Source organism: Antechinus flavipes, chromosome 5 (assembly GCF_016432865.1).
Source record: "Antechinus flavipes isolate AdamAnt ecotype Samford, QLD, Australia chromosome 5, AdamAnt_v2, whole genome shotgun sequence".
Lineage (NCBI taxonomy): Eukaryota > Metazoa > Chordata > Mammalia > Dasyuromorphia > Dasyuridae > Antechinus > Antechinus flavipes.
In genome coordinates this window covers 290,839,837-290,982,695 of record NC_067402.1, presented here as the reverse complement: position 1 = coordinate 290,982,695, position 142,859 = coordinate 290,839,837, and the positions used below count along the sequence as shown (strand labels likewise).

Genomic DNA, 142,859 nt, shown 5'->3' with positions numbered 1-142,859 from the left:
AAGAAAGGAAGAAAGAAAAGGGGAAAGCAGTTTAACAAAACTTGCTATCTAACAGTAACTAACATTGGAGGTGTTCTAGATCTTTGGAATCTGGCTTGGTGGTTACAATTACACGGCATTATTCATTACATTTACATGTATATTATTTTACTTGTTCTGTCTACTTTATTTTGCATCAGTTTTTTTTAATTATAGCTTTTTATTGACAAAATATCTGCATGGGTAATTTTTCTTTCTTTCTTTCTTTCATTTTTTTTTCCATGGGTAATTTTTCAACACTGGCCCTTGCAAAACCTTGTGTTCCAATTTTCCCTCCTTCCCTCCACTCCCTCCCCTAGATGGCAGGTAATCCCATACATGTTAAATATGTTAAAGTATATGTTAGATCCAATATATGTATACATATTTATATGGTTATCTTGCTACACAAGAAAAATTGGATTTAGAAAGAAGGTAAAAATAACCTGAAAAGGAAAACAAGAATGCAAGCAAACAATAACAGAAAGAGTGGAAATTTGCATCAGTTTTTACAAAAGTTTCCATTCTTTTCTGTAATCTTCATCCTTATTTATATTACTCTTACACAGTGGTGTGTCACAATTTATTTAGATCTCTAATCAATAGGTACCTACTTTATTTTCAGGTCTTTGCTGTTATGAAAATTACTGCCGCAAATTTTTTTTTTGGCTGAGGAGATTGGGGTTAAGTGACTTGCCCAGGGTCACCTAGCTAGGTAGTATTTAGTGCCTGAGGCCAGATTTGAACTCAGGTCCTTCTGACTACAGGGCTGGTGCCCCTACAACTATTTTTTGAATATTTATTTTTGATCTCTTTAAGATATGTCCGTTGTGGGGTCTCTGGGTCAAAGAGTATGGAGAGTTTAGTCATTTTCTCAGCCTGGTTCCAAACTGCTTCCTGGAACGGTTACATTAAGGCAGAGCCCTGTGGACAGTGTATCGTCACACGCATCTTCTCCCAGCCCTCCAACGCCGGCCACGTTTGTCATCCTCACCATTTGGTTAAGCGTAGGGTGAGAGCTTAGGGTTCCGTTCACTAACTTGGCTCTGAGTGATCCGGGACAATCGTTCGTGTGGTTGTTAATAGTCCGAGACTCTGACGTTGAGATCTGCTCATTCAGTGTTTTCATACGTCCTTCCATTCCTGTGACAGTTATTGAGCAATTGCTGTATCTGACTTTGGGATGGACCAAGTCAGTGCAGGAGAGATGATGTGAGCTGGGATTCTACTGAGAATGCTCCTCAATGGATCCACAGGCACTTATGAAATGCCGACTGTGTACCAGGCTCCTCCCCCGAGGAGCTTCTGTTCTAACGGGGGAGAAGGCACCAAGGTAGTGATGGGGGCTGGGTAAAAGGTCCAGAGCTGCAGTTCTGTGGGAAATAGACTCCCCTTCAGGGGAGATTCCGGGAGGAGCTCTCAGCCAGGGAGGACCCCAGGGGCTGGGCTGCGCCTCCAGGTGAAGAGGTGTCTGGGGGGGTGATAGACAAGCCCAAAGGGAACAGCCTGCTGGGAAAGTCCCCGAGTCCCTGACTCTCCCGCAGCTGCCCGAGGAAGCATCCTAACATGTCACTCTACTGCTCAAAGACCTTCCCTGGCTCCCCCTTGCCTAACACTCTCTGGGGTCCCAGACTGCCCAGTCTTGCTCTCACCACTGCTTTCACTCAGCAGCAAGGGGCTCCTTCCCGGCCCCCCTCAGCCTACCTTCCCTGCCTTTTCATCCCTGCCAGAATCCCTTCCACCCCTGGCTTTGTGGTCCAGCCTCCGACCACCTCCTCCATGAAGCCTTCCCTGCTCCCTCTCCTCCAGTGACCGTGATCTCTCTCTCCCCACTCTTCCACAAGACCTTCCTTCCTCCCGTTGTGTTGTACCTCCTGCCATATTGATGGATGGACTCGTTTCAGCCCCTTTCCCCGACGCCTCCCACCTCGGGGAGACCAGAAGCCCCTCGAGGCTGTGTCACGGCCATTCTCGGCCTCTCGGCCTGAGCGTGGCAGGGGCCGATATTTGTGGGGCAGCATCCCAGCTTCTTAAAATCCGACTCTCAGAGGGGGTCCCGATGGGCCCGCCCGAGTCTCGCGGTGTTCCTGACCCCGTCGGCTCGCACACATCCAGGGACGGAGGGACGTGAGCGTCGGCGGCCGATTCTAGCTGTTGGAACAGTTTTTCGTCTAGTCTAGAGACCCGGAGGCTTCCGAAGCTGCTGCTCCCTCCTTTTCTCAAGGTCTCCTCTTTCCCTCTTGGCGGGGCGGGCAGGAAGGAGGGACCGGCGGGTGAGTGCCGGGCTCCAGAACCAAGGCCTGCGAGCAAGGCCATCGGGCTGGCGTTGTTTTTGGCAAGGGGCGGGCCTCCTGCTCCGGGGATTGGGATGGAGTCCAGACAAAAGGAAAAAAAGGAAGGCCTCTGCCTCGGGGAGAGTCTGGCGGCAAAGCCGGGGAGAGCTCCTCGGGCCAGATGGCTTCCCAGGCCTGACCGAAGTCTGCGCCTCGGCTTCCTGTAGCCTCGTCCTTGATGGTTAACGAGCCCCAGCTGTACCAACTGCAGCCCCCTCGGAGGCCGTTCCTCCCTGCCTGCTCCTTCCTCCCCCAGCCCCCGGCCGTCTGCCGGCCCTCACCTCCCCCTGCCCCTCAAGGAGAGGCAGGAACCCCGCGCCTCCCCTCCCCCAGGACGCCGTGCCCTTTGCCCTCACCAGGCTGACTGGGAGACGGAGCTGATCCGAGACAGCCGGGCCAGCTCCCCGTGAGCCAGGAGGTCACCGAGGTAGCGAGGTTCCCACTGGGCTGTGGGCGAGAAATCGGGGGCGACTAGGGAAGGTTCTAGGTTTGGGGCGCAGGCGAGAAATCGGGGGCAATCAGGGAAGGTTCTAGGTTTGGGGCGCAGGCGTCTGGCGTGGAGACTGACCTACCATGTGGGCATGGGAGTCATCTCTCTAAACCTCCCTCTGCCTTTTGTAAAATAGGCTCAGGGTGATGTGCGCCCCTTCCCCCCAAAAGCCTCCGTGATTGCGTGGGCTAAAAATATGGAGAATGAACAGGGAAGGAGGAGGGGAGGGGAGGTGGGAGGGAAGGAGAAGAAAGCATGTGGACCAGTCGCTGCTGTGAGGCGTCCAGCCTGGAGGTCCTTCCCACGGGCCGCCGCGGGGGACGGGTGGTGAGGGGAAGCCCTCCGCCTCCCCAGGTTTCCCCTGTGTAACATCTAACACTTGGATGAGGTGGTCTCTTCCCGCTCCGGATCCAGGAGCCCTGGAGGAGGGAGATGGAGCCACAGAGCTCAAGGACTGGGGAGATGGAGGAGCCCTCAAGAGAAAGGGAGGTGGGACCAGTTCCCCGCTGCGAGGGCTTGCAGTGGAGACGGAGGCGTTAGACGGGCGGCCTGGCTCTCCAAAGAGATGCTCGTGGGCGCCGTAGACGAGACCCCAATGGAGAGAGGGGGGAGAAAAGGGCCCAAGACGTCCTGGAAGGAGGCTTTCCTTTAAGGGCAGCAAAGCGAGGGAGAGAAGCGAGGGAGAGGGCGACGGAGAGAAAGGCCGGAGAGGCATTCCTGGAAGCCAGAGCAGGGGGAGGGAGGGAGGCCCCGGACGCTGGCCTGGGTGGCCGCGCCGAGCCCAGAGGAGGCATTCCGGGAGAGGGGTGGGTGGGGAAGCTTGAGAACAAGAAGGGAGGCGGAGCGAAGGTCAGCGAACAGCAGGTGCTCCCATATGTCTAGCTAACTCCCTGCTCCGGCTCTTCTAATCAAAATAAATAAAGGAGTCTGGACCTCTGTGCTAATTTCATTAACACGCTCCCAGCCAGCAGAGCTCGTGATCTCGGCCTCGGCCTCCTCCGCCTCCCTGCTCGTCCGGCCTCCTCTGACCCCGGGCCGCAGGCCCTGTCCCTCTGTCCTGCTTCTCCTGCTCTCTCCTGCCAGGGCCATCGCCCACGGCTCCCGAAGCCTCCCCCCCAGCATCCTCCCAGGCGGCTGCACGCATGGGCTCACATTAGTGCTCTACTCAAAAGTCCATCTCTGGCTCCCTATTGCTTTCCAACAAAGTCCGCGCTCCTCGTGGCGTTGAAGGCCCTCCAGCTGCCCCCAGCGTTCCACCTTGATCCCATAGAACTGTCCCCCATACACTGTCTCCCAGGCCCACCTCTGCCCGGCAGGCTTCCCACAGCATCCCCCCAAGATGCCCAGGTACCTGGCTCAGTCGCCCTCCGCCACCCAGACTCTCCATCTCTTACACATCATGCACACGAACTTCGTCACCGACCCTTAAAGGGAGCCCTTCCAACCGTCCGCTCTGATGGTCACCAGCATCAGGAGAACCCCCGGGGCCCCCACGGGCTGGGTCACCACGAAGGGGCTGAGAGCCTCCCGGGACTGGAGACCCCAGTGACTGGCCAGCTGGAGCAGCTCCCCAGGAAGGCGGCCGGCACGGCCGAGGGGGCAAAGGGAGAAGGAACCGGGGCCGCTCGGCATCTCAGGGAGACAGGAGCACTGAAAGCCGCCATGTTGGAGAGACTACCTTTGTTCTTGGTCTCAGAGGCAGAATCAAAAGTCATGGAAATTAAAGAGAGGCGGGTTTGGGCCCTGGATAAATAAGCGCTCCCTAATAGTGAAAGCTGGTCAAAAAGGCTGCCTGGGAGGAAGTGAGCTTCCTGGCTGCTCAGGGGGAGTCTCGAGCCCCCATCTCATGGAAAGGGGCCATTTCTCCCCTGAAATTCTGTGATTCAACAAGGGGTGAGGTTGTGAAGCCCTGCTGAGAAGAGTAAAGGCTTGGTGAAGGAGGATGGGAAGGGTCCCAAGGAAGGGCTTCCCATGCGGGAATGGGCCAGGGTCAGAGGGCAGAGAGCCCAGGGCAGCCCCCTCTCCCCCAGTGCCGAGCCCTGCCACACAGGGCGAGGGCAGGGGGGGTCCCCAGCAAGTCCACCTACTCTGTTTCTCAGACAACACTGAGGAGGAGGCTCCAGGGAAAGAAATATTTAGGCGGCTGGGCCTCGGGAGGGCCGCCGTCCAGGGTGTTCCTGGGAAGGGAGCTCAGAAGCCTCACTCAATATTTCACCAGCTCCCTTGGGTGGTCAGATGCACGGGCTCTGTGCCACTGCCAGCACTGGCACAGAGGCCCGAGGCAGAGGACAGCCAAGAGTCCCGGAGTCCCCCGGCCTCGCCCCCTGCCTGGGGCATGGATGCCCGCCACAGCATCTCTTTGTCCATGGTAGCTGGAAGGGACCTTTGAGTCAAGTAAAGCCAGACCCCCCACTTTACAGCTGAGGTCACTGAGGACCAGAGAAGGTCTAGATTTAGACTGAGCGAACCCCTTGAGTCTTAGCCCCCCTGTTTTACAGTGAGGTCACTGAGAACCTGAGAAGGTCTAGCTCTAGACTAAATTTAGTCTGAATTTAGACTGGGAGAGCCCATTGGTCTTTCCCTCTCCCCATTTTACAGCTGAAGTCACTGAGGACCAGAGACGGTCTAGATTTAGACTGAGAGAACCCCTTGAGTCTTAGCCCCCCAGTTTTACAGTGAGGTCACTGAGAACCTGAGAAGGTCTAGCTCTAGACTAAATTTAGTCTGAATTTAGACTGGGAGAGCCCATTAGTCTTTCCCTCTCCCCATTTTACAGCTGAAGTCACTGAGGACCAGAGACGGTCTAGATTTAGATCTGGGAAAACCCATTGAGTCTTACTCTCTCCCCATTTTACAGCTGAGGTCACAGGAGCAGAGAGGTCTAGATTTAGATCTGGGAGAGCCCATTGGTCTTTCCTTCTCCCCATTTTACAGCTGAGGTCACTGAGCACTAGAGAAGGTCTAGATTTAGACTGGGAGAGCCCATTGAGTTTTACCCCCCCCCCCAGTTTTACAGTTGAGGGCCCTGAGGACCCTAGAGGGTCTAGATTTAGACTTAGGAGAGGCCATTTTTAAGTCTCATCTCCCCCATTTTACAACCGAGGTCACCGAGGACCACAGAAGTTGCCCTTGACCAGCCAGGCAGTAAGTAGAGTCAGGATCCAAACCCAAATCTAGCCCTCTTTTCATTATAAAAAGTGAGGTCTATATCTACCTCTAGATTTACATCTATATCTACATCGACATCACTTAGTGATAGTGATGGGGAGCTCATTACCTCTCAAAGGAGCCCAATCGGTTCTGGGATGATTCAAACTGTGCCTCGGTCTTCCTCCTCCCGAGCCTGCCAAGATTTTCCTCATTAGAAACAAACTTTTGAGGACTGAGGGGCCCTGTTCCACGGGGGGGTATGTGTAGGTGAGAAAAGGTTCTATGTGCTTCCAAAGGAAAGAATAAGGAGAGAAGGGGGTGGGGGGGGCCATAACCCTGCTAGTTTCTCTCATCTGAGTCCCAGCAGCCCCGAGGACTCCCCTTTAACTCTCGGGCTCTTTCTCTTTTTCATTTTTAGTTTTTATTGGAGGGGTAGGATAGCATTACAGTCTTTGAAATTTTATTTTAATAGTATATTATTTGTTCAATTACATGTAAATAAAGTTTCAGCATTCGTTTTTGTTGGATTTTATGTTCCAATGTGTTTTCTCCCTCCTTCCCTTCTCTTCCTCCCCAAGACAGCAGGCGATGTGATACAGGTTATATGTGTGCACGCCTTTCAAACATATTTCCATGTGAATCGTGTGGTGGAAGAAAAATCAGGAGAAAGAAAAACAAAACGAAAAAGTGAAAATTGTATTTTTCTCAGGCTCTTTCTCAATAGAGGGGTCCGTTGAGCAAAATCACTTCTGATAGAGCCCCGGCCTGGTTGTGTTAATAGTCCTGGTGGAAAGAACTGGGAGAGAACGTAGAACAGGGATGTCAGAGCTGGGAGGGGGCTTAGAACAGGGGATGTCAGAGCTGGGAGGGAGCTTAGAACAGGGGATGTCAGAGCTGGGAGGGGGCTTAGAACAGGGGATGTCAGAGCTGGGAGGGGGCTTAGAACAGGGGATGTCAGAGCTGGGAGGGGGCTTAGAACAGGGGGTGTCAGAGCTGGGAGGGAGCTTAGAACAGGGGATGTCAGGGCTGGGAGGGGGCTTAGAACAGGGGATGTCAGAGCTGGGAGGGAACTTAGAACAGGGGATGTTGGGGCTGGGAGGGGGCTTAGAACAGGGGATGTCAGGGCTGGGAGGGAGCTTAGAACAGAGAATGTCAGGGCTGGGAGGGAGCTTAGAACAGGGGGTGTCAGGGCTGGGAGGGAGCTTAGCAATCAGCCAGTCCATCCTCCTAATTTCGCCGAGAAGGAAGCGCCAGCTCGCTGGGAGCGGTGACTCGTGGATGGCTCGCAGCAGTTCTGTGGCAGAGCCAGCGCAGACATCCCAGAAGTGAGCAGCTCCCAGATATGATAAACAACAGCTCCTGGCGTTCCTGTGGCCTCCGACAGCTCCAGAGGCCGCTGGGAGCCTTGCCTGCCACCACCCACATAGAGATCCTCAGTCAATGATGCTGACGGACGGCCCGAGCTCCCTGACGCTGGAGGGGGCCCTGGGTCTGAGCGGCCCTCGGCCCCCCGGCCAGAGCCCTAATGTCACCCCAGCCTGGGCTTTGTGGATCCGGGGGTGGAAGAGAAGGACGCCGCCTGTGCTGCCGGTGTCCGTCTCCCTTTTACAGAGGAGGACACTGAGGGCCAGAGAGGCCCTCTCCTTCTCAGGCTTTGCCCCCAAACGCTTCTCTTGCGTCCCCAGAGGAGCATTCACAGCGACATCATCTAGAGTCACCCTGGAGCTCAAGCGCTTTCCTCCCGTCATTCAACGACCAAGTCAGCACCAACTGGGTGATCTTGGGCAGGCCCTCAGTCTTCCCCTCTGTAGAACGGGGAGGCCGAGGCAGACTTCTCCGGGTCCCTCCCGGCTCTCCCCCCGCCCCCGCCAGCTTAGTTGCCACACTTTGGGATTCGGGCGCGGAGCATCCTCTGCGCAGGGCGCTCGCGTTTTTAGGAGAATGCTGCCCCCTGGTGGTGACTATGAAACACGCACTGGGTTCCCCCGGGGGGGGGGGGGCTCCCCGTTTCTGCAGCCTCCGGCCTCCCGGTGCCTGGGGCTGGAGCTCCCGAGGAGACCAAAGGGAAGCCGGCCCCGCACCGGGAGCCAGCGGAAGGATCCCCAGAGCGTCCGCTGCGAGGGCGCCTGGGCTCCAAGCTGGGGCTTGGCCCGGGCCGCCCGAGGGGCGCGGGGAGGCAGATTCTCAGCTTCCTGAAGAACAGTGGCCGGCCTGGCAGGGGTGGGGGCTCAGGCAGAGGCTGGCGGGAGTTCTCGGTCTCCCGCAAAGACCCACTCTAGACCTCTGCGGCCCCTCCCTCTGCCAGCTGGTGAGCGGGCTGGGGGGCTCTCAGGCCAGGGAGCCAGTTCGGAGCCAGAAGGGAGCGCGCGGTCCCTCCTCTCCCCTTCTGCAGACAAGTGTCTGAGCTTCAGGGGGGGGGCCTGGCCCAGTTCCCACAGGGCTCAGGAGCCCAGATGGAACTCAAAGCCAGGCCCTTTGTTTCCAGCAGCCACGGCCCCCCACGGCACGGCTCCCACCGCCAGCGCTCGAGGCCTTAGAGGCTCAGGATCGTGGGACCCTCATGTTCCCCAGGAGACGTCAAGGGCCGGGAAGCCGAGTGCCTGAGGTCACAGAGTCAGGGAGTGTTGGCAATCCTGGCTAAGAAAGATGGCGGCTTTTCTCCCACCTGGGCCTGGGCCAGGCAGCCTCAGGCCTCTCCCGGCCCTTATTTACACAGAGAAGATTTTGCCGGGCAGTGCCCCAAGTGAACACCACATCAATCTGCCCGCGGGAGAAACAATCCTGCTGGCAATGCCCTCCTGGGCCGGGAGCGGGACTGCTGGGTAAACACCCGCCTGGCATCCAGGCCCTTCAGGGACTAGCAGCCGGCAGCACTCCTGCCCGGTGCTCCTCCGGTGTGGTGCCCGAGGCGTGAGAGGGCTTGGGGTGGTCCAGGGTGGACTGGGAGTCTGTCTCTCTCTGTCTCTGTCACTCTTTTTGTCTCTCTCTGTCTCTCTCTCTCTGTCTCTGTCTCTCTGTCTCTGTCACTCTCTCTGTCTCTGTCTCTCTCTCCATCTGTCTCTGTCTCTCTGTCTCTGATTCTCTCTGTGTGTGTCTCTCTCTGTCTTTCTCTGTCTCTGTCTCTCTCTGTCTCTGTCACTCTCTCTGTCTGTCTCTGTCTTTCTCTGTGTCTCTGTCTCTCTATCTGTGTCTCTCTGTCTCTCTTTGTCTCTCTCTGCCTCTGTCTGTTTCTCTGTCTCTGTCTTTGTCTCTCTCTCTCTGTCTCTGTCTTGTCTGTCTCTCTCTGTCTGTCTTTGTCTCTCTCTCTCTGTCTCTGTCACTCTGTCTCTGTCTCTCTATCTCTCTCTGTCTCTGTTTCTGTCTCTCTGTTGTCTCTCTCTGTGTGTGTCTCTCTCTGTCTTTCTCTTTCTCTGTCTCGCTGTCTCTCTCTGTCCCTGTTTCTGTCTCTCTCTGTGTCTCTCTGTCTCTCTTTGTCTCTCTCTGTCTCTGTCTCTCTTCTCTCTGTCTCTATCTCTGTGTCTCTCTGTCTCTGTCTCTCTCTGTGTCTCTGTGTCTCTCTGTGTCTCTGTCTCTCTCCGTGTTTCTCTGTCTCTCTTTGTCTCTCTCTGTCCCTGTTTCTGTCTCTCTCTGTGTCTCTCTGTCTCTCTTTGTCTCTGTCTCTCTTCTCTCTGTCTCTATCTCTGTGTCTCTCTGTCTCTGTCTCTCTCTGTGTCTCTGTCTCTCTTTGTCTCTCTCTGTGTCTCTCTGTCTCTTTCTCTTTCTCTGTCTCGCTGTCTCTCTCTGTCTCTGTGTCTCTGTGTCTCTCTGTCTCTGTCTCTGTCTCTCTCTGTGTTTCTCTGTCTCTCTGTGTCTCTCTCTGTCTCTGTCTCTCTCCGTGTTTCTCTGTCTCTCTCTGTCTCTCTCTGTCCCTGTTTCTGTCTCTGTCTCTCTCTTCCCCCCCAAAGCAGACAGAGCCGAGGAGAGCCCCCCTGGAAGTTCCCTCCTACGCCCGCTGGCTCGGTCCGGGGCCGTTGCCCACTGGGCAGAGCCGGATGGCCGCGCCCGGAGGGAGTGCAGTTGTGTCTGACCCGCGGCAGGTGGCGCCCTTCACCAGCGCATGAAGCCCCGAGCTCCCTCGGCACTTTGGGGAGCTTGGGGAGGGTTCGCCTTCCCTTCTGTTAATAGCAGAAAGGGGGAGTTAAGAAAGGACTTTCCGGGGTCCTTTCCGCGCCCTGAGGTTCCCCAACTTGGGGCAGACGCCCAGCTGTACCCCCTGTGCCAGCCCGGGACAGAGAACAAGCTTCCCTTGTCTGGGCTGGAGCCCTGGGGCCTGGAGCTGCGCGTGCGCACACACACTCACGTACACACACACACACACACACACACACACACACTCACTCTCACACTCACACACACACACACTCACACTCACACTTTCCCGCGTCCTAGTCTCCGCCCCCCCGCCAGCCTTTCCCGCGGGTGCCAGCGTGCTCTGGGTGTGCGCCATCTTCGCGTGCCCGAGGGGACCCTGCGTGCGCCGTGCGCCCCCCCGTGGGCAGGGCGGGGAGCTTTGTGGCGCTGTCCTGTGAGCCTGGGTCGGGCGGACTGCTCCCCTCCGCTGTGCTGTTCTCTCCCCTCCTCCCTCTCCCCCCGCCCCGGGCTCTTTTTCCCCCCAAACCTCCGCTCCCCGGCCCCTTCCCCGGCCCCCCCGAAGCCTCCCGGGCCACGCAGGCCGCCGCCGAGTTTTCGGTGCTTTCCACGTCCGCGCCGTCCGCGCCACTGGGCTGTAGGCTTCGGCGGGCAGAGACCGTCCTCAATCTGTCCCGGTAACCGGGGTCCGCTCAGGCCCGGGTTGGGGCCCACTGAGTGCTTGTCGAGGGGTCTCGTTGGCGGCGGATGGAGCCTCAGGCACACGCCAGCTCTGGCCCCCCTGGGGGCCCTTCCAGCTCCAACCCTCTGACTTTGACCTGATCCGCCCGGATTCCCCCCAAATCCTGGGCCGCCGACTCCACCTCCCTCTCTTATTTTCTGGGGGAGGAAAAAAAAGGCTTCTCAAGGTCCAGCAGCCACGGGCCCTCCAAACAGCAGAGGATTCTGGGAAACTCCCGCGCGGGCCGCCAGGATCGGCAGAAATCCAGCCTGGGGAGCCAGCGGGCCGATCAGCCCCCATATTGTCACTGCAGGCTATTATTATCATCGCTAATATTAGCCGGGACGCCAAACAGCGGGGGAGGAGGCTGGGACTCAGCCAGACGTCCTCCCGGCCCAGGCGGTTTGTGCCGACGGGCCCAGGGAGGGAGGGAGGGAGCCGCCCGATGCTCTCAGGCCGGCCCCCTGGCCCCCGGGCTCCTGGGCCCGCTGTTCTCTGCTTCCCGGGAGCCCAGAGGGACTCAGGCTTATCAGGAATAAACATTCCCGGCTCAGGACATGGTCCTCCCTGGAGGAGACCCTCCTAAGCCGGGCCCTCAGCCTACAGTGGGCTCAGGGGAGCCACTGAACAGCCAGGAAGGAGGCCATCTGGGGGTGCCGATATTAGAGGGGAAGGGGCTGGTCTGCCCCTGTCTGTCAGGGGCACTTAGATAGAGGAGGCCGTGAGGCAGGGAGCAGAGAGAGCCCGGCTGTGCGACCCTGGAGACGTCACTTAGCTTCTCAGCACTCCAGATGCTGTCTGTGAGCTTGGGAAAGGGCAGAAAGGCGGCCACTGCATCCGTAGGAGCCGTGTCGTCACCTGGGCCTCCCCAGCATCAATGGCTTCAGCCTTTTGTTTTCAGTCCATCTTCCCCTCAGCAGCCAAAGTGATCTTCCTAATGCACAGCTCTAAGCCACAGCCTTGCTCTAGAACTACGCGGCTCCCCACTTCTTCCAGGCTCAGCTCCAGGAGGGTGGGTTTTTAATTTTTTTCTTTCTACCCCCAACACCCAGTACAGTCTCTTGTATCTGATAAGGGCTTCCTCTAGATTTGTTCAACCGAACTGGATTGCGTCCAACTTCCACCCCTGCCTCAGTTTCTTTTTCTGCAGAATGAGAGCTTTGGGAGGTTCTATGATTCTGCCTTGTTTCTTCTTGCTTATTCCTTCTAGATCACCAGTGAGTCTGGCCTCCTTCCTATCCTGAGCTGCTGGTACCTTCCCAGAATTCCTGCCCAACCTCTGGGAGTCCGCCTTCTCCTTGCCACCCATGAGCCTCAAGGACACACACACACACACACACACACACACACACACACACACACACACACACTGCCCCTAACAGCCCTTCCTGAGCTCCTGGCTGCAGTTTGAGGAGCCCTTGCCCAAAGTGATTGCCTTTTACTTCCCATCAAGAGAAAAGTTTAAATCTGTAAATTCTCCTGGGAAAGGGAATGCAGGACAAGCCTGGCACTCACCTAGAATGGTGAGCATCTGTGCTTTCAACTTTCCCAGAAAGTAAAGTGTGATAGGAGAGTTGGGAGAGGGGAGGGAGCATCGAGTATTTGAAGGGGCAAATGGGGCCACGAGTGGAAAAGATCACAGGAAGAAACATCTGGCCAATGTGGACATGGGTCATAAAAATTCTAAAATTGTTTTAGGATTCCTCCCAGCTCTGACCTCCCCTGTTCTAAGCCCCCTCCCAGCCCTGACATCCCCTGTTCTAAGCCCCCTCCCGGCCCTGACATCCCCTGTTCTAAGCCCCCTCCCAGTCATGACATTCCCTGTAATAAGCTCTTTCCCAGCCCTGACATCCCCTGTTCTAGGCTCCCTCCCAGCCCTGACATCCCCTGTTCTAAGCTCTTTCCCAGCCCTGACATTCTCTGTTCTAAACCCCCTCCCAGCTCTGACCTCCCCTGTTCTAAGCTCCCTCCCAGCTCTGTCACCCCCTGTCCTAAGGCCCCTCCCAGTTTCTGACATTCTTTGGATTAGAGTCCTTCAAGTTCTCGTATTCTTTCTTAGACTCTAGTACTTTCTGTGAAGTCATAGGTTCACAGCCTCTTAGATCCAGCACCAAAGACACAGAGATCAAGTCATTTTCCCAGAATCACACAACAAGTTTCTGACAAAGCCAGACTGAAAGCCAATTTTCTATGTCAGGGGCCCGGGGGTCTCTCCTCTAGGGGCCTGATTCTTGATAATCAGAATTGGGAATCCAAGAATTTTGAGGCCGTGGGGGACTTTGCCTATCTCCTAGTTCAGTTCCCCATCCAATGCACGGCCAGTGACTCACTCCCTGCTTCTCCATCCTCAGGGACAGAAATCACTCCCTTGGGAAAGCTGTGGTCAGAGCCCGGAGCCCTGGACCGGGCACCTCCCGTGCTCGGGGGATGGCGTAGGTCCGGAGGGGACCTTGCCAAGCCTACATTTGTTCTAAGGACCCATCTGTCATCCGTGGGCGGCTTCTTTCAGGGGTCTGCTCTCCTTTTATCTTGTAATAAAAATATTATGGAGACAAAATGCACCAAGAATATCACTCTGCAGATGGATTTCCCAGAAATATAATTTTAATTTTACCTGCACTTTTAATAAGCACCAAGGGCATTTTTTTTTCCTCGTCTGGCGATCCATTTGCTGTTGAAACTCGACTCCCTGATAATTTTGTACTTCACCCGCCATACGGGAAATAGATTCAATTAGAAAAATCTATTGCTAATTTTAATGTTCGGATTCTATAATTTCCTACAGGGAAGACGTGCAAATTGCATGTTATTTAACACCCTATCAATGGTAGGTGAGCTCCGTGGGGGGCAATTAGAATGCTATCCCTACTCTTCTTTCAGTCTCTGACAAGGAGGTTGGGAAGAGAGAAGAAAGATGAAAAGAGAGAAAAAGAGAACAAGGAATGGAAGAAAGAAAGAAGAGAAGAAGGAATGGAAGAAAAAAAGCTAGGGAGGGAGTTAGCGAGAGAGAAAAAAAAGAAAGGAGAGAAGGCAGAAAGAAATGGAGAAAGAAAAGGAGGAAGGGAAGACAGAAGAGAGAGAAAGGAGGGAAGGAAAAGGGGGAAGGAAAGAAGAAGAAAAGGGAGAGAAAGAAAGAAAGAGAGGGAAAAGGAGGAAGAAAGAAGGAGGTTGAACAAAAGGTTCCCAGACCTCTAAAACTGGAAGATGCCATTTGCTCCAGACCCCTGGCTTCAGGAGAGATGATCACCTTTTTTCCTTTTAAATATTGTATCAGTTTTTAAAAAAGGAATAAGTCGTTTTCAGATGGATTTTGGTTCCTGGAACATTTCTGGGACTTATTACTTAAGAGATGGTTTGGGCAATTAGAAAGGAAAACAGGGATCACAACCAGTTACCAGGCTTCATCAAGAACAGGTCACGCCCCATTAATTTCACTTCATTTCCTTTTTCGATGGGGGTTCCTGGCCTGCTAGATCAGGGGGCTGGCATCCAGTGGCACGTATAGGGCTGAGGAGGAACTAACTAGGGGAAGTGCCTTGTTAATTCAACCCTATTAAATGATGGCAAACTTTGTGGGGGCCATTAACTGTTTGTGGGAGGAACTGGACCGGAAACTGCCTTAGTTGTCTTGGAATTGTGTGTAGATTCTTAAAGTGTTAGGGCCAGAAGAGCCCTAAAAATCATCCTTGCGTCCCCTAAAGCTACTAGCATGAGAAGGGGTGTATGGGAAAATCCATTGATGAATTTTTTAAGAAGTTTTAAGTTATAGCCTAGAGGTCAATTGGGAATTCTCCCATAAGTCTTAGAAAGTCTTCCTCTTTTCCAGGATTGTGGTCCCAGCATCCCACACTGGGCTCTGCAAATCTTTCCCTATCAGGGGTGAACGTGGGCCCCATTACTTGGAGCACTAGCAGTCAGGGAGTGGGGATCATTGTCAGGTTTGAAAAATATGGGAGGAGGAGAAGGAAGAAAGAGAGGAAAAAGAGGTTAAGAGAAACTGGAGAGATAAGGAGGAAGGAATGATAATAAAGGGGCTCCTTTTGTCGACAAACTTGGAACTGAGAGGGAATTGAGAACACGGAACATCAAGCCTGGAGGGGAGCTTGGAACACGGAACGCTGGGACTGGAAGGGAGTTTAGAACATAGAAAGTTAGATTTATAAAAGGCCTTAGAAATTTGTAACATGGAACTTAGAATGTCAGACCCAAATAGAGCAAAGTCAGTGCAAGTCCCCATTTTTCAGGGGAAGATGGAGGTTCTTGGAGGAGCCCCCCAAGAACTCAGACTCGGGCCTCTTGCCTCCCCATCCAATGTTCTTCCTCGCCTCCCTCTCCCGTTGATGTTTCTCAATCTGCCCTATCTCAATCTACCCAGTGATCAGACCATACTTGCTGATTGATTAATTCCGTTTTCTCTCCCTAAATGAAAAGCTGGGCTTTTATGTTATGGAAATCGTTTTTCTCCACGGAAGGGATTCAGAGTCCGGCTTCTCAGCTCGCCTTTGTCCCGAGAGTCCCCGTTCTATCCCAACCCGGGCCCCTGGCTTTGAAATCCCTGTGGCTCCCACCCTCTCTCGTTTTCGCTCTCTCCCATCCTCTTTCTCTCTGTGTGTCTTAAAAGGGCCCACGCTCCTTTCTCCTCCCCAGTCCCTTTCCAAGGGGGCCTCTTCTCGCAAGCCACCAGGCCCCTCCATGGGGTGAGGTCATTGGTGTGTCAACATGGTCGAGAATAATAAGAAATCTTTCTTTTTTGCCTGAGAGAGATCTGGGGAGGAGGGGAGCGGCTCAGAGAGAAAAGAGGAGCGGGAGGGTAATTACCGGGGACCTTACAGACTTGTTCAATGCTATCTCCTATGTATAAATTGCGGCCAATTAGAGAAGGCCCCTCCGGAAACCCCACAAAAGTCCGGCGCTCACACACCAGGTGGAAGCCAGAATGAGCCTGAATGTGCCTGGGGTTGTGATAATCCCTTATGTTCCTAAAGACCCCTTTTAACCGGCCTCGGCCCCTTCTTCCCTCGCTTAATCCTCACGTCAGCCCTAGGAGGTGGTCAGGGCAGGGGTGATTAGCCAAATGAGCCCAGCAGAGGCCCCAGGGGTGAACCCACTGACTGACAGCGCTTTGGGGGCAAAGCCCGGGACGAGTCTCCGGGTCAGGGCTGCCCTTCTACCGTGGAAAAAGGTTCTGGAGCCAGAATTTGGCACCATGTAGTAGAGCCCCTTCATTTGACAGAGGAAGAAACTTGTGTTAGTTAAGTGGTTTGCCCAGGATCACGGGGGAGCCCATCCTCAGAGATGGAGTTTGGCGTATACTCTTCCGACTTGGGTTCTAGGACTGGGATTCACGGTGGGACCTTGAGCAAGTTTCCCTGGGCCTCGGTTTCCCCAACTGTAAAAAGGGGCTATTGGACAAGACATTTTCTGAAAGCCCTTCCAGCTCCATTTCTATGCTCCCATCATCCTGGCTTGGGACATTAGCTTCGAACAAGTGACTTTCACCCCTTGGACCTCAATTTCCTCATCTATAAAACGTGGGGCTTGAATCGAATCTCTGACATGTGTTTTCTGGCTAAAAACCTCGGGAGGCCCGGCCCTTTTCCTTCAGGCCCTTGTGGAGCCGGGCTTTGTACCTCTCAGGGATCCCATCTTATCCCTTTTTTCAAAGGCATCCATTCTTTTCCCCGTTTCCCGCCCCCCTCCAGCCCCCTCTTCATTATAGGCGTGGTCCCCCGGTCCTTAATGACTTGCCTGGTGCTGAGCGGGAGTCTGCCGATCACAGAGCTGCCCATTGGGCTTGGGATCCCACCCCAGGCCCAGCCTAATTGACAGCTTCATCAATTAAAGACCCGGCTTGTTTGAGTTCTCAGGAGTTAAGACGCCCAGTGAATGTCTTGCTGCCATTAGCCAGGAAATGGGGCTTTTGAAGTTTACCTGCCCTCAAAGAAAGCTACCCTTCCATCATCGGGGGTTTGTAAGGAGGGGGGGGATCGGGGAATAATGAGAGAAACAGAGAAAGGGGGAGACGGGCAGAAAGATCAAGACACCCGGAGAGACGAGAAACAGAAAGAGATAGAGAGAAAAAGACCAATGCACACATACAGAGAGAGAGAGAGAGAGAGAGAGACAGAGACAGAGAGAGACAGAGAGACAGAGACAGAGACAGAGACAGACAGAGCAACAGACAGAGAGATAGAGTTAGAGGAGAGACACAGAGACAGAGAGAGAGAGAGAGAGAGAGAGACAGAGAGACAGACAGAGCAAGATAGAGAGAGAGAGGAGAGACACAGAAACAGAGAGAGAGAAAGAGAGACAGAGAGACAGAGACAGAGAGAGAAAGAGACAGAGAAACACACACACACACACACAGAGAGAGAGAGAGAGAGAGAGAGAGAGAAATAGCAGAAATACAGACACAGACAGAGATATTAACTGATAGAGAGACAAAAAAATAAACTCAAATAAAGAACAACAGAGAGGGACAAAGGTGGGTGGCAATAGGGAGAGAAATAGCGACGGAGACGAGATCCGAGGTTCTCTGCGGAGATATAAAGGGGAGCGGAGACAAAGAAAGGGGAGACGTGAGGAATGTGGAAGGGGTGGATCCACGAGCCATGGAAATGGATTGGGACGGGACGGGAGAGGAGGGAGAGGAACGGAGCAGCGAGGAATCCCAGCTTGGCGGCGAGGCTGTCTCTGTTCGTGTCTCTCTTGGAATCTCTCCATCTTAATATCTCTGCCTTTCCGTCTCGAGATTGCAGAGTGGAAACCGGTGTCTCGCTAGGTGGGCAGCCGGCTAAACCCCCCGGCCTCAGTTCCCTCATCTGTCAGAGGGAGATAATAATAGCATCTATCTCAAGGGTTCATGGGATTATCCAAAGGATGAGATATATTAGGTAATCATCATGGTAATAATCAACCCAAAGTGTGGCGGTGACTGTGGGAACAGGGGATGGGGATGAGAGGCCCCGTTGTGTGTATTAGGGGGAGGGGCACAGGAGATAGAACGGTGAGGGAGAGACCAGGCCTTGGGCTGCAGGGTGACAGGCAGGGGTCCCCTGCGTGAGGACAGAGAGTGAAGGTCACTAAGCCGTCCCTGAGGAAGTGGAGGGGGCGGCAGCCGAGGGAACAGCCGGATGGAGATTTCTGGGCCTAAAGTTGGCCCAGAGAGGGAGGGGGCAGGCTCGCCTGCTCAGAGAAGGAGAGGAGCTCTGGGAGGACAGAAGTGGCTCCTGCACCGAGGAGGAGGAGGGAGCCCGAGGAAGGCTGAGGGATCCCGGGCAACCTTGAGGAAAACAGCTTCGGTCCCAGGTGAGGGACCGAGGCCTGAGCGTACGGGAAGAAGCAATTATTCTTTTTCCTACGAGTTTAGATTGAAGAGAGAAGAAAGAGGGGAGGATAGCTGGAGGCAGTCGGAAGCCCAAGAGAAGGGTATTGAGGATGAGGAAACCTGAGAATATTTGTAGGCAGCAGGGGAGGAGCCACAGAGCCAGAAGCCAAGGTAGAAAAGAGAGGATGGGATGGGAGAGGAGAGCCCCCAACCTGGGGGGAAGGAGGCGGCCCGAGGGGATCTGTGGAGGGCTTGGTCCGAGCCAGGGCGCGGAGCACCCAAGTGGCTGAGCCCGGCGTCAGCGGCACCGGAAGTCACATCCGGCCTCCGATGCTTCCTGGCTGTGTGAAAGTAATTGGGCGAGCCGCTTAACCGCTGGGTACCTCAGTTTTCCCATCTGCAAAATGGGAGTCACGATAGCACGTAGACGGCTCTCATTGTTAGGAGTGTGCCCTGATGTCCAGCCTAACTTTGGAGTCACTCCCGGGGCTCCTGGTCCTGCCCTCTAGGGGCCCGGCAGAACCAGCCCAGGAGTGGGACTTGGGGGAGGGGAAGGAAAGATTTGGAAGAGGGTTTCTGGGCAGCCTCAAGGGGTCTCCGGGAGATCCAGCCGGCGGGATTGATTTAGGAGCTGCGGCCAAAGAAATGAGACCCTGGGAGAGCAGCTTCCAAGTGTAAAATGGTCCATAAGGTCAGTTATTCTTAGTATCTGTCAGTAGGGGCAGGATGAGGAATTGTGGAGATGTGGGCAAGGGGGAGGAACAGGGTCAGCCGGTCAATGAGCGTATCAAGTAGGAAACTGAGGCAGTGGGAGAAAAGCGGGGAGGGGCCAGAAGGCCCTGGGATGGAGAAACAAGAAGTGATGGGGGAATTTCATATCGCAGAGGTACAAAGCTGGCGGGGGGGGGATGACGCTTAAGGTGCCATGGGGAGTGTTAGCGCACTGGGGGTTCTGGGGGAAAGCAGCTGCCGACGGGAGAGCTCTCCGTGTTTGAAGACCCGGCAGTGAGCTCACTGAGAAAAGCCAGGAGGCAGCTGGGGGCTGTGGGCGATGTCCATCCGGCTGGATCCGGTGGTAGGTGGCTGCCGCCGGAACGGGTGCCCTCTGAGGTCCTTGGCAGTCGGGAGCCTCGGGCCTGTGGCTAGCTTGGCGCCTGCTCCCAACCCCACCCCTGAATCCATACCCATCGCTCTTCCAACCTGGCAGCATCTCTTCCCATTGTTCCCCTCTTCCCCTTTCTGCTCAGCCGGGAGCCTCCCGGGCCCTCCTCTGGCCGCAGCTGTTCTCCTGCCTCGCTCGCTCTTCCGAGGTCTCGGATCTGAGATAATAATGTGTCAAGAAACATCTCTACGGCCCTCTCGGTTCTCAGATTAGCCTCACGAGATGGGCTTGCCCCCATTTGACAGATGAGAAAACTGAGACCCAGAGGACAATAGCAGGGCTCGGCTGGGATTCCCGCTCTCTGGCGAGTCATTCTGCCAGCCAGGGCTTCCTGGGAACCCTCAGGAGAGCCCGTCCTGCTCCTGGGGTTTCTAGAGCTGGGCGAGACTTTGGAGCCGGTTCAGACTGATCCCCATCCGGAGATCCTCCCTGCAACGGAAGCAAACAGGATGGAGTTCAGGGCCTGGATCCCGAGGGACAGAACCGAACTCAGAGCCCTGGAGGTCAGGGTCGAGTCGCAGACCCTCTCCAAGGGTCGCTGACCCCAGCCCCCTCCTCCCGAGGGACTTTGAGTTGGCGCCCCCCCCTCCGGTTTCAGGGTCCCTCGGCCCTGTCAGTGGGCACGCTCCATAATTACGCGCTCCTGTGCCTACGCGGAGCCCGGATAAGGGGTGTCGGTTAAATATTACGTGTCGCCGCCACGTTCTCCTGCAGTCCCAGGCAGACAAAGCCCGTGGCCCACCCGCAGCACTCGGCGGGAACAAATCGAGTCCGTAAATCCTCCTGCCGGGAGAAAGGCGCGAGAGGACGGGCGACAACAGGCAGACGGCGGGAAGCCGGAATCGGGCCGGCCTTTTTGATGCATTGTTCCAGAGTCTGGCCTCGGAGCGGGAGCCAACCTTCACGCCGTGTTTGCAGTAAACACTGCGGCTGCGGCGGGCGCCTGCTCGGGCAGGCCTGGCACTCGCTGCTCAAAGGAGGGGCCCTTCCGAGCCAGCGGGGCCTGGCTGCTCTTTCAAGGGGGTGTCGGGGGGATCCCGGCAGGAGGGGCTGAGGAGACTCGGAGCTGGGCGGGCCCTAGTCCCACCGGGAGCCCCCCGGCTCGGCCAGCATCACAGCAGGAAGAAGGGGCCGAGCCAGGGTTTTAACCCAGGTCTGGATGGGAGACATGAGCCTGAGCGCTTCCCAGCTCCCATCTTACTCTAGAAGGGACGCCCCCTCCTGCCCGTCACCCAGCTCACCAGCTCGGTTACACCTTCCCCCGCGCGGCTGCCGAGTCCTGTTTCCCACCCTCTGCCCAGCTGTTCATCCGCTCCCACCTGCACCGTGGCAATAGCCTCTGTGGGCTCGGCCTCCATGGGCTCGGCCTCCGCGGGCTCGGCCTCCGCGGGCTCGGCCTCTGCGGGCTCGGCTTCCGCGGGCTCGGCCTCCGTGGGCTCGGCCTCCGTGGGCTCGGCCCCCCCACTCAGCTCTCCCTGTCACCTCCCAACCCAAGCCATGGATGTGCCGGCTCCCCGTCACCCAGGGACACCAAACGCGAAGCCCGAGCCTGGCACCTGCCGCTCTTCCCCATCCGGCCCCTCCTGCCTTGCCGGCTTCCTGGCCTCCCCTCTCCGCTAGGATGGACCTCCGCTGCCTCCCCGGCCTCCTCCCAGGCCACGTCTCCTGGAAGTTCCTCAGGGAAGAAGAGCTCATTTCCTCAAGTCCCCGAGAAATCACTGGAGAGGGAGGGGGGAGAAGGGTCAGGATGGGGGGCGGCCGGAGGGGGAGGATCTCGGGGAGGAATCTGGCGGTGACCGAGTCGTTCCTAGCACAGCATGCTCGGGCTTAGTCCCAGGCACCATATTTGTTGTGACAGAACATCAGGAGGGAAAGGGCTCGTGCAAGATGAGACCCGACAGGGAAGGGAGGAACTGGGGGTGTTTGGGCTAAAGAAGAGAAGGCCCGGGGTGACATGATGGCTGTCTCAAGTATCTGAAAGGAAAGAGGATCCGGTTATTTATTCTTCACCCCAAGGACAGAGCAAGAGCAGTGAAGAAAACCTGGAGAGGCAGATTTTGGTGGTTCTACGGGAAAACTCCCCAACAATTAGAGCATCCTCAGGCCCCATCCCCAAACACACATATACCAACCCAAGACTCAATTTCCCACAAAATGATGTGAATGCCCATGGGTCCCAGCTGGGGAGACAGAGCGGGAGAAGGGCTAGAAGCCCGACGAAGCCCAAGGAGGAAACTTCTGGGAGACATGGCGGGCGGGTGCGAGGAAATCAGTTTTACCCCATTATGGTCGAGACCTTTCTAACAGTGATAGTGGCTCAATAATGTGACGGGAAGCTTTATAGGTAGGGAGCTCCCCCTCACTGCAGGGTACAAGTACGTGACCTCCTGTTGGTAACTCTGTAGTGAGGATTCATACTTCAGGGCTGCGGTTAGAACAGGTGATCTCTAAGGTTCCTTCTAAACTAGCTCGGGATTCTTTGATTCAAAGCAGGAATCTAAGTCTCTTGATTTTGCGAATCCAAGAATTTGAGATTTTGTCATTCTCAATTCTACAATTCGCGCCCCTGGCGTAGCGCTGGCTTTGAGTGTGTTGTTAATAAGAATCAAGAGAAATCAGAGAAGATCATCGAGTTTCAGCGCTGCCATGGGAGGGACCTTGTCCCTCTCTTGTGCCCTCATTTTGTGACCGGGAAACCTGTGCTCAGAGAGGAAAGGCCACACAGGTGATATGAATAGGGAGAGGAAGACTGTCGGGGTGATTTCTACATCAGAGTTGCAAAAGCACAATCAGCCGGTGATATAACGAGGACCCGGGTGATCCAGTCCTAAATACCCCCAGTTCCTCCATTCCCAGTCGGGTCCCCTCCTGCTGTTCCTCTGTTCCTGTCCCTCGGCTCCATGGGGCTCTCCAGCCTCTTGTAAGGATGTGCTGACAGCCCGGCCCACGAGGAGGGCCCGTGTGAGCCGCCCTGGTCTCTTCCCTTCCTTCCGAGCCAGCCAACAGGGAGCTGTTCGGGGGCTGGTGGGCAGCCAAGGTCAGTGTGCAATTACATGACGTGGGATTCACCTAACATCGAATCACCAGCAATTGAATGGAGATCGCCGCTGGCACTTGGCCACTGCTCTTGGCTGGCCTCCAGAGCCTGCTTGTTTTTCTGTAGTTCAAGCAACATTAGGGCCTGTGAACCGTCAAGGTTCAGACCCCGAGCGTTCTGCTACTGAGGGGTTCGTCAGCTGGCAGAGCTGGTGACTGACTGACCTATCGTGGAAAACTGCAGAATGGGAGGGGTCTTAGCTTAAAGTCAGAGCTGAGAGGAGCCGTAGGACATGAAATGTCAGAGCTGGGTGGGAGCTTAGAACAGGGGATGTCAGAGCTGGGAGGGAGCTTAGAACAGGGGAGGTCAAAGCTGGGAGGGAGTTAGAACAGGGAAGGTCAGAGCTGGGAGGGAGCTTAGAACAGGGGAGGTCAGAGCTGGGAGGGAGTTAGAACAAGGGATGTCAGAGCTGGGAGGGAGTTAGAACATGGAATGTCAAGCTGGGAGGGAGCTTAGAACATGGAATGTCAGGGATGGGAGGAGCCTTGAAACAGAAGATTTAAAGTACGGAAGTTGGCCCAAACTGCAAGGATCTTAAAACAAAGACTGTTAGAACCTAGAATGCAGAATTTGCTCAAACTTAGGATGTCAAGATTGTAAAGGCATTTGTTTCATGGATGGCCACAACTGTTAAAAAAAAATCATCTCCTGGATGATTTGGTGGCAATTTCTTAGCTAGATTGGTTATTGGATAACAAACTTAGCATGTTGACTGCATCATATTGGAGATTTTCCCTCCTTTCTTGACTTTAATTTTTTTTTTACAAAGAGCCTTTGGTCTTTATACCATTCATCTATTAGGAGATAGGTAGTATGTTTCATCATTAATCTTCTAATCATGAATCTTCTGGAATCCGCTGGATGTTGCGCTGACCAATTCCTTATTCTTTCAGAGATATTTTTCTTTATCATAATGTCACTGTATTGGTTTTTCTCACGATCCTACTTATTTCACACTCTATCAATTGATTGAAGTGTCCCCAAGTTTCCCTGAAACCATCCCCTTCATCATTTCTTATACTCCACAGCAGTCCATCAATTCCTTATATCAAGACCTTCTCAGCTATTCCCCAACTGATGTGCCTACCTTCAGATTTCTATTCTTTGACCCCTCGAAAAAAAGCTACCACAAATATTTTAGTTAATATGCTTAGGAATCGTCCTTCCTTTAATCAACTTTCCCTTGAATTTCCCCCTTTTCCTTTCCCTCTTCCTCTCATGAGTGAAATGTATTCCTGTATCCAACTGTGTGTGCGGTCTCCTTCTTTGGTCAATATAGATAAGAAGGAGATCCCCTCTCCCTTCTCTTTATATAGACTTCTTTATGCATACCTGATTATCTGAATTAACTTCTACTAACTTTATTTTTCTTCTTCCATTTCTAGTGAATTTCTATTCCCCCCTTTTTCCGTTATTCTTTTTAAGATGATCAGCTATTGTCAATCATAACTTCCCAGTATGAGTCACACCCTCCTTTTTGAAAACAGATCTGGTACAACTGACTCAGAAACCATGTGACAGCCACTCACAAGGCAGTCTGGATTCTGCTCTATCCCAGACTTAGTCCAGAGTCCATGAGATCAACTCAGAAACCATAGGCTTATGGGAATTTTTTTCCCTTCTGGATCCTTGTGTGTCCAGGTGTGAGGGGAAAAAAAGCATTCAGCATTGGATGGGCAGTCAGAGATGATAAATCCTGGCCAGGTATCAGTGAATCAGTTTTTCAATCTGTTTTTAAGTGCCTACTATGTACCATGTATTATACTAAGGATAGAAAGAGTATGAAAGAAGAGACCTGAAAAGAAGTTTTTGATAGTGTTGTTGCTCAGTCATTTCAGTGTGTCTGATCCTTCATGGAAGTAGAGATTGTTCACTCAAAAGTCCCCAAGAGAATAGTGGAGAGGGAGGACAGAGGAGGTTCAGGATGATGGGCACTGTAGTGCATAAGTGTGATGAAATATTATTAGGAATTAAGAAATGATGAATTTGAGATAAAGTCAAGATGGAAGGATAGCAGAAAGTACTGAAGTTGGCTCCCCTCCAAAGCCTCCCCCAAAATAGATGTAGAAATTGTACCAGACTGAATTCTGATTAGGGAAATCCAAGAAAAAAAGAAGTGAGTCATTTTTTCCAACCCAGATTTGAATAGGGAGGCAAACAGAGAAATCTGTGAACATTGAGTATGGGGGTCTTTTTAGAAGCATAATGTATGTGCCACTCTGGCACAGAAAGAGCAAGAAAAGATCACTACCTAATAAGGTGTGGGAACAGGTGTCAATTGACAGTTTTGTCCCCTGTTAGTCCTGGATCGCAGGTCCAGGGTAGAATGAGGTAGTAACTTGCCCCCCAGGGATGGTGTTCAGGGTAAGAAACTACTGGGACCTGGACTGCATACTAAGTAAGAAACAAACAGGAGTGATATGATTTAGACCTTAGGAGCCAGGTGGGATCTCAGTTCCCTACTCCAGCCCAGTCTGACGTCTAGAGGAATAATGAAGGGCAGGAATCCCAGACCAAAGGAAAGCCTACAATTATCACTGATCCATCAGAGCTTCCCAGTTGGCTGTTAAGTCTGAATCCAGCAGCAGAGTACTATTGCTCAGACCCAGATGAACACTTTAGAGGCACTAAAACCTATCAGTTCCTGAGCATGAGCTGTTCCCAGGAACCTGGAACAATACTCAATACTTCCAAGAAAACAACAGATCCAGATCAGGCCTCCTCTCCGCCCCCCCCACCAGAAAAGTGCAGAACTCAGCCCTAATACAAAGAACGAAGTAAGAAAATTGGATTGAAGAATGAAGAAACAAAAAAAAAATCCCACTATGAAAACAGGTGACAGGGATGCACCAAAAAAAAAAAAAAAAAAAAAGAAGAAGAAGAAAAGTACTCCAAAAATATGTGCAAAGCCTCAAAGAAAAACACAGCTTGAGTATAAATTCAACTAGAATTCCTCTAAGAAATAAAGCAAGACTTTCAAAAAGAGAAATGCATTTTAATAAATGAAATGAGAAAGCTAAAGGGAAAAGAAATAAGAGCTATGAGAGAAAGAAGCGGAAAGGGAATTAACTTTACACAAGAGGTACTAAATCCAATCCAACAATCAAATTTCCTAAAAATTAGAATTAACTAAATAGAATCCAATGATTCCATGAAACAAGACACATTTTTTAAAAAAAAGTCAGGAGATTGAAAATATGGAAGAAAATTGAAGGTTTCTCATAGCAAAAACAAAAACAAAAACTGGCCTAGAGAACAGAAGAGAAAACACGTATTCCTCATTGGTCTGCTTGAGAGCCATGATCAACAAAGAGTCCAGATATTAGATTTCAAGATATAACAAAAGAAAATTGCTCAGATCTCTTAGAACCAGAGGACAAAATGGAAAAACAAAGAATCCACCTATCACCTTTTTTTTTGTTTGTTTGTTTTTTTGGCTTTTATTTATTTTTTATTATTATAGTTTTTTTTAATTTACAAGATATATGCACACCAATCACCTTTTGAAAGAAATCTCAAGATGAAAAATCATAGGAATATTTTAGCCAATATTCAGAGCCTCCGGGTCAAAGCAAATATATATACACACACCGCAAGTAATCAAAAGAAAGAATTCTAGCACAACCAAGGCAGGGTCACACATGATTTAGCAGCCAGCACTATAAAGGAGTGGAGAACATGAAATATTATATTCCAGAAGACAAAGGATATAGATTTATAACCAAGAATAACTTATCTAGAATGTAATCCTACAAGGGGAGAATGGATCTTTAATAAAATAGAGGATTTCCAGGCATTTCTAATGAAAAGACGGAACTATGTAGAAACTTTGAAGTTCAACCACAGGAATTAAAAGAAAAGTAAAAAGGTGAACGTGAACAATCAACAATAAAGGACTAATCAAGAAAAATCTGCTGGCATTTGAATATGAGAAGATGATAAATGTGTCCCCTTTGAACCTTATCATATTCAAATATTGTAGAGGAAGCTGAACTAGACAAGAGGCCTCAGAATGATTAGGAAATTAAGGAGGGAAAAAGATATATATTAGAAAGGCAATGGCCAGAACATAATACGAAAGGCAGGATCACTGGAGCTGACAGAGATAATAAAATCATGAATGGACTAGGAAGGTGGAGTATGATGGCATTAACCTTGGGACTTAGCTCCCATTAAAAATAACAATTGTTCCTTTCTGAGGAACACCTGGCAATCATTAGAGATTCCATTGCAAACATCATGACTGATTTCTTTCTTAAATTATTTTAATGGCAACAAGCATTAAAAAAAAAATCCAATAAACTCACAAAAGAGATGGCAAGATTTCATTATAACCCCTTAACTTTAAACAAGACAAAATTCAAAAGAATCAGCAAGCTGACAAGTAGGTAGAATGGAAGCTCCTTAAGGGCAAGGTCAGTTTCTTTTCTGGTCTTTATAACACAGTGTTTGATGTAGAATATTTGGTCTGAAATTCCTCTTCTTTGGACTTTTTCCTTGCATACACACACACACACACACACACACACACACACACACACCCCTGTACATAAGTCAGCATGCATATATGGTTCCTTCTGGTATTGCTGATCTCCCTCTGCATTACCTCCCGTCTAGGTCTCTTCTTATTTCCTTTTATGTTTCATATTCATCATTTTTCACGGCACCATAATGTTCTATTACATTAATATACCAAAATTTATTCAGCCATTCTCCAATTGTTGGACTTGGAGGGTCTTTCCAATTTTTTTACTATTACAAACAGAAGAACTATGAGTATTTTTATGATTGATTCCTTACCAGAAACAAGAAAATAATTTTCTCCAATGATTTGTTCCTATATTAGTTTTCATTTTTCAAAAATAAATTTTATTAATGCCTTTTGTCACAGTCATTTCCCAGATTGCACCCTCCCTTACTACACAGAAAAACAATTAAGCAAAAGCATCTGATGAGAAACTTTGTCTGCCAATGTATATTGCATTCTGTTTCCCAATAATCCTCTACTTCTCTGTTATGAGGAAGTCTATTTTACACTATTTCACCTTTCTGGGAATTTAATTAATTAATTTTATTTATTTATTCTTTACTCATTGTATAAATTGTTCTGTATCAGTTAATACAAACCTTTCTCTGTTTTACTGAATTCTTCATATTTATTGGTTCTTAAGTCACAATAATATTCGATTGTGTTTATGCTATCATAGTGTTTTTAAATCATCCCCAATCTATGGGCATCATTTAGTTTCTGGTTCTTTGTTATGACAAGGGATGCTGTTATGAATGTTTAGAAATACATCGGACGTGGCCGTTGGGACATATGCCCAGAGTGAGCTCACTGGGCTGATGGCTATGGATAATTTACACACTTCTCTTGCAATTTGAAATCTAGAATGAACCAACCCCTTGACAGCACTACCAAGAATGCAGCAGTGTTCCTATTTTTCCATAGTTCCCCAATCACGGCCTTTCCTATTTTTCCATCTTTGTCACTTTGCACGGTGTGAAGTGAAGTTTCAAAGTTTTATTTGTATTTCCCTTATTACTCATGATTTGGAATATATTTTCATCTGATCATTTTTAATTTACAACTCTGTTTTTAAAAACTATTCACATTAGACTACCTATCTATTTGGAAATGATTCCTGTGTTCTGTGTATATTTTGAATAGCAGGCTTTTATCGGTGATATTTGATGCCACTAATTTCCTTCATTTCTTTTTCTCAGTCTGATTTCCTTGATTTTATTGTGTAAAATATCTTTAAATTTCTTCTGTAACCAAAACTGTCAGCCTTTCTTTTATGGTTTTCTTTGTCCCATTTTTATTTAAAAATTTTCTTTCTTGCCATACTTGTGAGAGGTTCCTGATCTTGTTCATGGCTTTTTTTTTTTTTTTTTAAGATATGACCTTTCTTGTTCGGACAGTTATATATCTTAAGGATATTGTGGCATATAGGGTAAGATGTTGGCCAAAACTTAAATTTATGCTAAATAGTGTTCCAATTTTCCTACAATTCTTGTAAAAATGGAAGTTTTTCTACAAATAATTCATATTCTTGATTTTATTAAATATTCTACTACTGTTTTACAGTTTTAAAAAACTACTTCTGGTTCTGGTATCTATTTTTTCCCCAGTGATTCATTTTTTCTGTTTCTTTTTTAAAAATCAGTACCATAAATAGTTGATTAAAGCTTTGTAATATTGGTTGAAATCTAATAATGTTGTGTTCCTTTTGTCTATACTATTTTCTCATTATCTTTCTAGAAATTAATTACTTTTTGGTCTTCCAAGTGAATTTTATTATTTACATTTAGTTCTTAAAAGCATTCCTTCAGTAATTTTATTGATATGCTACTAAATATATACATGAATTTAGGTAATGTTAATACTGTTGTCATAGTATCAAAACCTAAACATGGGCTACTAATATTTCTCCAATTATTTGTAAGCTTTTATTTCTGTAAAGAATGCCTTCTAGTTGTTTTGATATGAAACTTGTATATTCTTTAGTAGAATAATTCCTTTTATTCATTCATTAGTTGCTTTTATTATAGTTTTTCATATAATTTCTTTCTGTTGATACTGTATAGAATAATGATTTTGTGAATTTATTTCATATTCTACAACCTTATTGTAGCTATTGATCATATAGATTACTTTTTTCACTGATTTTCTGGGGGTTTTAATAGGAATTATGCCATCTTCAAGTAGAAATAGTCTTGGATCCTTTTTGTTTTAGCTAGCATTTTTTAGAACTGTATCAAATAATAATGAGAAATGGAGGGATCCTTGTTTTTCTCCCTGTTCACACTGGGAAAGTTTCTAGTGTTTTTCCATTGCAAACAATGGTAAATTTTAGTTTTAAATATGTGTTTTTGTTCATATTTGAAAATAGCCCTTTTATGTCTATGTTTTTTAGAATTTTTGGAAACCTAACTGTGGGCTGAATTTTGTCAAAAGTTTTTCTGCATCTATTAAAATGTTCACATACTTTTTGCTATTTTTCTTTTTTACACAATTGACTAGACTAATTTTTCTGAATGTTGATCCATCTTTGAATCCCTATTATGAATCCAACTTGTTTGATCATAGTAAATTATTTAGCAAATTTACAAAATAAATTTATTTCTATACTATAATCACCTTGGGAAGATTTTATATAAAATATTCCCTCAAAATTCATCATTAATATTAATCTATGTTTCTCTTCCTCTATTTTGTCTTTCACTTGTTTGAATATCAGAACAATAGTTTCACAAAAGGTAAAGATCTTTAGAGAAGTTTTCTATTTTTGAGAGAAAAAGCATTTTCTAGCATGAATATTAATTGTTCTTTAAATTTTGGTGGGGGGAACTAAATTCAGATGGGAGTTGAGAGTCTATAAGATCATCTTAATGTGCTGAAGCACAAAAAAAAATAGTAGCAGAAAGAAACTTGTTGACCAAAGACATCCAGAGGAAATGCAATGATCAGCACAGAGATTATATATTCAGCAGAAATAGTGAGCCAGCCAGAAATCAGAAATCTATCTGATGTTGATCAGAGACAAGTGTGATGACATTAGTAGAAGGTATCAACAATATCTGATGTATGATTTTTCTGACCTCATATGTGTCCTGGCTAGATTTGTCCTCCATAAATATGCCTTCAACATGTGTGCCCTGCCTACACAAGCTCTTCATGAGTACTCCTTCAAATATTTTTCCTGGCCATAGATGGTCTCTAGCCATTTATATTCTATATGTGAATGCTTTTCTCTCCCTGCCCCTTCTGACTGGTGTTGCAATAACCTATGAAATAATAATAAAGATGAATAAAATTCTTTATCCAATTAAAGAACCTCAGTTCTCTGCCTAACCCTAACTCTACCCTAAATTTATAGCAAAATAAATTTTAATGTGATTTATTTTTACTGCTTTCTGGTGTAGGGATTTCAGAACTGGGTTTGAAGTCATAGATCTGGAATTTGAGTCATAGAATGATCACAGGATCACACTTTGAGCTAGAAAGGACCTCAGAGATCTTGTGATACAATCTTTCCTTTTGCAGATGAGGACTCTAAGGCCCAGAGAGATTAAGTGATGGGCTCACAGTTACATAGGTAATTGGTAAAGCTGAGATTTGACATTCAATCTTTCGACTCTAAATTCACTCATTTCCCCTGGTCCTAATTCAGTTCCCTTCTCATAAAAAAATGAGAAGATGGTTCAGATGACTCTGCACTCTAAATTTTATGATCCTAAGTCTTATTTTTAGCCCAAACATCTTCCTCACTTTCCATGTGTGGAGTTTGAAGCCTTTAACCTTCAGCATCTTCTCTACCTGGTCAGATGGTTAGAGCAAATTTTACATATTTATTTTCATCTTAAACCCCAGACCCCAATCTTTCATTTTCCTTTTGTATAGTTTCAGGTGACCTGGTCTCATCTTTGAAATTGAAAATCCCTCCCATATCAACCTATGAATTCACCAGGAATTTCAAATTATAGGAAGGTACCAACTCAGTCCTCCATGCCGTGAGCCTGGATTAATGTTTATATGATCTGAGCCATCCTCAGTCTGAGTGGAAGAAGTGGGGAACCAAGAGACTTGGGAAAGAATCTGGGCTTCCCAGGCCAGCAGATGTTTCTGGTGCCCAGAATACAAGCAGCATCTCAGTGATAGAAGGGCCCAGAAACCATCTGGTCCAACTCCCACTTCAATGAATCCCCTCTACCTAATTCCTGCAGAGTGGTCGCTCAGTCTTCTCTCAAAGGAAAGAGTCCATCACCTTGTAGAGAAGCCCATTCCATCTTTTCCATCATTCTAACCATTAGGGAAACTGTCTTTACCTTGAGCTAAAATCTATTTTCTGCCCCTTCTCTCTTGATTCTAGATCTGCCCCCTGGGGCCAAGTAAGACAGCCTTTCAAACACTTGAGAGCAGCTCCCTCTCTAGCACATCCCTTCTCCAAGCCGAATGCCCCATTTCCTGCAATATATTCTTATATGGAACTGCCTCCAAACCAATCCCATCACCAATTTGTAGACTGCTTACTTCTTTCCTAAACGTTGCTCCCCAGAGCTGTCTGATGAAAGCATCCTATAAAATCCTATATCCTATAATAATAATCATCACATTATTCTAAAATGTCCGTGGACCCATGTTATATTTATTTGTGGATGGCAGTTTTATCTGTTGGAATGCTCTCCTTCCAGTACAGGAATCTCAGACCCTAGATGTGAGGCAGGAAAGGACCTCAGAGGTCATCTCATTCAACCCTCTCACTTTGGATTCTCCATCCTTCTCACGTCACCCAAGATGACTATGTGAAGCGATTGAGTCATACTGAGCTTGTGACTTCTTTGGGGAGAGTGGAGGTGATTTCTGTTTTTTTCTTCCCAGAAGAACACACTTTGGTTCTTAATCATCCAACCACCAAGAAGCTAAGACTGGCTGAAGACATTCTGTATCGAGTTATGGAACATCGTTGCTCTGTTAGAAGCTATCGATGCAAGGACTTAGGAAAAAATGTGAAGATTTGTATGAATTACTATAGGAGAACAACACACCTCCAAAGGAAACGCAAACAATGGAAACAAATAGCGACAAAAGACAACCAGGTTTAGTTAAACTGTGATTCCCGTCCCAGAGATCTAAAGACGAAACCTACTCCTTCCTCTCCGTAGAGAAATGGGGTACTTACCAGGGCCGGGTGATGTGTTATACACAGCAGGACAAGATTGCTGTGGCCATAGGTTTCAATGTCGTTACAGCGAAGGATGAAACGTGTAGAGGTTGGTTTAAGGGGAACTTGTCGTAGTCTAAAAAAGAAAAGAAAAAAAGAGACCAATAAATAAAAGAATAAAAAATGAAAAATGAAAAATGAGAGACTCTGAAGAATGAAATCCTGCTGCTGCAAATGTATTTGATTTGCAAATAGTATCTGAAAGGATACATGTGTGTGATCACATGGAAGGCTCTTCGACACACTTATTTTTTTTAATCCATGCACAAACTATGGTAATTAAAATAGGCAGATAAGGTATACAGTAAAGAAAATAGCGCAGCTCTGCAAAAGAAACCTCAGAAAGACTAAGACTCGATGTAAGCTGAAGATTGTTATAATCCAAAGACAACAAGAGGCTTTCTTTGCTCACTAGGCCAGAAAAAAGGAAGAAAGAGGGAATTTCTGATAAAATTCTAGGATGATTTATTTGTTTATTTTAATTGATTGCTTTTATTTTTTTCTCCTCTTCCTTTCTAAATATAACTCTCCTCCCCATCCCTAACCCACCCAAACAATCTTCCTCGTGACAAAGACAGTTCAACAAAAGCAAAGAAAACATCGACAGGGGGGTGGATTATTAAGAGAGTGTATGAAAAGGGAGAAATGATCACTCTGACCCAGTACAGTTCAGTCCTAAGAAGTCATGTGGGGCTAAATATATCTCCTTTTTGGACAGTAGACTAGTGGAGCAGGAAAATGCCACAAATGTGCCGGATTTGTATTTCGGGAAAGCATTTGAGGATGGGAAGGGCAGCATGGAAAGAGTTGTTCTTAAGTCACGAAAAGATCTATATTTGAATTAGACTTAATTTTATTTGTACGCAAAGGACCTAAACTCTTCCCATCTCAGTTTCCTGATCTGCAAAATGGGGACAATGATAGAAACATTGTCTATCTCACAGGGTTGCTGTGAAAAGCAAATTATTGTTAAATGTCTTAATATAAGATGAAGATATCATATCAATATCAGATTGTTATTTTTCTTATTGCTGTCATTTGCTTTCATCTTTTTCAATGAAGAGACAGAAACGGCTTGGGTGAATGGCTATCTTTTGTAAAGTCACTGAAAGTCTCTTTGAAGCAGCTCCTGTAGCAGACAGAACGGTGTGAATAATGGAGATCTCCTCTTGTCCTTGCATGGTTTTCATTTCTTCAGCAAGATCTCTGTACTTTGAAAGCTCATCATCCCATTATTCTAAAATGTCCATGGGCCAATGTTATATTCATTTGTGAACGGCATTTTTATCTGTTTGAATGCTCTCCTTCTGGTGCAAGAATTTCGGATCCCAGACCTGGAACTGGAGGACCTCGGAGGTCATCTCATTCAACGCTCTCACTTTACAGATGAGGGAACTGAGGCACAGTGAGATTAAGTGACTTTTTATGATCCTGTACAAGAGTGTGTCCCCCACGGGGGATTCTCATACAAAGAATGAAATAATCCCTCTCTCCAGGAGGTTCCACCGTAGGGATGTAATTCTCTTGAGCACAAGGCAGAGATATAGCTTAATGGACAGTCCAATTAGGGGGATGGGGTTGGGGCTGGTTGACTGATCAGACACTAACGGCTGCATCAGCGGGAAAGTAGGTCTCCAAGAGTGTGCTCCACGCATCCGTTTTTAGCCATGTACTCTTTCTCATTTTTATCAATGACAGCCTGAGTGTGTAAGTGGCATGTTGATCAAATTACAAAATGATACTAAGCTACAAGAGACAGGGGGGTGTTTGGGGTAAACAAAGGGATTTCCAAAGATTATGACAGTTTAGAAGGATGGGCTAAATATAATAGAAAGATCTATTTTGGATCAATGTAAAGTTCTACAGTTGGGCCCAAAAATCAGCTAGACAGAAGCTAGACAGAAGCAGAACAGGGGGAATCCTACGAAGTCTAATGGTAATACTTCATTGTTTCTCTGCCTAATATAACAGTCAAAAATGGTAAGGATCATGCCTAAGAGTGAAGGGGAAGGTCAATTCTCTGAAAGTCCCCACAGCGGTGGATCATACCACACTTGAATTGCAAAGCAGCCTTTACTGACGTGGATGTTGCTTGTGGATTGGGAACGAAATAAATCGGAGGCAAGAGGGAAGAGGAGAGAGGTCAGAGACCTCTCAGTCTCCTTGTATCATTATCATCCTCTCAGATGAAGGGATCTATTCTGGTGGTCAGAATTAGGTCCCCAGCAGCCACTAGCAGGTGGCCCTCATAACAAAACAATGGAATTTCAGTTTATATTTACCAAAGGTGGAACATGGCAATGTAAAGAGTTTTGAATCAAGAGTAAGAAGACCTGGTTTCATTTACCTATCTGAATGATCTTAAATACATTTCCTCACCTTCCTGGACCTCTACTACCCCATCTGTAAAATGGAGGGGGGGTGGATACAATAATACAAGAGCCTCTAAGATCTCTCTCAACTTTGTTTCTATGGTCCTAGGACTTAGCATTTTGTGACCTTGAGCAAGCCAAATCACTTCTCAGGAAGAAAAAAACATTCAGTTTTCACATCTGTAAAATGGGAGTGGGAAGGGATTTGACTAGATTGTTTCTAAGCTCCATTTCAACTCTAGGTCTGGGAACCTATGCTTCTTAAATCAGAAAAAAGAGATGTCACCAGTGCCCTCTGCTCTACTCTGACCAAATCTAAGGGATTGGGTTTAATGCTGGAAGTCACACATTAGGGAGAATGTTGACAAGCTGAAGAGTAGTCAAAGGAAAAAAATAAGGATGGGAATGCAGTTTGGAGATTAACCCCTGCAGATATTGGATTAAGGGACCTGAAAATATTCAACCTAATAAAAAGAAATCTTAAGAAAATATTATCACTTAATTAAATTTGGCAAGCACTTATTAAATGTCTTTGGATGTTGAGTTTACAAAGACAAAGGTAAAATTAGAACTGCCTTCAAGGAGTTTCTATTCTACTGGGAGGAGACAGATATGAGAGAAAAAACAACTTTTGGGAAATTGGCAAAAGCTTCAAGCAGAATTGGTGCTTGAGTTGAGCCTTGAACAAAGAGAGAAATTCTGAGTTGGAGATGAGAGTCTGATGTGGGAAATGTTTTGAGAGACAAAGAGTGGCTCTTTACCAGAGAGAAGACCAAAGACCGATGGTTGGAAGCCCAAGGAAAATAGGTTTTACTGCAGTGATTTTGCTCACGACTACAGTATAGCTATTTATCTAAAAGTAAATGGGACTGCCTCGGGTAGTTGGGAATTCTTCATCACTGCAGGCTTTTAGTGGAGACTGATTGAGCATCTCTAAAAGGTTTATTTTTTAGGAGATTCCTGCTTGTAGGAGCTGGACAAGATGCCCTCTGAGGTCTTGTCTAGCTCACAGCTTCTGTGAGTCTATTGTGCCCGTCTTGTTAAATCCGAAGAGAGTCACCAACCCTTCTTACTTTCATCAAAATGATTTTCAATTTGTCACATATTTCATATTTCTAACATACCAGGTGCAGTGCAGAAGAATCTCAAATTGATTATGATCCTGGGTTTTTTTTTAACTGAACACTTTTTTTCAGTGGAGTTTAAGGAAGGAACAAAGGGAAAAGAGAAGCCTCCAGGGAACCACAGGTGAATAATGGAGAGAGACGATGACATTTCTGCTACAAAACTTGGATTTAAATGGCTTGTTTTGCTGCTATTATTAAATAAAAACACAAATCTAATGTGTTCATTTTGCTTGGTTTATGAGGAGGGTTGAGTACTTGGTTGGATGTGGCAGTTTGGTGAATGGGATAGTATAATGGGATGTTTAAATAGATGAGGTAGTTCGATAGAGGGACTATTTGCTGATTTGAATAATTACTTGGTGTATGGTTATTCAAAGTGGGTGTAGAGTTAGCTATACCATATAGTTCAATGTTTCAATGGATGGGGACACTTGGTTGAGAAGGTTTGATGGAAAGTTGGATGGATAAGGAATGCTTGATCCAATTGGCTGGATGCAAGATGCTTGATGAGTATTTGAGTTCATCACCAGGCAAGGACCAATGAGAAGTTGATTAGATTTAGGACATTTGATAATATGTTGGTGGGGGGAGAGTTGTTGAATGGGAGAGACTTAATGTCAGTCTGTCAATAAACATTGAAGTTCCTAGCATGTAAGTCTGGCACTGTGACGAGCACTGGAGATATAAAAAGAAATGAAAAGATGATCCCTGCCTTCAAGGATCTCAAAATATACTTAGTGAGACAATGAGAAAACAAATATGTATAAATTATACTACACAAAATCAATAAGAAATAGGAGAAGTAAACCACTGGAATCGGGATTCAGAAAGGCTTCCTAAAGGTGACAAGATTTTAGTTGGGATTTAAAGGAGATGAGAGAGGGCAAGAGGTAAAGATGAAAAAGGAGAGCAGTCCATGCATGGCAGACAAGCAGAAAAAAATGCTTGGAATATCTTGGTGAAACGACCAGAAGCCAGTATCACTAAGAAATAAGGTATCAAAAGACAAGAAATGCAGAAGGCAAGATTTGAAGATAAGTTGATTGGATGGGGAGATTTAGTTAGGGGTCAGTTATTTGGATAGAGCTATTCAGTAGAGCTAGAGTATGAGTAGAATATATTAATTTGTGGGAAGGAGACATATTCCAGCTAAGGTATCATAGAAGGCTTTCTGGAGGAGACAGCATCCTGGCTGAGCTTTCAACGATGGTACAAATGATGTCTGAATGTAGGTCTTGCCTTTGAGGACTGGGGCTATGTCTTTTCTTCAAACATTTTTCCATACCCAAAGTCACAGAATCAATCACCAGAAGGCAGCCAATTGAACCAGCATGAAGAGAAATGAGAGAAATAAGCCCTGGCCCTGCAGCCAGATTTGGTTTGCATTAAGTCCCAGTTCATCTACTTCCTAGCTTTGTGGCTAACAGTTGTAATCTTTCAATCTACAGCCTTTGGTGCAAAGAGAGCCAGCCTGAAGGTTGGGTTGGGTGCCATAATTCTCCTTTTGCCCCGGCTACCTTCCAATTGCTAGCTGGGCCCCAAGCTACCATGCATTTTTCAGCAGCTTCCTGGCATCAGCAATGGACTCAGTTCAACGGCTCCCCAGCCCAGGCTTTGGGTCAGGTCATTTATTTAAATTCAGGGTATCCACAGGCCCTCCTTCCACCTCCAGGGTGGGAGCAGCTCAGGTTGCTGAATGGATAATGAGAACAGCATCTCGGGTTTCTTTGAAGCTTACAGAATGCTCTCCCTACACCAGCTCTTACTAGGGTCAAGATGCCTATTTTGTGGCGTCGAAAACTGAGGACCAAAGAAATAAAGTAAGTCAGGTAAGCAGAGGACAATTGTGTTAGAACTCAAAACCTAGTCTTCTGAGAATACGCGTCATTCCTGCCAAGTTTTAAAGCCTCCAACATTGCTTATCCCAAGCTCCCTTCTGCTCTAACACCCTCCGTTCATCTTCCAAAGTGATTTTCCAACCATATTGCCTTCTTACTTGATAAATTCTAGTGGCTCCTGAGACCTCTAGGAGCACTTCTAAAATCCAGTTCCACTTCTAAATAACCTCTCATCTTCTTACATCTTACCCCAGCCCCAAGCTCAGCCTAGTTACCGTTCCCATATGCAAGAGGGATCTCATCCGATCTCACTTTTATATCTCCCCATATCATCCCCAAACTTATTTATCTTTATTCTCTCCCATCAAATGGAGACTTCCCTACTATCTGCAAACGTGCTCGTCTCTCTCCAACCCTCAAAAATCCATCACTTGCTTCATCCTCCTGATCACCGGCTATCTCTCCTGTCTTTTATCGCTAAGCTCCGTGAGAAGGTGATTTGGAATGAGTGACTCTAGCTCTCCTCTCTTCTCCTCCTCTCTCCCTTTCTTTTCCCTTCTCTCTCCCCCTTTCTTCTCCTTCTATACTATTTTATTTGATGATCTCATCAACTCTCATGGATTCAATTACCATTTCTATAATGGCAATTCTAAGATGACAATACTTATGTAAGTCTAACCTCTGCTGACCTCCAATCTTGCTTCTCTAATTGCCTATTAGCCATCTTGATCTGGATGTCCATTAGACGTCTTAAATACAACATGATCAAAATGGAACCCATTATTCTTCCCCCCAAAACCTCCCCCTTCCGAAGTTTCCTATTATCCTGGAAGACAATGCCATTTTCCCAGTTCCTCAGGTTTAAAAAACATAGATATCATCCTCAACATTCACTCTCTGTGAATTCAATCTACTTCTAACACTTGTTGATTTTACCTTTGTAACATCTTTAAAATATACCCATTTTTCTGCTCTGACACTGTCTCTATCTTAGTGCTGACCTTCATCATCTCATCATATCTTGATTACTTCAATAAGTGGGTCTACTTGCCTCAAATCTCTTCTCTCTCCAACCCATCCTTCATTCAGCCATTCCTAAAGGGTAGGTTTAATTCCCCCCTCTACTCAATAAACTTCAGTAGCTCCCTATTGCCTCCAGGAGCAAATACAAACTGTTCCACTTGGCAATCAAAGCCCTTCATAATCTGCCCTCTCTTGTATTCCCAATCTTCTTATACCTGACTGTCCTGACACATTCTCTTTGATCCAGTGGTACCAATTTGACTCTTTCAAAAACAAGACACTCCCATCTCTTAGCGCTAGGCATTTTCTCTAGCTGTCAATCATGTCTAGAATACTTTCCTTCTTCATCGCTGACCCTTTAATCTCCTTCAAATCCTACCTTCTATAACCTTACTCCACCTTCTGAATTATTGTTTATTATTATTATATTTTATTATTATAACTTTTATATTTTATTTTAATTTTTAATATTTATTATTTATATTTTATAATATATAATATAATTTTAATAATAAAATAGTATTTATTATATTTATTTATATAATTACAATTATCTATTAATTATTTCTATTTATCTTGCAGATAGGTTGTTGTGCATATATTTTTGCTCATTGTCTTCCCGTTAGACTATAACTTTCTCCAGGACAGGTATTGTCTTTTATCTCTTTTTGTATCCCCAACACTTAGCACAGTGCCTGAAACATAGGTGCTTAAATGTTTTGTTTGTTTGTTTGTTTATTTGCGAAGGCAATTGGGGTTAAGTGACTTGCCCAGGGTCACACAGCCAGGAAGTGTTAAGTGTCTGAGGTCAGATTTGAACTCAGGCCTTCCTGACTTCAGAACTGGTCCTCTATCCACTGCGCCATCGAGCAGGTTTTTTTTTTTTTTTTTTTTTTTTTTTTTTTTTTTTTTTTTTGATGAATGGATTGTTGACATTGCCACGGTCTGTCCGTGGCAAAACCGGAAAGATCCCATGGCTCCTGGCTGCCAGCTGGGGCTTCCTAGAGTCCATACATGTTTATTTTGTCCATGATGCTTTGTGTGATGCTTCCATCAAACTCCATTAGTAACATCACTCACTCTGTTAATAGTTTTTTTCTAGGAGCAGCATGTCGGCTCCATTTGCCAGCTTGGCTGCTCTTTTCCTCGGGTTCTTTCCTGACATGTCTTGCAGCAGCTCTTTCTCCTTCCCCTCCTCTTTGTCATCCTCCTCATCATCCCAGACGTCCCGGGCTGCTTTCTAAGTCCACCCCGCTGCTTTCCCCAGATGTGCCTTGGAGCAAGGGCCCAATTCAGGAAGCAGAGCACACTATAGACCCTTCCCCAAAGCCCTGGCACTGTCCTCTATGAGAGAGGCAGTCGAACCTACAGAGAGAGTGAGTCCCCAGCCCTCCGGCAGGCCTTCTTCTAACAGATCTCTGGACCATCTGTGAGTTTTCTCTGTGAACACCCTCAGAGCTATCATGCCCAGAAAGCTGGCAGCCAGAAGAGGAAACAAACAGGCAGACCTGGGCAGCTTCAAGCTGCTCCTTTATTCTCTAGGAAGAGTCAGACAGAGAGACAGAAAGAGAGAGGGGAAGGAGAAAGAAAAGAGAAGAGATGGAGAGAAAAGAGCAAAAGACAGAGAGAAAAGAAAAGAGGAAGAGAGAAAGGAAGTGAGAAAAGAAAAGAGAAAGAGAGAAGAGAGAAAAGAAGTGAGAGAAGAAAAGAGAAAAGGGAAGAAAGAAGAAAAGAGAGAAAGGAAGAGAGAGAAGAGGGAAAGGAAGAGAGAAGAGAGAGAAGAGAAGAAAGGAAGAGAGAGAATTGAAGAGAGAACAGAAGAGAGAGAAAAGAAGAAAAGAGAAGAGAGAAAGGAAAAGAAGAGAAGAGAGAAAGGAAGAGTATGGGGGGGGAGAGGAAGGAAGGGGAGAGAGGAGATAGGAAGGTCCAATGGGATGCACAAAGTGACAGCAGCAGGATAATACGGGTAGAATGGGGCTCCCTCTCTTGGGGAGGGAGCAATAACAGACACTGGAGCCTCAGTTCAATACCAGCTGTATTTTTGGTTCTAAAGAACTTAAGGGGATCTTCCTAAGGCAACAGGAAGGTGGGTAGAGGGCATGGAGAGGCCATGATGAATTAAGAAAGCGAGTGAATAGTGGGTTTTTATCATCACAGAAAGCCTTGGCATGGGGGGATGGACAGGGACGATGGACAGAGAGCACCCAGCTCGGAGGGCATGCCCTTGAGGCACATCTGTGGATGCAATGGGCGGCAGTGCCACAGGATAAAGGCATGGGTGGATGCTAGGGATTTCCGTGTGGAGGGCGATATGGGTCTATTGGTCTTTTGGAGGCAGCTCTGACTTCCCAAGCAGGTCTAGCGAAGGTGTTACTCTCCCAGATTCACAGCATCCATAGACTTAGAGACAATGCCCCCAGAGGCATCGAATCCACCTCTTATTTTACAGAGAAGGAAACTGAGGTAGAATGGGGAAGACACTTGTTCAAGATATACTCAGGACCCTTGGTCTAGAGCTGAAGATGGCCCTGAAGGCCATCTAGTCCCACTCCATCTTTTACAAAGGGGTCCCAAGATCACATAACTGTCCCGGGCAGAACTTAATCCCAAGCCTCTGACTCCTTCCACTTTTCAGGGAGGTAGGAGAGAATTCCTGAGCCAGTTAGGACCTGGACTTAATGGTGCCCAAGGGCTCTTTCCCCTCTGAGCTCCCCTTCTGAAGTCTTAGCACCCAAGTGAAGAGTTTAGATTTGATTCTCCAGGCAATAAAGACTGGGCAGCTTGAGCAGGTTATGATCTAATATATATTTTTGGGATAATTGCTTCAACATTAAACTCAATAAAAACTTAGGAAGCACCTGCTCTGTCTGGCCCATTAGCCTGGGACATGAGGGCCACCCAGTTTAGCAATGACAGAATCCCCATTCTCATTGCACTCATAGTTTCAGAGATAAAGACCTAAGTCCAGCTCTGCCTAATATACAGTTTTCATTCAATAAATACCTATTAGGCGCCCGTTAGAGATGCTTGGCACTCAATACAAATATTGTGTCTGCCCATAAGGGCCTTCCATTCTATTGGGAGAAATAGCACGTATAATACACAAAAAAGTAAATACGAGACAGCTAAAGGAAATCCAAACACACTGAACATCTTGCTGCACCTTGCAACTGCCCACCATGTCAGGACCTGGAACAGCACCCTCTAGACCAGACCTCCAGCCTCCAAATCTTGTCCTCCTCCCTCCAGTAAATGCCCACCATGTCAGGACCTAGAAAAGCACCCTCTAGGCCAGACTTCCAGCCACCAATCTTGTCCTTTTCCCTCCAGGAAATGTCCACCATGTCAGGACCTGGAACAGCACCCTCTAGACCAGACCTCCAGCCTCCAAATCTTGTCCTCCTCCCTCCAGTAAATGTCCACCATGTCAGGACCTGGAACAGCACCCTCTAGGCCAGACTTCCAGTCTCCAAATCTTGTCCCCCTCCCTCCAGTAAATGCCCACCATGTTAGGATCTAGAAAAGCACTCTCTAGGCCAGACCTCCAGCCACCATCTTGTCCTCCTCCCTCCAGTAAATGCCCACCATGTCAGGACCTGGAACAGCACTCTCTAGACCAGACCTCCAGCCTCCAAATCTTGTCCTCCTCCCTCCAGTAAATGTCCACCATGTCAGGACCTGGAACAGCACCCTCTAGGCCTGACCTCCATCCACCAAATTTTGTCCCCCTCCCTCCAGCAGGGGAAATAATCTATAACGTTTTGGAATTTCCACCCTGGTGCAGAAGGGTGCTGATTGGTGGGTGAATACAAACTCACCTGCCCCCCACTATCTATCCAGCCAGGCCTTGGTCGTGCTTCCATTCAACCACTCCCCCTGCCCAGCCTATCTTTCAATTCTTGCTAGGGGCACAGAACTCAAATGACTCCATGGCTTCAGGAGCAGATATGATGATGGCCTTTCCTACCGATGGACTCCCCTTCCTTCGATATTCTTCCCCCTTGGGTGTCATCTCCCCATTCAAATCTCACTTGTGTCCTTACATCTCCATCACCTACTACTGTGCCCTGCACAGAACTGATGCTTAATGAATAAGATTTAATCCAAAGGATACCCAGGAATTTGGAGGCAGGGAGGACCCTAACAAGAGGGGAGCCCCGAAAAGCTCTTATATAAGATTCAGCACTTCATCAAATCTTGATGGAAAATGGGATTAGGAGAAGTGAAGACAAAATTTTTGTCCCAAATGTCAGCATCTCTGAGGGCAGTGGGATGGCAATCCTACACTGCCACAGGCTCCAGTCGCTGGGAACTCACTTAGACCAGCTGAGAAGGCATCCCCCCATCACTCCTGGCCACTGGGTATAATGTTATGATTTCTCTTGACCTTTTTTCTGTACCCACAACACTTCTCATAATGCCTGGCCCCTAATAACCTCTTAATAGATGCTTGTTGACTGACTGACAGATTAGGAGATATCCAATATCCCATAGAAGGAAGTCCCCTAGTGTGGAGCCAGAGGGTCTGGCACTAAATCCCTGCCAGACCATGGTTTAGTTGTGTCACCCTATCAAAAGTGCTCTGTAACTTATAAAGTATCTTGCCCAAAATGTCAGTCATTGTTTTTGTCACAAATGAGATCTGGTTTGAAATCCAGATAGCCCTGGGTAATTTACTCACCCCCCCCAGGTCAAAATGAGTGGGTTAGACTCAATGGTCCCTAAGATCCTTTCCTGTTCTATATCTGGGCACCTTCCAGAAGCAGCCCCTGCCTTTTCAGACAGCCCTAATGCTCCCATCCAGGGGGGGAATTTTTTCTAGGGCCAATAATTGAAGGGAGCCATCATCTTCATCCAAGCTGCTGCCCTCCAGGAGCATCTCTGTCCAATTGTCCTCTTACTTGGCTTGTATCTCTGTCCTTCTAAATGTATCTGACCCTGTTCCCAAGTTAGCCAACTCCCACCTGAATCCTCTTCTAAAGAAAAAGTGGACAAGAGAGGGAAGCGGGAGGAAGGAAGGGAAAGAGGGAAGGGGGGGAGAGAGAGAGAGAGAGAGAGAGAAGAGAGAGAGAGAGAGAGAGAGAGAGAGAGACTGAGACTGAAAGGGGAGAGAGAGGGAAAGAGGGAGAGAGAGAGGGAAGGAAAGAGAAAGGGAGGGAGAGAGGGAAAAGAAGGAGAGATACGACAGAGACTGCAAGCTCTGGTGGGCCCTGCCCGGTTGGGGATGCTGAGTACAGCCGGGGATGGCTTTTTCAGCCATAGTGATTCTTGAAGCAAAAGAGCTGCTGGCTACATTTGTAGAACCACTGTCTACTTCTGTAGTCTCGGACCCCAAAGATACACAATTCTTCTCCCCGCCTCCAGTCCTCCCCTCCAACCACAGTGTTTTTCACTGTCAAACAGACATGCTCAGCACGGATCCCCCTCCCAGTCCCCTTCCCACCTCTTCCCAAGCTTATTCCATCTGGCTCACCCTGCTCTCCCCTGCTGGCCTAGCCAATTGTCCCCATTCTCTGGGCCCGATTCCGGCTCCTGCAGGAAGCCTGCCCTCACCACCCCCGCCCTTTGTGAGTGACCCCCTCAGAACCTGCCCACCACGCGGGGTCACGTTTACCTCTGGCCTGCCTCATCTTCTGATAGATCTGCTTCCTCTTAGTGTGACCAATCTCCTCAGGGAGATTAAAATGTCCCGTAGGGCAACGATTGTGGCTGAAGTGCCACCGAGCGCCAGAGAGGGGAGCCTTGCCATCCCAGAATGTGAGAACCCGGAAGGGCTGGACCTCAGAACACAGAATGTCAGAACTGGCTGAGGGGGGAGAACACGCAAGACAGAATGTCGGAGCCCAAAGGACCTGAGAATGACAGAATATTAGAACACAACGTCTCACCTGGAAACAATCAGCCTGCATTTATTAGGCTCTGGCTGTATGTCAGGCATCGTGCTCAGTGCTGGGAGCACAAAGAAAGTGCGAGAACTCTTGGGCCTCCTGCCTAATGAAGCTTCTATTCTAGTAGGGAAAACAGCATTTATCAGTCTAAATATTCAAAAACACAGAGTCGATGGGAGGTGACCAGAAGGGAGGACCAGCCTTTGGGAGGCGAGGTCCATGAGTTGAGCAAGTCCAGAGGAATTCTAACCAAGGTTTGGAGAGAGAGCTTCCAAGCCTGGGAGGGATAGATGGAGTGACCTGTGTAAGGGATACCAAGGACACCCAGATTATAAATCATATGCAGGGAATTGAAATAAAATGGCTGGCCAGATTGTAAAGAACTTTAAATCCCAAGTTATTGTCAATTTTGGCAGTACTGGGGAGCCACAGGAGTTTACTGAGGAAGGGCAACATGATCAGGCAAGTGAAAAGATGGATTGCAATGGAGTCCGAGCTGAAGCAGGAAGGCTATTGAAATTCCCGATTCCGTTCTGGGAATGACATACAGGCCAGTGGCTTTATTGACAAAGATAGTCCTGTGGGAGACTTTGTAGGGAAGGAAATGAGAATATTGGCCGGCGGTTGGATCCAGCGGGTGAGGGAGTGAGCCGGAGTGCGACTGAGAGGATCGGGGCTTGGCTGATTCAGGGTGTTCTCCACTGATTCAACAAATCAGAAGAGGGGAAGGTCTGAGAGAGAAAGCACGAAGCTCTGTCTGAGGCGCCTTTGAAACATCCATCTTGAAAAGTCCCATGGGCTTATTTGGCCCTGACCTCCCTGCTGACCTCCAGCCACCCACGAGACCTCTCCCACTGGATGTACGGGGGGCACCTTTGTCCAAAAGGGGATTCTCTCTCTTTCTGTCCCAGACTCCCTCCCTTCCAATCTCCCTCCTACCGCCCTCCTAGGACCCTAAGCTCTGCCCTTCCCCACCAGCCATTTCCTCATCTCCTCACCCAACCCTGTCCAATCTCTCGTAGATTTTCACGGCAGCGACGCCTTCTCTGGGACGCAGCCATCAGCCTGGGCCAGGTCTCAGCTCCTCGTGAGACTATTGCAATGGAGGCCATGGGGAGGGGGCCATTACCCAGAGACCCCAGGGACATCTAGCTCACTCCTTTCATTTTATACAGGAGGCAACTGAGACCCAGAGAGGGAAGAGGAAGGACCAGGCTTCAAATAGATCTGATATAGCTAGCAGAGGACATGGCTCCAGCAGCAAGAGTTATAGAGCAGGGGCGGGAGGTCAAAAGGAAAGCTAAACTAGAACAGAGAATGTCAGGACTACAGGGAGCTTAGAACAGGGGGTGTCAGGGCTGGGAGGGAGCTTAGAACAGGGGGTGTCAGGGCTGGGAGGAAGCTTAGAACAGGGGGTGTCAGGGCTGGGAGGGAGCTTAGAACAGGGGGTGTCAGGGCTGGGAGGGAGCTTAGAACAGGGGGTGTCAGGGCTGGGAGGGAGTTTAGAACAGGGAATTTCAGGGCTGGGAGAGAGCTTAGAACAGGGGGTGTCAGGGCTGGGAGGGAGTTTAGAACAGGGGATGTCAGGACTGGGAGGGGCCTTAGGAATTCTCCAGGCCAAGAGCTCTGTACTGACTTGCTCCCTTCTGCCTTCCCTGCATGCCCCACAAGCAGCTTTTCTTGTAGACAAGGAGATGCTCGGTGACTGTTTCCCTCAATGGGTGGAATGTGTGTTTGGGTCTCAGACCTTGAAGTTAGCCTTGGTCCCCACTGCCGTGTCGCTGTGGGAGGGGGCAAGGGGAAGCCGGCCCAGGAAAGCCTGCAGTGCCCCTCCCCCTCCCCCTCCTTCCTTTCCCATCACCCTGAGAAAGGAGAGAAGCGGGTGGCTCTTGTGCATAGGATGCTCTCGGTAAATATTTGTTGAATGAAAAGTCAAATTGGCTGGAAACCCTTAAGAGCTGGGCAAGGGCCCAGAATGGAGACTCCCGAGCCGTCTTGCTGGAGGGCAGCAGAGCAGAATGGGCCCCGGAGGCGGCTCTGTCGGCCCAGTGTGCGGACGTGACCCTGACAAGGGGCTCTGCAATCTGGACTCGCCAATGGAGATCACAGCTGAGGAACCTGAGGCACCCCATATGCACCGGAGAGAAGTGAGCCAGCAATCAGAGGGGAGCGGGCTGCCAGGTGCCAGCTTCTGCCCCCTCACTTTTGGGGTGCAACCTTGCTGGCCACTGAGGGGCTGCCCAATGTTCTCCCTTCATTAGGAAAGCCTCCCCCAAAGCTTTGTGGCCCCAGGTAGGGTACCTCCCCCTAACCCTTTCCTCAGCTCTGTACTGGGAAATCCCAAGGGAAATCTGGTCTGCCCTCTTCCTGAACCCCCCAAATCTCAGGAGAGCCTGTGGAGCTGTTTCTGTTCTCCCCCCTCCCAGGCATCTTAATCCTGATTACATTTAGGGAAACTGAGTCACATACATAGAGATAAAGCTGGAGGGGATCACAGAGGTCCCCTACAGTCTAAACTCCCAGTTTACAAACCAGGAAACTGAGGCCCAGAGAGACTTGCCCAAGGTTCAAAGGTCAAGTGAATGAAAGAGACAGGTTTTGAATTCGGGTCCTGGACTCTTACTGCTGCCCCCTTTTTTCCAGGTCCCAGGTGAGGTACAGGAGCCCAGAAATAACTCTAGACTTGGGGGGAGGGGAGGAAGTGGGATGGAGTTCTTGGGCCAGCCTCTGCCTCAGTGATCTCAGTCCCTCCGGGGCCAAGGTGCCCCTCCCAGACTTGCGGTTTGGGGATATTTCTAGGGTCTCCATCTGCCCAGCCCAGCGTAGACTGGAGGAGGAGGGAGAGGAGAGGGATTATGGAGGCCAGGAGATGTGGGGGGGGAGAGGATGCCCTCTTTGCTCCCTAAGGTAGGAGGTGAGAGCGGCTGGGAGGAGGGAGGAGGGAGCCTGGGCTCTCGCCCCAACCTGAGGCTGCTCGGGCTAGGGGCCAACCGCGGGTCCCCAGGAGGTGAGTGAGCCCCGGGGGGCCCAGCCCGCCCGGTCACCTCCTCCCCGCCGGCCTCCGGGATCCTCCCCCGCCCCTCCCCCCACGGCCGTGTCTGCCCTGTCGGCGGGCTTTCGGACTGTCTGCGGGTCTGTGTGTCTGTCTGCCCGCCCGCCAGTCTGCCTGCCTCGCTAGCTTTTTTTTCCTCTTTTTCCGCAGCCGCGTTTCTTCCCCCCCCCAATCTCACTCCTTCCTCCTCCCTTCTCCCCCTCCCCCTTCTCTTCCTCCTCCTCCTCCTCCCTCCTCCCCCTTCCCCCCCCCCGCCCCCAGTCTGGAGGAGGTGCTGCGGTCCGATCGCTGGGTCCGGGCGCCCCCGCCCCGGTCAGCAGCCCCGCCGGGGGAGGAGGGGCGCGCCGGGCTGCAGGAGGGCAGGCGGCCGAGCGGGAAAGCGGCCCCTCTGGGTCCCCACCTCTCCCCCGGAGTGGCCCCGAGCTCCCGGCGGGGTTGGGGGTCCGATCCAAGTCCGGGGGGACCAGGGCGGGGGCCGGGGGGGTGTGAGAGGGAGATGGGGAGAGGCTGGGGAGACCGGGAGCAGGAGATGGAGACGGAGAGAGAGAGGGAGAGACTGAGGGGGTGAGAGAATGGGAGAAATATACAGAGAAGGAGGGACAAGGGAGACACACGCGCGCACACGCACACACACGCACACAGAAGCAGAGAGACCGAGCGAGAGCTGCTTCCTAAAGGGAAGTCAGTCCACTATCCCACCGGCTGGCTACCTCTGACCTTTTCCGCAAAGAGGCAGCTGCAGGAGAGACAGCCGAGAGCCCTCCTCCTCTTCCTCCTCCTCCTCCTCCGTCCTCCCTCCCATCTTCCTCTCTCCCTCCCCCCTTTTTCCTCCCCCTTCTTCCCCCTTCTCCTCCCCTTTCTTCCCCCTCCTCCCTCCTCCTCCCTCCTCCTTCCCCTTTATCTCCTGCCACCCCCTCCCTCCCGTCCTCCCTCCCTCCTCCCCCGTCCCCAAAGCGCCTGCATCCATCCCCTCTCGGCTCCAGACTTGCGCCTCTTCCCCTGCCCTGCCTGATGCTCTGGGTGCTGGGGGCGTGCCAGTGGATGGAGGTCTCAAGGTAGGCTGACTTCTCTGAATGAATGAGCGCGACCGTGGGCTGCTCGGCGTGTGCATGCGGCCGTGCGAGGGAGGGAGCGGAAGCTCGGGTCCGGCTCCCTGGCAGTTTTGCCAAATCTCTGTCCCGCGGTCCAGGCCCCGGTGGCCAGGTCAGAAAGGACTCCTCCACTTCGCAAAGTTACTTTTCTTCTTCCGGAGTTCTTCAGCCGTCTCCCTCCTCCCAGCCCCTCTCCCCGGGGTGAGCCCGTGGTCCCGGGGGCCTCTGGGGGTGGGGATGCCCCTCAGCAGCCGCTTCTCCCCGATCCTCCTTGGGGACTGGGCGCCAGCTCCCAGGGCACCCCGGGGTCCGGCACTTGGCTTCCGGTGGGCTGGCAAACTTTTCCCTTCTCCCAGGAGATGTCTAGAATTCCTGCATCTCCAGGACTGGCTCTCGGGCTCCTGACTCCCAAGGAAGCTTGAATCATTCGGCGGAATGGAACGAGCTTTTCTTTCCATTCTGACCCTATATTCATGCTGGGAACCCTCTTCTGAGGCAGCCCTGCTTGTGTCTGTTCAGTCTTGTGAGGAGGGATAAGGGGGCTCCATCCCCTGAGGTACCGAGGCTGGTTCCCCACGAGCACTGCCCATCACGCCCCCTCCCCAAGGCCGGTTCAGAGGCACCCCTGCCCTGGAGCCTCAGCCCCAGCCCCTGCCAAATGGGATTTCAGTGGGACGCCTTCTGCCGCCACTTGGCTGGACTCCTCCTCAGCCAACAGAGGGGGCTCCTCTCTCTGCCCATTTCTAAAGCCCCTTCTTAATTGCTCCGAGCCCCAGCTTGTTAAGTTGTAAACAATTATGAAATTAAACCAGAGGAGGAGGAGGAGGAGGAGGAACAAAAGTAGGCTGAAGTGAATGGGCCGCATTGGGCACAGGCAGCTTAAGGAGATGAATAGGGGTGCGAGCCTCGTTAGGAGGGGGCTGCTGGGGCCCAAGGGGCAGGGCTGCCACCGAGCATGACCCTTAGCAGCCTTCCGAGGTGCGGAGAGGCTGCGAAATGAAAGAAACCCGAATAAATGCGCTGGGGAAGAATTCCCAGGCCTGGCTAGTCCAAGAAACTGGTCACTTGCCCCCCTGGGCAGAAACTTTGAAAAGTGGTGTCGGAGTGATAAAGTCAAAGGAATCCCAGAAGCCAACAGGAGAGAGCCCTTCTCCAAGGGATTCTGGAGAACGGCTTTGGGCCATTGTGTGGCGGATTGGGTTTTTTAAAGATGGTAACAAGGAGCTATTATATAGAACAGCAGTCTTGGAGGGAGGCTGTGGAGGATGGTCCATGCGTTATAAATTGTGCTTCATGACGCCCGACTCCCTGCAAATGGGCTTCGAATGCACCACTTGGAAAGTCCTCTCCCCGAGACAATTCCGGTGAAACTGTTACATTTATGAGAGGGACTGTTTATTGGCCATCCATTAATCGCCTGATGTCTATTCGCAAAGCGATGGATGATTCAGCATCAGTTTGCTGGGCTGACTGATGGGTTTGTCAGAGATTTGTGCCGTCGTTCTCCGGGTTCCTTTCATTGTCGTCCCAAATTTCCCGAGTCCCGGAGGGACCGGCAGCTCTGGGATGTGGGTCTGCTCGCGTTCCACAGGCTTGCCGGTGAAAGGCAATGGGGTCCCTCCGGAGCTGAGGGACTCAAGTTCCGACTCCGATCCACCCATTTACTCCCCATTTGACCTTGGTCAGTGTCCTCCTTCTCTAGATCTCGCTCCCCTCGTGGGTAAAAGGAGGGTGGTGTTTGCCCCTTTAAGGTCCCTTCCGGGCATCTGTCTGTGACCCGGACGTATCCTTCTGTGAGTGGCCACCACAGCCCCTCCGCCTGGAGCCACGGACACGCCAGCCCCTGAAGGTCAGGCTGTTTCCGGAAGGACACACACAGGGCCATACAAGTTTGTAGACATGTACTTGGCCAACCGCAGTCCTCTGAATCTTCACCGGTCCCTTAGATCCGTAGCTTGTGGTGGAATGGAGACTGTTTGGGGTTCACAGTTGCTTTGCCAGGTTTAAGATTTCCCCTAATGTTCCTGGGAGACGGTGGGTCTCCTCATTTGAGGAAGTGACTGAGTGTGTTCTGAACTGGGTAGGCCGTTGCCAGAAACCTCGGTGCCGGCTTCTCCCATGGTCCCTCTGGGCAGGCGGAGGCGCGCTCCTGCTTCGGCCAGGAGCACCGTGGAAGGGCGTCCTGGTGGCGAGAGCCAGGCTTTCGGTAGGGAGGAGCAGGATTAGGCTTTGCAAAAGCCACCAGAAAGCCCAATTGTCTTTTAATCTCTCGGAATGATTTCAGGCTCCTGATTTCAGAAATGTGAAATGATCGTAAAGAACAAGCAAAGAAAATTAATCAGTTCAGCAGCCCCAGATCATCCAAGTGGATGTTCTGGGGGAAAAAATCTTAGGCAATTAGCATGTCTGAGGTGATTCTTTCAAACTCTGGGTAGAGAGCACTAAAGGGTAAGATTTCCACTTTATCCTCAGATCGTCCCTGGCTTGTTCCAATGACAATGTGACATTTTCCACCTTGCTTCTGGGAACCAGAAAAGGGTCTGCCTTCATTTTCCTTCCTTTCTTCCTCTTTATGTCTTTAGGAGATTCCATCCCTTAGCTAGGGGAGCATTTCTGTTTGCCAGTGAGTGGCTGACCGTGTGCCCCCAGAACAAACTCCGAAGGGACAGTAGCCCCAGGACAGGCATTCTCTCTGAGAGTACCCCCACTCAGACAGATGGCAGCCCCCAAATCACCAGAGATGATTCCTTCTGGGGTCTGAAAGCACCTCCCTCTGGCTGAAAGGATGCCCGGTGTATTGTGAGAACCGTGTCAGCAGCAAAAACCCGGGCTCTGGTCCGGGCGCGCTTGGCCCAAATCCCCCGCAGTTGGGGCAGCCGGGAGGTGAGCACCGAGGGAGGAGCCTATTAATTCGAGCATCAGTTAGGCCATTTCTCTTGGGTCTCAAGTATAAATGTGAGGGGGATTCCCATCCCCACCTCCATTCTGGCCTCTGACTCTGGAAATGAGGTGGGCAGCAAGTTAATGGGATCAACGTGGGACTCTTCAGTTGGTTAGAAGAGGCCAGATCCATCTCAGAGGCTGTTAAAAACAGGACTTGATTTTGATTTTTATCAACATGACAAAGCTTAGTGAGGTGAAAGTCATTTCTCAAAATCACAACATTCTAGAATGGCAGCAGGGAGCTTAGAACAGAGGAGATGACATGGAGGGACCTGAGGAAGTGGGATTCCGGGAACCTTCAGGCATGGCGGGACCACTCTGGCAGGGACTTTCAAAGAGAGCCTATAGAAATGGGAGGAGGCCTGAAAACAGTGTCAGACCTAGGACAGATGTAAGGAGCTGCGGTCTAGTTCTTTCATTTTTCAGAGAAGGAAACCAGGACCTAGAAAGCCGGCGTTCTTAGGGAGCCAGGTTAACGTGTGCTAGCGTTGGGTAGGGAACACGGGCTCTCTCCTCCCTAGCCCAGGGCCCTTTCCACCTTACTGTCACAGTTTCTCAGGACAATTCAGAAAACAGCTTAACAAGGGAAAAGGTAACTTTTGCTCCTGGACTCTTTTGCTCCCTAAGAAAGAGAGTGTGGGGCTTGGTTAATGGGCCGGGGGAAGGAACCTTTTTGTGTGAATGACCTACTGGGAGATCCTCCTTAGGCTGAACCCAGCCAACCTGGAAACACGCCATCCATCAGAGGAGGCAGCAGGAACAATGAAAGCCCCCAGATGAATACGGGGTGGGAGAGTCAGAAACGCTGCAGTCCCTTTGCCCCGGCCCAGCCTCTGAAAGTCCCCTGGAGGTCCCGTGGGGGGTTTTTCTTCACCAGCAGCACCCCAGTTAATCCCAGCATTTTGTAGAGAGCTGTGCCGGCCCTGGAAATTCCAAAAAGGCAGGCCTTCTCCTCTCCGCTAATCCTTGGCGTGTTCATGTGGGATTGCTGGCTGTAGACAGTTAAATATATTGGCTGGAGTACCTGGATGGTGAAGCCCCGTGCCCCCTTCTTCTCCCAAAAGAGAGTCTTAAGTGGGAGGATGAGGAAAGGGCCCTCGCAGGCCGGCCTGCCCCTTGTTGGGTCGGGAACACAGCCTGCTTTCACAGAGTGGGCACAGGAGCAGATCGAACACATTGTCATGGGCTCCATGTTCGCTTCCACCTTATTTTTTCCTTTTGGAAAAGAGTTGAAATGGCTCTATGGAAGGAGCCAAAGGCCAGCCTCCAGCTTGGGTGCCGGGGCTGCCCGGAGCTCAGCCATCCTGCTGTGGTGGCAGCTGCTCACCCCATCTTCACGAGCGTTAGAGCTTCCCGGTGACTTTCCCCGGTTGTATTTTCCCTTTAATGCAACACATCTGTGGGGAAATGTTTGTACTTAGAGACATTTTTCTCCTACAAGATATTAAAAATTAAAATGTTATATACAGATAATTACTTTTCACCTGGGCTTTTTGGGTTTTGGTTTTTTTGCTACGAAAACTAGGATTGATTGTCTCTACATCAGTAATATCAAACTCAGCTGTTCCGCAGCACTCATGATCTCTGCCCACCTTGTCCCATTTATGTACTGGCCCCCCACCCAGAACTTCCCCAGAAAAACCCATTCTGTGTTCCAGCAGTCTGCTTCAAGACCAAAAGGGGCCCTCGGCCACTGGGTTTTTGACAGACTGGAATACAAATTCCCAACAGCCTATATGGCCTGCTCCGAGAATGCCCCAAACTCCCCCTCACGTAGCTGGCGATTGGATACACGGCTGAAAAGAGAGATGTTTCTCGGGTACCTCCTTTTCTGCATCTCCCTAATATCTCCACGTGTGCACCTGCATGAGTATGTGTTTTAATGTATCTAAGCAGACTAAATGCGCCCGCAGATCATTTTGGAGAGGAATCAAGTACGGATGCCTTATTTTAAGGAAAAGGGAAGGCAGTCTATAGCCGAACACAAGCCATGCGTTTAGTATTATTTGTGTAATAGACTATATTCCAGGCAAATCAGGACGCACCGAGGCTAATGATAATTTATGGCTCACAGCCCCGTGATTCAAGCCCTTTCCACATTGGAATTCTGTACCTTTCACAGAACTTTCTTAACAAATGAAATAACGTATAGAAAGCGCTTTGGAAGCCTCAAATGCTACGTAAATACCAATTCTCACTATCATCAACATTACTATTTCTCGTGGGCTTTTTGATTGGTTGGATGTGTTTTTAGACTGGCAAATGGCCATGAGGTGAAGATAACCCAGGCTAGACTGGTAACCCAGTCAGGAAATTAAAGGAACTAATGCGGATCAAAGGATCCGATCCAATAAACGGGTTTGTTCGTCGTTCTGAAGGGAATGTGCAGAATTGGAGAGAGAGGAGTAGAATTTTTTTTTCCTTTTGCTTGCCAGTTGGGGGTGGAGTGGTCAAGGAATTAGAAAGGGTAATTTAAAATCATGTGGGCATAATTCAAAATGTGTCTCACTAAAAGGTTTTTAAGTGGTAAATGCTTTAGAAGCAGTTGAGATATTTTGGTTTATTTTTTTTCTCGTTTTCATTTTTTTTTTTCTTTTTTAAGGAAGAGTCATCTAATTTTCTTCGGGTTTGGGAATGCTTTCACCTCCTGAGCTTCTTTCTTGGGGGCCTTGGTCACAAGTATGGGTCCAGGCTGAACTGCCAGAGTGGTGTGATCTAGGTGAATCACTTTCCCACTCTACGTTTTGGTTTCCTAATTTATAAGAACATCCAGTTGGAATAGAGGCTCATTAGGGTTCTTTCAGCTCTCATGAGTCAGTGGATGGTGGGAACTGGCATTAGCTTCCCTGAAAAACTGCTGAATCATAATAATAATGAGAAGGAGGAGGAAGAAGAGGAGGATATCATAGCATCTAAAGCATATTGTCCCCTTTGACCATCATAACAACCCTTGGGAAGTAGATGCTATTATCATTCTCATTTTATAGGGAAGGAAGTTGAGATAGACAGAGCTTAAGTGATTTCTCCAGCATCAATCACACAGCAGAATTTGAACTTGGATCTTCCCAAATCCAGATCCATCCCCCTCTCCTGTCACCTGCTCCCTAAGAATTCTGGGGATTTGTAGGCGCTTTAAGATTTGACAACTATTGCTCCATTTGACAGGATGTCAGGGCTGTGAGTTCCTCTGCCCCTTTATCTCACTCCAAATGTCCAGCAGCCCTGAGAGTGGGGCTCCGCAGAGCTCACCAGCTCCGTTATATGATGAGGAAAGTGAGGTTCGGGTGGGCAGTGATTGCTCAGCTCCAGGCAGGGCTCTCCCACGCTCCATCCCCACATGTGGCTGCCTGTTAATGGCCTGCCCCTCTCCCAACCACTTGCCCTTGGCCGGGACCCAAGAGGACGTCAGCGGCCACTCCTCCATGACTGCGCAAGCTCTGCGGGCCGAGGGCCTGGGGGGCAACATTCTGCGTGACCCCCGTCCGGAGTCTCAGCAAGAGGAGGAGGCTGCGGGCGCCCCAGGCCTGGCCACACGGATCCAGAGTGGGGGTGGCTGAAGTTCCCCTCTCTCAGCTGGGAAGGATGCGGCCCACTCCGCAGTCCACACACAACTAATGGAGGGAACCAAATAGGAATGGGGATGGACGATTTTGCCCGAATTTCATGTACCTTTTAAAGTTTTCCTGACAGTTCCTAGCTGATCTCCCTCCCCTTGCTTGGAGACATTAGGAGCCAGCCAGAGCACCCGACACCCTACACCGGACACCCCCCGACTCTCCAGCAAGGAGAGGGAGACATCTTTCGGGAGGGCGTGACTGGGACTCCCCAGCCCAGATCCATGGCCGCTTTTAATCTGAATTCTGGTGCCTTCGGTTTTGTTGCCATCTTCACTATTGTCATCCTTCTCTCTATTGTTCTCCGGGTTCAGCTTTCTTCCCCGCCACAGTTTACCCGAGTCCTCTCGTGGCAAAAATGAATTTTGAGAGCGACCTTTGAGATTTTACGACGAACGGGGGAAGGGCAGAAATACGGGCGGGGCGGCAGCCCCCAGCACCCCTTTTCCCTTGTCTATGAAATCTCCCGCAATTCATTCCCTTTGCTGGCTTCCCACAGATTGCAAATAAGTTATCTCCCAGAGCCAATCCAGACCTGAGCAAACAGCATCTCCGGATAACTGCTCGGGATGGAAATAGCTTCTGCCTTTCTCTAGAAAACAGCCCCTTTTACTCTTCTGCATTATGCTTATGAAGCCTGGGAGTAGATGCCCATACATATGTTTAGCAGAGGGAACAGGAAGGAAGAAAAGGGAAGGATTTGGAACCTCGGCTACGCTATTTATTAGACTCTTTAATGAGCCCCAAACCGGGGGGGGGGGGTAAGAATGAACGATGTTAAGAACAGGTGTCTAGCCAGCCCCAGGGCTCTGTTCCCCGGCCGGCCTCTTCCCCCCTTCTCTGCTTTTCCACAGGACGGAGGGGCTGCTGAGACGAGGTGCCCGGGAAAGGGCTCCAGATGTAGACAGTCTGGCTTCTGCCCCTGACTCCCTGGGAATCCTCCCCCCCAATCCCTCCCAGTGCCCTCCCAGGCACTTCCCCAAGCTTCCTCATCTGGAAATTGAGGCTCTTGGAGCCAGGTCTGGCTCCAGGTGGTTCGGGGCCCGCCTCCGATACCTGCTGGCTCCAATGGCCCTGGAAAGTCCCAGCGTCTCTGGGGGTGGGATGGGGGACCCTGCGAGCATGAACAAACCCCTTACGCAGAGAAAATCATTAAAGAAAACTCGAGGGGCCTAATTGAGAGCTGGACATTAGCCAGCCAACCAGCACTTATGAAGCATCTACTTGTGGCGGCGTGCCGGGGGTCCCTGGGAACTCGCCTCCTACGGCACCCGTTTGGGATCTGGGCAGTGGGGCTGGAAGGGCCAGGCTGGCAACCCTGCGGGAAGCAGGTGGGGGTGGAGATGCATCTAAGCGGAGGAAGGCAGCAGGGAGGATGTTGTAGGCCGGGGCTGTCCCATCAGATAGACAAGCTGAGCCAGTTCAATGTGTGTGTAAAATATATATATATATATATATATATATACACACATACATATATATATTTATAATTTATAATATAATATATATTTTACACACACACACACACACACACACACACACACACACACACACACATATATATATCAGATGAGTTTATACCAGCAAGCAGTAGGGCGGAGAAGGGGTTCCTGGAAGCCGTGACATGTGGGAGTTCTGGCTTGGTCTCCATCCTAAAATCCCTCCCAATTCTCACATCCCCAGTTCCAAGCTCCCAACTCTGCCATTCCACGTTCTAAACTCATCCCCAGCCCTAACATCCCATGGCTATTCAAAAATAATAATAATAATAATAAGAGAAGGATTATCCCTTGAGTGCACGCGTCCAGAGACCTGGAACGGGAGCAAATTTCACCTTGGTCCTTGTCCATAAAATCTTCCAGTTTGAGCCCATGTTCCTCCCAGTTCCCAGTCTCACTGGCCTTCCTGTCCCGTGCTCGTGACCATTTCTTAGGCCTGAGAGGGGTGAGTGGTCAAGGTCTCTGTCTCTCCTAAACCTTGCACTTCCCCAGCCCTGAGCGTGGGACTCTGCTCCCAGTAGGTGCATAATCAATGTTCCTTAAAAGAAATTACGTAATTGTAAACAGCAAGTGGAGACTTGATGGCAAGTTCCTGCTGCCCATACTTTGCCAGCCTCTGCATGGAAACAAAACCCCCTGGCTTGGGTCTAATTTCTTTGGAAATGTGAATGTCTTGAGGGCAGGGGGATTCTTGCAAGGAAAATGCTTTGGAAAAACGCTCGAGTGTTCCCAGCACTCCAGAGCTTACCCGTGGAACAGATGTTCAGTGATTTCCATGAGTTTGTTGTTGCTCAGTTGTTTCACTCTCCGTGACCCCATTTGGGGTTTTCTTGGCAGAAATACTGGAGCAGTTTGCCATTTCTCCAGCTCATTTTACAGATGAGGAAACCGAGGCAAAAAAAAAAAAGTTTCCCGGGATCACTCAGCTAAAAAGCATCTGAGGCTGTTTTTGAACTCAGAAAAATGGAGCTGAGCTTTCTACCACTGCGACACCCCTTTGTTGCCCCATAGAATCACAGATCCCCTTGGAGACCAATTTGTCCACCTCCCTCATTTTACAGATGCCCAGATGGGGAAGAGGCTTGGCCAATGGGAGGATCCTATTAGCTCACTGCTCTCTCTGGAATCTCTCACATGGGTTAGCTCATTGTTTCTCCCCATCTCTGTGGAATGTAAGGTTGTGGTATTATCCCCATTTCACAGATGAAAAAACTGAGGTAGAGAGAATCAGGGTCCCCCGGGCTAGTGAGTACTTAATGCAGGATTCCTTTAACTCTCTCCATTGAGCCACACTGCCCCTCCATAGACAAATATAGCCATCAATGACTGAGCATTTGGACACTACAGCCAAAGGACTTCTCTTAATAGACCAGCACAGTTTAATACTTGTTAGATTGACTTGACCGTGGCTGGCTGATCACATCTCTGTCTCGCTCCGACAAATGGCTCCCATCACCAACCAAACAAAATTCAAGGCCCTCCACGCCCTGGCTCTTACCTGGCTCTCTGCTGCAGAGCTCGTGCCAGGAAGAGTGGGCACTTGACAAATCCTCCCAGGCCCTTGAGATCGGTGCTGGTAAAGCTTGTGGGTCATTGACAATAGTGGTCACAAGGGGGTTAAATCACTCCTTGATCAGGCAGCCACTCGAGGGCTGGAGGGGGGGAGCCTGCTCTGCAATGGGGGAGGACCGGGCCCCAGGCTTAGCTGTGTGAGTTTGGACAAGTCACTGCTCTCAGAACCTTTATTTATTAACACATTTGATGACTGTATATGGTAGGTGTTATTATCCCCATTTTATAGCTGAGAACACCGAGGCTGAAATGTTAAGTACTTTGCCCAACCTCGCATGCAGGATTTGAATTAAGTTCCTCCTGCTTCCTATCCCACACGCCATATCCCACCCTCTGTTAATGGGTGGGATATAATATGGGTATATCATCTCTGTTAATAATAATACAGAACCCCCAAAGGATCTTCCTAATGGGCAAGTACTTCTTCATGCACATTTTTAAAATTGCATTGAAAGTCCTGGACTGATTTAAGTCCCTTCAATAGTTCCCATTGCAAACCAAAAGAGATTCATGGCATTGAAGGCCCTCCACAATCTATCTCTAATCTCCCTGTCTGTATTCCTGCTTAATTCCATTGAGAGGTATTTATTAAGCACCTGCTGTATACCTGGCACAGAACTTCCCTCCTCCCTCACCCAGTTCCTCTCCTTCATTTTCATTCAAGCCCAGTTGGTCTAAAATCTTAAGCTCTTGAAGCAAACAGGATCTCAGTAATCATTGATTATATGCACGGTTCCATTTATGTGGCAAATTCCCATGTTATTTCATTTGATTGAGTCGGACCCATATCCTCTATCCTGTCAGCTGTAGCACCATCCCTTTCCTTGTGACCATCCCCATTTTACACAGAAAGCTCAGAGGCAGGAAAGTCCCACAGGGAGGCAGCGAGAACCGGGCTTGGGAGGTTAGCTCCTCTTCCTTGGCCAGGCCGGTCTGCTTCCCTGTGCCTTTCAAGGGCTCTGGGCTCCAGATTCAGCTGAAAGACCCCTGAAAAGACTCCAAAAAACCAAACAGGCCCAAGAACTCACAAGGAGTGGAGCTGGACTTCAAACACAGGGCTTGTTCTCCCTTAAAACCTATTTCACAAGTGTCTTTCCTTATTAAAGAAAAGAAATTAAAAAGCTTTGCTCCCACAGTGACTGACAGCGTGGAGGGGCTGAGGGGGTATTTGGGGGCCTGCTCTCTCGGGCCCACACAAACGCCCTGGAAAGCCCAAAGTTTGGTATTACTGGCTCCGTGCAGAAATCCGCATTTGGAGAACGTCCCCCGGTGTGCATTTAAGCCGCCCTGAACAATGGCTCTGGGAAAGTTATTGTGGCTTAATAGGGCCTGCTAACTCTTCCGGGGCCCTCTGAATGTCCTGGTGGATCCCCAGTTGACCTCCAGAACTCCCGGGTCAAAGGAACCATTCTTTACTTTGTGTGACTTCAGAAGCCTGAAATATGTGCCCAGTGGGTCCTGAGGTGAATGGGGCAGGCTGGGTGGGTGACTGTGCTGGGAGTTGGAGCGATTGGCCGTCTCTCTCTGTAGGCACACAAAAGAAGGGAGCTCAGGATGGGTCTCCCATGTCATCCCCTCCAATAAAGGCAGGGAGCTCGTTAGCGGTCCCTCTGAGAGTCCTTTGCTCAGGGGCCCGGGGAACCTGGCTTTCGAAGACAGAATCTAACAGGGAGCAAACATCTGGCTCCTTGGGGACGGCCGACCAGGACCAGCCGGCAGACAGAAGCAGGATTCTCCCATTACAGAGGCCCATTTTCCAGCTCCTTGGTTCGGCAGCTTCAGGGAACAGGGCACTTATATTACAGAGGGGAAACTGAGGCCCAGAGATGGGTGGTCCCAGTTATGAATGGGCAGGTTAATTCCTCTGGGAATCACTCCAGATGAATTTCCAAGCAAAAATCTGGTGGGAAAGATGTAATTTGGACCACATGCTTAACCTCTTCAATACCTCAAAGCCACGGAGCCCGGGTTCTGGCAGGTGCAGGTCCTGACTCTCAGAGAGACCCATCTGAGCGGCTTTCTGCCCCAGAGATTCTGTTTCTTTTGGGAGAACTTCACTTTTGTCCTTGCTGACTCTGGGAGACTTTTCCAAACAGAGGTCTTGAGGGACCAATCAATTGACAAGCATTTATTAAACACTTCTTGTGAGGAATAATTAAGAGGGGGACCCCTAAACTCTCCCACCAGGGGTGGCCATCCCATCCTGGCACCAGGGAAATCTTTGGGCATCCCACATTTACCCATCACAGCCCTGACTCCATGTCCATAACTCTGTCTGCCTCACATCATTCACAACAATAACATCATACTCATCAATTTGTCCCTATCCTTGGCAGGCAGTGAACATGTCACAAAGAACAGTGATCTGGGACCCTGGAAGAATGGGTCCAGCCACCTTGCTCTTTTACTCGGATGTATACCAGAAGACAAATCACTCACCTGTTTTTCACTTCTGTCAAATGGGTAGTCGAGTTTTCACTTGCCAACTTCAGCTGCTGATCCCAGTTCCAGTTGAAAAGACCCTTAGATCATGTAATCCAACCTTCTCTTTAAAAAAATATTATTAGTATTTTTTTTTGTTTTGATATGATACACATTTCCCAATACACCTTCCCGTACTCCTTCCAGAGTTGCCTCTTTTATCAGGGGCTCCCAACCTGGAAGGCAATTACCACCTATTCAATTAATCTAATTGATTTCTTCTGTGAAGGTACCTAATAAATAGTGAATAGAGTGAGCAAGATATACTGAAAATCAGGAAATACAGGGGCTAAAAGAGGAGTTTTCACAAATAAAAAATCTGAAAGAGTTCAGCAAAATTAACTAACCTATCAGAAATTTCTGATAGTTCTATATCTGTATCTATATTTTTGATAGTGTATGCAATGTTCTATACCCATAGTCCCCCACTTCTGCCAAGAAGTGGGAAAGGGCTCTCATCTCTCTTCTTTGCAGCCAGTGAGTCACCTACATTTCACAGAATTTGGCTTTCTCTGTTTTGTCGCTGCTGTTTCCATTTACGTTGCTCTAATCATTGTGAATATTTTTTCCCCTGGTTCTGATTACACTGATTCACTGTGTCAGTTCCTAGAAGTCTTCCCATGAGTCTCAGAAATCTGAAATCAATCATTTCTTACGGCACAGAAACACATCACAATTTGTTATTACTCTTAATCAATGGGCCTTCTTGTGTTCGTGATGATATGGTTACAGATATTTAAGCTGGAAGGGAAGTCAGGGGTCATCTCTTTCAGTCCCTCTCCTTATGGATGAGAAAATAGGCTCAGAAAGTGAAATTACTTGCCCAGCTGACTTGCTTTACCGGGATTGATCTGATGGTCTACTGAGAGAAAACATATGAAATACCTTGTAATTACAAGCATAGAAAAGTTAACTCCTATAATTATTATTTTATTGTGACCTCCCTTGACAATAAAAGCAGTTTAGATTCATCCAGTGCTTCCTTCACAATAACATTAATGTCAGTATTATTATCTCTACTTGACAGATGAGAAAACAGGCTCGAATCAAGAATTAAATTTATTATTATTATATCATATATATAATTAATTATAAATTGTTATTATTATTATTATTATTATTAAGTGTATACCACCATCCAAGGCAGCGTTGCAGTTGATAGAGTGAATGATGGCCTTGGAGCCAGGTGGATTTAAATTCAAATTCTGCCTCTGATCCTGACTATGTGACTTTGGATCTCACAACTCCCAATGACTCATCTACTAAGTTATAGATAAATTAGGAAATCACAGGCTCATGATCATTGTGGGCTCGGAGAGAATGACCTTTGAGGTCCCTTCTGATTTGGACCTTCTGGGTTTTGGAGTGAGCCATAATTGTATCTCCACCATTGGTGACAGCCATGCTCACAAAATGCAGGCTGGTCTTCCCCCGAGGGGCAGGGGAGCTCCTGGGCTGGAAGAGCACCTCTCTACTGCCCAAGTTACTAAAAGGAGGACTCGGTGACCTTCAGAGAACAGGAAATGTTTCCAAGAGAGAAACAAAGAGAAGGAACTGAAGAGGCAGAGGGGAGGTCTAACCCAAGCTCCCAAGTGGGAGGCTTCAACTGAAGGGGTTGGAGCTTCGGAGGACTAAGGGACAACTTATACTCTGAGTGATCATGTAAAGTCATAGCTATTATTATTATTATTATATTAAAGTTTTGTAAAAAAAAAGATTTACAATTATTATCTCATTTAATAGTCCCAATTTGTGAGGTCTTATTATTCTCATTTTACAGAAGAGGAAACTGAGGCAGATAGAGGCCATAGAGCTGAGGCAGGATTTGAATTCAGGTCTTCCCAGTTCCAAGTCCAGCACTCTCTCCATGGCACTCTTTGGCCCAGGTGGCCAGCCAGCTCTTTGCAGAAGATGGCAGAAAGGGAAAATCTTTGAGATTCCTCAGTGGCATTCATAATAACAACTGCCCTTTCTAGAACACTCAGAAGTTTTCAAAGGACTTTACTTGTAGACTCTCACTCGACCCTCCCCATGGCCTGTCAGATGGGTCCTCAAATACTCCCATGGATCTTCGCTCTCTGCTACAGAAGTCCCCCCCCCACCCCCATCTGCCTAATCTGTGCAACTTTACTTCCATGTTTTCCCACAAATTCCCTAGAGCAGGGGTCCTCAAAATACAGCCCGTGGGCCAGATGCAGCAGCTGAGGACAATTATCCCCCTCCCCCAGGGCTAGGAAGTTTCTTTATTTAAAGGTTCACAAAACAAAGTTTTTGTTTTTACTATAGTCCTGCCCTCCGGTAGTCTGAGGGACAGTGAACTGGCCCCCTATTTAAAAAGTTTGAGGACCCCTGCCCTAGAGGGAGTCCCTCCTGATACACCAAGTGCCTTCCTTCCTTTCTCCTCACATAAGCGGGACACCAGTTGTCCCATCTGTCATTCCTCCATCTCTCTGTGTGATAATACCATCTTCTTCTATCATACAATTAGTGTTTTGAAGGAACCATTGACTTTCATCTCTACTTGGACATCCTTTTTGGTTAAGTCATACAGTCTATTCACACCCATCATGTACCTCTCAATTGCCCTCCATGTAATCGTCATTTTTGTCCCCACTTTACTTATCAGAGAACCGAGGCTAGGAGAGATTGAGTGATTGGCCCAGGAACTAATATCTGGTCAATGTCAGAGGTTTGATTTAACCCAGGTCTCTCCCAACTCATTCATGCTCTTTCTACCACATTACTTCCCGTGTTTCTGTCCAAAAGCAGTTACTAGCCAACCTGACCCAACAATAGCCAAGGATATTTGGGGGAGAGGGTGAGGGGGGTCAAATGAGTTAAAATTTGTAAAGTGCTTTGTATAACTTAAAGAGCTGCCCCCTGTGTCATACACTGTGCTTGGGAATGAATGAAACACCCCCACATCCAGGAAACCAACATGGAGGTCTCCTGTATACTCAGATCACATATCTGGGAAATGACAGAAAGCCTTCCAAGACACCTCAAAGCATGGATGGTGACCATCTACCTCTGGGGAGGTGGCCAGAAGGCTCAGGATGACGGTGCCCTGGGCAAGGACTTGGGTCACAAGCCATGTTGTCATTGTTGCGACCAGTAGAAGAAACAATTTTGAAAGAGAAAGTCAGATTTTGAAAATTAATGATTTGATCAAGATGGTTCTTATTTCCTCAAAGTGTAGGGGGTAGGCAAAAAATGTTCAAAAAATAATAAGACAGGTGCCAGAGAAATAACAGGTATGACCTAGAAAGAAGAGTATTAATGGAGACAAAGAATAATCCTTAGGAGATGATCTCCATGAAGAGGATGGTAATAAAGCCCACGGCCCAAAATGGCCATGCACAACTGGATGGAAGGATGGATTAAAAATAAAGCACGGAATGTGGAGTCAGGAAGACTTGACTTTGGTCCTGTCTCAGACACTTATTAGCTGAGTGACCCTGGCTAAGTCACCTAATCTTTCAGTCTGTTTCCTCATCTATAAAAGCAGGACGTAGCACCCACCTCCCAAGGTCATTGTGAGGATCCGATGAGTTAATGTACATTAGATGCTTTGCATACCTTAAGAGCTCTGTAAATGCCAGCGATGATGATGATGATGATGATGATGATGATGATGATGATGATGATGTGCAAGACACTGTGCTAGATTCTAGGGAAGGATACAAAAAGAGTGAATGGAACAATCCCTATTTTCAGGGAACTTACATTCTAATAGAAGAGACAAGTAAATGGGGAGAAAGAAGGAAAAAGAGGGAGGGAGAAGGGGGAAAGGAAGGAAAAGAGGAGAAGTGGAAAAAGAGCTTGGGGAGACCAGGAAATATCTCATGGGCTTGAGCTGAGTATTGAAGGTAGGGAGGGATTCTGTGAGCAGAGGTGAGGAGAAAGGGCATCTCTGACATGGGGGAATGGCCAGTGGAAAGGCACGGAGATGGGAAATGAGCTGCTGTGTGTGAGAGCTAGTTTGAGTGGATCAGAGAGGGCAGGTGGAGAAATAGAAAATGAGTCTAGAAAGCTGGTTTGTAGCCATGTTGTGAAGGACTTCAAAAGCCTACCAGAGGAGTTCATATTTTCAGAGTGGAGTTTATTGAATTGTGGGGAGGAGCGACATGTTCAGACCTGTGCTTAAGGGGAATCCCTTTGTCTATAACATGGAGGGTGGACAGCAGTGGGGAGAGCCTTGAACTGGGGAAAATTAGGGGTCTTTTTCAATAATTTGAGCGAGATATGTTAAGGTCCTGAACTAGGGTGGGTGGCGACTGTGCAAGTGGAGAGAAGGAGTTAGATGAGAAGGTGGCCAAAATTTAGCAACTGGTTGGACTTGTGGAATGAGGTGAAATGAGGAACTGAAGATAACACCAAATTATAAACACAGGATTGGATATGTCCTTGGCAGAAATGGGGAATTTGTTTTTTTTTTTTATTGTTTTATTTAATAATAACTTTTTATTGACAGAATCCAAGCCAGGGTAATTTTTTTACATTATCCCTTGCACTCACTTCTGTTCCGATTTTTCTCCTCCCTCCCTCCACCCCCTCCCCTAGATGGCAAGCAGTCCTATATATGTTAGATATGTTACAGTATATCCTAGATACAATATATGTTTGCAGAACTGAACAGTTCTCTTGTTGCACAGGGAGAATTGGATTAGAAGGTAAGAAATGGGGAATTTGGGAAGAGGAGTGTGGTCAGGGGCGGGGAAGAGAATAAGTGGCTCGGTACACGGAGAAGTGAGTGAAGAGTATCAGAAATCTTGGAGCAAGATTATAGATCTGACCCTATAGATATTGAGACTTGGTGAGCTGAGGCTTGCGAAGAGACTTTGGCTTATTCAGAAGCAACAGATATCACAGGAGCATCAGGAGTATGACACAAAGCATCCCCAAAGTCTTGGGCTTAGTGTGTATATCAAGAAGATAGACTTAAGTAAATAAATCCAGAGGGTCAAGGCTGATGGAGGTCAATGCAAAGAATCACTGAAATGGTATTGTGGGGGCAGCTGGGTGGCGCAGTGGAGAGAGCACCAGCCCTGAAGTCAGGAGGACCTGAGTTCAAATCTGACCTCAGACACTTAAACACTTTCTAGCTGTGTGATCCTGGCAAGTCACTTAACCCCAATTGCGTTAGCAAAAACAAACAAATAAATAAATAAAATCAAGTGGCATTGTGGTGAGACTGATTATCTGGGTAGAAGGAATCGATAAGTGAAGGATTCAAGAAACAAATCAAACTTGTGTCATAAAAGCAAGATATGGCAGCACTGAATAGCTCCCATTCTTTAGTCACATCCTAGAGCTCTCATTTTACCCAGAGCAGAACAGTAGATTTTTACAGGATTTTCCAGGATCCTAAAAGTCTCGGTCTCAGAGGACTTCTTGGGGCTGACCATTCAACCAGTTTTAAGTTCTAATGGTTCTATCATCCAATCCCTCTCTTCCTCTTTTGACAAGAATAGTATCTTGAGTGAATACTTTGCTAAAATCTAGATGAACAACAATCTAGAATCTGCCACATTCCCCTGTTCTACCAGGCTGGTAACCTAAAGAAAAAAAGAAAATGTGTCTGAACTGACATGAAATCATCTTGATGAAGCTCCTAGAGATTATGGCTCCCTTTTCTAAACTCCTACGAACGATCTCTTTGATGATCCATCCTGGAACTGTCCAGGACCTAACGCTTAGCCCATTAACCTAGAGTCTGAAGATTATTCTCTTCCCTTTGTTGGAATGGGGACATTTGCCTCTCCCCAGTCCTGCAGCATCCCTGCCATCCTCCCTCATTTTTCAGAAATCACAATTAATTATGCACTGATTCTGATTCTTTTTTGTGTTAAAGCTTTTTTATTTTCAAAACATATACATGGCTCATTTGCAATATACACCCTTGAGAACCTTTGTGTTCCAAATTTTTCCCTCCCTTCTCCCCATCCCCTCCCCTAGAGGGCAAGTAATCCAATATAGGTTAAAGCACTGATTATGCCGCCTTGGACCCACTAAGAACAGCTAAGTCCCTTCCCCTATCGCTCTTTATAATGAGCTTCAGTTCACTGGTCAGCTCTTTAAGACCCTCCCATGCTGGCTCCTAGTAATCACCACCACTTCCCTTTCTAAATTCCCAGAAACCTTTATTTTAAGAATTTTATTAGGAACTGAAGTCAAGTATACCAGAGGAGCTTTGAAGAATCCTTCCACCGTGGGAGCACTATTTACCTGGGTCCAGCCCTTCCCGCCTCCCTTCCCCCCTTCTGCTCAGGCAGGTAGGGAGCTCTCTACGGTCGTGGGGCCGGCTCATTGAGGAGCCAGTTGGTGGAGGTGTCTTGTGGCTCAGGGATGCTGGGATGCTGTGATCCTCAGCCCTTGTTCTCCACCGGCATCACTAATTCTGAGAATGGCGCCGTCCTCCTCCCCACGGCTTCAGCTGCGGAGAACCAAGCCTGCCGCACACCTCGGCATGGTGTCTGGCCCGTTGTCGGCGCTCCATAAATATTAAACGGACATTAAAAGAAGGCTCTGTGCTCCCATCTCCTTTAGTGTAAAATCACTGATGTTCCCAGGCAAGGCCCATTTCAAACCTACTTTATGTGAAATGCAGCATTTCCCATAAAAACGTCCCCCCAGGGACTGCTTCCCGCTTCTCTCACTCTCTTTTTTTGAGGCTTAAATCCTGTGCAGAGAAATGTCCAGAGGATGGAATTCTGGGAGATAATTCCCAACTCTGGCCAGATCCCATTTTCTGCAGTCTCTCCCCCTCCCTTCCACAGCTTCAGACAGCATGAACAGAGTGCTGATTGATTTAGTGAAGATCAGGTTTTTCTGAGAGATTCCCCCTTCTCCTTCCTACCTGTGTGACCTCTGGAAATCATTTTACTTTTCTGGGCCTCAGTTTCCCCATCTGTCAAAGGAGAGCCTCATAAAGTGCAGGTCTGACCAAGTCATCCCTTTCCCCCATTCAGTAAACTGCAGTACATTATCTCCAGGAGCAAACAGGAAATGCAGTTGGAGTTCAAATCCCTTCATAACCAGCTTCCTCCTCCCTCCCCAGTCTTCTTATACCTTACTCCCCAATACACACTCCTCAGTCCAGGGACATTGGTCTCCTGGATATTCCATGGACAAGACCTCCATCTATGGGCTCTGAATATTCTCTCTGGTCGTCACCCATACCCAGAGCATCCTCCTTCTGCCACTCTGCTCAGTAACCTCCCCGGCCTCCTGCAAGAAGCCTTGCCCAACACCTCTTAAGTCCATGATTGCCCCTTGGTAATAATTATCTCATATTTGTCCTTTAGGTAGTTTGCATTTTTTTTTGTTTATTTGTTTTTTGTTTTTTCACTGAGACACTTGGAGTTAAGTGACTTGCCCAGGGTCACACAGCTAGGACATGTTAAGTATCTGAGACCAGATTTGAACTCAGGTCCTCCTGACTTCAGGGCTGCTGTTCTATCCACTGCACCACCCAGCTACCCCAGATAATCTGTATTTAATTGTTTGCATGTTGCCTCCTCCATCAGACTATAAGCTCTTTGAGAACAGAAATTCTCTTTTGCCTCTTTTTTATAATCCCAGGATTTACTTGGGCACATAGTTGGTGCTTAATAAATGTTGATTGATTTTCTATGGCTCCTGAGTGCCAAATCCTGTGTTTCTACAATTCTGAGGCTCTATAATCTGAAGATTTTCATACTTATACTGATAATGATGATAATAATGATATAATAATAATTCCAAGACCAGATGATTCTCTAATTCCGAGATTCTGTTATTCTAAGATCACAGCATTCTATGATTCCAAGATTCTGTGACTCTCTAACTCTGCGATTCTTTAATCTGCTGATTCTGTGAGTGATAGTCATGCAAACGACTCCCAATCTATAATTGTGCAGCAAACATCATGGAGGGAGAGCAGCACATGGTTCCCTCTGATTTCCTTTCTTTTCTTCTCTATGCATCTCCCAGGGACAGACAGAACTGGTTGATTCATAAAAAATAAATTAAAAAAAAACTTCCAGGGCTGGTACCATTTTCCCCCTTAATTATAGGACTCGTCAAGCCTGATTCTTGAAAACCTCTGCTGAGAGTTATTCCCTAGCCTCCGTGGGAGCTCAGCTAACCTGCCTGCCTAAAAAGCTGGGGCTCCAGAGCTGGAGCAGGGCTTTTCTGAATCCCCCAGTCTTTTGCAACTTCCAGCCCAGACCCTCAGTATGTCAGTCTGACGGCACACCCAGTTTGCCATCCCTGCTGCCATGTTGGTTCAGGTCCCACTTCTGCCCATATGGTGCTCTCCCCCCGCCCCTCGATTTTGGAATGTTAGACAAATCAGCCGGCCCCGTCTCTGGAAGTTACACGGCTAGCAAAAGCCAACCTTGCCTAGAACGGTGGTAGATTTCTCTCCTTTCCATCCCTTTGTCTCGGCCAAACTCTCTGGGAGCGGAGAGTGGCAAGGTTCCTAGAAGTGGAGTCTTAAGGATCTGGATTCAAGTTGCTCTTCTGCCAGCTCCTAGCTTTGTGATCTTGGTATCTTTAATCCAAAATTAAACCTTACCCAATCCCATTTAACCCCGTGTCTTCCCTTTGGTAATTAGCTCATATTTGTCTTTTTATTTATATTTAGTTGTTTACAAGCTGCCTCCCCCATTAGACTGTAAGATCCTTGAGGACAGAAACTCCTTTGTCTCTCTTTTGTATCCCCAGCACTTAGCACAGTCCTTGGCGTCTCCTCAGCCTGTTTCTTCATCTATAAAATGAAGGGAGATACTTCAGTTCTCAGTCTCCAATCCTAAAACCTTCAAGTTTAGAGTCCATTTAAATGAATACATTTTCTGTGCTTATTGCATCCTCTCCACTTTCTGAGCCCCCATTTTCTACCATTTAAAATGGGGATAATACTACTTGTATTATACTGAAGGGCTAACGTGAGGAGCCAAGCTTGCATACCTTAGTGGAAGGGAACTGGATCAGGAATCAGAAGAAACCTCATTATAAGCCCGACAGCTGCCTCACTGGTGGTGGGACCAAGGCCACGGCTATTCATCTTCTTGTGCCTCAGTTTCCTCATCTGGAAAATGAGAAGTTTGGAATAGATGGTCACCAAGGTCCCTTCCAGTTCTGGGGCACCTGCTAGATGTAGTATAGTGGATAAAGAGCTAGATCCAGAGTCCAGAGTCCAGTCAGTGAGACCAAAATCAATCTTAGCCACTTCTTAGCTGTGTGATCCTGGGCAAGTCACTTCATCCTCTTCACCTCAGTTTTTTCATCTATAAAATAAGCTGGAGAAGGAAATGGCAAAGTGCCCTGTGGAGTGTCTTTGCCAAGAAAACCCCAAATTGGTTATGAAAGTAACTGAAACAATTGAACAACAACAATAAAATAAGCCAAGTGTTAGGGATACAAAGACAATACAAAAAAAAAAAAAAAACATGTTTCTGTCTTCAAGGAGCTTTCATTCAGTTATTCAGCAAACATTATTAAGTGCCTTCTCTGTACCAGCCCTGCCACTTTGACCATGGCCGTTCACAAAAGGAAACTCTTCTTTAGTACTTCTTCTACAAGTGATCTTCTGAAGGACTTTTTGCAACTATGGCTAGGGGAAGAACTCAAGGTGTAACCCAAGGATGAGGGTCACAGGAGATAAAATGTATTATTTTGATGAGATGAAATTTTAAAAAATTGGCATGAACAAAATTAATGCAGCTAAAATTAGAAGGGAAATCGTTGACTGGGATAGATGATCTCCCAAGTTCTGCTTAAAGACCCCAAGATGGAGGAGAATCTACCATCCTGGGAAGCAGACCTATTCTGGGACTGCTGTAATGGCCAGGCAGTAGATTCACAAAAGCAGGAAATAACACTCCCCCTCCCCAATCAACAAATATTTATTAACCATCAGCCACTATGCTGGGAGCTGGCAATACAATGACAAAACCAAAACAATCCTACCTTCAAGGAACTTATATTCTATTTGGGGAGACTATATGTACACGAATAAATAAATGTAAGATATATATATATATATATTAAGAAACACAGAAAGAGCCAGTGAGGTCATATGCATAATATGCTTTAGATAATCCTGAAAGTATTTTAGCTTGACTCCTTACTATATAGATGTGTTATGTCAGTACTCCAACCAGCTCTGTGGTGCTCCCTATTCTTCTCTCCCTCTCAGGCAGGCCTTCTTTCCAGAGCCCTTTGGGGTAGACCTTGTTTTCCTAGAGAGGTGAAATGAGCTGAGGTTTATTAGGCAAACCATCCACAACCATGACTCATCCAAAAATGAGGGAATGTCCTTCTGGTATCTGGCGCATCCCCAAACTTTCCTTCCAAGTGACTCCGAAGACAAAGAGAAGGGAGATGAGAGTCCTCAGAAACGGTGATTGGCCATTATCTGTACCAAGGAACCGTTTCCACGTGGGCAGCGACTACATTTTTTAAAAAAAGATTTTAAAAGAGGAAAAAAAACCACCATGAAATACATTAATAATCCAGTTCTCCTCCAGTCATAATTAAAATGTTCTGCAGCCTCTAATTCTCCCCATTTTCCTAATCTAATTTGTTTTCTGTCGCTGTCGATTTTTCTTCTAAGTGCAAAAGGAATTTCCGCCTCCCTCTTTCGAAAGCCTGAAATGTGGCTGTCCAGGAACTGCTGCAGTTCGGTTCTTTTTTCTTTGATTGAATGGGGAGAAAATGAACTAGATGGTGGGGCCTTAATGACCAAAAAACTTCTCCTTTGGAAGGCAGATCTGGCTTCTGCTGCTTGGAAGTTGCTCTGAAAGGAAGCTGGCCACATTCACTGGCTCTGAGTGGATGTGGATGCCAGTTGGTGGTAAAAAAGAAAATGGTAGAAGGGAGGAGTGCAGGCATTTAGCTCTAGGATTCTAAGACCTTTTTTAATGGGATGGAGTTCTGAAAATGTCACTTTGAAAAAAAATTAATTACCTTGGCAATCCTCACAGAGGATTTCCATTCTAAAGAGAACTTTAAAATATTTTTCTCAGATTCCCTCACTCTAAACCAGATTTTGAGGTATGGGACAGAAATTAAGAAGTGAGTGTTTGGGGAATTAGTTTAAGATACTCATTTGTTTATCTGTTCATGAAACTTGTTGTGTGTTGCATTGAGCTACAAACTGAAGACACAAAAGCTGAAAATTATTTTTAAATGATGTTTAATATGGGGGTGAGCTTCCTTACTCAAGTAAGTTCCCCTCTATAGGCCGAGAGTCTTCATCTGTGAGAGAAAGAAGTCAATCCAGATGACCCTTTTAAAGTTCCCATCCAGCTCTGACATCTCATGTTTTGTGTTCCAAGTTCTCTTCCATCTTGGACATTTTATATCTGATGTTCTTGGTTCCTCCTAGCTTTTCTATTTGCTGTTTTGGGGGTCCTTTCCCAGCCCTGACCTTCTCTGTTCTAGAATTCCTCTCAGTCCTGATATCCTTCCTAGCTCTGACATCCCCTTCTAAGGCCATCCCAGTTCTGACCATCTCTGTTCTAATGCCCTCCTAGTTCTAAAATCCCCTGTTCTAGGTTTCCTCCCAACTCTGACATCCCCTGTTCTAGGCTCCCTCCCAGTTCTGACACCCCCTATTCTAGGTTCCCTCCCAGCTCTGACCTCCCCTGTTCTAAGTTCCCTCCCAGCTCTGACATCCCCTGCTCTAAGCTCCCTCCCATTCTGACATCCCCTGTTTAAGGCCCCTCCCAGTTCTGACATTTCCTGTTCTAAAGTCCCTGGAAGCTCTAACACTCTCTGATTCTATAGTAAAACACTCCATTTAGGGGTTTCCTGCCACATCCCTTCCCCCATTCCCAGATAATTTTCTTTCCCTGCTCTCTCTGGGGAAAAATGCTCCAGCAACACATCTCAATGGAAAATCCCTTTTCCAGCTGCCTCGGCCCCTCAAACCTGCCTTCAGTTCTGATGGCTCCCGCTGAAGGCGGTTCAGACTTCACTCTCCTGATACCTGCTCAGACACACACTGTGTTTACGGGGGGTGTGTGGGTAGGTCAGAGGGTGTCCACGGCCCGGATTTCATTTCTGAAAAGTAAAACTCCACAGTTGCGCCGATCTCGCGTCGGTCCCGGACTTGCCCTGTCTTCTCGCAAGCCTGGGCCCTCGGAAGGTTACATTTTTTTTAAAGCCGTGCCTTAAGTATTTAAACATGTCAAGTCAGGCGCTCCTTCGTGGGGGTGGTCCCTCCCCCTCTCCTCTCTTTACTAAAGTAAATTCATCAAACTGCTGAGTTGGAAAGATTTGTAATGAGTTCTTTGAGCAGACGCAGGCTGGCTGTGCGTATGCATGAGTATGAGTGTGTGTGTGTCTGTGTCTGTGTGTGTGTGCGTGTGTGAGATTTCCCCCTCCCTCTTCCGCCTCCCAAATCTTTCTCTGCCATTAAATAATGCAAGTCCAAGCAGATGACCCTTCTCCTAACCCTGCTCACCTTCGTTCTCCCGTCTGTTCCTCCTAAGGCTCTGAGACGACGACGGCTCTGGGAACCCCGCCGCCACCGCCGCCCACGGGGGATGGCCCGGGCCCTGCCTGTCCATGTGGAGTGACCGGAGGCGGGATGACGGCCTGAAGGCGGCCGAAGCCCTCTCCCCGCGCTGGCCTAGCATGGCGTTCTCCCAGTCCCACATCATGGCGGCCCGAAGGCACCAGCACAGCCGTCTCATCATTGAGGTGGATGAGTATAGCTCGAACCCCACGCAAGCCTTCACATTCTACAACATTAACCAGGGTCGCTTCCAGCCCCCACACGTGCAAATGTGAGTATGGGAACCCTGCCCCCTGCCCTGTCCTTCTTTTGTGCGGCCCTCCTGCCTTGCCAGGGTCGTCCCTTTCCCACCTGCTCCCTGCCGTGAGATCGCAGGTATCTGGTCCCCAGCACAACTGCCCTCCTATCTGCCAGCCCTGAGCCTTTGGTATATGGGCTCCACCCTCTTGATGGAGCTCTCAAGCTGGGTGGCACAAAGCCCAGGAAGGCCTTGGCCTCTGGGTATCTGTGGAGGCGTGGCCAGTGTTGTGTCCAGAGAGCCAAACCTGGCGCCCCTCTACCACCCATCCCCCTGGGAGCATCCCGCCATCAAAACTCAGAGCTCTTCCACCGAGCCATGAGGGGCCAAGACAAGAGGACACTGGTCTGGGGATTCTAGCTGTTACCATGCTAGGGCCTTGGAATAGACTCCAAGACTGTAGTTTTCAACTCCTTCCTTTTACAGAGAAGGAAACCAAGAGCTATTGGGGCTTGATGATTGGTGGAATTCAAACCCAGAGCCTCTGATTCCTATTTTAATTAATTAACTCTAATGACTGCCCTCTTCTGAATCTCCTTAAATGGAATATCAAAAGGTTGGACAAGATATTCCAGCAACCCTTTCATCTTCCATTTAAGGAGATTCAGAAGAGGGCAGTCATTTTCTTCAAGTCCCACAATAAAGTCAGTGGCAATGCCAGGACTAAAATCCCAATTTCCGGACTATCTGGTGTTAATTAGTCTACACTAGCTCTCTCATTTTATTATGGAACAATAACAAAGTGAGAATGACTCACTGATGGAGGACACCGGGCACCATAACAAACTGATGACCGCAACGGCTATTCTTTGTGTCCCTTATCAAGCTTCACAGGTGACTGCATGTCTCCCTGGATGGAGACAACAACCTGGAGTTCTAACTGGGGGCGGCAAGCACAGGCTCATATCGTACTCCTAAAAACATTAAATTCAACCAAAACTTTGTGAATGGGAAAATACAAAGATAAAGGAGAGTTGGGCTTGCCCTCAGAGAGCTTATAGTCTATTAAAGGAAATTATACAGAGATATGAAGAGTCAATTCTCTGACTTCAGTCCAATAAGCATTAGTTAAGCGTGTGTAAAACACTCCTCATCCTAGGAGACAGCAGCTTTCCATAACACAGTCCTTGTCTTTAGGAAATTCTAAGTCACAAACTTAAGAACGCTACTACGTTAATACAACCTAAGAAGTTCGTTTGTCAGGGATGGTCCAACAAGGAGCTCTGGAAGATCCCGGGCCTCAATGATCCCACTCCTCCCAGGCTTCTGATCAGAGTAATCAAAGAAGGCTTCCTGGAGGAAAGGATTATTGAGTTAGACTTGAACAAACGAGGGGGAATTCAGCAAGTGTGGCGTCCATAGATTGCAGGATGTTTTTGAGGGGTTAAAAATGGATCCAATTTGACGCATGTACTTTGGGGCCGAGTGAGGAGACCATCTCTAAGCATTTGATTTTGGCCATTTTCTTATTAACAACAAGCATTTATTGTGTCCTATTGTGCGCCATATAAAGGGAAATAGGAAGTAAGACTGGAAATATGGAGGAATGGCAAACTCTGATGGGCCTTGAATGTCAAGATAAGGATAAAAGATAAGTCTTTTATAGAAAGATATAAGATATAAAAGGATAAAAGTCAAGATAAAAACTTCAGTCAGAGTGAAAGAGGAAGTTTCTAATGGGTTTTTTGGCATGTGGCAATAGGGGGAGAACCACATGGTCAATACCAATCAACAAAGATGAATTATGAACTCACTCTCGCCCAGGAACCATGCAGGAGCTTCCATTTTGCCAACTAGATTTCTATCTAGAAGAAAGTCAGTCTAAGAGAGACACAAACCAGAAGTTCTCTGAGTCCCAAGAAAGTACATGAAGCTGGAGGGACTTGAGGGTTTGCCAGAAAGAGTGGAGCTATAGCCTGGGTATCATGTCAGTAAGTCAGTGGGCTGGGAGAAGGTCAGTTTGGGTCAAGACCCACAGGGGTGAGAGTGTAAGACATTTCTTGGGTGTGAGAACCCAGGTCAGTGTGTCTGGCCACAGTTTGGCAACTAATTTTAAAAGTACTATAATGTCTTTACCATAACATGATTAACATGACATTTTAAGAAAGTTTTTCTGGAGATGTGTATGGATGAATTGGAGGGGAGGAAACAAACATTTATTAAGTGCCTACTGTGTGCGGGGCACCACGCTGAGTACTTTGCAGATATCATTTCCTTTGATCCTTTTAACAATTCCAGGAGGAAGGTGCTTTTATTACTCCCATTTTACAGATGAGGAGTCAGAGGTTTTACTGAGGCAGACAGAGGTTAAATTACTTGCCTAGAGTAAGTTTCTGAGGCCAGATTAGAACTCAAGTCTTGCTGATCCATCTTGTACAATCTAGCTGCGTAGAATGATGAGAAGTCTGTTCCCAAAGCCCTGGGGATAAGTAACAATCATAACCGACATTCGCTTCAGTTCAATGGCACATTCATTTTATTGACATCTCTTATTACCCAATATATTCCCTCCCCCTCCCAAAGATCTAGCCTTTATAATAAAGAAGAGAAAAGAGAAAAAAGTTCTGTCCAACTAGCCAACACACTCAAAAAGGTGGATGTTGTATATAGTGTTCCATACCCACAATCCCTCACCCCGACAAAGAACCAGAGAGAAGTGACTACTTTGGGGCTGAGGGAGGAGATCATTTCTAAGCATTTGATTTGGGCCATTTTCTTATTAACAACAAGCATTTATTGTGTCCTAGTGTGTGCCAGAAAGTAAGGGACAATTATGATAGAGGCTGTGAGACCCTGGGCAAATCACCAAACCCTGCTTGCCTCAGTTTCCTTGTCTATAGGATGAGCTTGAGAAGGAAACGGCCAACCCTCCGCTATGTTTACCACAAAAAGCCCTAATTATGAAGAGTTGGACAAAATTGAAATTTAAGGTTTTTCAAGCATTTTAGATATTCTTCCATCTATTCTGTCTGTATCTTATGTGTACAGTTATTTGCCTGCTAAATTAAATGTTAATTAAAATGGGAGTTCCTTGAGGGAAGGGGCTGTTTTTGCCTGTCTATACCCCCAGCCTTTAGCACAGTGATTATTGACCAATTGGCCCCATTACCCTCAGAATACCCCGCAGAGGTATTATCTCCATTCTACGGATGAGGAAATCGAGGCTGAGACGTCCAAAGCCCAGAGCCCGTCCCTGGGAGGGTGCAGATTTGAGCCAGGTTTGCCATGTGTTTGTAGCTCTTCTCTGACTAAGCTGGTGACGGGAGACATGGACGTGGAGGGGGGTGCCGGGAGCTGGAGCTGTTGGGGAGCTCTCCAATTGCCAGCATTTGGTGAAGACTGGCTATGGGGGCGGAGCCAAAGGTACCGATGGGTTTGGGGGCCCGCGGGCCTGCCAGGATGGCCAGGCACAGGGACCAGCTCTGAGCTCTCCGAGCTGGGCCATGGAAGGTCTCCGGTGGGAAGGAGCCGAGAGCGGCGGGGGCTCAGCCGGGCCCCACGTGCCCCCTTTCATCGGCTCCACGCTCGCTCGCCCTTCAATGGGGGAAGCGCGTGTATTGTGGGATGTGGGGTTGCCATGGTAAGTCAGCTGTTTGGCAGCGAGGACGACATGTAAAATGTATGCTACTTGGGGACACGTGATTTATTGCCGCCGTGAGCTTTGTCTCGGGGGCGAGGGGGAGAAGGGGCCTTGCTTAATAAATCCACAACTTATTTTTAATAATGGCAATGACAGCGAGGATGTGGACTACTCAGATCGAGCCATACGATTAATGTGGCTACCCCAGGAGAACCCTGGGAATAATGAGGGCTCCATCACGGAGTAATGAATCTTCCTAACTAGGGCTGGAGGCAGAGGAGCCGCGGCTCCTTTAAGCAGAAAGCTCCCCTCTGGATGGGAAGGCTGAGGCCTGTCGGGGAAGGCCCTTCTTGCGCAGAGAGGGGGGAAGGGGAGGATCTGGGGGAGCCCAGAAGCAACAGCTACAAGATCACGGATCTGAAGCTGCAAAGAATTCAGAGATCCCTCAGACAGCAGCTGGTCGCTGTAACCCGGCTGACTTTGGGCGAGCCCCCCGGACGCTGACCTAGGCAAGCCGACCTCTAAGTCTCGGTTACTCGACCTCTTCAATATGCCTCAGTTTCCCCCTCTGAGGGTCTCTGAGCACCCTCCCTCTGGGCACGGGAGTGATGCGGTCTGACCCTCTCATTATACAGAGCAGAGATCTAGCGCCCACAAGGTGACCATCTCCTCTAAAGGTGACCCCAAGCCCAAGGGCAAAGTGGGCAGGGAGTGAGATCCGTGCCCAAGGGAGGTGCCCACAAAGCACCGGGTGAGTGGCTGTCAGGGAGGGCTTCTGGAGGAGATGGCACTGAGCCCCCCGCCCCACCCCTGCCAGGAGAGTGCAAGCTCCTTAAGGGCAGGACTGCTATCTTTTTTTTTCCTAGTATATTTATTTCTTTTAATACACATTGCTTGATGAATCATGTTGGGAGAGAAAAATCAGAGCAAAAGGGGAAAAGCCTGGGAGAGAGAAAAAAACAGAAAAATCACAGCATGTGTTGATTTACATTTAGACTCCTTAGTGAGGGAAGGACTGTTATCTTCAACAGCGTGGCAAATGTCAAATTAGGGTTAACTTTAGCTGAATCATGGGACCATTGGACCTTAGTGGATGGGGGCTTCTGATATGGTCCAGAAATGTGATTTGGGGGCGCTAAGAATCTCCCATATGAGGATGCTCCCTGCACCTGTATAGATCAGTACTGTTTCTAGCACTTAGCCTCTTAAAGACTTGTCTAGAGCAAGGGATTTGCTCAGGGTCCTATGACCAGGTCTTCCTAGACTTATCAGTGATCTTCCTCTTCCTCACAAGTCTCAGAATTCAGGGCAGGAGAGTCTTCAGAAGCCACTTTGGCCAATTTCCCAATTTTACAGCCCAGAAAGGTTACCTCACTGTCTCAGGCTCTCACAACTGGCAAATGGCAAAATGGGAATTCGAATCCAGGTCCTATGAATCTAATTTCACCACTTTCCTCCCACTGGAAGGGAGAGATGGGAATGGACCTGGTATAATAAAAAAGAGGCCTGGCTTTGTTAGGAGATGTGGTTTTTGTTTTGCTGTTTTGTCTCAATGACTCTAGGCAAGAGAGTTTTAAGTTCCCTTGGGCTCAGTTTTCTCATCTGTAAAAGGGGGAACATTCTATGGCAGGGTGTTAAGAAGAAGAGCTTTGTAAATCTTAAAATGTCAGAAATGTAAAATAGTGTGGGGGATAATTGTAGGGGAATGCAAATGGAGAACCAGGCAATTATCCAGAGCTTTGGGATAGTGGAGACGGCCAACCTTGGCCACACTTAGGTGCTTCCAGTGTGTAATAAAATGTGGATGTTCAGTAACTTGGGCTGTCCTGCCCTACATGTAGGCTTGGTGGGCAGCTCTTAGATGAGAAACTCTGTCTACTGATCTAGGTCATCACCTTCTGATCCAGGAATGATGGAGCCCTGGATCTGAACGGGGACCTTGTAGCCCCTTGCCATGCTCAAGGTTGTACGGGAGCAGAAAGACAGAGGCGACCAAGAGGAAGTCTGTGACTGACAGATCTCTTCCTGGCCTCATTCCCAGACCAGGGCCACCCCCTCCAGCTCAGCCCTTTTCCTTCACCTAGGCATTTTGGTAAGAGGAAGACAGGGAGTTCTTGTGGTCTCTTAGTGTCCTCTTTTCTCAGCCCCCATCACTCTGGAGTTTTTTCAAAGATCCATACTTCTTCCCCTCCTTCTTTCTCCCATCCTTTTCTCTCCTCCGTCCTTCTCTCTCCTCCCTTCTTTTCTCTCCCCTTTCCTTCTCTCTCCTCCCTCCTCCCTCCTCCTTCTCTGATCTCCCTTGTCTTCTGGGTCATGGCTCTCTCCTGGCTTTCTTCCTATCTGCCTGCCTGCCCTGTCTCCATCTCCTTGGAGGATTTGCTATCTTTCCCCACCCCAGCAGGTGAGAGTGGTGAAGTCTACCCTGGACCCTCTTCTTCTCTCTTTGCATAGTCTCCTCCTTGGTAACCTCGCCAGCTCCCATGGAAGCAATTGCCATCTCTATGGTGATGTCTCATGCCCTTAAATCCAGCTCCCAGGGCCAACCTGCCACACACATCTCCACTTGGATGCCCTGCAGACATCCCAGACAGAACTGATTTCTTGTCCCTCAAAGATTCCTCTCTTCCAAACATCCTTCTTTCTATTGAAGACTGACCACTCATTCACTCTCTCAACCAGGCTATAAGTCTGACATCCAGCACCTGCTCTGTGCCCGGAACTGTCCATGGTGCTAGAGATACAAGTACCACAAGTTGAGACAAGGGAGGGAGAGAGGAGGGAGGCAGGGAGGGAGAAGAGAAGGAGGAAGGGAGGGAGAAGAGAGGGAGGAAGGGAGGGAGAAGAAAGGAAGGAAGGAAGGAAGGAAGGAAGGAAGGAAGGAAGGAAGGAAGGAAGGAAGGAAGGAAGGAAGGAAGGAAGGAAGGAAGGAAGGAAGGAAGGAAGGAAGGAAGGAAGGGAGGGAAGGAAGAGAGGGAGAGAAAAAAGGAAGGAGGGAGAGAAAAAAGGAGGGAGGGAGGGAGAGAAAAAGGGAGGGAGAGAAAAAGGGAGGGAGAGAGGGAGGGAGGGAAGGAAGGAAACATATTTTTATTAAAAACCTACTCTCTGTCTCTTTCTCTATTCCAGTCTCTGTCTCTCTGTCTGTCTCTGCTGTCTCTCTGTCCCTGTCTGTCTCTCTGTCTCCCTCTCTCCTCTCTCTCTCTCTTTCTCCAAATGGGTCTGCTGCAGCAAAATGCCCAAAAAGAAGGGAGGCTTTTTTGTTTTTGTTTTTGTTTTTTGTTTTTTTTAATTACAAACCGCTACAGGCATGTACGATAAAAGTGTATTTATTTTCCTTTTGGGATTATTAGGTTTGCATCGTAAGCTCTGAAGCCTCAGGGTATAAGTTAAAATAAGAGTACTCTTAATTAAAGCTGAGAAAAGAGCGACAGCAATATTCCAGCATCGAAACATGCAGGGTGTCAAGCAAAGCATCCGGGGCCCCTGCCCGTCCTGCGTGCGACACCAGCTCTGTTCAGTCTCTCCCTCCCTCCACCTGAGCCAGGAGCCATGGGGAAAACAGCCTGGGATCTAAAATGTGTCTTTGGATTCAGATCCTAGCTGGATGACCTCACTAGCCTTTTCTGAGCTTCAGTTTCCTCCCCTGTCAAATGTGGGGCTTGAATTAAATGGTTCTTTCGACTCTAGGGCCAATAATCCATATTTGTGATCTCCCAAGACCATTATGGGGATGCTGGTATCTAGAACTGGAAAGGAGCCCTAGAGACAATCTGGTCCAAGAATCTCATTGTGCAAAGAAGCAAACTGAAGCCCAAGATTGCACAGGGAGTAACTATCAGAAACAGGTGTCCTCTTATTCCAAAGCTCCTCAGGCCTCCCTGTCTTGAAGGATGTGGGCCCTGGATGTGGAGTCAGGAAGAGCCTCAGACTCTAGTGCAAGTTGCTTCACTTCTGTCTGCACTGGAAAATGAGGTCCTGATCAGCTCCAGACCACAAAGGCTGGTGGCCTTGGCCTGTGCAGAGTGAATATTGGCAAACTGACATATTCTCAGTGTCTCGGTTATTTTTCTCATAAGCTCAAATAATAGTAATATTAGTAGTAGATTATAGATTATAGTAAACACACACATATATAATATATGTGTGTATATATATATATATAGAGAGAGAGAAAAAAGACAGAGACAGAGACAGAGACAGAGAGAGAAAGAGGGAGAAAGAGAGAGAGAGAAAGAGAGAGAGAGGAATAGAGAGAAAGAGAGAGAGAGAGAGAGAGAGAGAGAGAGAGAGAGAGAGAGAGAGGAATAGAGAGAAACAGAGACAGAAACAGAGACAGAGACAGAGAGAGAGAGAGAGAGAGAGAGAGAGAGAGAGAGAGAGAGAGAGAGAGGAAGAGAGAGAAACAGAGAGACAGAGACAGAGAGACAGAAAGAGAGAGAGAGAGAGAGAGAGAGAGAGAGAGAGTGAGTCATAGTAATGGCTAGCATTTCCATAGCAATTTAATGATTCCAAAGCACCTAATGGGAATTATCTCATTTGCTCTTCCCACTGACCCCACGAGGTGGGCACGATGAAGAAACTGAGACCCGAGTGACAGGTCATATGGCTAAAGAGATGAGGGGGAAGATAGCTTAAGAAAGAGTGAGGGAATCTAAGGTAGAGCCCACGCCCATCGGCTCTCGTTCTAATGTCTGAAGGAAGGGCCTTCCAACGCGCCCTTGCTGCCAGCCCTGGGAGGAGACTTCCTTACCCCCATCTCCCCTCCGGTGCCTCCTAACCACGAGCTGCCGTGTTTCTCCATGGATGTCTAGGAGCCTGAGCTAGCGGGAGAGCTTCCACAGAGCGGCTCTGACGCCTGCTGCCTCCTGGGAGACAGAGGGTGCGCGTGTTCCCAGTATATTAGCATGCTGAACCCATGTCTCTCATAATGTGTTAATTAAATTTCTTCGAAGTATATTGTCTGAAAAAAAAGTCTAATTAGAAAGATGTCTTTAAAAGTATTTATGTAACTGATATGATACCGAGTTGGGTTTGTGGTATAATTAGATTGGAACAAAACTCCTCGAGTGGCGTTCTCGTAAAGAGACCGAAATGTCAGCGCTGAAGAGTTGGAAGATGGCCGAACCCCGGAAAGGGGGCAGTCGTGTGAGGCTAGGAAAGCAATCCTGCCCCGGGAGCTGGGAGCGGGGTCCTGGGAGGCCATTTTACAGAGAGGGAAACTGAGACCTTGAACAGCTGAATGACAAAGGTGACTTCAGAATCAGCATTAGTGGCAAAAAAGGAAATTGAGACCCAAGAACTTGCCCATGGTCACTCAAAGACACCCATCAGACAGAATGCCCTGGATCTGCCACTGACAATGGAAAGTCTATCTAAGGACCAGGGCTCAAATCTAGCCTTACTACCTGAATGAATCACTGAATGAGTTAGCCCTCAGTTTTCTCATCTGTAAAATGGGGTAGTGGTGGCTTCTGAAGGTCCTCTAGAGACTTCCCACAAATCTCTAAACCACTTTGCTGTGTGCCTTTAGGCTGGCCTCTCTCCATCCCTGAGCCTTAGTCTGCTTCTTGGTAATCTGAGAAGGTTGGACGGGTGATTTCTCGGGTTCTGTCCAGCTCTAACATCTTCCCATTTTCTCTGGACAAACTGGGTCTATTTCCCAGGATGGGGACCCCCTTCCTTACATGGCAGCTCCCGGTGATCCATGTTGCCTTCTTCTCCCCTAGGGTGGATCCGGTCCCCCACGACGCCCCCAAGCCTCCAGGATACACCCGCTTTGTTTGTGTCTCTGACACCCACTCCAGGACGGACCCCATCCAGATGCCCTATGGAGATGTTCTAATACACGCTGGGGACTTCACGGAGCTGGGACTGCCCAGCGAAGTCAAGAAATTCAACGAGTGGCTCGGTAAGTGGCCCGTGGCAGTACTGGGTGCCTGGCACGTCTCCCGGTCTGGGGGTGGGCTCCCCTAAGGAAGCAGCCTCTGTCCAAAGAGCCCGACACAGCGCCCCATATTGGGAAGGGCCTTGGTGGGAAGCAGCCAGTCCAGCATGGCTACCTGAGCAAAGAATGGCCTTTGAGAGAAACCAGAGAGAAACCAGGGCTGGGAGGGACCCCAAAGGCCGATGGTTGTAGGAATTCCTACAGCAGCTTCCCTGAATGCTAAGTGGTCATCCTGTCTCCTTTGGAATACTTGCAATGACAGGGAAGTCACAGCTTTATGATGCAAACCACTGTTAGAGAGCTCTAAGTGTGAGGAGTCACGATCCGGACCCCACTGGTCCCCGATCCATCCCTGGGGCCGAGCAGCATCGGGCAGATCCCACAATTCCCTTACCCTAGATTTGGAGTCAGGGGTCACCCTGGTGCCTAGAGGGTCTCCAAGGTCCCTCCCAGCTCTGGTCTTATAATCCTCCCATCCCGCTGTCCTCACAAGGATCAGGGGCCCCATGAGACCCTGGTATGTGAATGATTTTGTACCTAGAAAAGTCTTGGACACGAAGTTGGAACAGACAGCTTTGGGTGTAGAGATCATCCAACAGCTAGCTTCTTGTGAGGTTAGGAGGGATCAGCAAAGCTGTCATGGAAGAGGTAGCTTTTAGAATAGATTGAAAGCCCCCTCAGGGCAGAGACTGAGCAAACTCTCCAGCACACAGTAGTCACTTAATAACTGAACTTATTACTTGCTTAAGCTGAGCACAGGACAGATAATAATGATCATTATTCTTATAGTTTAGATTCATAAGGGCATCTGGGTTCCGATTCGGCCCCAGACACTTCCTAGCTGTGTGACCCTGGGCAAGTCACTTAACCCTGTTTGCCTTAAAATGAGCTGGAGAAAGAAATGGCAAAACATTTCAGTATATCTGCAAGAGGAGCCCAAATGAGATCACAAAAAGTCAGACATTACCTAAGTGATTTAACAACAGGCCTATAATAATAGTGATTACTTATATAGTGCTTACTCTGTGACGTAGGCTGGGTAGTGACAAGTTACAGTCTAGATTCAAATCCCATTGGCCACCTTATCTTCACCTCGCCATTTTCTGCCCTAAAACTGCAGATACCTACTATCACAAACCCCAACACACAACAAACCTACATACATAGACACACATGCACACACCCATAGTATGTGATTAAGAAATGCCTTTCCTTTTCATCCACCCACCCATCCATCTATCCATCTTTATACCCATCCATCCATCCCTTCATCCATCTATTCACCCAATTATCCATCCATCCATTCACCCATTCATCCTTCTATTCATCCATTCACCAAATTGTCCATTCATCATTCACCAAAGGCACTTTATGTTCCATTATGAAGAAGACACCTAGAAGGTCTACACAGATAAAAATGGGAGAGGAGGTGATGCCATTCTGGGGGAAGATGCAGGGTTAGCAAAGGCAAAAAGGAAAGAGAGAACAGAGGAAGTTGTTCTCTGCCCCTTTGAATCTCCATTTCCCTTAAACATTCAGCTCAAACACCATCTCCATGGAGCTCTTCCTCCTCCTCCAGCTTTTGGGACTGTTCATTCCCATCACTTCCTCTGTCTATTTCGCATATACCTAATGGAATAGAAGGAAGGATGGATGGATGGATGAATAGATGGATGAATGAGTGAATGGATGGATGGATGGATGGATGGATAGATGGATAGATAATTGGATGAATAGATGGATGAAGGAATGGATGGATGGATATAAAGATGGATGGATGAATGAGTGGGTGGATGAAAACAAAAGGCATTTCTTAATCACATACAATGGGTGTGTGCATGTATGTCTATGTATGTAGGTTTGTTGTGTGTTGGGGTTTGTGACAGTAGGTATCTTCAGTTTTAGGACAAAATAACCTCTGGCCAGTGGACATTTTTACTTAAGCCTTTGCATTCCCCGTGTTTCACACAGGGCCTGGCATCAAGCCCTACTTAATTAAGTGTTTATGATTGATCAGTGATCGATGGGAGGAATGCTAGATCAGACTGGAAGGACAAATTGGGGCCGGCTATAGAGGGCCGTCAATGTCAGGTTAAAAAATGAGGACTTCCTATGAAGGAACTGGGTAGTCATGGAGAACCTTGGAGCTGTGGAGTAGTACAGGATGATTTCTTTGATGGGATATTTTGGATGGAGAGGAAGTTAGACCAGGGAGGCCCCCCCGGGAGGCAATTGTAACAGTCCAGGTGGGTGGGAATTGGGCCAGAACTTGGTAATGGAAGAGATGGCTGCAGCAGCCCCCTTGTGAATGAGCTACATAAGGGCCCTTCTGTGCACCGGGGAGGTGCTCGCCCAGGGAGAAGAAATGAGAGGAAGCTCTCTGGGTTGGCGGGAACAGCGTCTCTTTCCCCAGGGGGTGCCGGGGCGGGGGGGGAGCTGATGGCTTCCCAGGCGAGACTCAGCTGCGCCACCAGTGATGGAGGCCAAATGTAGAGTGTGCCGTGTGCGGAGGCTCCGGTCCGAACCATGCACATGCTGCTTGTGAGCCCTATTTGCCAGGGAGCACGGGGTGAATTATACAACTTCCCACCATGGCGAGTGTGGTGGGGGCTTCTTGCCTTTAAAAAAAAAAGACCATGGTGCATTATGGGGAAAATCCATGCTCACTGTTTCTATAGATAATAAAGATGGCTCACATGGCGCTACTCTGCCCTGAACTGATTTACCTGCTACAGGAAGCTGGGTCGGGTTCAGGGGCCGGGAGCACCTGAAGAATCCCAGCGGTGGCTGGAGAGGACTCTGAGGTGTGGAGTTTCAAAACTGGGAGGAGACAAGGAACTGGGAGGGAGCTTAGAACAGGGAAGGTCAGAGCTTGGAGAGAACTTAGAACGAGGAAAATCACCCAGGTTATTTCTACCTTCTGAATCCAATTCTCCCCGTGCAACAAGAGAACCGTTCGGTTCTGTACACATATATTGTATCTAGGATATACTGTAACCTATTTAACGTATAAAGGGACTGTTTGCCATCTGGGGGAGGGGGTGGAGGGAGGGAGGGAAAAAATCGGAACAGAAGTGAATGCAAGGGATCATGCTGTAAAAAATGACCCTGGCATGGGATCTGTCAATAAAAAGTTATTAAAAAAAAAAAAAGAAAAGGAAAAAAGAAAGAACGGGGAAAGTCAGAGGTGGAGGGGCCTGACAACAGGGAAAGTCAGGGCTTAGAAGAACTTGAGACCAGGGAAGGTCATAGCTGGGCTGGGAAGGAGGCAGGGTTTAGAGATAACGGTTAGCCCACCCTTTCTTTTACGGATGAATAAATTAAGCTCCAGGAGGATAAAGTCTGGCCATAGAGGGAGTGAGCTCCCCACCTCGCAGCTCCTCCACCCCGCTGGCTCTCCTGGGCTTAGCTGCAGTTTAGCTTCCCAGGAAGGAACTGGCGAGTGACAGCACAAAGCCGCAAGCCAGCAGCCTGGAGATGGAGACGGAATCAGAGAAATGTCTGGCTTTTTTCAGTCTTAACAAATATTTGCAATCAAGTCCGTACCCTATTTCTGGCAGGCTCTAACTAATAAATATTGATTTTTAACTGGAAATCCTAATAATGTGCTCTGTGAACACACAGTAATTCAAAAATGTGTTAAAATGTGCATGAGGTTGGGGCATCGTCGTCGGCCTGCTTGGAATTTGGTTTACGGCGTACATAGACAAAATGTGGTTACAAAGTAATGAGGCCGCTTTTTGAGGTTGTGAGCTGCTTGTCACTGGAAGGATTTAAGCAGGTTCTGAGTTACCTTTCTGGGGCCTGGTAGAAAAAAAAATCCAGGTTTACTTAAACTTCCTCACTCTGGAGCTTGATGTCCTCATCTAGAAAAGGAGGGCTATAGGTTAGATCACCCTCCTAAGGCCACATTCACATCTGATATTCTGTGTTCCCTGTTCTAAGACCAGCTCTGACATTCCATGTTCTAAAACCCTTCCCAGCTCTGACATTCCATGTTCTAAGACCCTTCCCAGGTCTAGCATCCCCTGTTCTAAGATCCCTCTCAGCTCTGACATTCCATGTTCTAAGACCAAGACTCTTCCCAAGTCTACCAGTCCCTTTCAGGACTATCAAACCCTGTTTCTAAGACCCCTCCCAGCTCTGACATTCCATGTTCTAAGACCCCTCCCAGCTCTGACATTCCATGTTCTAAGATCCCTCCCAGTTCTGACATTCCATATTCTAAGACCCCTCCCAGCTCTGACATTCCATGTTCTAAGATCCCTCTCAGTTCTGACATTCCATGTTCTAAGACCCCTCTCAGTTCTGACATTCCATGTTCTAAGACCCCTCCCAGCTCTGACATTCCATGTTCTAAGACCCCTCCCAGGTCTGACTTTTCCTATTCTAAAGCCCCTCCCCAGGCAGTCTACACTGGTCCGATTTCAGGAGCTAATAGAACCAGTGTTCCGGTCTAGGCCTGGGCAAGCACAAGCTTCATGTTCCCCTCATGGGCTGTGACTGAAATCTCCCAGTCATTTAACTGACTCGAGTAGAAATCAAGCTCGGGATTAATCAGGGATCCCACGGCCTGCTGGGAGGCCCTTGAAACGTGTTCAGCTGGTTTCTGTTTATTGACCGGACTGGTCAGGTTAGAGAAAGAGTGAAAGTTTCAACAAACGGTTAGGATTAGAGAGGAGTGATGGCAGACTTGGGAGGGAGCTGAGAACGTGGAAGGCCAACCAGCCAGTTAGTCAGGAAATATCGATGAGGCACCAGGTGCTGAGTTCAAAGCTTGGGGCACAAGAAAGAGAAAGGACAGTCTGTGTTCCCCGAGAGCTGTCTTTTTTTGGGAGAGACAACATGTAAGCAGCTTTATACAAACTAGTTAGAGACAGGAGAGACTGGGGATAATTAAGGGAGGGAATGCCTGGCATTGAAAGGGTGGACAGGGCTTCTTCCTGCAAAAGGTGGGATTTGGGCAGCACTTGAAGGAAGCCAGAAAAGCTGGGAGGGGAAGATGAGGAGGGAGAGCCTCCAGATGTGACCACTGAGCACTCAAGCCTCCCAGAGTCAGAGAACCCAGCAGTACTTTCTAGATATATTGGTTTTCAGGACAAAAGAGAAGCCAGTTCATTGTTCAAGAGGTTCCTCTCTAGCAAAAACACTTTTTTGGGGGGAAAGAAGGATTAGGCCACCTTTTTGTGCAGCTCCAGAGGGCAGACGAGACTCAATGTGGGGAAAGGCCGGAGAACCTGAATTAGTGAGCTTCCTCTCCCTGGAGGTATTGAAACAGAGGTAGGAGAACCTTTTGTTAGAAATGCTATAGAAAGTTTAGGTTCTAGATGAGATACCTTCTTGGTTCTGCACCAATTCCAGAAGAAAAAGCCACGGTACCCGGCACTGGGTCAATTACCAGACACAAGCATGTTCTCTGTCTTGTCATAATTGACCTGGGGATCAATCCAGTGGACTTAATTTCCTTATTAAATTTAATTATTTGTTATTCTTGAGATTATTTATGACATTTTAAAGGGGGGAAAGCCCAGCAATAATTTGACTTTTAATTTTCAAGAGTCAGTTCTATTTTTTGTGGACTATCCATCAAAGTTTATACTAAAGATAAATTTCCATATTTACTTCTTTTCCTTAACTTGCCCATTTCACCCAGATAACAGAGAACAGACCCGGGAACAATGGATAGAAATTGAAAAAAAAACCAAACCATAGTTTTGGGTTTGATAGAAGGATAAAATCTTAGCCACTAAACTTGTTTCCAACTGCCTACCTTGATGGATAGTGAGTTCTCCATTCTTGGAGACATTCAAATAGATGCTGATGGCCATATGGCAGAGAGGGTAGACAGAGTAAGGACAGGACTAGATGCTCCCTGAATTGTTTTAAAGTTACGTCCATATCCATTTTTACAATCATTAATTATAGCTCCTGGGAAATAGCCAGCGCAAGGATCATCATCCTGGTTTTACAACGAGGAAACTAAGACACAGACAGGTTGTGATTTTCCTGAGATTACCCCAGTAAATTCCTACTCGGAGAAACTTGGCAAAGTTGTACATTTTCCTTAAAATAGAGATGTCATTGTAAACTTTTGAGTGTTCTTTCTGTTCAATATCTCAAGCCATCTTAGCAAAGCACAGGGTACATCCATATAGAGTAGACTCATGGAACAGCCGGCCTACCTACGGATGCACAGCACAGGATACATCCTTGTATACTAGACTCAGAGCAGCCGGCCTACCTAGGGATGCAGAGCACAGGATACATCTTCTATACTAGATTCAAGGAGCAGCCGGCCTACCTGTGGATGCACAGCACAGGGTACATCCTTGTATACTAGACTCATGGAACAGCCGGCCTACCTGGGGATGCACAGCACAGGGTACATCCTTGTATACTAGATTCATGGAACAGCCGGCCTACCTGGGGATGCACAGCACAGGGTACATCCTTGTATACTAGACTCATGGAACAGCCGGCCTACCTGGGGATGCACAGCACAGGGTACATCCTTGTATACTAGATTCATGGAACAGCCGGCCTACCTGGGGATGCACAGCACAGGGTACATCCTTGTATACTAGACTCATGGAACAGCCGGCCTACCTGGGGATGCACAGCACAGGATAAATCCTTGTATACTAGATTCAAGGAGCAGCCGGCCTACCTGGGGATGCACAGCATGGGCTACACCCTTGTATATTAGGCCCACAGAACATCCAGGCCTACTTGGACATGCACAGGATAGGGTACATCCATGTATCCTGGACTCATGGAGCAATCTTCTACCTCCCTGAGATGCTCTATTCTTCCTTGAGGAAGTTCATCTCACTGTCTTCCTCCTTCAAAGGTAGCAAATTCAACTTAGGACTCTCCTAACTCCAAGCTCTGTGTTCTTTGGGTATGTTACTCAAAACCTTTCGATTTAAAATGAACTTCAGGTCTGGAGAGGCTGTCCAGGGAGCACTGGATTTGGAATTAGGAAACCTTGGATCTAGACCTGTTTCTGTTGCCTGGAATAGAGAGGGGATCAAGCATGGGTTGACTTACCTTGGTAGAAGGAGTCCTGCCCCGGAGATCACCCATTTGGACCTAAAGGCAAATGTGAGATATCAACATCATCATTGAGATAACTCCTGAGAATTTCCAATTTATGAGTCTCAGTTTCCTTCTCTGTAAAACTAGAGCGGTTGGATTATATGACTTCAATTCAGCCAGCATTTACAATGCATTAGTTGTGCGCAGACCTGAGGGAACCCAAATAGTCCAGGCAGGACACGGGACCCATCTTCATGAAGCTACCAGACTGAAGACTGAGACCTGACAGTGGCCACACTGTGTGTGTGTCAGTAACCACCCTCCCCGTCTCCCTTCCCCACCTCACCTTCACACACAGTCGATTCCTTACATGAGACAGCAGGCTGGATTTCATTTGGGTGTCATTTCCCCACCTTGCCTGATGTATGAGTGTGAGGCAGTTGACTCAGTTAATGAATTTGGAATTCACTACCAGCTTCTTCCCTGTTCATTAATCTTATTGAAAGCCTTTACAATAATCTTCCAGGGGCCACCTACAGACTTACAAGAGTAGATTAAGTTAATAAATAAATGCAGCAGGAGACTCCAACAGATCCCGATGGATTAGAAGGGGGAGAATCCATTTTGGGGGATAGATACGGCTCCTGACTTTCTATTTCAAAGAACGATGACACTGGTGGGATTTCTCATTGGACTGGCTTCCTGAGTTTTCCTTGTGGCTAGTCAATATCCCTCCAAAAATAAGGAACTAGCAACTCTGAAGTGCTTTATTTTTATTCTAATAATTGAAAAAGGAGATTTCTCATTTTCATCCCTTACCAGACTACACCCCCTACAAAAAAAAAAAAACAACCCCAAAAAACTAGCATTCGGATCCCAGGATCTTTGACTACAAGATCTTAGCTTTATCCAAACCCCTCATTTATCAGAAACTGAAGCTCACTGATTCACTTGTGGTCGTCCAGCTAGGACGTGTCACAGGCAGAATGTCAAGTCCAGTCTTTCTGGCTTCAGATCAGGAAGTTATCCCTCCCTCCGCACTGACACAGTTGGGTTGAAAAGACAAGACTTCTGGGGCAAATCGAGTAATGGTAAGTCAAGCAGGAGACAGGAACTACAAGACCAAATCTGACTGAATGACCCATTGAAGGATTTAAGATGGGTCTTGCTGGAGGCATTCAGAAGAAGGAGAGGAGAAAAGGAGCAGAGGAAGGAGGAGAAGGAGTGTGCGATTGTGGAAAGACTCCTCCATTTGGAATCTGAGGCCCCAGATGCCAAATGCTCTGTTTCTTTCTCACTGGGGCCCAGCTCCTTTCCCTACTCTGATCCTCAGTTTCTCCCTCTATAAAACGAGAGGGTTGGAACAACTGTTTTCTCTGAATATACAACACCAGGACCAATCAGGCAGAGGATGGGAAGGGGGCCAAACAGGGTGGTAGAATCAATCAATCAATACTATCTATTACATGACTACTCTATGTTAGGCACTGGTGATACAGAGATCAAAGTGCAGCGATTCTTGTCTTCTTGGGGACAAAGCACAAATCCATAGAAATAAATCTCTAATTTGTACAAAATGGACACACAACTTGGCAGATCAGGAGAGTCTTCATGGAGAAAGTACTTGAGCCTGGAAGGAAGCCAGGAATTCCAGGACAAGAAGGGAGAGTGATGGAGCCCACTATGAGTAAAATAGTGATTAGTCCTCTGTGATTGGATCACCATGACCGGGGTAGAGGGGGGGTAGGAACAAGGGAGGAGGCTGGGAGGGTGGGAAAGGCCAGGTCCTGGAGGACTTTGAAAGTCAAACAGCAGGTTTCATATTGGGTCCTGGAAGACTTAGGGGGCCCCTGGAGGCTTCTGAGCAGAGGAGCTCCCATGATCAGTCTGCACTTCAAGAAAACGACTTTGCCAACTGATGGGGAATGAATCCGAATGGGAAGAGACTTGAGAGAGAGAGACTTACCATGAAACTAAAGCATGAGGTCAGGGAGGTGACTGGATGGGTGGAGGGATTTTAGGAAAGTCATTGATAAGGTACGAGAACATTCAGAGAAGCGTGACCAGCATGGTGAAGGGACTGGACACCCGTCCCACAGGGACTGCAGGTTGCATGAAGGAACCAACTGTTTAGTCTGGGAGGCCGGGGATCAATTTCACAAACATTGTACCAGCCTGTTTGAAGGGCTGCTTCATGGAAGGGACTTAGCCCGGTTTGAGCCTAGAGGGCAGGACTAGGAGGGATTGTGGGGTAACGGGGAGGGGACAAGGAAACAGGTTTAGATGGATGATGGGAGAACTGCCAGGAGTTGAAAAGTCAGCATCTCTCTTCCCCACTGACCAAGAGGCTGGGCTGGAGGAGGCCCCGCTATCCCTGAGAGTCCACTGTTCTGGAGACTGAGGAACACCCAGTACAGCAGAATATGAATTTTACTGATTAATGAGGTGTCAATAGCCTCAGCAAAAGGGCGGGGGTGGAGATGGTGATGAGAACTGGAGAGTTAGAAGTGATAATTAACTTTGTCCTGGTGCATTAACATCAAATGACATCTATGACAATGGAAAAAAGGACTAGAGACTTCAGTTAAATATAGTAAAAGAAGAAAATCCTTAATCGAGTCATTAAAGGGGGAAGGGAAAGAAAAAATTGCCAGCAATGAGACTCAAATCTAGGCCCTTTGGAGTTCTTCATTCACTATTTTGGGGTTCAGACCTGAGACCCAAAGGCAACCTTCAGTGAAAACTCAGGAAATGATTGTGACTGTCGATGAGATTGTAAAGATCTGACTCAGATCTGGAGTCTGCTAGCTCCATCATCAAGAGGATATCAATGTGGTTGTGGCCAGGTCATTTGCCCTTCTTTGAACTTAGCATCCTCTGTAAATTTAAATTTAGTCCTGTTCTAAGCTCCCTCCCAGCTCTGATATCCCCTGTTCTAAGCTCCCTCCCAGCTCTGACATCCCCTGTTCTAAGATCCCTCCCAGCTCTGACATCCCCTCTTCTAAGCTCCCTCCCAGCTCTGACATCCCCTGTTCTAAGCTCCCTCCCAGCTCTGACATCCCCTCTTCTAAGCTCCCTTCCAGCCCTGACATCCCCTGTTCTAAGCTCCCTCCCAGCCCTGACATTCCCTGTTCTAAGCTCCCTCCCAGCCCTGACATCCCCTGTTCTAAGCTCCCTCCCAGCCCTGACATTCCCTGTTCTAAGGACCCTCCCAATTCTGACATTTCCTGTGCTGAACTCCCTTTTCAGCCTCACAGCCTTTCCTAGAATCACAGATTTTTCATCATTGAAGAAGAAGGCATCTTCTCAGTTCTCTCTCACCTGTCAGCCAAATTGTCCTCTCCCCTTATTCTTACAAATAGTTATACAGACTTTGTTTAAACACTCCTCTCACCCTTCTTTCCACAAAACCTCCTCCCCACCCCAGACCACCCATTCCATTTTAGGAGAGCTCTCCTTGTTGGAAAATTATGCATCCTATAGACCCAAAACCTGCCTCCATCTCATTGGCTCCCATTCGTCCTGGGGCTGCCCTCCTCTTTAGATCCTTGAAGGACGTATGTTCATGTTTCCCCAGAACTTCTTTCCTTTAGACTGGTCATTCTTTGTTTGTGTATACTGTGGACTCCAATCCCCTCACTCTCTTGGTCACCCTTCTCTGGACAGTCATTTGTCAATGCTTTTCCAATAGTGTCCAGAACTGACTGACCATGATCCCTAAGTCGTTTTCTGAGCAAAACAGAGAACTACTCCCCTCCTTGGGACTGAATATTCTTCTATTAACGAGGCCCAGCTTTTCTTGACTGTCACATTATCCCAGTGATTCATGCAGAACATTCCAACCACTGAGACCCTCTGGGTCGTTTTTATAGGAATCACTTTTTTCACTACTTTGCCTTCTATTTTGTCCTTTTGCAAGTTTTTTTTTTTTTTTAACCCAGGAGTAATATTTTCACATACTCCCTTTAAAATTCATCTTGTTAGCTTGAGAGACAGCATGCTGTAGTGGATGGAGAGTGGCCAGTCTCTTATCTGCATCCTCTCTTAGAATTTGAAAGGGTTGATGAGCTCCTACTATTTTCTGCCAATTCTGGGATACGCATGGGTAATTCATCATCCATTTCCTCCAGTTGTCCCGGTGGCCTCTAGCTCATTTCTACCCTCTCCCTTAGGGCCTTATCCAAAGTCTCTGGACCACAAGTTTCCCATCACATTTGTGGATTAGTCCCAGATAAGTGACCTTCTTCCCAAAATAGAGTGCTCCTCATCACCCCCAACAAACCCGATCATTCCTGACAAAGCGCACTCTCACATGACCCTATTCTAGTCCGGAGTCTCCCTGCTGCCTGGGAAGTGACAGGCCGAACCTTCCCTCCAGATCTCTGAAACATGTTGTTTCCTGTATTCTGATGTTTCAGATCTAGGGTTGTAAGACCCAGTTACTGATTGGGAAAAACCAAGTAGATTCTTAGGAGAGCCAGCAATAGATTATGCAACTGAAGTTGGATGCTGCTTTTAAAAATTAATTAATTTTCTGCATTTAAAGAGAAAACATTCTTCCTAGAGCCAAGTTTTGTTTTTGCAAAAGGACAAAATTCGACTTCCAGGGAAGGAACAGAAACTAGAATTAAAAGTCCCAGTCCTGCCATTTTGACCACTGGTAATTACAGTGTTTTAAAGTTAATGGACAAACCCCGGGGAATAGGGTGTTTAAGTGCTAATTATCTACTTACAAAAGAATGGCCAGAGGAGGGGGGTAGGAGAGGAGGGAATGACACACACTGGGCTGCCTGGGGATTGAAGACTAAAAAATTCCATCCCACTGGTGGAAGTTCCAGGCTCTTCCCTCCAAGTCACCAGACATTCAGCAAGCCCATTTTATGTGCCAGACCCTGAGAATGGCACAAAGGGGGGTGAAACCTGCCTTTGGCCTTGAGGAGTAAAAGGACATTTATTATGTCCATTGGACATTTATTAATCACCTCCTTGCACAGCCCTGCCTCGTTTAAATCCAATTCACGTCCTGATGTCCTTGGTCCAAGAAGGAAGGACAAACAACCGCCTCAGATGCACTGCTAAGTGCTGAGGATGGAAAGACAAAAATGAAACTGTCCCTGCCCTGAAAAAGCTTCCAATCTGCTGGATGTAGCAAGGATGGGAGGCAGGTTCCCCCCTTTTCCAGTCCTATTCTACCCCTTCTAGTTATCGCTCTCTCCGTCTTGAAATGTCTTTGTATATTTTGTGTACTTACTTATCTGTGCACATGCCGTATCCCTCCAGTAGAAGGTAAGTCTTTTTGATCATCCATCAGGCAATTAACCAACAAACATTTATTAAGCACCTACTATATGTGTTCCAGGCTCTGTGCCGGGTCCTGGAGATACAAAAGCAGAAGTGAAACTGTCTCTGCCCTTCAAGACCTTATTTTTTGGTATTATTATACCTAAGGCAACAAGGCAATACAGTAGATAGAACTATGGGCCTGGAGTCAGAGAAGGCCTGAGTTCAAATTCTCCCTCAGGTAATTGTTAACTGATAGCAAATCCCTTTGTCTGCCTAAGTTTCCTCAACTGTAAAATAGAGATAACAATAGCACCTCCTTCCCAGAATCATTGTGAGCAGCAATAGTGAAGCGTTTGGCACACAGGAAGCGCCATATAAATGTTATATTACTGTTATCATACTTTAAACATTCTGATAAATACAGGTGTCTCCCATCTGCAACTCCACGTCTGTTTGGACATCTATTATATTGTCAGGGTTAGTCATTTGTTTTTACTGCCCTTTCTAAGGTCCATGAATAATGGGATAAGCATCTGATTTTGCCCAAATGTTGAAATATTCACAAATATTTTTAAATTTCCCAAATCTTCTACCTCACGGCAAGAACTCAAACTTAGACAAACCTTTCTGGCTCTGAGTCCTGGCTCTGGGGTGGTGGAAAAAGGCCCAGAGACCTGGGCTCCGGTCCCAGCTTTGTCTTGGCCACTAATTCATTGGGTGGTTGGTGTTGTACAGGCTTTCTGTAATCTCCTTTTGCCTCCATTTCCTCATTGGCCAAAGGAGGGCCCCATGGGTGACCTCCAATTCGTGGTAAATTCATAGTTGTGACTGAGTCTTAGTTAAGCAAACAAAAGATAATCTTCAATAATAAGACTGTTGGTCTGTCGTTCCCAAGAGGCAGTTAGTTCTGATGCTCGCATGGAGCAGCTTTTGGATGTTTGGAAAAACATAATCTCCCAGTCTAAGAGCTGGAAGGGACCTTGGACATGGCCTTGTTCGAGCCTTTCATTTTACAGATGAGAAAACCAGCAGAGTCTTGGCCCTGTGGCTAATCAAGATGGAGAATCAGGAGGCCAGACAAGATCTTTGACTAGAGCTCTTCCAAGATGTCTCGCTTCCTTCTACCTTCTATTGAGTGCAAGATATTGGGGTTTCTTTACTTCTTTCCCCAAAGATATTGAGTGCAAGAATCTGGGGTTTCTTTCATTCTTTCCCCAAAGAAAAAGTCGTTTTAATTGTATAAACCTATGTCTTTGATTTATTTTAAAGAGGAGAATAACTTCACACCTTTTCAGCTTAGAAATGTAAATAAAGACACCAGGACTTGTGAAAGGGCCCGTTGGAGCTAATTTGGGTTTGCTCTGACAGACGTGATGCCAGGAAGAGACATCTTGCTTGGCAAAGCGCTGAGCTGGTCTTGGGAGCATCTCAGCCTCTCAAGTCAAGTTCCCTCAATGAACAGTTGGTCCATTCACTGGGTCTCTATTGGGAGCACATGACAGAGCATGGCGGGCAACCTCTGTGCCATCCCAAGGTTGGCTTCATTTATGCCATCCACATTCTGCCCTTTCAGAAATGAGTGCTGGGGACTGTTGAGGGTCCCATGCCTGGTTCCTCCCTCCACCCCTCTGAGTTGCTTCTGCTAGCTGCCTCCAGGACGCCCCCTTTTCTTTTCTGAAGCTCTCCAGGGGCAGCAGTTGACTCTCCTGCCCCCAGACCCACTTTTTAGCCACTAAGAAGAAATGGAAATTCAAACTAGGTGACAGGATCTGGACAGTGCTCCAGGTCTCCTCCATCACCTGGTCATAACTAGGTAGGTTATCACCATAAATAGATGAATAACCAGGTATCCCCCTAATTCTGGACAGGTGCATCAATGAAGATGCTACTATTTGCCAGATGCTATTCTTAGTTCATATTAGTCGTTCCCTCTTCTAGTCCATCCTCTAGCTGTCCAAGTGATCTTTCTAAAGCCCATTTCTGACCACATCACTCCCCTATTCTATAAACTTCAGTAGCTCCCTATCACCTGCAGGATCAGTACTTAACAATTAATAAAGGTTTACTGACTGTTCACTAAGTAAAAAATCATCTGTTTGGTGTTCAAAGTCCTTTATCACCTCCCCTACCCCCTGTAGGGGAGTAGGGCCCACAGTCAGCAAGACCTGACTTCAAATCCTGCTTTTGACATTTACTCACTGTAAGTCTTTTCCTCTCTTCTTCCCTTCTTCCTTCCTTCCTTGTCTTCCTACACCCTATTCTCCCTCCCCCACCCTCATACTCCTCCATCTGGGGGCTTCCTTGGTGTTTCTCCAATGAGACCCCTCCCAACTATTGAAGCTCACAATGGCACTAAGACTTTCCAAAGCTGGGCCTGTGGAGATCCCCTGTCCAGTGGTAGGGTTGGATTGCATGAGTTCTATGGCTCCGTGATGTTCAGTTCTTTCTCTCTGACTCTCCATGAGGAAAATGTGGCCTCAAATCACAGAACTGCTAGGACTTCCATGCTCAGATCTCTGCCTTTGCTTCCACCGTGCCCCATGGCCTCGCACTCCAGCCCCAGCATAAACCCATACCCATACTACATGTTTTTTTTTCCATTTCCAACACATTTGATTTGTTTAAAAACACAACAAAACGTTTCAAAAAACCAGAACATTGAGTTCTAATCATTTTCAAATATTTGTTCCAATTGTTGGAGCAAAACAAATGCTAATTTTGGGCAAAAGGGACGGCCAGGAGTGTTTTGTGGGCTTTACAAAAAAAAAAAATAGGCTGGCGTTAGCTGGAATGCACCTGTGGAAACATGTTTTGGAAACATGGGTTTATTAGCAAGCCAGCTCTCTGGCTGTCAGTCGTGACTTGGAGCCAGACCTGCAGAGCCTCGAGTCAAGTCCAGAGTTGGCCCTCATCTGCTGAATCGAGCTCTGAGCAGACTGCAGGACTGGAACCATCTGCTCTGACTAGTGTCTTTGCCCTCATTCCGCTGGACAGTTGACAACCCTCCCGCGTCCTGTTTTTGTGATTCCCGGACTCGTGCTTTTGAACGTTGACCGTATAAAGCAGGAGTTGTGAGTTGGAGCTGCGCTGAATTCCAGGTTCTAGTTTTGAGGAGTTTGGCAGGAAGATGGAGAGATGGGAGGTGGACTAGCTGAGATCTCTCAGGATTCTATAATTCCAAGGTCAAGAATCTCACATTTGAAGAATCTCTGCTTAATTCTAAGGTTCAAAATCCAAGGTTCTGAGATTCAAAGGCCTGTAAGGGGCGGAGATTCCAAATCCACGACTCAGAGGCCCTTCTGTTGTGACCGGGCCAACCAGATGACCTTGTTGGGAAGTCGGCCCAATGAACCACCCACCTGCCATTGTTCTAAGCCGCTTTCCACTGGAATGGCATGGATTCACTGCCAACCAGCTGAATAGATGAGAGCCCTCATCTTCTCTTTAGTCCAGCAGCCTCTCACAGCTATTGAATGTCTAGTCCTCTGCTTCAATGTGTCAGAAAATTGAAGGAATGAAAAGATCAGGAGCCTTAACCATAGCAGGCCCTATAAGGGCAGGACAGGGGGCAAGCTCTTTTTTCCATTTGTGATTCTCTCCCTTCCCCCATTCCTTAAAAATTCAGGTCTGTCGTGTCCCACTGGCTCCTTTCTCTTTGCCTTCCTCCTCTTCTCTATTAAATTCTGCCGTTATATATCCTCCCTTCATTCTAGGTTGGCTTATAGCCTAAAGGGCTCCCTCTCTTCAGCTTTCTGCATTGAATACTAAAATACTACCTTGAACACTAAAAGGCCTTGTCCACCCGCTTTGGCTGCTTCCCTATGCCTGGTAAGACAGGGTCAATGAAAGACAATCTCACGGGTCCTAGACTCTGTCAACCAATCCAAAGATATCCCTCCCCAAAGAAAGAGTCAAGGGATGAGTATTGGCCATAGCAATTCATCAGAAGGCTCTTCTAGGGCTGAGAATGTGGTGTGCTCCTCAGCAGAGGGAATGCTCGTGGTGAGGACATCTCAGCTCTTTGGAGAAGTGAAAGATTTAAGCCTTAACACGAAGGAATGGTACCCCGGTAATCTCACAGCCTCCGAGGGCTGTCATGGGCAAGAGGGAAGGAGAGCGAATAGCTTTGTTCTGGGGAGTCAGAGACAGCCTAGAAATGCTCTGGAGGACTCCCAGGGGAACAAAACAGGCAGAGATTCTTTGAAACTATTGACTCTTCCCCATTGAAGTGTCAACCATCAACTGTGAGACATTTTTCATTCTCTAGAATAGGCTTCTTCAACTTTTTCCACTCCTGACCTCTTTTTTACCCAAGAAATTTTTATGTGACCCTAGATATATAGCTATATAAACTAGGTATACAAATCAAACAGTTATTCATAAGAAATCATAATTTTGCAATCCTACGTCCAATGACGAGCCACCATATGAGGTCAGAACCCACAGTTTAAGAAGCTGGGGGCTAAAGAAACTGTCTTCTGCCCCCAAGAGAAGATCAACATCCAATTATAAGCCACCATATGAGGTCAGAACCCACAGTTTAAGAAGGAACTAGAGGAACTGTTTTCTGCCCCCAAGATTGGATCAACATCCAATTACGAGCCACCATATGAGGTCAGAACCCACAGTTTAAGAAGCTGGGAGCTAGAGGAACTGTCTTCTGCCCCCAAGAGAAGATCCAATTCCCCGCCTCCTTGGTCTCGGCTGAGACGGGGGCTTCGTCGCCATTTTTAGCCCTCCCCCGAGGGGCGTTCTTTCCCCGTGTAATTCTGCATCCCGTAGAGCGCAGTCCCGGCAAATGTGGAAATGTGCTTTTCCCAGACATCCGGCAAGTATTTAAACAGGGAACGCGTCAAAGAGGTGCTAAAAATGCAATCAGTGGCAGTTGAGTTGGGCTGCGGCTGCCTCTTCTCCTCTCCCTCCCTTCTTCCCTCCCTCCCTCATGCTGTATTCGCAGAGCGGAATGAGAGAGAAAGGCATTAAGTGGGCATTGACTCCATCATCACCGCATTTAGACAACACTAAAACCCCGTCTGACTCAATATGGAGAGACGGAAACGGCGGGGATGATGGGAGGAGCGGGCGCCGAGCTTGTTGAATGTAACAGATTAGGCTGTTTCGAGGCAACATTTTCATTTAAATGGGATGGGGAACTGGGAGCGATAAAGAATCATCACCTTTTAGAAGATGAAGCCAGGAAACGCGAGCGTCGCGTACGTGCGGTTTGGCGCGCTGACTCTGGGGACGCAGAACTCTGGATTTCCATTCCCTCGCCACTCGCTAACTTAATGGGACTCGGGCTTCACCTCCTGGGGCCTTGCTGGGTCTCATCTGTAAAATGGGAGAACTGGGCAAGATAGCTCCTGAGGGCCTTCCCAGTTCTAAATCTAGGCAACTGCGATTCTCGAGGACTTGTTCATACTTGCATTGGTCCGAAGGTTACATAAATACTCCTAGAATCTTAGAGATTGGGAGGAACCTCAGAGGCGATGGGGACCGGACTTCCCGCTTCAATATAACTGGCAAGTGGTCATCCAGTCTGTCCTCTAAGAGTTCTGCTGCAGGAGAGCCCCCCCATTCCTCTGTGGGAGAGCGCCCACCTTGTGAAAGGTTTTCTTGAAATCAAATTCAAATTTGCATCTTTGCACCATCGTCCCATGTTCCACCAGAACCAGTCAAGTCCCTCTTCCCATTCTGCCCCTTCCATTGAGACTTCTGAGTGTTCTCTTCCCCCCGGGGTCCTTCACTCCTCCTTCCCATGGTATAGGATCCGCCCTCTGGGTCGCCATCCTCCGGATGCTGCCGCCCTCATCGGCAGGGCTGCTCGAGCGCCTAATGGCTGCTCTGGGACGCAGGGGACTCCCCGGGCCTGGCAGGATGTGCGGTCCCTGCTCAGGACGGACACTGTCATCCAGATTTGGGCAAAATCACCGCTGAGGATCATGGATTTGGGAAACTCGGAGTTGCCTCCATCACCCCTTGCCTTTCTGAGAGGAGCAAACGGGGCCCAGAGGGAGAGGGATTTCTGAAGGGTCCGAGCATCCCTGCTTTAAAACGGCCCGGACCTTCGAGGGTGGACTTAGCAAAGGTCCAGGAGGCTCTGAATGCCACTCCCACTGAACCACATGGCCTTTCTTTAAGCTTCCACTCTTCTCCTGGGAGTTCCTGGCTCTGGCCTTTGGGGTTTGATAAATTCAAAACATGTTGAATATTTGAAAATATTGGGAATTGAGAAGGGTTCCTGAACGCTGATTGGAAACGGTCGCCATTTTGCCAGGAGGGACTCCTGGGATCCCTTGGAAGACCCTCATGGCCCTGGCACCTGACCAGGCAGCCCAGTCCATGGCACAGAGGCTGGGTGTCTCCCCGCCCAGAACTCTCCGGTTTCAGTTGCTACAGAAAGGGGAAGGGGGAGCCCGAGTCGCTCCCCCTTCAGGCCCGGCCCAGGAGCACCAGCGCGACATCCTCTCCTCGCATCAGAGTCAGCGGGTGTCATGATAACAAATGTAACCGTATCGTTAGAGTAATTTGCTAATTTGCTTAAGTAACACCCACAGACAGAAACATGACATAAATACATTAGTGCCAGCGCTGCCTGTAACCAGCGCTCACCAGCTTGGGGCTCGTGGATGGATGGATCCCGCGAAGGAGAAAGCTCGTCGGGAGCAGAGAACAAATGGACCCACCCGGCCCTTCCTCCATCCCAAGCTCCTCCCCCTGCCTTTGGTAAAACTGCCGGTGACCAGTAGACTCCGGCGGACTGGGACCAGCTACCTGGGGGCACCAGGCAGTGTCAGAGCAGCCCTGGCGGGCCGGGATCCACAAGGTCACTTTGGCTCGACTATTCAGAACCAGCGTTCCTGGGCTGAACTGCCCGACTTAGCATCAGTCATATACTGGGGTGGCTGGGTGTTTTTGGTTTTGTTTGTTAGCTTTTTGGCTGAGGCAATTGGGATTTAGTGACTTGCCCAGGGTCACACAGATGTCTGAGGCCAGATTTGAACTCAGGTCCTCCTGACTTCAGGGCCGGTGCTCTATCCACTGCACCTCCCAGCTGCCCAGTCATACACTATCGCCTTGCATTTGTCTCTGTTTCTGCTGCTGTGCCCTCTTCTGCATGTACCACTGAAAACTGGATTACTTGTCTCTCCTTCACATCTAGTATCTACTTACTTCTAGGCCTTATCACTGCCTGACACACAGTAGGTGCTTAACAAACACTCCATCTGCCCAGAACACCCTCCTCTTCCTCGACCCCATTTTTACCTTTTTTACCTGGTAGTCAGCCATCATGGTGCCCTGGCAGCCATCACGTGCCCTGGCAGCCATCATGATGCCCTTTTGGTCGGCCATCACAGTGCCCTAGTAGCCATCACGGTGCCCTCTTGGTCCTACAGACCTTCCAGTGTGGGCAAACTCAGGGACGAGGGTAAGGTCGGAGGGGAGCGGGCTTTGTAGGAGCAAAGCCTTTTCACCTAGAGCGCAGCCCAGAAATTAGAGTCCGTGGGTAGTGAGTTCCCCGCCACCGGAAGTTTACGCACAGAGACTGCAGGACACGTCAGACATGTATCAAAAGGGCTCCTGCTCAAGGATGACCTGGACCAAATGACCTCTGAGAGGCTTTTTGACCCCACGGTGCCACGGGCCCCTAACAACCCTTGTTGCTATGCTTTATGGTTTGTACGGTTTACCAAGTGCTTTCCTCAAAGCCACCCATGAGCTGGCTGTATATGCATTATTGTTCCCATCTTACAGATATGGAGAATAGAGGCTCAGAAAAGGACTTGTCCAAATCACCCAGCTTTCAATCATCTGAGAGAATAAAGTAAAAGGCGTGTTATGGGTAACTTTAAAAAAAAAAAAAAAACCTTGTTTGACTTTTGTACGTATTATGTTTTCAATATCAGGTTCTTTAAAGGTCATCTCCCCATTTTACAGATGGGGAAACTGAGCCCTAGTAAAAGGAAGTACCTTGGGGAAAGTCATACACATTCATAGGTTCAAACCTAGCAGAGGCTGGGCTGCCCAATGCCCCCCTCTTACCGAGGAGACACCGGGCCCAGAGAGCCCAGAGGCCACGGCACCCTCGCTCGGCGGGCACGGAGGGGAGGCACGGGGGGCACCCAGGCTCCCCGGGGAGACTTTGCCCCCATTTGCTGCTGCCCTGACTCTCGGGCTGATCTCGGTCTCTCCCCCCAGGAAGCCTGCCTTACGAGTACAAGATCGTGATCGCCGGGAACCACGAGTTGACGTTCGACCAGGAGTTCATGGCCGACTTGATCAAGCAGGACTTTTACTATTTCCCTTCGGTGTCGAAGCTGAAACCGGAGAATTATGAGAACGTGCAGTCCCTCCTCACCAACTGCATCTACCTGCAGGACTCGGAGGTGACCGTGAGGGGCTTCCGCATCTACGGCTCCCCGTGGTAAGTCAGGCCTTCGCCATCGAGCCGCCACCCCCCGGGGGGCCGAGGGAAGGGGCTTTGGGGGCCGGCGGCTTCTCCCCCAAACAGCGTCGGGGGCGCGCTGCGGCTCACGTCCAGACGGCCGGACACGGGCAGAGGGGCTCCCGGGCGCCCGAGGGGCCCACAGCGGCTAACCGGGGCCGGGCCCCTGGGCCTGGCTGGCGGGAGGGGGGCAGCTCAGGTACCGAGTGAGGGCAGAGGGCAGAGTGAACCTTAGGGAATGATGTGGTGGGGCCTGAGGGCGAGACCAGGCGGTGTGAGGGGAGGGAGCGGCCAGGGGAGGGGTGTGTTACCTCGGGAAGGCGCGGTTTGGCAGGTCTTGGGAGCAGTCGTTCACATCAGCTAATGTCTCACGCTGAAGGTGCGGGAGAGGCGCCCAAACAGGGGTCAGGTCTGGCTGGCATCTTTGGGAGATTCGGGGGTCTCTGCTTGGGACGCTTGGGGCGGTGGGGGCCAGTCATAGTGCAAGCCTGGCCCCTGAGTTAGTGAGTCTGTCTGTCTGTCTGTCTGTCTCTCTCTCTCTCTCACACACACACAGTTGGTTAGAGACATATACCATCAGCCTCCTGGCTCCTCTCAGTTTAGTTTGGGAACAAGGTGCACATCAAGCGAGGAAGCAACCAGCATTTATTAGGCTCCTGCTGTGTACCAGGTGTCACCCACAGGATAACTGACACAGCACAGACACTTCGGAGAGGCGGCTCAGCGCTCCGAGGGGACCCTAGAGGTCTCCAGGAGGGAGCTTGGCCCGGGCTCTGCAAAAATAGGATTTTAGGAGGGAGGGAGGGCAGCAGCCAGGATGAGGAAGGGCCTCTAGATCATGTCCTAGGAAGACTGGTTGAAAAAAATGATGTTTATCTAGGAAGAAACTCGGATGATAATCAGGTTCATGGGGAAGAGTCAGGAGACAGTGTGAGATGTATCAAGGCCCCCAGCAAGTGATTAATCAATGCTTGTTGAACCCTTTGATTCACGTAGCTCCACTTGGCAGAATCAGAACTAAAGGATGTATGTCGGGGTGGGGGATCAGGGGGTTGTGCTCTCCCTCTCCTGGGGGCAAACATCCAGGGAGTCCCTGCCAGGACAGGCTGGCTCAGCGGGCGCATCTGGGTGGGCTCTGTGCAGGCTTCCCTGGGCACTAATAAGCACGCTGAGGTTGGGCTGTGCCCCCCCCCCCCCCCCCGCTGAGGTCGGGCTGTGCCCCCCCCCCCCCCCCCGCCGAGGTCGGGCTGTGCCCCCCCTCTTCCTCCCCCCCAGCTGAGGTCAGGCTGTGCCCCTCCCCAAGGCTGAGGCTGCCCCCTGGCAGCAGCCGTGCTCCCGGCACTAGTTTCTGGGAGGGACGGACAAGCTGGCCCTGGGCGCAGGCACTGTCTGTGTCCCTCTGACACAGTGATTTATGACGCACTCCATTATTAAGCTGTTTGGCTACACTGCTGGGCTTGTAAACGCCTGGAGCTCGACGTTTCCCAAACTGCAGAGCTCTGGCCTTCCGGCCCGGCTGCCCAGGGGCTTCCACGGGAAACGCGCGCTCCCTGGGTGTGTGGCGGCCGTGGGAAGGCCTGGCTGGGGTCCGGGGTCCGGGCTTTGTCCTTCCCAGCTGGGCAGGCTCCCGGTGCGACGCCTTCCTTCCCAGTCCCGGGCTCGGGGCCCTTTCCTGCAGACTGAGGCGGGTCTCTGGTGCTCCCTGCCGGCTCCCAAGTTAGAGCCTCACCCGGAAGTCCCCCTCCGAGCAATGATCTGGTCTGGGGGCCTTCCCCGGCTCATAAGCAGCAGAGGCCGCACCTTCCCATCCACATCCCAGAGCTGCCGTGGGGCCGCACCTGCTCCCCGAGCCCTTCTGCGCCTGTGTCTCACTGAGGCCCCTCGGCCTTTGTGCCGGCTCTTCTTCCCTGGTCCCTCCTCAGTCAGTCTCTTGGGACCATCAGAGCGGGTCCTTCCAGGCCTAGGCCCAAGGGCATCCCCGCTCCTGCCCCCGGTTAAAGCCCTTCCTCTCCGAGGGTCTAGCAGGGAGGTTCTCCTTCCCCCCCACGGCTGCTCAGCCTCCGCCTCCGATGGACAGATCCCTTCCGGGAAATGGACCAGGGGAGGTGGGCCCCAGGGGGGCGGGGGAGGCTCCCAGGGGCGGCGGCCCCAGGGTGGGCACTGAAGAGTGGAGCCATCGCAGCGAGAAAGCAGCGTGTTTAGGGGCAGAGAAGGCGGGAGCAGAGGGTGAAGGCGGGAAAGCCCGTATTCTCTCATAATAAATAGGAATAAAGATGGTGCCGGGAGGCGGAGCCCAGGAAAGGTAAATAATGTCCCCCTCCGCCTCCCGGACTCGGGAAGGGTCACCCGTCAAACCCAGAAACCCCCTTGTTCTGGGAAAGGGGCCGCGCTGGGCCTTCCTGCTGGCGGGGAACGGGCAGCTTGTCACTTTCAGATTGATGGGAAGCCGCTGCCCTAAAGATCACCATTAATAAGATGAAACACGGAGATTAGTCAGGACGGGCCCGTTAATGGGAACGATGGGAAGGATGGCGGCGAAAGCCTCGGCGACAGCTGAGCGACGTGCTGACCGACAATGACAGACGCCCGACGCGGGGGCCGCGGCTCCACATGAAGGCTTCCCTGAAAAGCGCGGCCGCCGTTCTTCACTCACTGGGCTCGTCCCCTTCGGTTCCTTCTGCATGACATCCATGCTGGGGGCTGGAATATTGAATCCCGGAACCCCGGGGCTGGAAGAGACCTCCAAAGGCCAATCGTCCGGCTCTTCAGCCACGCGGGGACTCGGGGACTCTCCTGTCCCTGCGTGCCCGGCAAAGGCCACGGCTCTGCTACCGTGCTCACATCCGGATCGGCTGGAAGTTTTCCCTCCGGCCAGACCCGCCTCCTCCTCTCTGCACCTTCTCTCCCGGCTCCTGGACTCCCTGTCCTCCGGAGCGGGGCTTGAACCCCTGCAGTGAGGGGGAGCTCCCCAGCAGAGGCAAAGCCCCTCCAAGCAACTCAGTCAGTGAAGGGAGCTCCTGTCTACGGAAAATCCAGCTTAACTCAACCAATATTTCTCACAAATCCGACATGTTCAAGGGCAGGAGAAAAGCTTATTGGGTAAACTCCCGGAAGCTCCTGAAAAAGTCACATGGACTTAACAAGGGCGGACTGGACAGCACCGGATGAAGCCAGAATTAATGGGGTCACAGATACTCTGAATGATGGGCTCGAGGTTTATTAAGAAATGCAGTGAGACTGTCCCTGCCCTCAAGGACTGGAATATAAACCCGATCCAAACGCGTCTGACAGGTCGGAGCCATCTGTGCTTCCCCCCGTCCATCCTTGGGCAGATCACTTCTCGGTGCCTTCGTTTTCCCCTCTGTAAAGCGGGACTAAAAGGATGGACTAACTGGCCCTTGAGATCCCTTCCAGCTCTAACCTGCGATCTACAGAGAGGAGATTTCCTTCCTGGACTGGAAGACGGCTGAAGGGAAGTGGGGAACAAGGCCCGACCGATTCAGGCGCCCATCATTTGGGGCACAGTGGCCAATGTTTCCATCCCATTCAATGTCCCCCCCGGGGGAGGCAGCGCCGGCTGTCCTATCCCTAGTTACAAAGCAGGAAGCCGAGTCTCAAAGAAGGAAGGGAGCTTGCTGAGCTCACCCAGAGGGAGGAGCATTCAAACCCGGGCCTTCTGATCCCGAGGCCGGCGTTCCGAAAGTATACAAAGAGGCCTGGGATCTTAAGGACACAGAGCCGGAGAGGTCCGAGGGCTTCACTTTTACAGATCAGGAAAATGAGGAAGGTGGATTGTAGGAGCCGATGAGCCCTGAAGGCCAGGGCGAGCAGCTTGTAGGACAGACAAGTTTGGACTCCCGGGAGGGCTGGAAGGTAGGGCCTCCACCCCCCCTTCTCCAGTGGGCTCCCACTACCAGGGCCCTGCCTTCCCAAAGTAAAGATGGAAGCCGCCAAGCCGCGTTTTCTCTGGGCACCCACGCCTCCGGGAGCGGGCCAGGCCATCTGGTGTGGCAGTCGCCTGCACCCCCAGCCTCGAGGGCTTGTCTCTGGTTTAGGTGAAAGACACCAGCTTACGGTGTCTGGTCCCAATTAGCCAGAGACTGTAGACACACAACCCTTCCATAAAAACAGAGCCTTAGGCCAGGAGGGAGCTGGGCACGGGCGTGGAGCCCCCTCCCCTTGCTCTCTCAGGCTGGCATCCCTGCCCAGGGGCTGCCTCCACAGGGGGAGCCCCTTTCCCAGACAAATGGGTATTCAGCCCCCAAGATGCCAGGGATAATTAGGGAGGGATCTCCCTGGCAAAGTCAGCCTTGGGCCACTCCAGAGCACAGCATGCAAAGAGAAGCAATTATTTTCCATTCTTCGGGCGTCCCCAAACCCCTCCTTGCCAAGATCAGCCCCTTCCAGGGAGCTGCGACAGTCTGCTTGCCCACAGGCAGGAAAACCCAGGCTTTTGTTAACGATTAGAGAAATCTTCCTTCATAGTTTAGCTATAGGCCCTGCCTCTGCCAGCTCAACCACTCTCCAGTTATGGGATGCAAGCTCCCTCCCAGCTCGGACTCCCCCGTTCTAAGGACCATATTTTAAGACCCCTCCCATCTCTGACTTCCCTTGTTCTAAGTCCCCCTAGTTCTGACACTTCATGTTCTAAGACCGTTCCCATCTCTAACTGCCCCTGTTCTAAGTCCTTCTAGTTCTAATATTCTATCTCCTTCCATCTCTGACTTCCCTTGTTCTAAATCCCCCTAGTTCTGACACTTCATGTTTTAAGATCCCTCCCATCTCTGACTGCCCCTGTTCTAAGTCCCTCAGGTTCTAATACTCCATCTCCTCATCTCTGACTGCCCCTGTTCTAAGTCCCTCAGGTTCTGATACTCCATCTCCTCCCATCTCTGACTGCCCCTGTTCTAAGTCCCTCAGGTTCTGATACTCCATCTCCTCCCATCTCTGACTGCCCCTGTTCTAAGTCCCTCGGGTTCTGATACTCCATCTCCTCCCGTCTCTGACTGCCCCTGTTCTAAGTCCCTCAGGTTCTGATACTCCATCTCCTCCCATCTCTGACTGCCCCTGTTCTAAGTCCCTCAGGTTCTGATACTCCATCTCCTCCCATCTCTGACTGCCCCTGTTCTAAGTCCCTCGGGTTCTGATACTCCATCTCCTCCCATCTCTGACTGCTCCCGTTCTAAGTCCCTCAGGTTCTAATACTCCATCTCCTCCCATCTCTGACTGCTCCTGTTCTAAGTCCCTCAGGTTCTGATACTCCATCTCCTCCCATCTCTGACTGCTCCTGTTCTAAGTCCCTCAGGTTCTGATACTCCATCTCCTCCCGTCTCTGACTGCCCCTGTTCTAAGTCCCTCAGGTTCTAATACTCCATCTCCTCCCATCTCTGACTGCCCCTGTTCTAAGTCCCTCGGGTTCTGATACTCCATCTCCTCCCATCTCTGACTGCCCCTGTTCTAAGTCCCTCGGGTTTGATACTCCATCTCCTCCCATCTCTGACTGCCCCTGTTCTAAGTCCCTCGGGTTCTGATACTCCATTCCTCCCATCTCTGACTGCCCCTGTTCTAAGTCCCTCGGGTTCTGATACTCCATCTCCTCCCATCTCTGACTGCCCCTGTTCTAAGTCCCTCGGGTTCTGATACTCCATCTCCTCCCATCTCTGACTGCTCCTGTTCTAAGTCCCTCGGGTTCTGATACTCCATCTCCTCCCATCTCTGACTGCCCCTGTTCTAAGTCCCTCGGGTTCTGATACTCCATCTCCTCCCATCTCTGACTGCCCCTGTTCTAAGTCCCTCGGGTTCTGATACTCCATCTCCTCCCATCTCTGACTGCTCCCACTCCATCTCCTCCCATCTCTGACTGCTCCCGTTCTAAGTCCCTCAGGTTCTGATACTCCATCTCCTCCCGTCTCTGACTGCCCCTGTTCTAAGTCCCTCTGGTTCTGATACTCCATCTCCTCCCATCTCTGACTGCCCCTGTTCTAAGTCCCTCTGGTTCTGATACTCCATCTCCTCCCATCTCTGACTGCCCCTGTTCTAAGTCCCTCTGGTTCTGATACTCCATCTCCTCCCATCTCTGACTGCCCCTGTTCTAAGTCCCTCTGGTTCTGATACTCCATCTCCTCCCGTCTCTGACTGCCCCTGTCCTCAGGTCCCTCTAGCTCTGGCTCTTTGTTCCGAGTCCTCTCCCAGCTTTGATATTCTCTGTTCTACGTCCTTCCCTAACTTGATGATTTAAGGTCCCTCCTAGTTTTGACATTTTCTGGTCCTAAGTAAAGGCGGAATTACCCCAAAGGTCAGTAGCACTTGAAAAAAGTTGGTCTGTTATAATTAGAAGAAAAGGAGAAAGCAAATGTGCCCTGCATCAATATGGCTGGGGTCAGCGCCAGGGGCTATGTCTACCCTGCATTTACAAGCCTAAACTAAAGGAATCATGAATCAGAGCACTTTTAGCCACCCAGTTCTCTCTCTATGACTTTGCACCAACCCTATTCCCGATCCATTTTCCCTTCTCAACAAGACACGTGCCCCCCACCTCCAATGGAAAACCCGCAGGACTGAAGTAGAGACTATAACAATAGTAGACCTGGAATGGAAACTAAGACATCCGCCAGAAGCCCGTTCTGCTTTGTAAACTGAGGCAAATCTCTATGATACAAATACACACCCCAAAATACCCTAGAGAATTTAACCTACAAACTAAAAATCATAGAATCGTCATGGACAAAGCTGACACCCTCATTTACCCAAACTAAATCACACTCACCCATAAAAATCCAAGAACAACATTTTGAAAAGATGGCGTCCTCCCCCCAAGCTTCATGGAGAGCCAGTGGAAGAAATGAACACCGTGTGGGAACGGGACGCTTCTCATCCCCATCATTCTGGGCTGCAACCGGAACTGAAGGAGGGATGCTTCCCATCAGCTCAGAGAGAATGAGCTTCCAGCTCCATCATCCTGCCCTTCAGGCCACCTGCGCAACCATCCCCAAGTCAGTCAACTATCATTTAATAATCTGCGAAAGGTTAAAGATGAAATGAGCAGGCTTGTGGCTTAATTATTTTAAGTGGATTGGAATGATTGATAAACTTAATGGATCTCCCAACGTGCATCTCTGTCCCAAGCGAGTGAAGAATCTCTATGATAAAAGGGAAAGATTTGGGGTCACGAGTTCCCGTCTCTCACTTAGTGAAAGGATCCCTTCCAGAAAGGCATTCCTGACTGGTGGCACCCAATAAGAAATTCTGTAATTAAGCATCTATTAAGCACCTCTTCTATGCCGGTGCTGGGTTAGAAAGTTCCCATCCCCTGATGGGGATACAAAAACAAAAATGAGGAGCTTACTTTCCTTTAAAGCATACGGGGTGTCCACAGCTGAATAAAGATAGACTTGAATACTGAGATTGACATTTTTTTGTCTTCTAAAAAATAATTTTATTGGTGTTTTTTAATAAAAAGGATTATTTATTCTTCTCCTCCTGAGTAACAAATCAACGCATTAGCCCTATATGAAAATGCACAGCCCATTCCGCACCTGTAGCCCACCACTTCTGGGCTTCGCTCCTGGGGTCACAACTGGACACCGCCCTGATTGGCATCCTGTAGCCTTTCTTTCGGCTGGCTTCCTCTGCGTCGTTGTGGGCATTTTAAAGCAGCTTCCCCGACAAGACATAGAAGCATCCCACGTGGCTAAGGAGAGCTCCTTTGAAGCTGGCAATGGGCCACTGACCCGCCAGCGGGGTCCTGGTGTGACCCCATTCTAGCCCACAAAAGATGAGTCCCGCTCCTCCTCCCTGGTCATGGGGCGGGGGCCTTCATCTCCCCGTGGTTTTCCCCACAAGTTGACATGTTGTCCCTCATCTGGATTCTATTTCTTGTTTCCTCCGGATGCTGCTCCATCTTCAGAAGCTTTTCCGAAAGCTCCAAGGGGGACAGCCTCTCCCCGGTCCCCTGGTAAGCCTTGGTAATGATCATCTTCAAAGGCTTCCAACAGGTTGATGAGACCGGCTCTTGTCTTGAATATTTATTCCGTCTTGGGCCTCTGGCTCTGTACCATCAGCCTGTACTTTCTGCCATCCCCCAAGACCCACGTGGGCCCTCAGAGTAGCTGCCGAAAACTTTCTTGTGAGCAGATGCCTGAGTCCTTGGTCCCTGGTTTTCCTGGTTGCTTGAAGAGCATCCCCCAAGGCGCTTTAAATAATGACAACCCTGGGGAATATTTGTGTAAGTAATCTCCCCAAATGGGCTCTTTCAGCATGTTTCCAATTAGCAGGCCGCCTTCTTCCTCTCAGATTGTGAGGAATTCAGCTAATTTCCTGAGGAGTGCACGGAGGTCCCACTTACCACTCCCAGAAGGTCACAGACATGGCGGTCCAGGGCCGGCCTCAGCAGTGAGTCTGAGGGTAGGAACGGAGCACGCCAGAGGCTGATGGTTTGGGGAGACAATAAGAAATCGCTAACGATGGATCGATCAATCAGCGTGCATTAATTCAGTGCTTGTCGTGCCAGGCCCTATGCTAAGCCCTAAAGTACAAAAATAAATGACCCCTACCCTCAAAGAGCTTACCACTCTAATGGGGTCATGAAGAGTTGGATACAGCTGGACCCTTTCTCCGTGACTGTGCAACCACATTCAACTCACTATTGTCTGTCTCTGATCTCTCTCCCTTTCGCTTTTCCTCCCTCTCTGCTGTGTGTCTTTCTGTCTCTTTCTATTTTTCTTTCTCTTTCTGTTTGTTTTCCCTCTGTGTGTCTCTGTCTCCATCTCTGTCTCTCTTGCTCGCTCTCTGATCTCTCTCTTATTTATCCTCCCCTTCCTTCCCTCCCTCCCTCTCCTCTTCTCTATCTTTCCCTTTCTCTCCCTTTCTCCTTCCCTTTCTCTCTGTTGTTTGTCTCTCTTTCTGTTTTTCTCTCTGTGACTCTCTCCATCTGTCTGTCTCTCCATCTCCGTCTCTGTTTTTTCCATCTCTCTGTCTCTCTGCTCTGCCTCTTTCTTCTCCTTCCTTCCCTCCCTCTCTCTCTTCTACTATGTCTCCCCTTCTCTCTTTCATTTCTGTTTTTCTTTCTCTTTTCTGTTTCTCCCTCTTCCTCCCTTTCATTCTCCTTTCCTTTCCCCCAGCTTGCTCTTCCTTCCCCTCCCTGCTTTCTCCTCACTCTTCCTTTCTTTGTTACTTCTCCCCTCTCAATCCTCTTCTTTCCCCTTTCATCTCTTCTTTTTCCTGCGCATCTCTCCTTGGCTTTGGAGGAAGTTTTCATTGCCCCTCCCTAGAGACCAGGCACCCCAAGGGCCAGAGATTCACGGACTGACCTCCCTGGCTGGGAGTCCTGCCCAAGGCTGCAGGATCCGAGGGCCAGCCGACTCCCTCACTTTACAAGGGAATATACACTGAGGCTGAAAGAGAAGAGACTTGTTCCATGCTGCGGCGGACCTGGATTGAAGACCCCAAATGTCCTGAACTCTTGATCCGACGGACTTGCGCCAAAGGTTTAGCAGGAGGAAGCCTTGGGGAGCACAAGAGAGAACCCCGAGGCTGTAGCCACAAAATCAGAAACTTCACAGCCGGGCGTCCATGAGGGCACCCCTCCGCCTCCCCAGACCTCAGTTTCCTCATCTTTAAATGAAGCGGTTGGATTCGAGGGCCTCCGAGGACCCTTCCAGCGTTGGCTCTGTGAACCTAAGATCTCTCTTTCCCTTCATCTTCCTTCTTTTTATAAAACCCGGGCAAGACGCTGGTGGATTTCCAAGCCTCGGGCCCTCCCTCTGTCTTTGGAATCCTCCAGGATTCGAGCTCCTCAGGGGGGCTGGCCGTCTCCTGGGGACCCCCTGGGAGCCAGATTTTCAGAACCTCTGGATCTGAATACATCAAGCCTGTCTTACCTTCCACTGCCTGCTTAAAAATTCATCTGCGCTTCCGGCAGAGACCCTGCCTTATTAAGTTAGACTCACTGCCGGCGGGTTTGCCGATACAGGGCCCGGCTCTGTGATAATTAGTGCCATGTGGCCCCAGAGGCTTCCTGGGTCCTTCCAAGGTAGTGGAGCATCTGAAACGCCTCTAACGAGATGCTGCAAAGGATGGCACCCCCCGACACACACACACATACACACACACACACACACACACACACACACACACACACACACACACGGGATACTAAGTGAAGAGCAGAGCAGAGAACGAATGCCCAGAATTCACTAGGCTGGATTTCGGCCAGTCACTAAGGGGAAAGGGGGGTGTGGGGCGCTGGGACCCCCAGGATTCTCTGCAGGGGGACTCAGGAATAAGTCACTTCTCTGATGAGCCTCAGGGCCATCACATTTATGAAAAATGAGTAGGTTGGCTCCTGGCACCCCAGATCTTGAGCTGGAAGGGACCTCAAAAACCGCCAAATGCCTCAAAAGCCCCATCCTGACATTTCACAGATGAGGAACTGAGGTGCAGGGAGGGGGGACATGCCCAAGCTCATCCAAATAGCACTTGAGGGGGTGAATTTCAAACCCAGGTCACTGTGACTCGGCTTCCCCCAGGCTGATCAAGCAACTACTGGGCTCCTCCTGCCCTCAAGAAGCTTACATTCTGCCAGGGGATTCCGGTGTGTTCAAGAGAAGTGGCTACAGACTATCTCCCAATAATCCACCGGCTTTGAGGAGGGAATATTAACAAGAGAAAGAACAAGGAAAGGCGTGTAGATGAAGACAGTTTAGCTGGCGCTTCCAGGGAGCTGGCCGTGTCTGGATGAGAAAGGGGGGCAGCCAGGGTGGAGAAGCAGAGGTGAAAGGGCAAACCACGGGGTGGGCTTTAAGTGCCAAGGGAGGTCGTTTTCTACCCAGAGCTTCTAGAGCAGGGGAATAATAGGGCAGGACCTATGACCCAGGAAAGCCAACTTGGCAGCTGTGTAGCTGTCTCTCCAAAGCCATTGTCTTTACCTAAAGCTCTAGCCTTTCCTTTAAAAAAAAAAAAAAAAAAACCTTTTTTAAAAGCATCCAGTCCTGACTAAATTACACTGATGCTGCCGGCAATGAGAGAGGCGGTTGGGATTACACAGAGCTCTTCGATGCTAACCCAATTGGTGAAAAAGCTCAAAGCTGTTCCTTTCCTAAGGGATCGAGCAGCTATGATGGAGCCTGGGATTGAGAATTCTCCAGCCCTAATTTAAAGGAAAGAGCCAGAGAGAGCACGGTCCCGGCTTCCTCCATTTCTTTCCAAAGGCGAGATGCTTCTTCCAGACCCAGTTTGGATCAAGCGTCAGTTGCTCAGTTCCTTGTCTTGTGAATAACAACAATAGAATGTACACAGCACTTTTAAGGTTTGCAAAGAGCTTTGCAAATATTATCTCGCTCATATGACCGCTCTGTGAGGTGGGTTCTTACCTATGATGAAACCTAGGCTCACAGAGAAAATGATCAGGGCCCCAAGGAACCTCCAGCGCGAGGAATCCTCTCCAAAGCGTTCCTGAGGGTGGCTCAGTCTCATTTTCATTTTTTTCCAATTTAATCAATTAATTTATTGTAATACACATTGCTTTATGAATCATGTTGGGAGAGAAAAATCAGAACAAAAGGGAAAACCATGGAAGAGGGGAAAAAAAAAACAGAAAAAAAGAAGCGAACATAGTATGTGTTGATTTATAGTCAATCTCCCTAGTTCTTTTTCTGGATACAGATGGTGTTTTTTGTCCAAAGTATTGGGATTGCTTTGACTCACTGAACCACGGAGAAGAACCAAGTCTTGAATGATCATCAACACATTAGTTGATCATCGCACATTGTTGCCGTTACTGTGTACAATGTATTCCTGGTTCTGCTTGTTTCCCTCAGCATCTGTTCAAGGAAATCTTTCCAGGCCTTTGTGGTATCAGCCTGTTCATCACTTTTAATAGAACGATAATATTCTGTTATCTTCAGATAACACGACTTGTTCGGCCGTTCCCCAACTGATGAGCATCTACTCGTTTTCCGATTCTTTGTTCCCACAAAAAGAGCCGCCACAAACATTTGTACACGTGTCAGGGTCGTTTTCCGTTTTTAAAAATGGAAGTTTTCACGGCAAACATTTAATATTGAGCCCAGTAGGGCTCATGGCAAAGGATGCGCTTAGTCACAAATTAGGCAACTGAGGCTCAGATAAGGCAAATGTAGCCACACTACACACAGCTGCGTGACATGGGCCTAATGAGGAGAGAGAGAGAATGAAGCCCAAAATCTTACCTGGTGACGAGAGATGGGATGAAGCACAAAGTCTTGACCGGTGACTGGGTCTGAATTCAGAGGATGATGGTGGGGATGTCGGTAACGGACCAGAAGGAGCTTGGGGCGGTTCGGAGAGGTCTGGGCCAGCATCTGGGCAGCCCTTCGGCCCTCAGCCTGTTTTGTTCCACATGCCGGGCTGTGCTAGCCGCGTGGGGATGCTAAGTCATCGCGGAGCCAGTTCCTGCCTTCAGGGAGCTTCCCTGGAATCAGGGGAGAGACCATGGGCGTAAAGGGCTAAAGCGGATTCACAGTGGTGAGGGAAGGGGCGAGGAGGCAGCAGCAGGTGGGGGAGGGCTCGGTGGCCACGGGCCGGTGGGTGCCGGGGACCAGGAAGACTTTCAGGCGATGGATGAGGTGAGAGAGGAGAAAGCACTGAATCAGCCCATTAAGTGACATTAGTGACTCAGAGGTGCTCAGAAGCCGGAGCGAAGCCACTAGGAGCAGGATCCCGGGCACTGCTGGGAGACAGTGGGGAGGGGGAGAGGGAGGGGAGAGGCTGGCTCGGGAGCGGGCTCTCAAGCAGGTGGCGGCTCAGCGGGAGAGCCCGGGCTAGACAGGGGGGGCAATGATCTATGAAAATCTGGTGTTCGGGGGCTTCTGTCTTCTTCATATTTAATGCTTGGAATTAGAAATAAATTCTCCTATGGCAAGCACACACATGCAAGCCCCGGCGTATCCAGCCCAAGCGCACATGCACTTAAAGGGCACTTGCAGGCTGGAATACCCTTAGCAAGGGGAAATGGGAAAGTTCCTGTCAGTTCACAATATCGTAAACCATTAAAACCTTAATGATCTTAGAAAAGGGATGTCAGGGCCGGGAGGGGGCTTAGAACAGGGGATGTCAGAGCTGGGAGGGGGCTTAGAACAGGGGATGTCAGAGCTGGGAGGGGGCTTAGAACAGGGGATGTCAGGGCTGGGAGGGGGCTTAGAACAGGGGATGTCAGAGCTGGGAGGGAGCTTAGAACAGGGCATGTCAGAGCTGGGAGGGAGCTTAGAACAGGGGATGTCAGAGCTGGGAGGGGGCTTAGAACAGGGGATGTCAGAGCTGGGAGGGGGCTTAGAACAGGGGATGTCAGGCTGGGAGGGAGCTTAGAACAGGGGATGTCAGGGCTGGGAGGGAGCTTAGAACAGGGGATAGCAAGGTTGGGAAGCTTGTTAAATGTCATCTATCCTAATTTTATCAAGTAAGAAACTGAAGCCAGGGGGAAACACAACTCCCACCCACCCACCCTCCCCCCTACCCTGGAGTGAACAGTGAAGAGATTTCCCCCCAGCTTCTCTGGCCCCAAATCCATCCCCCCACTTTCCCCCAGCCCCACCTTTCCATTTCCCTCCTGTATGTTGCTCCGTAAACTTCTTGAGGTCAGGGCCAGTTTGTATCCCCAGCACTTAGCCCAATGTCTGCACACAGTGGATGCTTAATAAATGCTTATTAACTGAGTGACTGATTTTCAGTTAAAGCAACCTTCTTCCCTGCGGGTCTCATGAGTCTTCCCTGCCATGTACTCTAGGTTCCAATTACACAGACTGTCAAAGAGCCCTCTCCGACCCCAGCCCCAGCAGCCCAGAGTGTTAGTCTTTAGTCCCAGACCCCAGATTTTACAGAGGAAGAAACTGTGCCCTCAAGAGGGGACGTTACATACAGGTGATAGAGCTGGAATACTCGGGATTAGGATCCTTCCCTTCCACCAACAAGCTTTTATAAGTGCCTACTGTGTGCTTGGCAAAGAAAGACAGTCCCTGGGAGCCTGCCCCTAAGGGGCTCCCAGACTAATGGGATACGACAGCATAAACACCTAAGGCCCACCCAGGTGGAGCAGCAGGGAGGGAAAGGAAGGGAGCAGACTCCAGGAAAAGTCCCTCACACATGGGGGGATTTGAGAAGTATTGAAGGAAGCCAGGAAAGCCCTGCTTCTCCAACCCAGCCTAGAACATTGATGGTTCCTGCCCCAACCCTGGTGTTCTCTGTTCTAAGCTCCCTCCCAGCTCTGACATTCCCTGTTCTAAGTTCTTCCCTATTCTAAGCAGTTCTGTCCCTCCCTCCCCAGCAAAAATGAGGCTACTGATAGAAGGGACTTAGGGAAAACCGAAGGCAGTCAGGGGCCGGCGGTCCCTGTGGGGGCTCGGAGGCAGGGGTTCCTGGGCTACGTGCAGGTCACCGTCTCCCCTCCATACACCCCAGGGCAACAGCAGCAGAGCCGTGGGATGCAGGGTTGGAGAGCTCAGGGACACCTTTCTGCTCCCCGCAGGTGTAAAGGGGCATAGGGAGGAGGAGGGAGAGCCCACAGGCCGGATCCTGAGCCATGAGCTGAGGGTGACCCCAGCTGACAGTCAGGCAGAAGCCTTCCCGGTCCCCTGCTTTTTTCTCCTGCCCTGCCCTGCCCCCCCCACCCTCACCCCATTGTAGAGATGAGCACACCAAGGAAGCAGCGTGCACCACAAGGGCAACGGCTGGTGTCTCTCCCAAGAGCCCGGGCCGGCCGGGGCGAGGGAGGCCGGCTCCACAGCTGTCTGGGTGGCCTGCTGGCGTAGCGTGAGTCAGCAGAGTGAGGCTGCAGCAGATGCAGGCAGAGCCATCCTTGGCTGCTCTGTGAAACCCAGACGGGAGCTTCCGGGATAGATGCTACAGGGAGGATTCAGCCTTGGGGGAGCCGCCAGATCCCTCTGCCCGCACTCTAAGGCTTCCGGGGCACCTCAGGGCAAAGAAGCCCGGCTGCAGAGTCAAAGGAGCGGTGTCCAAGGGCTGCCCCCCAATTACTACCTGTGCGACCTCCCTGAACCCCTCATCTGCCAAACAGGGGCTGGGCGAGGTCAAGCAGGCTTCTTCTGGGATCTGCGGACTTGATTTCATAGATAGATGAATAGGAAGGAAGAAAGGAAGGAAGGAAGGAAGGAAGGAAGGAAGGAAGGAAGGAAGGAAGGAAGAAAGGAAGGAAGGAAGGAAGGAAGAAGGAAGGAAGGAAGGAAGAAAGAAAGGAAGGAAGGAAGAAAGAAAGGAAGGAAGGAAGAAAGAAAGGAAGAAAAAGAAAGATGGATGAGATGGAGGGAGATGGATAGATGAACAGATGGGTAGATAGAGAGATGGTTGGATGGATAGATGGATGGATAGATAGATGGGTGGAAGGATAAATAGATGAGATGGAGGGAGATAGATTGGATAGATGGGTGGATGGATGAACAGATGGGTAGGTAAATGGATGTATATATGGATGGACAGGCACACATACAAATAGCTACATAGATACATATTTAGATACATAGACTGGTAGCTACATAGATGAATAGATGGACAGATAATAAATAGATGAAAGGAGAAAATGAAAGAAAAAAAGATGGATAGAGATAAAAACTGTTGTTGATCTCAATATAGATAAATATTGGTGCATTCTGATAACTACATCTCAACATAATTGGCTTCATTTGTGGCTTTGTGTATTTTATTTATTCATTTAGAAACAGAATCTGAGAAAACCTTCCCCAGACTGCCGAGGGTGTCGGCAGTCGGGCCTACATGGCTTCTGAGGCCCCTTCCGGCTCAAGGCCCGGGGTCTTAGGGTCCCTTGCTCTCATCTGCGCCTCCCAAGAAGCCCATGAGGCAGCTAGCACAGCGTGACTGTCCCTGCTCCTTGTTGTCACTTGTCCTTCGTTCCCAAAGAGGACCACGCCAACAGGGGGGCAATACGTGCAAGTGAGGGAGGGCCGCGCCGGGTCAGCGCCTCACTGTCCCCCCAGAGCCCTCCGGGGCCGGGGGCCAGGTGGAGACCAGGTCCCGGATACCGTGAGAATCTGTCCCCCCCGGGTCTGTCTGAGGCAGCGCCCACTCGGCGACTAAGGCTAGGTAAGGAAAAGCCGGTGACCGTCCCAGTTTCCAGCGAGGAAACCGAGTCCCGGAGCAGTTGGCCGTCAGGATGCTCCTGAGATGGGCCGAGTCCCCTGGTCGTGCCCGGGGTGGGCCGTAGGCTGAGGCGACAGCCTGCACGCCCCGAGTCCCCGTCGGCGCCTTGGGCCACGTCCCCCCTCCTTCCATCTGGACCCTCCTCTGATCCCTCCAGCATCAAAGGGCCTCTGTCCCCCACGCCGAGCCTGGGCGTCCTCCTCCCTGTGCGGTGCCAGCCAGAGTCTGTCCCTGGGCAGGAGCGGGAAGTGCTGAAAGTTTGATGAGTGACATGTTTAGCCTGCCGCCGCCGCGGGCCGGGGGGGCTTCCAGGGGTGCGCGGGAGCCGCCGCTTTGAGTCCGATTCAGGTGGAAACTTGGCACGGGGCGCCGGCTCCGAGCGGCTCAGAGAGAGCGTCGCCTTGGAGGAGAAGGGAGAGTCAGCTGTTACTCACTGCTAAGTGTTAAAAAGAAGTCTGTCTGCAGCCTGGATGCGTTTATTGGTTTGGGATGTGTTTTTGTCCCCATTTAACGGGAAACAGCTTTGATTTTTTTTGAAAGTAATTGGCAGGCAGCTCGTCCATATGGTCTAATTACTTCTGGTATTTTGAAAGGGGAGCTGTAAACCTGCTGAGACATTAAACTTTGAAAAGTGGCTACCGGGCTCACCTTTCCCCAGGCTTTCGCTGCTGCGAGCGCTGGACCCCCGCCAGCTGGACGCCGCTCCGACAGTGGGATGGGCCCGCCAAGGCACGGGGGGCCCTCAGCCCGGACCCTTCTCCCCGGCCAAGGCACGGGGGCCCTCGGCCCGGACCTTCTCCCCGGCCAAGGCACGGGGGGCCCTCAGCCCGGACCCTTCTCCCCGGCCAAGGCACGGGGGGCCCTCGGCCCGGACCCTTCTCCCCGGCCAAGGCACGGGGGGCCCTCGGCCCGGACCCTTCTCCCCGGCCAAGGCACGGGGGGCCCTCGGCCCGGACCCTTCTCCCCGGCCAAGGCACGGGGGGCCCTCGGCCCGGACCCTTCTCCCCAACCGCAGAGTCCGAGTGAGTGTTCTGGGAGTCACAGAAAGCCATTCCAGCCTCTGGGCTGTCCTGTGCTGACTGCCTGTGTGTCCATGGCTGTGTTATCTGGAGTAGGGGTATGGAAGAGGGCACAGGAGGAGGGGAGGGTGGGGAAGGATTGCTCTCCAAGGATCTATGACACCGTAGAATTATAGTCAGAGCTGGGAGGGAGCCTAGAACAGGGGGTGTCAGAGATGGGAGGGGGCTTAGAACAGGGGATGTCAGAGCTGAGAGGGAGCTTAGAACAGGGGATGTCAGGGCTGGGAGGGAGCTTAGAACAGGGGGTGTCAGGGCTTGGAGGAGCTTAGAACAGGGGAGGTCAGAGCTGGGAGGGAGCTTAGAACAGGGGATGTCAGGGCTTGGAGGGAGCCTAGAACAGGGGGTGTCAGAGATGGGAGGGAGCTTAGAACAGGAGATGTCAGGGCTGGCAGGAGCTTAGAACAGGGGATGTCAGGGCTGGGAGGGAGCTTAGAACAGGAGATGTCAGGGCTGGCAGGGAGCTTAGAACAGGGGATGTCAGGGCTGGGAGGGAGCTTAGAACAGGGGAGGTCAAGGCTGGGAGAGACTTAAAACTACGGAACTAGTAAAAACCCTAGAAAAGATGTCAGAGCTGGAAGGGAATTAAGACTCTGAAATGTCAGGACTGAGAGAAACCTTAGACCACAAATTTGGGAGGGACCTTAGCGCATGAGACATGGAATTTAGATCTTGGCCGCCTGAGCTCACAGTGTGGCCCTCCCAGCCCTCAGCCTGTCTGACTTTTCACAAATCCCCCACTGAGGACCCTCGCATGTGACAGAGACCCTATCATTTCTTCTTGTGGTGTTTCCTCGGAGCTCTCAGGGCTCCCCCCTTGGTCTCTGGGTACGTGAGAGTGTCACCCCAGCTGCCTTGCACTCCCATCCCGGCCGTTGGGGAAATTGTCACGTGTCGCAGGGGAGGCAGATCGTGGCCCGGTGTTCAGAAGGGCTGTTGGCTGACCCGTGGGTCGCCTAGCGATGGGTGGGCCCTTCCCAGGAAGCCCACGGCCCACAAGGAGTGACGACCACCGGCCTGCACGGTCCCTCCCAGCTCTAACACCTTGGGAGTCTATCAGGACGTTCCTGCGTCCCAGAGACGCCCCTTCCTCCTTTGCAGAGCAGTGCCCTTCATCCCTCCACCAGAAGCCTTCCCGCTCCCAGACGGCTGTTCCCCACTGCCGGCCTTCCTCTGGGGTGTGCTCTCCCGGGCCTGACCCCTCACTAGCGAGCCCCGAGGCCGTCCGGCTGCTCCCACGGGCCTCCCGGCCCCTCCTCGGGGCTTATCCATGCTCAGGACTCACACCTGCTCTGCTGCTGATTCCTGCCACCTGCTGCTTGGTCCCGGGGCTGCCGCTGGGTTCGGAGATCCTATGGCCGCAGCCCCGGCCCAGCCTCCCTGCAGGCTTGCCTCTGCACCCCAAGGGCGGTTTCTTTACAAGGGCCAAGGGCAGTCGCCGGAAACATTTCCCCAGGAGAGCGAGGACTTTGGGCAGCCCCGGCTCGCCGATGGGAAGGCAGATTTGTGCTGCATCTAAAGCCCGTACAGCCCTGCTTTCCACAGGTCTGGCAGGTCGTGAGAATCCTTCCGGCTGTCTGACAGGTGGGGAAACTGAGGCTAGAAACATGAAATTACTCACCCACAATCACACGGCCCTTGTTGTAAAAGTTGAAAAGATTTGCTCCAGTTCTCACTGGCAGGATTTGAATCCAGGACCTCTGACCATCCCACTCCATCAGTTAAGGGCTACCTCCACTAGCTCATATTGCATCCCTCTATCTCTGCAGAGATGATCTCATGGATTAATCTCTGGCTAATTTCTCTCCAGCAAAATCGTCCTTCAGATTTCATAGTGGAACGGGCCCTGGACTTGAGTTCAAATCCAGCCTAGACAATTCTTAGATTCTCTACCACGCTCTCCGCTAGTCCTATCACGCTGGCTTCTTCCACTAATAATAGTTGCCAGCCAAAACCACACAGCGAATCACTTAGCCCCTGCCTGCCTCGGTTTCCTCACTTGTAAAGTGGAGATAACATTAGCTCACACCTCCCAGGGTGGTTGTGAAGACCAAGGGAGATGATCCACGCAAAACATTGTGGAAATCTTACAGTCCTATAAAAGCATTATTATTATTATTTAAAATAGCTGCTAGGTGGCGCAGTGGATAGAGCCCCAGCCCTGAAGTCAGAGGACCTGAGTTCAAATCTGATCTCAGACACTTAACGCTTCCTGGCTGGGTGACCCTGGGCAAGTCACTTAACCCCAATTGCCTCAGCAAAAAATAACAGTTGTTGTGTTCTCCCCTGGATTTTCTCCTACTTCAAAAACTACCTTGTCTTGTTGGAAAGAACTTTAACTTCACTCCTTGGGATTATTCCTTTTACAAGCACTGATGAAACACCTCCCTCATTTCGGGGCCTGCACTCAGCACTAGGGAGTCATTTTCCAGTCCTGTCTGACTCTCTGTGACCCCATTTCTTGGCAGCCATTTCCTTCTCTTGCTCATTTCACAAATAAGGAAATTGAGGCAAAATCCCCCCCACCCCCCCCCCCACACACAAAGTAGAATTAGATGGAGCAAGGTATCCCTCCTGGCTGTGGGTGGGTTAGGGAGTAGGAGAAGAGGGCTTCCTGGAGGAGGTGGCATTTGACCTAGGCCTTGAACAAAGGGAAATCTGGGAGTGGGAGAGTTAAAACCGTTTCCCAAGCCTGGAAAAGTCAAAGCAAAACTTTAAAAAACAACAGCAAAAGCTGAATAAAAGGTGGCTGCTTGGCTTGGGGAGTCAACTAGTCAGCTGAGTTTGGAAGGTGAAAGTGCAAAGGTGAGAGCTGACGTTGGAAAGACCGATTGGCTCCAAAATGAGAGGGGGCCCTGAGAGACAGGGTGAGGAACCGGGCCTTCACCCTGTGGGCAGTGGGGAGCTTCAGGAGCAGATCAATGTGGGAGAGACGGGGAGACCGGGCGGAGGAGACGATTCCAACCATCCGAGAGTGAAATGATGCTGATTAATCGGCGTTCGCCTCTCCCCGGTCCGTTTGCACCTCTCGCCCCTTCGGCCCTCAGCGCTCGGCCCAGAAATCTCAGCGAGTCCCCCCCGCTTCCCCCGCCTGCAGCCCCCACCAGTCTGCCCGCCTCCTCCCCATCCTTATCTTCCCTTTTTTCTTGTCGAGATAAAATTGATTTCATTATTTTTAAAGGGGAGGGGGAACAAAACCCCACGACGTTTTACACAAGATTAATGTTCAGAAGCGAATTGTTCACTTACGCCCCAGCCGTGAGAGATGTATGAAGTCCCCAGCTCAACAAAAGATGAATGATTCCGTGTGTCAGAAGAAAAGGGGAAAAAATTAATTACTAATGACAAAGGACTCTGTTCTGTTAGCCTGCTTCTCTCGCCTCGAAATTGCCGGGAGTGAATTTAGCGCACAGGCGGGCCGGCGGGAGGGGTGCAAATAACGGGCCGCCTTCGGGTTCGGGTCCTGAGATTATGGTCGGGGACCAGCATCGGTCCTGCCTCCGGATCCCGCCTAGACGAAGAAAGGGCAGGTTTAAGTCCGTCCGATGCAACAAGCATTTTATTAAGCACCTCCTATGGGCCATCTCCAGTCGTCCTGCTCTCTTCTGGCCACTAGATCCGGGTGGCTCTGGAGGGGAAACTGAGGCAGGTGACCTTGCATAGTCCTCCCTAGTCATCCTGCTCTCTGTCTGGCCACTAGATCCAGGTGGATCTGGAGGGGAAACTGAGGCAGGTGACCTTGCATAGTCCTCCCTACTCATCCTGCTCTCTGTCTGGCTACTTAATCCAGGTGGCTCTGGAGGGGAAACTGAGGCAGGTAACCTTGTATAGTCCTCCCTAGTCATCCTGCTCTCTGTTTGGCCACTGGAGCCAGAGGGTTCTGGAGGGGAAAGTGAGGCAGGTGACCTTCCAAAGCCCTCCCTAATCATCCTGCTCTCTATCTGGCCACTAAATCCAGGTGGCTCTGGAGGGGAAACTGAGGCAGGTGACCTTGCACCACGCTCCCTCATCCAAATCCATCCATTCCATGTTGTGTAATCACCTCCCCGATGTCACATCCTCTTCCAGAATGAAGGACAAACAATTATGTGCCAGATGCCATAGTCAGCTCTGGAGATAGAGCAAAAGTGAAAGTCTCTCCCCAAAATAATCTTCCCGTCTAGGGTGGATAGAACACGTACACACGGACACCAATGCTACTAAAACACCACGTTTTAGGTGGGCCGCCGCCGCTGTATTTATTAGTGCTATTACACGCCAGACACTGGACTGGGTGCCCAGAAATTCTGATACAAATTGGTATGTTTCCTGACCCAACTTAGAGCTTAAAGCAAAGTGAGGAGGGAGCGCTCGCTCCTGGTGGGGGGAATCAGGCTTCCCATGGAAGATGGAGGCCGGACGGGACCCCCAGGGGTTTCTGCAGGAAGAGCTGGGAGAGGAGGGCCTCCCCAGAGAAGGCCAGTGAGAATGAACCCAACAAGAGAGGGCAGGATAACCCCGGTCCAAGCAGGCCATAGCGTAGGACTGGGACACTGGGTAGAGCAAAGGGACCCAGGTGAGGCCTTCAGAAAGAACACCCTTCCATGTCTTTGAGGACTCTCTCAGAGCCAGAAGCTTCCTCTGGGACCATCCAGCTCAGCCCCTCCTGGACCAAGAATTGTCCTTCTGGGGTCCTTAAAGGTTGTACAGTTTGAAGAGCTTGCTTTGGGGGCTGCCCACGACTCCCCGGGGGAAGCCTTTCACTCTCAGAAAGTCTGGCTTTTAAGAAATGGTTGGGTTTTCCCCCTTACATCAAACCCCAACCTCCTCCATAATTCCCCCTGACTGCTCCGGGTTTTGCCTTCAGAACCAAGCAGAATGAGGGCAGTATCTCGCCTCTGGGACAGCATCTCCTCTGCTTGATGGCAGCTCCCCTGGACCCTCGACCCTTGTTTTCTGCAGGCTAAAGTCACTGACCGGCAGGGTCCTAGTGCGACCTCCGGTCCAGAACCCCATCCCTTGGAGGAGATTCTAACCCAGAGCAGAAAGCTTAGCATTGGATTTCGGTGGCTGGGCAGTGGTGAGTTTGGGCCACAGTCACTATCGAGTCATGGATCCTGAACTAGGAAGAGTTCGACCCCAGAGCTCAGGCTCTTTACCCTGTACCATGTCCTCAGGCTTGGGGGAGCTGCCATCCAAGGCAAGGGCAGTGGGAGCCATAGCAAGAAAAGCATTAACTTGGGGGAGAAGCCATTGGCTCACAGGATTTAGAACTGCAGGGAACTTTGCAGGTCAACTAGTCTAAATATATATATAATTTATTTATTTTTTGCTGAAGCAATTGGGGTTAAGTGACCGAGCCAGGAAATGTTAAGTGTCTGAGGTCAAATTTGAACTCAGCTCCTCCTGACTTCCAGGCTGGGGCTCTACCCACTGTGCTACCCAGCTGCCCCCACCATGTTTTCTAGATGCAGAAACTGAGGCTCACAGAGATGAAAAGGCTTTTCTCTATCTCTGAACTACAGAAACCAGAGTGAAATAATGGCTAGAAATGCTAGACCTGGTATCGAGAGATCTGGTCCAAACCCCAACCGTAACTCTCGACCTCTCCCCTCTCCCAAGGTTGAATTCTGCGAGTTTCCGTTTCCTCATCTGGAAAATGGGAGTAATGGCAGTACTTATTTCTCTGAAAATGCAAAGCGCCCCATAGACCTTAAAAATAAACGATTGTTGGAGATCCTTCTGAAGCCGGACGTGCCGTAGAAATGCGTCTAAAATGGAAGTTATTTCTGTGCCGCATTTGCGTGTTTATCTCTATTTGGAATACGTATACAGCGTCCATATCTAGGTAACTCTTCTCTACTGCGTCTTTATCGCCATCTCGCCTCTCCATTTGTCTGTCGCTTATCTCTCTTCCTTCCCCATCCTTTGGAGTGGGAGAACGGGGATCTGCTTCCAGGAAAATCGAGTCTCCCCACTTGTAGGAAAGTGAGATCTGGGGGTTCAAGAGCTTAATTAGGCCGTGCTTGAAGGTTCCCCTCCACTGGTGGAAAAGCTGTTAAGGGGTTAACCTCGACGAGATTACATTGTATTCAGTGTTCTGTTAAAGTTTGAATTAATTTTTCCCATGGGTTTTTTCACATTCTAATTTTCGACTAAATGAGACATCTGTTTCAGAAAAGGAGAATTTGCCGAGGTTGCCATAGCAACTATCATTCTGGAAGAAAATTATTTCAATGGTTACTTTAGAACAGAACGCTGGGAATTCAGTCCGTAAAGCTGCGTCCGACCGCCCCACGGCCCGTGGCCCCCAGTTCCGAACTTTGGCGGGGCCGGGGGTGGGGGCAGCCCTGGGGCTCCCAGCTCCTGGCGATTTCTCCATCCCTCACCGGTGCCTCTTTCTGAGGAATGACCACATGTAATCGATGCTTTTTCTCCCCACTGGTGAAAACCTAGATTTCAGGTCCCATATTCTCCCAAGGTCCATTTATTAGCGTGTGTGAGAACCGACACCCTGGCACCCTTCACGTTTTAAGAAGCGCTGTCCCTGGGAGTCCTGCCAGAGGCTGTATTTCCACCCCTCAAAGAAGAAGTAGCCGGCTAAATAATCTCACAGGTCCTGTCCCACTCTAAATCCCTCCATTCTATGTGGGTTTTGTGGGGGAGGGAGTCAATTTTACAGATGGAGAAACTGAGGCTCAGAAATGGGAGGTCATACAATTAATAAATGAGGATGTCACAAAACCACAGTGTAAAAGCCAGCAGAAGGCTTGGAAATTATTCTTGTTTCCTCCTTTAAGAGAAAGAAAGAGAGAGACAGAGACAGAGACAGAGAGAGACAGAGACACACAGAGAGAGACTTTTGAATTAGATGCCCCCTATCCAGTGCAAAATCTGCACATCCTTCATCTCACCCAGTCCTTTCATTTTATGCAGGAGGGGCCTGAGGCTTGGTCACATAAACAAGAAGTGGTAGACTCAAGTTTTGAACCCAGATCCCCAAGAGAAGGGCGAGGGAAGCCAGCACGCTTTCTAAGAAACTAGGCCCTCCCTTGGTCTGAAACCTATGTCTTCTAACTCCCAGGCTTTGAGTTCCTTCTATTCCTCCACAACATCTTGGTTACCGGGTCCTACTAGCAGAAGGTGAGCTCAAGATCATTTCCCCCACCTAGGATCCAGGTCTGGGCTCCTAGACCCATCCTGGTGCCATATTGAAGCTGGAGTTAATGTGGACACGGAAACACGGCAGAGGCTGATCCCAGAGATGAGGGAAACATCTCCCTTCCCACTTAGCTACTGAGGCTGTTACCGGCCTCCCTGGGACCCGGTGGTCTAAGCAAGCCCACCCAATGATTACTGCCTTCATTACGCACATCAGAACCAGGGGGTTGTTGTTTTCAAGCAGCCTTGGACTGCCAGAGTAATTTCTTTATTTTTTTTCTTTCCATGTGAAATTTTGATGGCTGTTTTGTAATGATAATTTCACAGGAGGGGAGTTGAGGATTGATAAAATCCCCTTGCACTCCTCAAAATGGCTAGATTTCTGGGCAAGAAGCCTCTTCCTCTCCCTCCCTTTTCTCTTTCTCTCTCCCTTGCTCCATGAGGCACCAGCACAGGGACTGGATTCTTCCCAGTATTCCTCAGGAAGGGCTGTGCAAGGATGGACAGCCATGGGAGGCAGGGGAATACTTGAGCCTTGAGTTGGGCTAGAACACAGCTGCAGACCTCTCTGGGTGGGAGCTGCCTTCCTCTGCCTCCTCCACTCCTTCGGGAGGCTGGATGAGCAAGAAATTGGAACTGGGAGAGAGGAGAGGAACACGGGGAAGGAGAAGAGAGAGGGAGGCAGTGTAGCTTCTTAAAGGAGGGATGTATTTGAAGTAAGAGGAGCTGGATTCGGGTGTCCCAAAACTCCAATCCTAGAAGTTCTGTCCCCGGAGGGAGAAGATTACGGTCTGTATGATCTTGAGCAAATCAGTTCAACTCTTTGAGAACTAACTCCCTTTCCTCATCTATACAATGAAGAAGGTAGTTTAAATGGATTCCTAAGTCTCTTCTAGAGTTTTGTCTGTGATCCTAGGAGCCTTTATGGGCCTCAGTTTACCCATCTGTAAATGTGTTGGATTCAATGATGCTTAAGATCCTTCCCCATCCTGACAATCCATTTTCTAAGGTCTCGTGTCCCACCTCAGACAGTGTGTCATCCCTGGTGCTATTATTTCGAGTCCCAGACTGGTCAGTTCCCTCGGGAAAAGCCCGCTCCTCCCCATCAGGCTCCTCATTAACCCTGGGCAAGGCCTGGGCTTCCCCGAGCACCAATATTAATTTGAGTGCCAGAAGTCTACTCAATCTATTCAGTTCATTGGGACTAAATAAATTGCCTGAAATATTTCCAATTTCTCTTTAAAAGAAAAAGAAAAATTCCCTGCACTCTATCTTCACAGAGAATCTTAAAAATAACTTATTTCCATGCTGATTATGCCCTTTCCGGGCTTGTAAATATTTGATTAGATTTCTGAAATGTGAATCCTGCTCTTAAGAAGGCTTCGCTAGTACAGCTCGGTGCCTTTCTCCCCTCCCTGAGGGTTAGCGGGAAGCACTGGCTGCCCATTTCCAGATGCAGGGGACAAGGAGAGACAGCTTCCAGCCTTTCCTCGGCTACACCAGGCTTTCTTGAATACAGCCTAGGCAGAAAGGGTCAGAGGAGGAAACTGAGGCTTGGACGTCAAATGGCTTAGCCTCTCAAGCCAGGTTCTGCCTGTGCCATCTCTGTGCTGACCAGCATGGAATACCATATCCAGGGATTTGTGTCATCCAGAACTGGAATAACGGCAGGAATCTTCAAGGAGATCAACTCTAACCTCCACTTGATCAAAAATACTTCCTTGGGACTGTCAGAAATATCACAGAATTTTTATGGATCTATCTTATGGATCCCCAAAAAGTCCCTTCCACAGACTTCCTATACACACGTGCAATCTCCTTCCTGATTCCCATATAGCTCTGTGGCCAGCATAATTTGCTAGGATTCTTTTTTTTTCCTTTTATACAATCAGAGAATAAGAGAGTTGTAAATGACCTCAGAAGTCATCATATCCAACCTCTCCCCCAAGCACAAATCCCCTCTTCAAGCACAAGTCCCTCACAAAGGGTTAACCCGAGTCTCCCAGAAGTTTTCTAGTGAAGAGAAATGCACTACTCTGAGAAGCAGCCCAATCAGCATTTGGACAGCTCCATTCAATAGAAAGTCCTTTCTGTTATGGGCTGAAATCTGCCTCTGGGGAACAACTCCCTGCCGGGGTACTTGAGCCTCCAGAGTTGAGCTAACCTTTCCAGAGTGTTTTAAGATTCATAAAGCCTGTAGCATCCATTATAATCCTCTTTGGGGGAGATACCAGAAATGCAAGTGTCCCCATTTTGCAGATCAGCAGCAGTATTATAGACACCCCATGAGAGTGAATTAGATATTAATATCCCCATTTGACAGATGAAGGAAAAGGAGGCTGAGAAAGGGTGATTTGCCCAGCTAATTAGTGCCAGAGACATTATTGGGACTCTGCCTTCCTGACTCCAGGCCAGCACACTTCCCATCCCATCAAGTTCCTCCTGCCTCGTCCATCTTCATACATCTGAGAAGTCGGGTCATGGTTCCCACTGAATATTCTTTCCTCCAGGCTCATTTACTTAAATATCCTAATGTGCCTTGGGAACATCCATCATTCCACCAGGGAGACTTGTGTCTCCTCCCTTTGCCAGGCCAGCCCCATCCTCAGAGAGACAGGAATCTCTCCTTAGGTGGCGGCTAGACTCCATATTGGCTAAGGGCCAGGAAAAGAACATTTCTCATCAAGCCCCTTACATTCTCAGTCCCATATTAGACTTAACACTTCTGGTTTTTTTTAAATAACTTTTTATTGAAAGATCCCATGCCAGGGTAATTTTTTACAGCATTATCCCTTGCACTCACTTCTGTTCCGATTTTTCCCCTCCCTCCCTCCACCCCCTCCCCTAGATGGCAAGCAATCCTTTACATGTTGAATAGGTTGCAGTATATCCTAGATACAATCTATGTGTGCAGAACCGAACAGTTTTCTTGTTGTACAGGGAGAATTGAATTCAGAAGATAGAAATAACCCGGGAAGAAAAACCAAAATGCAAGCAGTTTATATTCATTTCCCAATGTATTTCTTTGGGTGTAGCTGCTTCTGTCCATCCTTGATCCATTGAAACTTAGATCTCTTTATCGAAGAAATCCACTTCCATCAGAATACATCCTCAAACAGTATCATTGTTGAGGTATATAATGATCTCCTGGTTCTGCTCATTTCACTTAGCATCAGTTCATGTAAGTCTCGCCATAGACGTAACATTCTGGACTTGAGTCACTCCTCCCAGCCTGCCTCTCTGCTCAATTAAGATAGCCTTAGTCATCACTACAAAGTTCCTTATATAAGCTGGGATGCATTGAAAGCATGACGCTATTTGCAGGTTGAACTCGTCTTGGGCTGCCACTGGCTGGAGAACCTTCTTCCCAGATCTCAGCTCAGAGAGCTCTTCTACATTAAGATGCCTGTGCATAAAGGGCTGGAATTTAGTGACCACTAACCACTGTTCAGGGAAGCCTGAGGTGAAGGAAAAAACGGTCTTAGAATCAGAGATCCCATATTTGAACCCCTGATGTCTCCTTTCCTCTACTTTTCCCTCTTCTGCTACTTTTTCCAACTTGAATCCAACACTCCAATATGGTGAAAGGTTCCTGGCCCCCAAGAACTTGCCATGAGGACTTGGGTGAACATTCTGAGCTGATTCAGGGCCAGACTGGATGAGATGAGGTCCAGGACCCCTCCAGGAACCCAGAGAATGTCCTCCTCCTTTCATCATTCTCTTCCATGGTGTCTCATTTGGTGATCTCAAAGTCAACCCCCTGAAAGGACGAAAGTAGAGAAGAACAAATGGGGCCCTATTTCATAGTACTCTCCAGGTTCAGTGTGTAAATCAGATCCGAGTGCTCTCTGGGGAGACATTCCTGAACCATATAGTGCTTGAGCTCCCATTACGGCCCAATGCCGTGATGAGGAATCCACTGAGCAATTTCCCAGCAGCCCACAAGGAACCAGAACAAACCCAAAGTTGTTATGGAACAGGTGACACCCTAAAGCTAGAGGAGGGGTCTGCTGTACATGAGTGTGGACCCTCATTAACAACTGCCTTCTGTTTGTATTGGATGGGCCCATTGAAAAACTTGAAAACAGTTCCAGAATGATAGCTGTTGAGTTGGAATGACTTTGGAAGGCAGGTTCAGCCCTCTTATTTTAAAGATGAAGAATCTGAGGCCCAAAGAGGCCAGATGGTGAGTTCTAAGGGGACATTTGAGCCCAAGCCCCCCAGACCTCAAGTCCAATGCTCTCTACCCATGGTGTCATACTTTCTGCCAATTAAATACATAAGGATTGGGAAGTGCTCTGCCTATCACAGCCTTTTGAGGGTGAAAGGACCATTATTCCCATTTTATAGATGAGGAGATTGAGTCTGAAAGAGAGCTTGAGGTCACATAGTCATTTGATACCATTATATCAATTATAACATAATAGAATGCCATGCAATATGATGGAATATAATATCTGACTCTGGCAGCAAACCAGAAATGGAACCAAAGTCACATGACTCCACCTCCCCCCCACACTGGTATTGATGGGTGTCCATCCTCCATAGACATAGATTGCAATGCTCCGGGTGTCCCTGACTTCCCCAACACCTAGTCCAAAAAGCCTTGGCCAAACATCCGGAACTCAGCAAATGACTCCCTACTTTGTGGTGGCTGGTATCTACCCCCGATTCCTCTTTTTCTCTCTCTCCTCTCCTTTCCTCTTCCCTTCCCTTTTCTTCTTTCTCTGTCTATCTCTGTCTCTCTTTCTTTCTCTCCTTTTTCTTTTTCTCTTTGTTTTCCTCCACCTCAATGAGAGTGGATCCCCAGAACAATATGTCTCACAGAAGTCTAAGACATTCACTTGGGGATCAGCCACGGAGTTGCTGTGGAACTGCAAAGAGAAAGAGGGGAAACAAAGGTACTGGAGTGCTCTAGGTGCCTGCAGTTCCATATCGTGTTTAGGAATGGCAAGAGGGAGCATCACGGCTGATGTTGTTCAGTTTAGGGATCCAGAGACTGCCTTGGGTTGGTGATTGAGGGAGCACCTAAGCTTTCACTTTTGCCTTTGAAATTTCAAAGTTTTGCCCAGTGAGCTGCATTAAGAGACACTCAATCAGGAACTTTTCTTAAGCACCAATTGTATGTAGGGCATTGTACGAGGGGAGACAAACACAAGAGTGTCACAAGCCTTGCCCTCAAAGAGCTTATGGGGAGATGCAACATGAGCACACCAGCGCACACCAAAAAATGTACAAAGTAATCCCCGGTTATGACAAATCTCTGTCCAATGAGTCAGACTGGTTTGGACTGACTCCCACTGACAGCTGGTGGTGAAGGTACGTCCCGGTTGTGAGCTGGTGACGAGGAGGCAAGCGCTGGGCAGAGCACGTGTGGAGGGTCACGGGGGAATGTGCTGGAGAAGCTAATTCAGTGAGTGTGATCTCAGCGGTTGTGGGACCAAGGAAGAATGAGTGTTTATCAGGTGGATCCTGATTGTGCATGAGAACTCAAGGAGAAAGTCTGCATTCAGGGATAATGACTGATGATGATGATGATGGTGATGATGATGATGATGATGATAAATGATGATGATGACAACTGATAGGAAGTATTATGAAGATCAAATGAGATGAAGCATCTGAAATAGCCAACTTTCCAACATTTTGCACAGGGGACCTTTTTTGGACCCTCGAGGTCACTGTGATGGTCTGGGTAAATTGACACACATCCCTCAAATTCAGAGAGACCTGCTGAAAATAGTGAGAGGTCAAGGGCAAAGGTCCCACAACCGGGGAAGGGAGGGGCACAGGGGTGGGACATGAAGATAAGTCTTCCTTCTAGATTTAGAGGAAGATCCAAATGCATTTTGAGAGACATACAGATAAATAGAGACAGAGAGGAAGAGGAGAGAGACATAAAGAGAGATTGAGATGGAGAGCCAGACAGAGAAGGGAGAGACAAAGAGATTTGGATTTTATAGATATAAAATATACTACATAAGTATATACATATATATAAACATATATATGTGTGTATTTTTATATAATATCCAGCATATGTATATATATATACATACATACATATCTAAATGTATATATATTCCTGTGCCCCTCTTTCAAAAGCTAACTTGTTCTGTGTATTCCTGCTTCTCATAAATATGAATAAATATGTCTGGAAGATTTTCCTTTGTGATGAATAAATACTGTATGCACGCCCGTGCAGGAGCGTGCATTATGTGCAGGTGGGCTTCCTGGAGCACGCTCACTTATGTTGCCCACCCTGTGCCTGTGTGGGAAGTGGGCCCGCCTCTGTTTCCCACCCCAGGGCTGTCCCGAGCCCTGGTTTTCAGGAGCTGCGTGCTGGGCCGCTTTGTTTTTTAATGGCTTCTCCACCTGTTCCCTCGGCTCTGTGGCTAATCCTCCCCTCCTCTTTTGGCAGGCAACCCTGGTTCTATGGCTGGGGCTTCAATCTCCCTCGAGGTCAAGCTCTATTAGAGAAATGGAATCTGATCCCAGAAGGAATAGACATTCTTATAACACACGGACCGCCCCTGGGTAAGGCTCGAACAACTTCTCCACCGAAGTCATGGAGGGTGGCACTGAGGCTTGTGGGAGGGGAGAGGGGAAGGGAAGGGGGCTAGAGCAGCCGGGAACTGGATGGTGGTCAAGGCGTGGAATAGGAAGGAGAGCTAAGAGAGGGGCTTGGACGGTAGAATGTCCCACCTGGGATGGGGAGGAGGCAGGGATTAGAATGGGGAATGTCACACCTGGAAGGTGGAAGGTGCTTAGAAGACAGAATGTCAAATCCACAAGTTAACTTAGAACAACTGCATGGGAAAGGACCTCCGGACATTGAATGTCAGGCCCGGAAGATAGCTTAGAGCATAAAACATAAGAACCAGAAAGGACCTTAGAACATGGAATGTCAGGTCTGGATGATAGCTTAGAACAAGAGAATATAAGAGTGGCCGGAAAGGACATGAATGTCAGGTCGGGAAGGTGGCTTAGAACATGAACATAAGAACTTAGAACGTAGAATGTCAGGTCTGGAAGGTGACTTAGAACAAGAGAATATAAGAGTGGCCGGAAAGGGCATGGAATGTCAGGTCAGGAAGGTGACTTAGAACATGAACATAAGAATTTAGAACGTGGAATGTCAGGTCTGGAAGGTGACTTAGAACAAGAAAATATAAGTAAGAGTGACAGGAAAGGACATGAAATGTCAGGTCTGGAAGGTGGCTTAGAACACAGAACATAAGAATGGCAGGAGAGGAGCTTAGACATGGAATGTCCTTAGAAGAACCTTAGAACACAGACCATTAAGAATGAGAGCCTGGCCATGAATGACAAACCTGCTGTGTTGGATCCCTGTCCTCGATGCTTTCATCCAACATTTGTGTGTGTTTTTAATAAATATCCTGGGGGGGGGAGACATGAGTTTAGCCCCCACGGCAGCCTTGGTGATTAGAGGGGACTCTGATCTCCCTGGAGATTTTACTCGGAGTTTGCCTTGATTGATTTTATCTTTTAAATGAAATGATGATAAGTGCTACATTACAAGATTTCTTTGCTGCCCGCCCCATGAAAATCTGTAGGTTTTCCTGTTCTTGAGAACCTCCCCCTTCCCCGTGAACATCCATCTCCTCTGTTCTTGCTCTCCTCCTTCCTTGCAGGAAGCAACAGGGAGGAAATCAGGACTCTGACTCAAGAGCCTCAAATCTGGCTCAAATCTGGCCTTGGTGATTACCCAGGGTCCCCTCCAGCTTTGACATTCTGGATTCTGCAACTCCCCTTTCCCTGCCTTATCCTCCAGCCCCTGAGGGCGCCTGTCTCCCCCCATCTGTCCTTGCCCTTATTTCCCAAGAACTCACCCCTTCTCCTGACCTCTCCTGAGCTCCTGCCAGGGGGGCTCAGTCCCAGGGATCGAGGACGGGTGTACGCTTCCTCAGAGACACTGTAGCAAAATAAAATAAAATAAAAATTCACAGAACAGACACGGTAGCAATCAGGTGGCCATGCCTCCTGATCGATGCTCACGCAGACACTGCCTCTCAGTCCATCCCCACTCCCTTCCCTCCTCAATAACAGCAGGGGATCCTATTGCCTCGGATCAAACAATCTTACATCTTCCTCTCCTCTCCATGTAGGTTTTGTGCTACAAACAATGAATATTATGTGCAATTTATAAATAAGCCAATAAGCACGTGCTAAAAGTGCGATCGAAAACATTCCTTGCAGATAAGGAAATTAATCAAAAATACAGAGGGGGAAACTGAGGGCCAGAGAGAGTCCCACAGTCAGTCAGTGGCAGAGCTGGGACCCACAGCCAGGGCAGGAGGGCGGTTTGGTGCCCTCTTCACCCCCAGATGTGGCAGGGGCCCTGGCTCTGGGGCTCTGGGGCTCACGGCTCTGGGCCCAGTTTCTCTAACTCTCCCTTGTCCCTTTCCCCAGACTCTTCTGTTGCCCTTAACCACGAGGGAGGCCTCCTACTTTCGGCCTCAGTGTCTGCAGGGAGATAGCCTGGGGGGCGTCCCTGAGGGTCCTTCCTCTGTGGGCTGCTTTCAGGCCTGTGCCTGCCCCAGCTCCCACCGCGGGATCCCAGGGGGCTCTGCACTCCTCCCCCTCACATTTGCCCAGCGCCATCAGCTACTCTTAGGCCGAGTAATCGTGTGTGCAGACCTGGCCGTCAGCACACGGGCAGCTTTGGGGGGCTGACAAAGCACAGAGACCAAGGCGTCTGCACATAAATAAGGCTTTTCATAATGAAGGAGTAACGGGGACTCAGCTGTTGATTTGGAAAGTTTCTGAAAGGGAAGTGCTTCCCTCTTGGCTGCCAGGGCCACCGCCGACTGGTGAGACCATTCATTTTCCCAGTGGCCTTGGGTCAGCCCCACGGACCTCGGGGCCAGAGAAACCTCACAGCAGTCATGGGGCCTTATCCACATCTGGGAAAGCACCTTATGGTCCTGCCCTATGGGCCCTCCCAGCCCTGACATCCCCTGTTCTAAGCTCCCTCCCAGCCCTGACATCCCCTGTGCTAAGCTCCCTCCCAGCCCCGACACCCCCTGTTCTAAGCTCCCTCCCAGCCCCGACACCCCCTGTTTTAAGCTCCCTCCCAGCCCCAACATCCCCTGTGCTAAGCCCCCTCCTAGTTCTTGACTTGAAGACTTCTGCAGCCCTTGTTCCCACCCTGTTCCAGAGAACTGGACAAACTGCAGCCCGGGGGCTCTTCCCATTAGAAGGTCAGGTCCTTGAGGGTGGGCACAGGTCTGCCCTCCTTTGCATTCAGTGTCCGGCATGGTTATTCGTCCCTCAGCCACGTCTGACCCCTCCTGCCCCCGTGGACTTGCCTGTGGGGCTTCCTGGGCAGAGATTCTGGAGGTTTGCCATTTCCTTCTCCAGCTCATTTCACAGATGAGGAAACTAAATAAAACTGGGTGAAGTGACTTGCCAGGATCACCCAAGCTAATAAGTGTCTAAGACTATTGAACACAGATCCTCCCTCCTGGGACCTATCCGCTCTATCCGCTGCCCCACCTAGCAGCCCAATAGCAGATGTTTAATAAATGCTTCCCCCCACCCGCCCCCGACTCACTGACTGACTGGAGTGACGCACTTTCACCAGTGAGTTTTCTAAGGTCTTTTCCCATCCTAGATCTAGAATTTTGTGGGAACCCTTTGACAAGTCATGGAACGCCTCCTGGAGGCCGGGGTTTCCTCATCCATCGCAACAGTGGGGTTTGCTTCGAGGTCCCCTGAGGTCCTCCAGGCTTTGAGGTCTTGATTCTGTTCTCCCCCCATGGGGCGCAGCCCCCACATCCCAGCCCAGCGGCTTCCTGCTAAGCAAGTCCTGGCTCTTCGCCAGCGTGAGCTGCACGGCTGTTTTAAAGCCTGGGAGTGTTTTTTTCCCCCGGTGGGCGAGCTTTGGGGGAACAGATGCTGCCCAGGAACGGGAGCAGTTGGACTTTCAAGTGAATTCCTGACTCACCTTCTCCCATCGTTTGTCATTAAGGGCTGGGTTTAAACCAGCTCTGGAGCAGAGACCCAGGAAGAATACCGGCTGACATTTACAGAGCACGTGGTGCTTCACGGCGCGTCACAAGTAGTAGCGTTTCTGGCGGGTGAGGCTGCCCACAAATACCCCGACATGGAAAGGAGCCCTGAGTCTGCCCCCTTTGTTGCTAGGATGGCCTTCTGCAAGATACCTGCCCCCCAGCCAGACCTCAGCTTCCTCTTCTGGAGAATGGGAGAGCCCCAACACCAGAGGTGGCTTGGAGGCCAGCGACTCCAGGCCACAAAAGGAGCCTGGATACAAGCATCCCTGCTGGACCACCCTCACCTCTGACGAAAAGCTTCCAGGGAAAGCTCGCTACCTTCCAAGGCAGCCCCCATTTGCTCCTGGATTGTTCTCTGGCATCAGACAGAGGAAGGCAAAATTATTCCTTTCTCCCTGTTCTGGCCTGATGGACACTGGGGGACTGCCATCATGGGTCATTCCCAGCTTCACAAGGCTGTGGTGGAGAAGGGGCTTTGGAGGTGTCCAAAGGCTGGGCTGGTAATCAGAGAGGCAAGTGTGCCCTTGCCATTTACCAGCTCTGAATCCATGGGAGGCCCTCGGACTTCCTTAAAAACTTGGTTTCCCCACCTGTAGAATGGACCAATCTGCTTCATAGGGCCCTCCCAGCTGTCAGTGACAGCTTGACCCTCCAAATCAGTGGTCTTGAAGTGGAATCTCTCTGGGAATCGAATCAGAAAAGACTTGAGTCTGAATTTTGACCTGAATTCTCTCATCTTAAAAGTGTGGATTAGAGTAAGAGAAACAGAGATAGAGAAAAATAGAGTCAGAGACAGAGAAGAAAAGAGAAAGAGGGAGAAAGACAAAGACAGAAAAAGAGAAACAGAGACAGAGAAAAATAGTCAGAGACAGAGAAGAGAAGAGAAAGAAGGAGAAAGACAGAATGAAAGAGAAGAAGAAGAAAGAAGAAGAAGAAGAAGAAGAAGAAGAAGAGAAGAAGAAAGAAGAAGAAGAAGAAGAAGAAGAAGAAGAAGAAGAAGAAGAAGAAGAAGAAGAAAAGGAGGAGGAGGAAGAAAGGGGAGAGAGAAAAACAGAAACAAAAGACAGAGCAAGAAAGACAGAGAGACAGAGATAGAGAAGTTCAGTCTCCAAAGCAGGGTCCATTCCTGACTCTCCTGCTTCCTCAGTTCTCCCACCACATCTGCTTCTGCAGCCTCCCTCGGATCAATCCCATCCTCTCTCCAAAGTCACCTGCACCGCTCAGTCTCCATCCCTTCCCCTGGGCTGGCTGAGACAGCTGCTCGCTCGTCCCCCACCTTCTATGGCCCCCTTGTCTGGTTCACCTTCCCTGTAGCTGGCAGAGGAACATTTCTACATCTCACTGTGTCACTTCTCTGCTCTGAAACTTCAGTGACTCCTTATCGCCCTTGGGAAACCCCCAAGCCTGGCGATGAAGGCCCTCTGCAGACCGTTTCTCTGTACTTTCCAGTTTTCCTTCACGGCACTTCCCATCTGGCAAGTGCCAGGGCTGGACAGGTGACCTCTAAATCAGCCTCTTAGCGTCTCTCATAGATGGGACAAACCAGGAAAACTGGCCTCCCAGCCATGCCCTATGTCGTGCTCCACATCGGATCTCCTGTCTTCAGTCATCCCCTATGCCTGGAATACTCTCAATCAATCAGTGCCTACTGTGTACCAGGCATTGGGCAAAGACCTGACTTTTCAGAAGCAGAAAAGGGAAACATCCTCTGCTCTTAGAGAGACTCATTTGGCCTTGATAAAAGCTTATTGGTTGATCATTTGATTGGGAAGAACAGTAGACTTAGATTTGAGTCCTTTAAGTTATGAAAATGACCAGAGCCAGAGGGCCCAGGTTTAAATTCTCTTCTAATGTTTCCTCTATGTGTGACCCTGTGCTGGTCACTGAAGCTCTGGCCCTCTGTTGAATGAAGGGAGTTTCTTTGGGTGACTTCTAAGAGCCACCCATCTTATAGATGCTTTTCTTATGTTTAGCCATAAAAGGGGGGACAAATAAGACACTCTAGCTGGTGGGTTAAGTGAGGGTTTGGGGGGGATGGAAAAGACAGGAAGCAGCCAGTGTACAAATGAGACAGTTCACTTGAGAAGACATTTGGGTCCCCATCTGTAACATGAGGGCCTTGGACTTGGAGGCTTGGAGGGGTCCCTTCCGCCCCTGGATCTAGAACCTCCTGGTCCCTCTTAAGTCCCTCCTGGCCCTAAGCTGATGGTCCCATGTTTTGTCAAGTCCTAACTCACGAGCTCTGCCCTTTATGATTCTGGGACTTTCTGGAGATGGTCAAGGGTTCGGAGAAGAGCAGGAAGGCTCGCGATCTGTGGCAGACATTCTTATTAGGTGGGAACAGTGCATCGAATGCCAGCCCAAGAAGTTGTGGCTTTCCTGTAAGCAATAGGGAGCCACAGAAAGTTGTTGGGAATGGTGTGGCGCAAGGTGGTTCTGGACAGTGGGGAGGATTGGAGGGAGAGGGGCTGGAGGGGAGGAAGCCAGTCAGGAAGCTGACGTCCCATGCAGGAAGAAGTCTGCACCCTGGCCCAGGGGGGAGGCTGAGGGAAGAGGAAGAAGAAGACAGAGGGAAAACGCCCTCCTCTGCCCAAGTGGCCTTCAAGGCCCCAGCGGGGAAGTTAAGGCAGCTGCAATGGTTTCTATTCTGTTTTTAAAGTTTGGAGAGCCAGGTACTCACATCACGCCTTCCGATCCTCACGATAACCCGTTACGTAGGTGCCAGGACTACCCCATTTTACAGACAGACCAAACAAGACCTCACAGCATCCGGGGCCAGATTGGAAGCCCGCCTTTCTATGGCCTGGCTCTGCTTCTAACATCTCACGGGCTTCCCTTCCCCCTTTGCCTTCCTCTTCCAGGTTTTCTGGACTGGGTCCCCAAGAAGATGCAGAGGGTGGGATGCGTCGAGCTGCTGAACACGGTGCAGAGGCGAATACAGCCCCGGCTCCACGTCTTTGGACATATCCACGAAGGTCAGTGACCGCCGAGGAGCGAGGGGTCCCTGGGTGGGCCAACAAGGAGAGCCTGGGCCTGGAGAAGGCTCCGGGGGCTCCGGACTGGGTCCCAGCTCTGCCTCATGGCCAAACTGCTCCCCTTGGGACCTCAGTTTCTTCCTCTGAAAAATGGGAGTAATATTCCATGCCCCCAGCTGCCTCGCTGAGTGTGATCCTTACAGGGCTACACAGCATGAGTCAGGGTCAGTCACTAATCCCCTTGGATTCCTCCTCTGTGAAACAGGGGGCTGGGTGTCCGGGGCCCCTCCAGCCTGTGGTCACCCCTCCCTTATGGCCCCCGACTGATGTCTGGGAGGTTGGTAGTGGGACATGGCACGAGCCCCACATCATCTCATTCGATCGTCACGATACTGACGATTGGGGAAACTGAGGCAGACTGTCCCAGGGTCGCCCAGCCTGTGAGGGTCCGGGGCAGGATTTGAACCCGGGGAGTCTTTCTGACTGGAACACCCGCCACTGCAATGCCATCCGTTGCCCTTCCAGCATTTAACAGCTACGTGCTTCTTTCCGCCCTAGGGTACGGAGTCATGGCCGACGGGACGACCACGTACGTGAACGCGTCAGTGTGCACTGTGAACTACCAGCCCGTCAACCCTCCCATAGTCATCGATTTGCCCACTCCCCGAAACTCCTGATCGCTCCAGGGCCCCGGGCCATCCCCCACCCCCTTAGCAACTGTCTCTGCCTGGCTACAGAGGGCAGGCCCCGGCTCTCCCCAGGAGGCCGGCCCCAGCTTCTTTCACCTTTTCCTTCTGCACCGTCCCATCTGGGGGAGGGGACTCGGGCCCTCGAGGGAGCCAAGCACCCGGGGTCAGGGCCCCAAGGCAGCTGGAGGACTGAGGGGCTGGGGTCCATTCCTCTGCGTGTATGTTCTATTTAATCTGTTAAAGGACGCCGCCTCATGCCGCCATGTTGTGTTTCCATGTCTCATTTTTAAACAATCCGTGGGCCTCCGTCGACACCTCTTGGGCCCCGAGCGGAGAAGACTAGATCAGGTGATCAATAATCAGCAGATCTTCCTTCGTGGCCTGCTGGGGAAGCTCCCTGGCTGGGAGCAGGGGAGGCAGAAGGGTTCTGGCCAATGCAGGCCCTGCCCTCACGGAGCTTACAGGGAGTGGGGGCATAGAGCTAATCTGTGACAACAGAGGATAAATGCATGGGAAAGGGGGAAAGGGTGGGTCGGGAGGGAGAGCTGATGGGAACTAAGGGGCAGAAGGGTTCTGGCCAATGCAGGCCCTGCCCTCACGGAGCTTACAGGGAGTGGGGGCATAGAGCCAATCCGTGACAAGGGAGGATAAATGCATGGGAAAGGGGTAAAGGGTGGGTCGGGAGGGAGAGCCGATGGGAACTAGGGTTCTGGCCAGTGTAGGCCCTGCCCTCACAGAGCTTACAGGGAGTGGAGGCATAGAGCCAATCTGTGACAAGGGAGGATAAATGCATGGGGAAGGGGGAAAGGGTGGGTCGGGAGGGAGAGCTGATGGGAACTAGGGTTCTGGCCAGTGTAGGCCCTGCCCTCACAGAGCTTACAGGGAGTGGAGGCATAGAGCCAATCTGTGACAAGGGAGGATAAATGCATGGGGAAGGGGGAAAGGGTGGGTCGGGAGGAGAGCTGATGGGAACTAGGGTTCTGGCCAGTGTAGGCCCTGCCCTCACGGAGCTTACAGGCTAGTGGGGGCATAGAGCCAATCTGTGACAAGG

The 142,859-nt window shown here is 49.3% G+C and overlaps 1 protein-coding gene across 1 annotated transcript; it reads left to right on the top strand.

Moving 5' to 3' along the window:
- Nucleotides 1-47,936: 47,936 nt before the first annotated feature.
- On the top strand, nucleotides 47,937-142,071 carry MPPED1 (metallophosphoesterase domain containing 1). The gene is made up of 7 exons (XM_051962280.1): nucleotides 47,937-48,509; nucleotides 73,137-73,433; nucleotides 82,764-82,945; nucleotides 103,502-103,727; nucleotides 134,529-134,644; nucleotides 141,006-141,119; nucleotides 141,678-142,071. Exons 2-7 carry the CDS (start codon nucleotides 73,213-73,215, stop codon nucleotides 141,794-141,796), a joined length of 978 nt encoding a protein of 325 aa, XP_051818240.1. The 5' UTR covers nucleotides 47,937-48,509; nucleotides 73,137-73,212; the 3' UTR covers nucleotides 141,797-142,071.
- Nucleotides 142,072-142,859: the final 788 nt, after the last annotated feature.

Excerpts from the sequence above, each read along its gene's own strand:
- MPPED1 (XM_051962280.1), top strand. The coding sequence starts at position 73,213 with ATGTGGAGTGACCGGAGGCGGGATGACGGCCTGAAGGCGGCCGAAGCC. Across the intron at positions 103,728-134,528 it reads CGCATCTACGGCTCCCCGTG|GCAACCCTGGTTCTATGGCT; the intron begins GTAAGTCAGGCC and ends CTCTTTTGGCAG. Across the intron at positions 141,120-141,677 it reads CTTTGGACATATCCACGAAG|GGTACGGAGTCATGGCCGAC; the intron begins GTCAGTGACCGC and ends TTTCCGCCCTAG.